General features: G+C 38.2%; 4 protein-coding genes across 7 annotated transcripts; 2 read left to right on the top strand and 2 right to left on the bottom strand.

Annotated features, from left to right (window-relative positions):
* Nucleotides 1-11556: 11556 nt before the first annotated feature.
* On the top strand, nt 11557-68485 carry pamr1b (peptidase domain containing associated with muscle regeneration 1b). Of its 2 annotated transcripts, XM_041997610.1 has the most exons (15): nt 11557-11589; nt 26459-26637; nt 50694-50870; nt 51927-52052; nt 54464-54578; nt 58931-59148; nt 60919-61026; nt 63233-63403; nt 63554-63745; nt 63830-64702; nt 64779-64955; nt 65503-65569; nt 65666-65895; nt 66719-67074; nt 67165-68485. In XM_041997610.1, exons 3-15 carry the CDS (start codon nt 50741-50743, stop codon nt 67732-67734), a joined length of 3333 nt encoding a protein of 1110 aa, XP_041853544.1. In that variant the 5' UTR covers nt 11557-11589; nt 26459-26637; nt 50694-50740; the 3' UTR covers nt 67735-68485. The 2 variants fall into 2 exon arrangements, with proteins under 2 accessions (XP_041853544.1, XP_041853543.1); XM_041997609.1 differs by lacking the exons at nt 11557-11589; nt 26459-26637 and adding an exon at nt 42465-42639.
* On the bottom strand, nt 19756-24440 carry fjx1 (four-jointed box kinase 1). The gene has a single exon (XM_041997611.1). The coding sequence runs from the start codon at nt 24079-24081 to the stop codon at nt 22798-22800; it is 1284 nt and encodes a 427-aa protein (XP_041853545.1). The 5' UTR covers nt 24082-24440; the 3' UTR covers nt 19756-22797.
* An 8549-nt stretch (nt 68486-77034) lies between the features above and the next one.
* slc1a2b (solute carrier family 1 member 2b) lies at nt 77035-104395 on the top strand. 3 transcript variants are annotated; one of them, XM_041997273.1, is made up of 11 exons: nt 77035-77246; nt 95742-95881; nt 97258-97410; nt 97668-97918; nt 98185-98332; nt 98649-98775; nt 98965-99198; nt 99307-99501; nt 100229-100363; nt 100511-100775; nt 102646-104395. In XM_041997273.1, exons 2-11 carry the CDS (start codon nt 95752-95754, stop codon nt 102715-102717), a joined length of 1710 nt encoding a protein of 569 aa, XP_041853207.1. In that variant the 5' UTR covers nt 77035-77246; nt 95742-95751; the 3' UTR covers nt 102718-104395. The 3 variants fall into 3 exon arrangements, with proteins under 3 accessions (XP_041853207.1, XP_041853206.1, XP_041853208.1); XM_041997272.1 differs by lacking the exon at nt 77035-77246 and adding an exon at nt 92950-93196; XM_041997274.1 differs by lacking the exon at nt 77035-77246 and adding an exon at nt 92953-93196 and having other exon boundaries at nt 100511-100699.
* Nucleotides 104396-108965: 4570 nt separating this feature from the next.
* Nucleotides 108966-122192, bottom strand: cd44b (CD44 molecule (Indian blood group) b). The gene is made up of 8 exons (XM_041998124.1): nt 121776-122192; nt 113984-114149; nt 113465-113607; nt 113242-113307; nt 111822-112241; nt 111110-111187; nt 110878-110956; nt 108966-110745 (listed from the first exon to the last, which is right to left on the bottom strand). The coding sequence occupies exons 1-8, from the start codon at nt 121840-121842 to the stop codon at nt 110532-110534; spliced, it is 1233 nt and encodes a 410-aa protein (XP_041854058.1). The 5' UTR covers nt 121843-122192; the 3' UTR covers nt 108966-110531.
* Between the last annotated feature and the right edge of the window lie 615 nt (nt 122193-122807).

Raw genomic sequence — 122807 nt, 5'->3', positions numbered from 1 at the left:
AGTAAGTTGGTTGTGTGGTTTTACATATCCTGCACTGTATGAAGAATAAATGACTGTAAATCAAATTATGTTCATTCGTGTTAGTCAAACGTATCTAAAAACATATTCAATGTAAAGCATGTTTTAGTGATGTGAATGTGCTACATAGTTCCTTTTCCCCCCTCTTCCTTACTAAAGCTTGACCTGTAATGTCAGTCTCAGAACTAAGGTCTTCAATTTTAAATTGGTACATTGCAACCTCTATTTTACAGTCTTGTGAACTGATTTGTAGCACGCAAACCACAAACTCATTACCGTCTCCTGCCACAGGGTTATCTAAGCTAATCTTTTTATTTCTAAGTCCTCTTCCTTTTTTCTAAATCCTTCCCCTGTCTCTGTCAGTCTCATCTTTAATGTCTCATTAACTAACTAATAGGAATCTTTTATTTTTTATATGCAAATGAAAATAGAAAATGCCATTTTAAAAGAAAGCTGAGAAGAATCATTATTAATCCAAACCTAAGTGTTTCTTTTTAAAAATGATTTTGTGCAATAAAAAATGTAATGTTTAGTATTTGTATTACTGGAATTTACATATCTTAGATTTAAAAAGTCTTTTTTTTGCATTTCATAAATACATAAAAAATTGTTAATCAAATTCTGCCTATTTTTATTATATGCTGATGCATATTTCATTTTGTTTTTTGTATTTATTTGTATTATTATTATTTGTATTAGTATTTGTATTTTGAAGTATTGAATTTGATGGCAAATTTTAGAAAAAACCTTGATCTGTAAAAAAAAATAGTTTACGTCGCTGGAGGTTATTTTTGTCTTTAAAAAGAGTTGAAGCTAAGAGAAGAAGATAAAGTTTTTGCATTAATTCCTGACATATAGAACAATGATTTGACATGACCAATCGTATTAAAGAAGAGAAGAAACACAAACAACTGACTGCATTGAAAAAATCACTACAATTTGCACAGTTTATAAAGAATCTTAAAAAGATCTCCCTTTTTGTCTCTTGTACAGTAAATGATTAAGGCATCAGGTTTGGCTTGTTCAAACTCAAGGTATTGTTTCCAGTTAGGGACGACGACGTCCTCTTTAACAAGCGTAACTAGTCTTCCAGCTTTGGACCATTCTCTGCTACCTGCTCCAGAATTGATGGAAAAATGCTCATCTGTATTTTCTTCTTAAAGACACAGCTACAATCCTTTATTTACTACAATTGCTATTAAGAGCAGTATAGCTCATTGCAGGCGATGGCACCACATTGGTTACAATCTTCTGATTTCTTCTGCAAAGGTTAGAAATGAATTCACACCTCTCTCTCTCCAATTCTATAAAGATGTGTAGCACTCAGAGTAAGTCAGTGTTCTTTTACTATATTAAATTGAGACTCAAGGTCACACTCAAGTGTAAATAACCAGTGAAACAGCTATCAGTGTAATCATATACACAACTGCAGGTATTTTATATCGTGCAAAAATAGAGAAAGAGAAATATATAAATAAAAATATTTTCAACTATTTATGTAAATGAATACATAATTATTTATCTCAAATAACTTTTAAGACATGAATTTGGCTGGATTTCACATTTCTTCTTCATTGCATTGCTTTTTTTTATTGCACTATATAATATGTGCATTTCATGTCCAAATACACAGAGGAGGTGAACTGGCAATGAACTTTCATTACCTTCGCACATTTTCCCAACTGCCCCTGTTTAATTCATACACTGCTCTCATCATGTGAGCCCTGGTAGCTGTCTTACATGACTAGATATAGAACAGTGATGTTCAAACAGTATTTTCTTATTGGCCCTACTGATATTATGCTTGACTTTATGTGGAATCAAACATCTGTTCTTCATTTCTAAAGAATATGACCTGCATTTCCTAAAGTATTTTGAATTTCATCATTCATCAAGATGTGTTCAGTAATTATACACAGGGGGAAAATTCAGGTAATAAACATTTATTTTTAAATATAGCTAGTTTAGACTGCAGCTGATAGTTGTTAAAAGCCAGTTAACAAGATACACCTGCACATCTTTAGTCTGTTTTCATTAAAAAGACTTTCACTTTCATCAAGTTTAAATGGTTTATGCGATCATGTTAAAGTTCTCTTTGCTTATATGAAATGTTTTGCAAGCAATACCAGTACACATACCAGTATAGCATGTGTATTACATCCAGTTTTACGTGTGTTTTGCCCTAAACTGCTTTGGCCAGCTGGCTTTTTGTGCACTACTTGCATAGTAATAGTACAACATTAAAATTCTGAACAAGAAGCAAAATCTCGTGACATTTACAAAAACAACCAAAGGTTTGGACACTTCAACCCTTTTGCAAAAGCACTTAGCAACTTGTGTTTATAATTTATTTTGTCAGAATTCCCTCAAAGCATTCTCACAAATCATCAACAGAATCCCACAGCTTATTTATTTAGCACATCCATATTCTTCTGTTTTTAAGTGGTACTAATTACTTTTTTTCTGTCATTAAATTAACTAAACCAATCAATTGCTGAAGTATGTATTTGATGAGAGAAATTAGAATTGGGCTTTTGTTCCAGGACTTAATTAGATAAGTCTATTTGCTAAAGATGGAAGGAGAAATTAAATTTATAAAGCTGAAAAGTTCCTTTATTGGCTGTATTGTCTCTGGACATGACCATCCTTGAAGTTATTTTTAGAATTTGGTTACGGGAAGTATTTTGGCAATGGGGTTTAAGAACAAAGCTTATTGTGGAGGAAAAAAGCATTTTCAATATACAGTAAAGAAAAATATGTAGTTCCTAGTTGTGTTCATAGTTACCAGACTGTGACAGATAGGGAATGGTTTTCTGGGCATAATGAAATGAGATGTAGCCCTTTGTCAACAGCTGCAAAAGTAGAGCTGACTGTACTGTTAAAACATTGCTGTTAAATCATTGCACAGTTGCATTGCTTTTTAGATCTTGCATTATGCATCACGTAAAATACCATGTAAGTGGTGAGTAAAAAAAAAATCAATAAATAAAATAATAATAATAAGAAGAAAAACAACAAAAAACAAAAAGGTCTTAGGATGTCCTGTAAAATATAAATCTTATTCTGCTGATAGTATTGTTTATTCAGTTTGTTTAATTAGTGGCTAAATGTTAGTTTGTGTTCTTCTCACATGGGATCATTTAAATAGATTTAATATGTCAGGACTATTTTCTGCCTTTCAACTATTTTCTGTTAATTAAAGTAGCCGCATCCTAATCTGGTTAATATATTTTAGATAGTCATTGACGCTACAAATCAATTTTGAGACTCTTTTTTTATTTGTCTGAGCTGCTTGATTTACAGGTCATCACATGCTCTTAGACCAGCTGACCAGATGATTTTAACTGTCCCGAAAACATTTTATAAATCCAGAGGAGACAGAGCCTTTTACGTTTTAGCTCCTAAAATATTGAATTTGCTCCTACTTCAGGTTAAACTAGTTTAGAAACACATTTTTATTTATGAGTTGTCATCTGTGTCTTAATCTTTTATTCTTTTTATGCACTTGTGCTATTTTAAATTTCTTATAGCTCCTATGTGGTAATTTTGAGTTGTTGTATTGTTCTGTTTGATCTTTTATTTGCACTTTAATGTACACTCATCATTTGTGCTGTTTTTATGTTTTTTCTCTCTTTTTTTTACATTTATTGTACAGCACTTTGGTCAGCTGTTAGGTTCTTTTGAAAGTGCTTTAGAAATAAAATGGTGTGGTGCATCTTCCCTCAAATCAAGAAGGAAGAAAAGAGTGATTGAAATACAATGGGTAGTTTGTCCAAGGTTGTTCTGTCTTAGCTTTACTTACACAACCTTTTCGTGCTACATCTGTGCTTCATCAGTGGGAAACGAGTGTGTACTTGCCTCTGAGTCAGAATCTGCCAAGCAGAGAGCACGTCACTTGTATTTTTAGATCTCCACCATCTATTACTCTGAGGCTGGGGAAAAGTTTGTGTAAACAGAATATAGCTGCAAAAGATGTAGAAATTAAATTAAAATAAACATCTGATAGTTTGCATGCAAGGAAATCTGAGTATATGCTAAGATTAATGACTTTATTCAGCAGTCTTGCATGCTTAGGCACAGCTGGATAAAATGACATCATGGGACATAGAGCAGATCGCTGACACTGTAAAGTTTAACAATGACATTCAGTGTTTTATTCTTTAGTCCCTCTCAGCAAGCCCCTAAATGTGGGTGCTGGGTCACAATGCTCCTCTGTGCCCTCAGACGTATGGCATCCTGGCACTAATGTGGTCCTGGAAAGTTCTCAAAGTGCATGCTCATGCCAAAGCTTCCCAATGTTCCAAATCCCTGGATGGCACCCACAGGGGTTCATGCTCGATTTCATGTGACTCAGGTTCCAAAATACTGACAGAAAGACACTTCTAAGGTTAGTGTATTAAACAAGATAGGCAGAGAATGTGAAAAGAGGATAGAATTGCCATTTATTTGTTAAAAATTTGCTAATTAAATACTCTTAACTAGCTGTCAAACCACTCACCACAGTGAGGTAAAGATTGCCACAAAATTCTTTAGAGGAGAAATGAAAAACAGATTGATCTTTAAAACCTGACAACCAGTCAGAGCCTTTCACATCACAGACCCCCTAATTACCTCTTTATATTGACACCAGCTTTCTTAGTCATGTACAGTGTCCTCTAATCAGACTCTAGCAATGATTGCAGAGTACACTGCACCTTCCAGTCAAAAGGTTGCTAAATAAGCCTTCTTGTTCTCCTCAACAAAGAAGAAAACTCTGGGATGATGGAGGTTGTATGTGTTCAGTCACTGATGTAATTACATATTTAAAAGGGGTTCACACACAGTTCGCTTAAATATCTATTTTCAAGGCCAAAATGAGGTAGAGCCTTTTCTCTGTATGTGTTGGTAATATGACTCAGAATAGCAAAAAGGGAGATGAATAACAAGAACAAGTGAAGAGTGGGTAAGCAGGAGGATAGAAGCAGAAAATACTTTAAATGCTAGGTTGGTGGAAATGGGGTGGGGGTGCGGGGCAGGGGGTGGGGGGGTAGTAATGGAGGAAAATAAAACAGTGAGTGAAAGGATGAAGATTGAATTTCATCTTCACAGGCGAGAACAATGCCTGTGAACAAACAAAAGGATGAAAAGATGACCTGCCGTTGTTCTCACACTGATGGTTAGGCAGTAACCCGTCTTCCTGATGGCAACCCCTCCATTTGACTTCTTTTCTTGATGCAAGTCCCTTACTCCCGCTACCTAATGCCAACTCTTGACAATTACCGGAGCGCCAGAGGGTTGGCATGTGCAGAGTCAGCAGACAAACTGGGAAGTCTTGCTGTCATAGAACATAGAGTCAGTCAAGGAAAAGGGCATGCGGTAGGATGGAAAGACAAAAAGGGGACTCAGTGTAGAAAAAATGAATGATTCATTTTTAAAATGAAAATCTGAGGACAGTTAAGCTGCTTAATAATTTGGCTGATGTTGCATGTGCACATATGCGCACTGTTGTGCTGACTGTTTATCCCCTATCTTTAGGAGGGGATACAACACTAGTCACAGTAAAAGCAGATTATGAGATTAAGTGTATGCTTCTGGAAAAATAAATAAATAAAATTCAGATAAATAATTGAATATAGAAAATACAATGGTACAACAAGGAGATCATTTTTAACAGAATTTTTCTTGTGGTTTGTGTTAGTATAAAGGGAGTATGGGTGTGAAGTGTGGATGAAGTAGATATGTATTCCTGCAGAATCCTACAATATATAGCACCATGTGACAACGATTAGGGCCAGAGAGGTTACCTTCTTGTTGTTGTGACTTCGCTGCGAGCAGAGAAACAAATTGCTAAATCAGTAGTACTGATAATCGGCTCTGCAGAGAAGTAATCTGCAGACTTTGTCTCTTATACTTTTATGTCTCTTGTGCTGATAAAGTTTCCCAAGATTGCTTTGAAAGTGCACTGCATAATCCTGTGGGATTAAATATTTTTACATGAATCATGTGACACAGTGCAGGACATGAATCCTAAAACATGGAAAATATCAAATCAAGGCTTTGATTTTAAAAAACCGCAGGGCTTACACTTTCTTTTTACTTACATTTTTTTTTCTCTTCAACCCCCCGCCCATCCAGTTCTTTCTGTGTGTTTGGAAATAGGATCTTAAAGGCCAAATTGAAAATGGTACTGCTCAACACATGGCAGCAGATGCGTAGAAATATGTGAGGGAAGGGGAGGGAGGGAGGCAAAAGGGAAATAAAGCCAAGGGACAGAGAGACTGAGGGAAAAACACAAAGAGGGTGTGTTAGCAGGAAGAGCAAGATTACAAAAGTTAAAAGCAAAAGAAAGGATGGTTACTGGCAGACAGGAGTACAGAAGAGGAAGAGAGATGAGAGGGAGAGGAGAGGGAAGAGGAATGGAGAGGAGTTTAAAGGCTCTCAAACACTTTGCACTCCCAGCACAGCAGATGCCACATTCTGTCTGGCACAGTGATCTGTGGGCCTGCTCTATTTATACCCTCGCTGTGTCACTTCAGGGCCAGCACAACACTCACAACACGCTCACATCAAGCATCAGGCTTTTGCAGCACCCCTGCTTGAATAAAGCATGTTGGAGAAGCTCTCTGCATGGGATAGAGATTGAAAACTGTATGAAGGCAAAAACACTAAATGCACCAACAATACACACACACACACACACACACTCAAACTACAAATGAAAAAGAAAGTTAAGATGGTTTAATTAAACATGGAAAAACCTCTTGTTTCAGTTATTTTGCCACATTTTAAGGCATGCATCCAATGTGGTTGTCTATCAACGATGTCTCCAAGCCCAGATCGGTCAGTGCTACATCTGGACAGGGTTCCTAAAAGACTTCCATAAATTTTACTCACTTGACAGAAATTTCACCACAGTACCCCTTTTCCTTGTGCTTTTATCAGCTATTGATGAAAGAGGGTCTTCATGCAGGGTCACCGCAGGGGTCAGAGATCAGGGATATTCAGTTTAAGCCCTTCACACACAAAACATTTCTCCAGATTCCTTGAATTGTTTAATGATATTAGGCATTGTTGAGAGACAAATAGGCAAATCCCTTAAAATAGCTGACAAGTTTAGCTGGACATCCTCTGATTCAAGATTCAAGATCTTTATTGTCATTGTGCAAGCATCGTTGCGCTTTCAAGATTCTCTTACAGATCCTGCTTTTGCAGGATTGTTTTAACAGTTATTGTTTTGACATCACCTTTGATTATTACATTTTTGCCTCATATCCAGCCAAAAAAGTTTCACAATACTTGCAAACATTGATGAATATTAATGAAATGAAGTTGGAAAAGACAAAACATGAAATATCTTGGATGAATACTGTCTGTAATTAAATAGAAGTTGAAGTAGGCATAAAAATGACTTGTTTTAATTCTCCACAGTATCCCAACTTTTCTTTTCTGATTTTGAGTTAAATATGTGTAGAAATATTAGTATAAGATGCAGATTTAACTGCTTTCAGTGCTTTCCTGCTTTCAGTTGGCAGGTCAGACCATGAGAAACAAGAGCAACCAGTGGGAGAACCGAGTCTTTTGAATCACCACGGTTACTGGGATTAACAGCCACGAATTACATCAGCTTTTCAGCTTGCAATGGGTAGTGTTGGGAAACTCTGGGAAAATTTGTGTGAGTTTACAAAAAGGAAAGAAATAAAAGATCATTTGAAATTTGAAAACTGCAAAATCATGTTGTATTCTAACAAACAGTGGATTTAAAGAACTGGAGTATAACTATGATATATAATACATGAATCTTCACATGACTTCATTCTCATCTTGGCTGGTTCCTCTGATGTGGGTGGAAGGAAAGCTTGATAACAGCACAGCCTTCATTTAAAAAGCAGCAAGCTGTGGACAAAAGGAGGGTGTCTTTACTCAGGCTAAATGTGTAATCTTATTGATGAAGCTATGTTACATTGTTAAGAGACAGCACCCCTGCATGTTAAATGGCCTTTGTTTGTCATCAATCAGCCCAAATGTTACAGGAGCAAAGCAGGGATCATTACACATCCGCTCAGAGAATCAGCTCTACACCACACATCCATCAAGTTCACACGCCACGGGTTCATGCAATGTAATGCTAGCTGGATGAGAACGGCAGGGCCACTCACACACAAATACAAACACACTCACACATCAGTTTGTGACCTGTTAAGTTATATGAAAGTCACACACACAAATTCTAATTGGGTGGAGCGTAGTGGCTTGTGAGCAGAGGAATATTTTATGAAAGTGCAATATAAAAGCAATCTTTGTAGGGTCACCTTTGATATTACAAAAGATAAAAGGCTAAATTATGTTTATGTGACTGCCAGTGTTAAAGAGTTGGAGGCATTTTTTGAAAGCGCAGACCACCACCTATATTTGGCTGTAAATGATATTTCCAATCTAATGAAAAGGTAAGTTAAGTGATTGTATAACTGTGTGTATACCAGTGATTGAGTACTCCAGCTGTTAGATGTACAAAGGGAAAGACAGAGCGGTGGTTATGATGACACCACATATACGCAGGAGAGAACAACAAAAGCTTCCTGCTCTTTGAAGTGGACTCTATCACCCTCCCATCCCCACTCTGCAACCCCTCCACTGTCCGTCAGCAAGCCATAAATCTCGGCTCTCATCTGCCGATGTGCCTCTGAAGTTCAGGAATTTGAAACCAAGTGAATTATGGGAACACCTGGGAGGGGTGAAGGGGATGGGAGACAGCGGGAGGGGGAGTTCTGGCATGCTCATACCTATGAAGGGCAACATGTTGACAGCCAACAAGGCTGATGGATTATTTCTGGTGGACAACTATCTTATGTGTGGATAATATGCCTTTGAATAATGGAATAAGCACTGAATACAAGCCTGCTGACGGGATGCATATACCCACATATACCCACTGTTTTGACTAGGTGGATACGCTGCAGAAAAAAAGGGATGACAGAGAGAGGAAGGTTTTTATTCTTTTTGAAAGGCAGAAGGTTATAAAAGCAAACATGGCAGGGGTCACGGGACCTGGTTTGATTGTTGATCTTGTGCAGCAAGTTCACATTCCTCGCACTTGCATGCTTAGAGTCACTCATTGGCGTGTCCTTTATTTGTGTCACTGTGCACTTAGTCTGAATCTGTTTACCAGGTGTGTTGTCTTGAGTTTTATTTCATCTTTCTGCTGTATATTGTGTACATATGCAATATAAGTGAACAAAAAATATTTGTTTATAATTTTTTCAGAGTATAAAACAGAAAAACAACTGACCATCTGAAGCCCTGCCCAATTTGAATATATATATATATATATATATATATATGTATGTATTTCCCTTTGAAACTCTTTAACCAGTTGTGACAGATTGCCTCTTATATTTAATTTTTAAACAACGGGTACTTGACTTCAGTCAGACAAAAAGATCTTTAAGCTTTTCCCTCTGCGGTCTTTAATGTTAAACAGTTGATCTTTTGGTAAGATCTAAGTAAGCTAGCAGAGTATTCATTCATTGAATATACTTATTTTAAAACAATAACTCTGTTAAGCCTTGAAAAGGACTATTGATTATTAATTTGCCAGCCCAAAAAAGTATTGAGAAAGCCACATGCCACTCATCATCCCCATAGAGAACAATTAAATAAGAAAAACACATAGTCCTTTTTTTACAGTACAGATAACATTAGAAAATGCTATTAGGAGAAAGGACTGACTGACGCCTTCGATTTGATGCCTGTAATGCCATCTTGTGATTGCATGCAAACTCCCTTCAATCCAATTATGACCTTGATAAAAGACTGATTATTGATTGTTGAATTCATTAAAGATAAAAATAGTTGCCAATTCATATTCTGTTGATAAACAAGTCGGATCATCTTTTAACATTTCACTGCATGTTCCCTTCTGTGTGTAGAGTCTGGAATGACTATGTGTTGATGAAATAGCCATATTGTTGGCAGTTACCTTCACACCAGCAGTAAAAACAAGATGGACATAAAAGTCTAAACACATCTGAATAAATCACTCTGTTGCACTTCCCTTGCCCTTCCTGCAGAAGCCGGTCTTTCTGTCTTAGCACATCTAATAGCTTGTCTCTGTACTTTTCAATTTCCTGATGGGACGTGATCATTTTTGCCTTTAAGATTGACTCATATGCAGCAGTCGATCTCAGGGATATATTTCAACCCCCTGATGCCCAACAACCCCTCCTCTTTTTTTTATCTAAGAAAAGATCAATGGTATAGAATTAATGAGGTGGTTCAAAAATCGAATGACTCTGGGAAAAACGAACAGTCAAAATGAGAGAAAATAGATATCCCCATGTGGTAGACAGTGCTATACGACTTACGGGTGTAGAACCCAACAAAGACTCAGTTTCCGTCGTAGCTGCATTGATTGTTCAGAAGATGTCTTTGTAAGTAGCCCAGATGATTAGCCCCCACCATGCAGTTAATCAATGCCCTCAGGATCTCAAAATTACAATATTTGCACAGGCCAAATAGCTGTGAAGAAGTAGATTGAGGAGCAGGGGAGGGGAATTAATAATAAAAAAATGAATGTATATAACTGAGACAAGGACAGCAGCCACATCTCAATGTCAAAGTCTTTATTTTTAGCCTCACTGATCAACAAAATGTTAAGGCGGTCTAAATTACACGTAACCTCCGACTTGACACCTCTTGCTGAACATTTCAGTTGTGTTGCCAAAGGATGCATGTTATGCAGAGTATAAGGTTGAAACGCAAAGGTTTGCAGCTTGGATTGCTTCTCAGTGTGGAAGGAAGTGAACCGCTACACCTCGTATTGTCTCCCCTTTGGTTAGGGTAATTTGAGGATGTCAAGAAGTGCTAGACACAAAGCCCCACCCTGCAGCTGTGTCAGAGTATAATTGGTGTTGCTGCTGGCGTGGGAGGCCGGATGCCTCTGTCTTATCATTTGAAATGAGTCAGGTTACCAGTGTGACACGGAAGCGGTACCTTTGTGAGAGTGTGCACATTTTCCAATGCAACGCAATTATAATATTTAGAGATACCTTAACTGTCCAATGCTTGTCCTTAGAAAAACATTTAAAATAAAGCATAAATAATGTTCATAGGGGGAAATAATGTGAAAGATTTTATTGACAACTGTCGATCCATATAATCACCCATTCTATTGCCCTGGGACTGATGAAAGATGATGATTTACATCAAAGACTATCATAGATGTGCTGAGAAACTTTTGTTTACCAACCTGACTACCCATTCATTTCTAATTACATTTGCTGAAAAGGCTCATATTTAGTAATTTATCTGGACCTTAAAAATGTGGTGGATAAATATGTTGTCTAGTTTGCAGACATTTTCAGTCCTCTTGTTACTTTGCTATGCTCTTGTGTGGATACTGCTGCCTGTGATCACTCAGAGAAAAACGTGAAAAAAAAAAAAAAATTGTAATTAAAAAAATCCTTTTAAAATTTTCTTTTACTGTCACAATTTTACTTCTAGTACAAAAACTGCATCAAACAAGTTTCTGTTTGCTCCTTTTTTCATTTGGATTGAAATCAAGATGTGGACATCGTTATGCTGAGGAGTCTGCAGGTAATCAATATTATTGTCAATATGTGCTCATCAAAATGCAGGTGGTGTGATGTTAAAGGTTAAGTGAATTGTGCTAAACAACTCCAGCCACTAAGCAACAGCACAAGAAAGGTGTGTAAGCAAATAGTGTCAAATTAAAAATATGATTTAGAAATTATGAAGATTATGCAAATGTGTTGTGGCTAATCTAAAATGATTAATAACAGGCAAGTATGTAGCTGTGTATGTGCTTCCTCCACTTTTTCCTTGTAAATGGACTTTATTTAAATAGCACTTTCTAGTCTTGCTGACCTATTCTTGCCACAACCGTCTTGTAAAATATATGCAACATTTTACAGACATTGAATAATCTCAGCTTCCTTAAAAAGCAGAGTCTGCTCTGACCCTTCATGTAGATGTCTCTAGCATTTCCAGTCTAATCGGTTGTCCAGCTGAAGGTACCTCCATCGCCTCCACCTCTTCTCCCAAGATGTGGACATTGTTTTGTTTCCTCTTGTTCCTTCTGAAGTCAACAACCATCTATTTTGTTTTGTTTGTGTTCAAGATGATGTGATGAGTCATTTCACAAACTGACTGACCAGTCCTCTCTACTCAGCTTCTTGTCCATCAGTGATACACCCCATAACTGCTGAGTCATCAGAGTATTTTTTCAGATGACAGGACTCTGAGTTATATTGGAAGTCTGAGGTGTACAGTGTAGATTTACATTGAGCTTTACATTTCATGATGCCAATGTAAACGTTCAACCAAAACAGATCATCCCAACGACATTGTCACAACATAGGAAATAAAGTACATAACTAAAATATATAGAGTAACAATCACAAAAGGTTAAATTTCTGCTGAATATGCATTTTCCATCAATCTTTGCCAGCCCCGGCGGTACGGGTGGGCCCCAGTGGGCAAGGTAGGCCATCCCATCCAGCCTTTTCAATTTAATTGATATACTTTTCAATATCATTTATATTTAAAATTATTTAACAGTTATTTTTATAGTGGTACTAATTTATCAAAAGTAGAATCAGTTCCCATATATGCCTTTTTGTATTAAGAAAACTTGTCTCTCGAGATATTTGTAAGTTGTGTGTGTGTTTGTATATTTAATCTATGTGTGTGTGTAATCATCAAATCTTGCGATAAGTTATTGAACATAATGCATTCTTTAGGTTATCGCAATATTTGGAGCGATGTCATTAACTAACTTCAATAAGGTAGTAGCAGACTGATACCTTTAGACAATGAACAAAAAAAAAGCAATCCAATGATAATGTGAAGAAAGGGACATGTGTCAGGTGTCACACAGCAAGAATCGGCCATTTCCAGCAGTTTGGATGATTCCAGCAATGTGACAAGACCTAGCAAGATTGTAACCATAGCAACCACAGGTGCATGTGTCACACATCTCTTCTTCCTCTGAAAGTATCATCTGCAGCTGGATAAAACTCAGACAGACTCGTCCTCACTGAGTGTCACAAGTTGCAATTACATGTTTAGTATGTCCGGTTTTTGTCTGCTGCAGATTTTCCTGATGTTTTACAGAGATCAAGTAGCACATGGTGGCTGGATAGCTCAGTTGGTAGAGCATCCGGCTCCCATCTGGGAGATCAAAGTTGGCTTCCTCCAGGGAAGCCAACTTTTGTGCATTACTGTAATGTAATGCACAAAATGAACCAGGATCGGTTTGGTTGAGCTCTAGTTGCCTTTCTCTAAGATGAAATTATGTAAACTTGTGCTGGTTAACTTTATGAGTGTTCCACCACGGTTCCTCTTTGGCTGGGATGTAGAAGTTCGCTAAGTGGCCTGAGCATGATGAAAACATCTGAGTTGTGCTGAGCTTTTATGTTGTTTTGTGTAAAATTTGATCCATGGATCCGAACGTCCAAACTGTTTAGGTTTGTTGATTAACAGATCTCGACCTCTTACAGTCTGTCATTTAATTCTGCAGTCTGACTATTGGTTAAAATGACTAGATTGAGTTTGTTATATATAAATTAAATGTTCTATTTTCTGTTGAATCTATCCTGTTACATCTGATATCTGCTGGATCTGATTTTAAGGGGCAAAAATCCTTTTTTTTTTCCTTTATTGTATTCTATACCTGCTTTGACATGAGTCAAATATTGAATTATTAAACTGGAACTTGGATCTATAAAGTCAAAATTCATTTGATAAATGGGGCGCACCCACAGCGATCAACTGCCCGCCCTAGTACTCCATCCTGGCGCTGGGACTGGACTTTCATGAAATTTCCTCACTGTCCGAAAGTTTCCCCACTGTGGGACAAATAAAGGATTATTATACTGGAGTATATCAATAGAATACTAAAGCTTAACTGTTGAACTTTAAGAGTAGAAAACTAATCTCATGTCACTCCAGAACGCAGAACTCCAGATATGTTTAATTTTGGGAGGAGTTGATGATGTAATGTGCGAATGGAAAAAATGCAAGTAATACTTTTGTAAATATTATATGGTCTTTGCTTATATAGTACTTTTATCCAAAGCGCTTTGTATATCACATTCACCCATTCACACACACATTCACACACTGATGACACCATGCAAGTTGCTCAACCACAACCCATCAGGAGCAAATAGAGGTTCTGGGTTTGGCTCAGGGACACCTTGACATGAGCTTGACGGGCCGGGATCAAACCAGCAACCCTTGGGTTAAAGGATGACCACTCTACCCACTGAGCCATGCCGCCGCTATAAAGCACACTGTTGGAAAAAACGTGACTTTTGTGAAGAGTTACAGCAGAAAATTTCTTCATGACCAGTTGGTATTCCTCGTGGTTTCATTTTGCCCTTGAGACTGAAGGAGACAGTCATGGTGCGCGCACACACACACACACACACACACACACACACACACACACACACACACACACACACACACACACACACACACACACACACACACACTATTTTGCATTTGCCCCAAAACTAGACAGTGAATAATGTGTTATACAGAGTCACATGTTTCTTCCAACAGTGGGCTTTATAATCATAACAATTCATATTAAGTTGCCAGGCTCATTGTGTTTGTCTGAAACATGTTAACCATGGATGGAAACTGCTGCAAATATCACTGATTTACTTCCTCAAAATATGAACAGTCGGTGTTACAAGAATCTCTAGTGTCCTCTTTTTGAGAGTTTAATTACATAACGGTTACAGCATAGTTGTTATCAACTCAAGAAACCTGATCCTTATTTTACATAAGTCCACAGTCTCCACCATCTCCACCGTGGGTGAGATAAGAAGCTGCACCTCGACTCCAAACACTATAAGCTCATGTAGAATTTGGCAACATTTTCTTTCATAACATTCTGTCATTTTGTTCCGAATATTGTGACTAGCTTCACAAATTCAGTTAAGTGAAACCACAGTGGATGTGAGCAGTTGAAATTTCAGTCATCAAGACAAAGAGCTGAAGCTGCAGCTCACACTGCTTTTAATGATTAGCTGTAGAAAAGTTTGGAAAGCACCGATGTTCACCAAAAAATAGAAATTAAACCATTATGCTATGTGTGTGTGAGTCTGTCCAATAATGTAATTTCCACGGTTCAGTTATGCTGCGTTAAAACTGATGTGTAAATCTAGACAAAGCCAAACTGTCTAAACTGTTCACTGAAACATGAACTCCGCTCTGGTCAGGAGTCCTTAATTGAAATGTGTCTCAAGGGCTCAACCAGCAGCAAATCTGTTCTACCCAGATGTTCTTATCCTCCTTGTCAGACACTTAACTTCTTGACTAGATAACAAATGTATGTCCCCTCTTTAACAGGAAACTAACAGGTCTAGAGACACCTTTACTCTTTATGCACTTCCAGCATTAGAACAAGAGCTAGCTGAAATAAACAGATTTTCTCAGAAAATTGCAAGATGGCAATGTCATCAAGCAACATTCCTGTCAAGGACACAGAAGGGATAATAATGTCTTATGAGAGCTGAGATTGCCTGCCTTGCAGTACTGCTAACAAACCAAGCCTGAGTTTATAAACCTCAAAGTAGAAGAACCATGAAATCACATATACTTTATTAGGTTATATATATATATGGATATGCAGCTGTGTCTGTTTTTGTATCCAACTGTGCTTCTGTAGTCTATAGTAAGTAGTTCCATCTCACCTTCACTAAGGCATGTCCAATCTTGTGCAAATGGCAATTGTACTGCAGAGTCAGCTATAACCCTTCCATTTGTTTGTAGTGAGCTCTTCCTTCATTTGAAGAAAGAGGCCTGCACCTGGACGGCTGCCTGCCAACCTGTCTTTATCACCACATGCTTGAATAACCTCCTTTCAGTCTATACTCCTGTCTGTCGACATATCTGCTTAACTGATTGACTGTCAGGACATTTTCTCACAGTTAGCGTTAATCAATTCAGTGTAACGGTACACCATTACAGGATGATAAAAGCCTGTGTATTTGTGCTGTATTAACGGCATACTATAGCTTCACAAAGAGCAATTAACATAGAAATGACCAAATTACTGAGCTCTGGCCAAGCCATTGGGTGCTATAATTCAGAGAGACTATTGTAACAGGTTTCTGACAGGGTACAGCCTCCAGCCAACACTAACATTCAGAGAGCAAGCGGTCAGCTTGCAGGAAGGAATGTGCTGTTTCAGCAGGTTGTAGGTATTTTGTCATCAAGTATCACACGTCCTCTTGCCCTTCTGTGTATCGATTCTTACTGCACTCCTGGCAAGGGGAGTACAAAACCCTTGACACTCAAAGCACAGAAAAATAAAATATAAAAAATACGTGGCAAGTATGAAAATATATTTTAATTAATAAGAGAAAGTTTTATACAGGCAAATTTAGAATCTTAGAGGATATCACTGGGTTTGCCGAGTGGTGCTGCATTAGCATACACCTACATCTTCTTAGTCTTAGCTATGCGTCTAGCTAGCTCATTTGGACCAGTCATCTCTCTGCCTGGTCCTGGAGTTGTTTCTTAATCACCCACCCCATCATCCCAACCTCCTTCATTTGCATAGAAATATCTTAATTACGACCACATTCTGAGCTAGGTGCAGATGGCCACGAGAAAGATGCATTCAGGAGTAAAATGATAGATTATCTCCTCATGAATGTGATCAGATATTCTTTCTAGCACAAGACTAAAAAAGTAATTTCCATAAGCATACTGATTCACATTTACATAGAAATGAATCCAAATGCAAAGCAGCATGTACTTGAATCAGGTTCCCTGACTGTACTCAGGCATCAACAGGCATTACCAAGACAACAAAAGAAAAAAAAAATCTATATCCATCAAGTATGTCAATGAAGTATTTGCAACATTTCACTGAACACAAGGAGGAAAGAGAGCAGACTATTTCAACTGAGGTTTCAACTGAGGTTGTCACAGGATCTTATGTTGAAGCTAAGTTATAAATTAAATTAATAACACAGAAACTTAATATATATATATATATATATATATATATATATATATATATATGTGTGTGTGTGTGTGTGTGTGTGTGTGTGTGTCATATAAGCCATATCCTGAATTTATTAGCAAAATAAGCCATCCGAATGTGTTGTTGGTATATAAACGGCAATCATTTCACACACTACATTCTTACTGCTTTACATGATGAAAGTATACTTAAAGGAATGAAAGTTTTCATTCTTACAAAAGGCATTGAATCTATTTTTTGTTTAGTATAAAATGCAAATCCTAAACATAAAAAAAATCACATAAAGGTTGTTAGTTTCTGCAGGCTATGGTTTTGACATTTTACACGCAGAGCTTGGGGGACGAAGCATGACAAACAGGATGGCATTAAGTAGTGAAATTAATCAGGATTTATTTCATGCATCCTATGACTAGCATGGCGCAAATCATATTAAGGGAAAATACAGAGAATCAAAAATTAGTTTAAACAGGTCTTTGTTTCTAAAACAGTTTAATGGATAATATGCAGGACACTTTTCTGTGTGCATGCACTGCACATTACTTCATAGAATCATAAATTAGGTTGTTATTTTACATTTCTGGCTACATCAAAGAGTTGACTCAGTAGAATTAATAAAGTTATGTGGCAGAAATAAGGATAATGTTTTAATGTGTTCTTTTACAAGCATGATAACACTTTATGCTTGATTATTAACTTGTGTATTATTTGCATAAACCAATTATATACTAAGGAATCCAAGGTTATCCCTATAGACACTGGAAAAAATGGAAATATCTGCTTCATGTTCAGAAGGTATATGCAAGGCAAGAATTTAAATTGAAAAGATTGAGAAAACTTGTAATGTTTTGAGAAAGTCTGTATTCTTACTTAAGATGGTTTTTACCTACTTCAAAGAATACTTCAGAATACTCATCCTTTCTGAATGATGACTGGCTTGAATTATAACTAGTGAACCAGCTGTTTCCAGTCTGAGCTGCCAAACAATGAACAAAGACTGACTGGTTTCTACCTAGCTATGATATCTAAAATATTCCAAAAGGTTGAAGCAGCTGAATGGAAAACTGGCTTCTGAATTTAGAGTCAGATTAACAAAGATCAGTGTTTTCTGTGATGTTTTCAGATGTTATATTCACAGCTAGTAATAAATAAACTCAGAGTACAGATCCCAATTTCTAAAGTCACAACTTAAATGAAGCTAGACAGATTTTTGTGCAAACTATAGAAAATCTTTGTATTTTGCTTAATAAGGACATATTCAACTCTAATTTTCCCTCCAAAATTAAGTAACTTCTACTTTATCTTGACAAGAAATGTAAAGAGGTATTAAGTTTATACTTACATCCGGTTTGGACAAAGGCAGGCTTTGTACCAACTCTGCAGGCACACCAAAGCCTGGATGTCCAGCCTTTAAACCCGTTAAAGCCCCTCCAGTCATTGAATCAGCCCCCCAGGTTACCCACCATGGCCTGCATCCATTCAGCTGTGACTAAGTGACTCTCCCCATGTTTCATAATGAAATCATTCAGTCATGCGCAGGAAGTTCTTTAGCCTGTGTAGCCATGAAAGAATGCTAGTTATGTTAGTTCACTTGCACATGGCAGGCCCGTTGGGACAGAGATAGTATTAGTTACTTTGCCACCTGATGTCTGGCAAAAAGCACCAGAACACTGAAAATGAGGCAGTAAATTTGTTTTTCAATAGGCTTTCAATTAAAATGTTTACTGGCTCCACTGACATGAGTTAAATTATCTCTTTAATGAATACAAGGTAATAGCCAGGAGTCTTTCAGCTCAGCTTAGCACTGAGACAGGAAACAGAGAAAAACAGCTTAACCAATAATTAGAAAAGTATTTCAAATAGTGCCTACAACATTCAGTCATCAACAGGTTGCAAACTAAGTGGAACAACAAGTCGAACATGGATCTGCAGGACAAAGTGGGCTGACTTGTGAGGTTATGCACTCATACTAAATAAAGCGTGCAGTTGTGTATGTTGCAAAGGCAAAGGCAAATTTATTTGTATGCCACATTTCATGTACAAGACAATTCAAAGTGCTTTACATAAATTATTACAACAGGATGCAGACAAGTGCATTAAAAAAAATGATATTAAAAAAAAAGATAAAAAGAAATGCAATTAATGAAATAAAAGCAGAAGGAATATGCTAAAATAAAATGCAAGAAATAAAGTTAAAGACAATATTAAAACATGATTCCAGCTTAAAAGAACCAGATGTAGATTTTGACTTCTAAATAAAAACTATTGAAATGCAGCAGAGAACAGGTGGGTCTTTAACCTTGATCTAAATAAACTGAGTGTTTCAGCTGATTTGAGGCTTTCTGGGAGTTTGTTCCAGACATGTGGAGCATAGAAGCTGAATGCAGCTTCTCCATGTCTGGTTCTGACTCTGGGAACTGATAAGAAACTGGAACCAGATGACCTGAGGGTTCTGGCAGGTTCATAATGGGTCAAGAGGTCACTGATGTATTTTGGTCCTAAACCATTCAGAGTTTTATAGACCAGCAGCAGAACTTTAAAATCTATTCTCTGGCGAACAGGCAGCCAGTGTAAAGACCTCAGAGCTGGACTGATGTGGTCCACTTTCTTGGTCTTAGTGAGGACTCGAGCAGCAGAGTTCTGGATCAGCTGCAGGTGTCTAATTGATTTTTTAGGTAGACCTGTGAAGACACTGTTACAATAATCAAGCCGACTAAAGATGAATGCATGGACTAGGTTTTCCAGGTCCTGCTGAGTCATCAGATCTTTGCAACAGGATATACTGAAAGCAGTTATTAATGATTATGGTATGAGAAATTATGACAAATAGTTCAGCTCTACAACTTACAGCGCGATAGGCAGATATTCTTTTTCCTTATGGAAGGCTTCATCAAACAAGATGAAACAGAAAGGGTTCATTAGTGTGCTGTTGATGGGAAATTATGGGTTTATAGCTAAATGTTTCCAGTAATTAACAACTAGTCAAATTTAAACTAATTTAGTCTAATTTATTTTGGTGGATTGTCATTGAGAGATTTTCTTCACTGTAGCCCATAAAATGTTACATTAATTAGAACAACATTATTTAACATGGCAGACTGAGGAGCCTGACTTTTCTTATTTTACTGTTTTAGAAAATGATGGGGGTTTACAATGGTTTATGTACACAGCTGGGGCTCTTTTACTTGCCTGCCTGGCAGTGTCTGTGTGTGTTGGCGTGTCCATGGAGATGATCCTCCCTCAGCTCCTCTGGAATGTTTGCAATGTGAACAAAGAAGAGGAAGATTACGGATACCTGGGGTCTGTGCTCGGGCCTGCCTTGAGCCCCTAGCTGTCGAACTATCTGATCCTCAGTCTTTTCTGAAAATAAGCATATCTGGCAGGAACAGCAGAACACTGACATTTAAAGGAGCGCCATAACTAATTTGTTGTACTCTGCATTACAGCCCACTGCCACTGGTGCTACATGAAGTTGCAACCCACTTTATATAGCTGTGTGCATTAGAGTTTTCTTGCTATTGGGTGGGAAGGAGGGGGGCTGAAAAACACAGGAAGAGTGAGGGGAGAACATATGTGACCAGTTAGAGAGTGATTGAACCACCTCTTTGATTTCCTCCCCATTAGTGTGATTACTGCTGGCATGGTCCCCAGTTAAAAGACTTTCTGGTGCAGAGGAATTCACAAAAAAAAGAAGCTAATTAGGAAAATGAAACTTGTATTCTCTATTTAAGTAATAAAAGGAAGCTGACAGGGATGTTAACCACAAAGACAGAGGCACAGCAGGAAGGGTAAAATGCAGATGAAATACATGTTGTGGAAATTGCACAGGATGGGAAAGAAGAAAGGTTGTGAGCCTGGTTTAAGAATACAGACCTCATTTTGACATTGTTTTTAATCCCTAGTATCTGTAGCTTGCTGTAAATCTCTCTGCAGTGCATAAACAGACATGCTTAGAGCCATGCCCAGCTGCAAGTGCAACCTTTGCAACCTTACTGAGACCCAAATGTTCCCATATAATCCAACTCTACACCCAAATCATTAACATGACCTGCTTCTGTCTATACAGCAGTCAGTGAGCATATTTATCCCAAAGTCCCTTTTGACCGCTAAGGCTGGAAAAACAAAAAGAAAAACAAAACAAAACAAACAAACAGAAAAACTCCAGTTACACCTACTTACACCACTGTTGGAAAAGCACAAATTACTGACATGCGTGCTGTAAGCCAGGTAACATATCACAAGGACAAAAATCGAGATGCTATTTGGAGAAGATGCACTCATCCAATGGAGCTGCAGGAATAGTTAATGGTTTGTCTTCTGGCTTCATGTATAAAGGAGTAAAAGAAACCATATGAGGAGTAGGATAGCAGAAGGCTGGAAAGAATTTGGCCTTCAAAAGTTTGATCGTTCCCCTCTGATGGGCTTGTAATTTTAGGAACCAGACATAGAACTGAGCATACAGTGGAACGAATAAAGAAAGGATGTACCCATAAGAGTCAGGTTAAAGTTTGGTGTGGTGATGAAACACGCACTTGAATTACAGAAACCTATGAGCATTTTACTTGTATTTTTTGCTTTTCTTGGAATCTTCTTAGAGTTGGAAATTCAGTCAGTGGAAAAGGGTAAAGGCTCTCCTTTAACAGCAAAGCCCACTAACTGAGGCATTGGCCTCTTATCATTACCTGCATCCACTGGGGGTGTTTTTTACATCTTCGCTCAACAGATTGAGACAAAAGCCACCCAGCATAACAATATGATAACCATTTAAAATATACAAATACACTGCAGTGTGGACAGTAATGCTTCTCAAACCATGTAAAAAAAATCAGTTGTCTCCTTCAGTTCATTTTGAATTTAAAAGGGAGAAAGATTCATGCTGTAGCATGTCTGTAACTAACAGTGAGGCTTTTAGGGAACAGTGTGCCTGCACATGATATTCCTACAGCACAATGCGATGACTGTATGGTCAAATACAGAGGCTATGGGGGCCTGAACCACCCCCTGCCCCAAGAATTCACATAACAAAGGCAAACACTCATGATTTAATGCCCTCTGATAAGGCAGTTAACTTTGGACACTTAAAAAACACAGTCTAAACAACAGCTGAGTTAAATTATAGTGTATTTATCAAAAAGGACAAGTTTTTGGAATGTTACAGTGTACATTAAATTAGTTTTCCATCAAAACTGTTTGTCAGACAATATACAACTTATAAATGCATAATAGATATGACAGACCTATGACTTTAAGGCTGAGTATGCAATCTCAACACATTTACATGTGTACACGGTGCTATTTATTACAATGTGTGCAAATTACTGTCTAGAAAAAGCGCGGAAATATAGAACAGAAATATAGAAGCTCAAGAAAGGTCAACTTAGGTTAAGGCTTAATAGTGCATGGGATTACTGAATACAAGGCAAAAATCCAAACACATTAAAGGTTACATTTTGTACCCTTGTCACAAATCAGCCTACTCTTCACATTACTTTTTATTTGGGTGAGCATCAGTGGAGTAAAGTTAAAAAAAAAAAACTAGCCACAATTCTCCTCACAGTGAGGCATAGAGTGAAAATCTTAGTGGAAAGCTTAAAAATATGTCAAATTTACTTATTCATAAGTAGGCAACACATTCTATTCACAAGAGGTAGTTCACCTGGATATTAAAGACAGTTTTGTGTGATGCACAGCAGTTTTGCACAGGTGCACAAATTTCGTTTGCAAAGCTCACTGTGTTATGCAAACAACAAAATCCATCACCGGTGCGTGCAGAATGTTCACAGCTGGCTGTACTTTTTTTTGCAATGCAAAATGTGTCTGTATAATCTGTCTATCCTGTCCTGGAGAACCCTCGCGTGCTCATCTGAGAGAAATCCTAATTCCTGGGACAAAGGCTCGCTGTCTCTGTAGAGCTCCAGCAGCCTTTGCCTGGAGTCTCTGCGCCTGTGCAGCTCCGCCACGCGCTGCGTGGTCCTTTTTCTGAACACGCACACAGAGCCCAGGACTGAATTGTGATATTTCTCCCACATATTTAGCACCCGAAAGCCGTGCACGAGCCCGGCTTCGTTGTCAATGAATACGAGGTCACCGCGAGGTGTTCTAAGGAGGTTATTGGTGTCCCTTTCCATTACATGTGAGTCCCACTGCAGACTGAACAAATTGCTCACGAGTCTGTCGAAGTTTGCGGTCAGGTAGTCGAACATGATCAGGTCGGTCCACTGCATTAGCTCCAGCAGCTCGGCTGTCGTCTTGTTCCTGAGCCCCTCCAGCAAAGGATGCAGCCCGCTACTCTCCTGCCTGAGCGGCGCAGGTGTGACAACCCCCGTTAGGTTTGAGATCCACTCTGTGAGAGAAACCACGGCTCGATCGCTCCACTGTAAACTATCTATCCGCGTCCTCACAGCCGCCCATTGTTCACTGTCACCGTTAAGCTGGGACAGTATAAGAGGAGGCAGATTTGTGATGCCCAGCAAATTGGCAAGGTAATACGTCAAAGTTTCTCCTTGCACCTGGTCCGCGTTTATTCCATAACGTACGCACGCTTTTGTCCCATCTGCAAATGTGGCGAGCTGGTTGGATATTCTGCCGCAACCAGGCTCCAGTTTGACAACACGGGATGCCCTCGTCTTCTTCCACCAAGCACGAGAGTATTCGTCCGTGAATACTACAGGGACGATATCCTCCAGCCAATCACTCCAAAATATCCCGTTGTCCAGAGGGGAGCCTGACTTGACCGGATCCACCCGCTGCGTTGACCTCTTGTTATCCCCATTCACATGGTAATATCGACTTCCTATAGAGACAGGTTGATTGGTGAGGTTGCGAGATTCAGGTCTGCCCCCCGAGTGCGGTCTTTGTGGCGCTGGAACAGCAAGCAGTGCTCGGAAAGTTTTAGCCGAGAGGTCCTCTGGGAAACCTTGGTAAAAAGACCCTCCACCCGGTACCGAGAACCTCCGTTTGTGCCGCTCCAAACGGTCCTCCAGTGCGCTCCAGACGTAGAAAACACTTGCGAGGGCGCACATTAGGAGTACGGCGAACAAGTTTGCTGTAAGAACCCTCATTGTGTAAATCACCTTTTCATTCAGCCAGCAGAACTCCAGCAGAATTTAATAATGGAGAAAGAAACGGGTATCCTCAGTCCACAGTTGGGCTGTGCGCCCCGTGTCCCGCACACCCCTGACGCACAGCGGCACACAGACGGACTGTCTGAGATCACAGTAAGGAGAGAATCTACGATTCTGCGTGAATCTCATCTCCTGTCTCTCTTAAATGCACCTGGAAACAGAAAAAAACATTCCGGACGATCACAGTGGATATAATCTATTAGACGTTCTCCGTTGTAACCTACTGGCGTGGTGGAGGCTTTCTGTTCGTATACGCTTCTCGGACTCTCATCTTCCCCCTTCTCTCTCTCTCTCTCTCTCTCTCTCTCTCTGACTGAGTGTGATTTGTGGTGATGTAGACTCGCCGAGAGACACTAGGCGGTGGGACACGTGACTTCAGTCCCGAGGTGGTGGGCGGATCGTGGGAAGGAGGGTTCAGAGAGGAGTGGAACAAGTGCACCGCACCGCGTTTTATGTGTGTGTGTGTGTGTGAGGGGGGGCTGTGAGAGGATTGTACGGTACTGGACCACGCAACCATTATGATAATTAATACCCATAGCAGAGTCAGCCTACTCTGAAATTATTCTCACCATTTTAAGTAAATTACATTTGGCGCTTGTGTACAAGCCTTCTGTGTGAAAGAAGCAAAGGGAGGGGAGGAATATCCTGAACTCACTTTGTCCAAATTAATTTAGGCATTCAGGAGTTTTTAAAGGCCACATCCTGCCCACCATTAGGTCATTGTGATTCACAGAAAGCAACAACCCTCTAATTTATTTATTCATTTTTCTGTCTGCAGTCTTCTCCAGAGAGTTAATGTTGACATATACAGTTAAGTTTTAGTTTTTAATCTTAAACAGTATAGGTTTTGGGTCCAGAGCAGGAGGAGTCTACATGGTCAAATAGTGGAATGAATCAACAGAAAAAAACAACTAAGAACTCAGATCAGATAATAGGAAAAGAACAAAATTTATATGTTTGTTGTAGACTCATAGGCATTAATATGGGCCTGTTTCCCTTTGCAAAATGCAATCAGAAAGAATGTCTTCCATTTAATAATTTGTCACTGATGCACAAAGTCATTTTTATCCAGTTTTACAATAAGCACCCCAGTTTTATCCCAAAGTAGCTGATAAGATTAGGCCCAGTTAATGGCTCCCAACTAGCTTTTTAATAATTCCTCATTAACACCCTCGCACACGTTTTACAATTCGAATAATGTTTTGACACTCTATCTCGAATCTTAGTTTCCTAATCAAATTAACTGAGTCATTTTATAACAACATGTTGGCATGCTAAATTGTCTGAGTCAAACAGACAGCAGCAGACAAGAATGCACAATAAATTACAGGTCCACTGACGCATGCTCCAAGTGCCTTAGGCTTGGAAAGTCTTATCTCCATGCTAATACTTGTGTTATTTCATAGCTTGAAGACAGACACTTTAAACTACATAAAAAACAGCCATGTTAGTTTGTTGTTTATAATCCAGTTGAGAGCACACAGGGGAAAAACAAAATCCCTTAAACAGGCGGTAATTTTACTGTGGTCATATTACTAACGAAGCCTTCTCCTAAGCTTTGCCAGGTTAGATGTTGGAGTTTTTATCTGAAGAATGATTTGCTTTGTTTAAGCTTGTATTTACTCTGCATTGCAGATTGACAGCAGAGGCAGTGCAGGGGGAATGAAAATTCCCTGTGTGTGAGAACAGAAGCATGTAAAAGTGCTACAATCTTAAGAGAGGCTTTGTGAAGTGTTGCATGTACATGTTTTTCTAAACATGCAGACAAAAAGGGTTTTTCTCTGTGGAGGTGGAGTTTTTCTGTCTACTGTTTAAAACAAAATAGCCCTTTCTAATTTCACTTTCCATCTATTTCTGTGCTTGTACGAAATAAGTCATTTCCCATCACTACTCAGTTGAAGACTTACTAAAAAACAGGACTTATGGCCTTTGGAGTCTAGACATGGATACTGAAGACGGCTTAATTGCATTGCTGGAATTCTGTCTGATGTGTGTTTCTTTTTAGGCGAGTAGGGTAACTGGCTGGTTTAGTCTGCGGCACCATGGTCCTTGGTGTCCCTTTCCTTAAGCACAAGTGTGGGCATGGTCACATATCAACCATATCTGTTTCACAACCTGTGTTATCGGCAGGTCATCCAACCTCTGAGTGCCCCCTCAGCATTGCCACAGCCCCTCCTGTCGCATTCCTCCTCCTATAGCAGCCCCAAGAGGGCCATAACACAGGGGAAAGTTTCTCTATACCAATCATGGCCGACAGTGGTCAAGCGTCATAGTGGCACAAGAGAGCTCAGACTGTCTGTCATTCTGTCTGCAGCGACACAGTACACCCCATCACTGGCCGTCTGACAACGCCACAGCTGTGATACAATCTCGCCTTCTCTGTGTGGTTCCTGTCTGCCAGCACAGATGGACACAGGGAGGGGCCGCAGACATAAAGCGATGGAGACAGAGGAGGAGAAAGTGCAGTGGGCTTATGTCACCTCATAGTCTAAGGTTAGTTCATGCTGAGTAATAACTCAAAGGTCCCTCAACACTTTGCAGCAGTCTGTTTTCTGGCCTGAATAATGAATGTGCAGGGCTTCCATTAGCGTTGAAAGCTACGATCATTTCACAGGGCCTGATGATTACTCATGCTCTGGGATTCAGGGAGGGGTGGGGGGAGATCCATGGGGATGAATTTCTGTCTCCTGGTTTATGTTAGCAATGAAAGTATCTGTATGAATGTGTATTCTTTGGATTTGTGTATGTGCGCTTGTATGTGTTTTTTCTAAAAAAGTGAGATGATTCGATAATAACTAGGAGATATGTCAGTTTGATAGAGTGTTCTCATAGCATCTACTGTGTATGGACAGTAAATATGTCCAGTGAACTGTCAGTATTTATATTGAATCCAGGAACTGAAAATTTTTCATCTCTTCAAGACATCTAGCATGTCTGTAGTTTTTCATGGTGATAAAATTTGGATTAAAAAAAATGGGAGATGGAGATGTGTTTTTACTATAAATGTTTCAGAAACAGATCATTTTAGTAACTAATGGTAAAAGGTAATTTTTTTCACCAAATTGACGTTATAGTCAACATGGTACTTTTTTGTAGAGGGTACTGATGTTAAATTTGAGAGGTCATGCACTCGGTCCTAGAATGATGCAGTTTCTCTCCTGGCCTTATCATGGCAGAAATGTAGGCAGTGAGCAGACATAAGCAGCCTGTGCAAATCACACCAAATCTGTTGCTACTACAAGAGATACACTGCACTGCTGAGACCTGAGCATGGCACACAGCCACCAAACTGCTGCCTTTTCTCCCCACTATTCACTGCAGTTTCACTAGAGTGTCTTTGCCAATTTCACAGGCTCAAGGTTTTAAGAAAAAAAGTCCAGTTGCTGTTTAGTAATGAATGAGTTATTGCTGATAAATGCTTAATTCCTCTCCTAGTTATGGAGGAAATTTAGAAGGCTCGGTTTATTGATATACTGTGTTCCCCATCTCCATCTGGTTTCAATGCAGCAGAGGAGTGGAGGAGAGTTGAATCAGAAGAGTGGCGGGCCATTGAAATTCAGTGCTATACAAGGGGGACTCTCTTGCAAGAGTGAAATGTGGAGGGAAAGAAGGAGATGTACTGTGGAGCCACTCGTTTAAAGAATCAGTGTCCAATCTCCTGGAGTACACCCGCTGACCTGTCATGGCAAATCCCGTATTAAATAAGTCAGAAAAAGAATTCTTTTTCTTTCCTTTATGCTAACTGGCTTACTAACAGAAGTGTGCCTAGTACTCTGTGATGGCATCCTCCATTAGATTAGCAAACAAAGTCATTTTATATACATCTAATCCGTATTTTGGAAAGTCATGAAATTCAACCATGTGATGCAGTTTTGGCTTAGCTATCACGGGGATCATACGGTCAGTTAAGATTAGAGATGGAGGTTAAATGTCTTTCTAATATTTCAGTGAAAAATTTAGCGGTTTCAAGTTTAATAGGCGAACAGCATGCGGTGCTCGCTCTCATATCACGTTGGAATGAGCATACTGTAGGCTATGTGCAAGCAGAGAGCGCTGCGGTTTACATGCATCTTCTTGCTCAACTCCTCCCCGCCCTCTTCACATTTCTAACCAGTTTAAGTAACCACTAATGAAAAACATGAAGCCTTTTTCAGCATTTGGGCCGAGCTTATGCAGAGAAAATGGGAAATTCAGTCACTTTTTGAACAGATGTATGAGGATGAATTTATCAGCATGATTTATTATAACTAGGGCAAATTACTTTGTAGGTTTGACGTAAATAATATATATAGAAAAGAAAACCATAGTCCTTATTTCAAATGACTAATTTAGCAGCCTAAGGGCAGATTAACAGGCCTTTGGAGTGCTGTTTCAATATTTATTTGCCATATGGGGCAAACTGTGAGCACATGCTCACAAAAAATAACTGTTGCACCAGTTGTCTTGTTAGGCATTCATTTGATCTTCGCACTTCAAATTTGTCTTTAACTGTATAAGTAAGACATTAGCTCAACAGAGAAAAGCAATATGCTGACAGAGGACAGCTCAGAGTTTGGCAGCTCTGTCAGTGGTAATTATCATTTGTCATTGATCTGTTTATAGTGAAACACAATAGTAATTAGGATCATTTACACTGGCTACATTTGAACCTTGCCTTCTGCGCCATCTTTAAAAGTTTTTGCTTTTTCAGCCTGAAGATTTACAATATGTGTCCCAGTTGCAGCTCTTTTTGTGGTTCTTCAGCAGGAGAAATAGTTGTGTTACGGCATGAAGGGAGGGGGAAAGCCAAAGTACCAAACACAACAGTGACCCATTGGCATCCTGACCTTTTTCCTACCCATGAGACTGGTAGTGATGACAGGACTCCTTGAGGGGGAAGGGTAAGCAAACAAGCCACATGGAAAAATACTTCCCTGCAAACGCTGCAAGACAAACAAAAATATGGGGCTTACTTCAAATTTTCTTAGCTTTTTTCTTTTTTTTTATTCAAATTGACGTGAAATACAGACTGGTTGAGTTAATCAGGAGCAACATATATGTTGTTATATCCCACCTCATCAAACCGTGCTATCTAAACAATAAGCTTGCCTTTCTTAGCAGGATTTAAGTACAAAAGGATTTCACATTTACTCTTTTCCATCACTTTAAACTTCTCATACAGTGCATATCTGACCTATTAGATATCAGGAAGTTAACCATAGATTCTAAGCTGAATTTTACAGCTTGAAGCCTTTGGGATTGTTCATGGTAGCATGCACAGTCTACACTGGTGTTTCACACCACTCACACTATCCCCTTATCTCATTTCCCAATTTGCACACACTCGATTCCCCACTTGACTCCCCTATTTGTGTCTCAGTCCCTCCTACCAGATGGGTGAGCAGAGGAGGTGAAGACAGACATGAGGACAGATGAGTGAAGTGACAAACATTAAATAAAATGAGACGTCCTTGCTTCAAAGGCAAACCAATGTCAATTAAATATTCTTTAGGTGCATTTAAGGAAATGAAACATCTTTCAAAGTGTTTAGTTATGAGGATGAAGGATAATGGAGACAAGGAGGCTAAAATTAGACAAATGGGATGATCCTAATATCTCACAGATGTAAACACATGTATATCAGTTGTAGTATTTTGCTGCCACTTTGCAGACATCTTAATTACAACTCCATTCTTTAGAGTTTATTGTGATTAAACCAGTTTTGATCTTTCCTATTCTAACTAAAGCTAACTGTAAACCAATCACCACTGACCTTTGGGAAGTGTAATTTCTGAGGGCTATGCGCTGTTAGCTTTTTGAAGCTAATGGTACGTTAGCTCCAAAATTGGCTGTATGTGTGGGCTGTGGGTAATGCATGGTAAAGTGTATTTTACTTGCCTATGCCTCACTGGTGCCTAGAATTACTAATGTAGCAGATAGGAGCTCACCACTGATAGATTTGTGTCCCACCGGACAGGTTTGTATCACAGTTGGCTGTCAGCACATACATTACACCATTTAAGCAAGAATGATCACAGCTATTAGCAACAAAGCAGGCCCAACTGAATAATTTAATGTGCTGGGTAGTAGTGGCAGTGGCTGATAAAAGAACTAGAGAACTGATCAAAACAAGCAGGCTTCACCCAACTGTGGGGATGTAAATAATAAAGAAGGATTAAAGTGATTAGTTGTGGTTCCTCCTACTTACCTTCCTCCTCCTCTGAGATTCCAGCTGTGGTCATTTAGATTTCACTTTGCTGTTTGCAATGGCAAATCAATGTGTTTCACAAGAGATGGAGGTGAGAGGGAAGAGAAGTGTTTTATGTGGCCTTCACAAGGTGATGTGTTGAGGCAGTGGGGTTATTTTCTTTTCTTACTTTGATTTGTGCAAGATTTTGTGACTTGTTTGTAGACATTACAAGAAAAAAAGGCATATTATTCTTTCCACAAAAACTCGCTTTCTGTCCTCATGGGCTTCCTCACACTCTTGAAGTAGTTTAATAGCTTTTTAGGCTACAACTCCCTCTAGAGGGAAACAGGATTAACAACAGAGACTATCCAACAAAATGCCTCTAGTTATTATGTCATTCATTTATTTTTACAAACATGTTTTAAAATCCTGTTTTATTGGAAATTTCAAGATGAAATGAAAGGACTTCAACATACCCCATACTGCGGAGGAATGCTACTAGTTGTTTTATTAATATGAGCTGGCAGCTCGCCTGCTGGTATCAACATCAAACTTGGGGATCTAAATTAGGTTATTGGCTCACTTTTTAATTATGCAACCGTTCCTGTGTGAGCATCCATTTTTGAAGACGAATTTTCAAGAATTGTTTGCTGATATGTAAATGATTTATCCCACCTTAACTTCTCTCACATTACTGATTCTGTTTGCTGGATTTAGACAGCGGGCATGAATTTAAGGTTTTGTTCATGCTTAGATACACGTAGTGGCAAATTCATCCATTTTTAATGGCCATCACAGCTGTCTTACGTTTGAAACTGTCTTCAAAAAGCACACCATACCTGATGTGACCACCACAGCGTTCTCTACTCTTCAACTGGTTGTTGTATCAGATTAGACAGGTTGCGTGATGCAACAGCTTTGTGAGAAAATACGCACTTCCACAGCCATCTGGAGGATTTATTGGTTTCTTTCTTAAAGTCTTAAATATGTTGCAATAACATGTTTTCATCTTAGATCAGATGAGTCATCTGATCGCGAGTCTTTGAAATTTCACTAAATTAGTTCAGGCCTTTCAACATCGTCAGTGCCTTTTGCCCTGAAAGATTTGAGCATGAATCTGTGATGATCAAAGAGCTCTTGAAGTGAACTTATAAAATGGTAAAATGATAATAAAAATTACAAGTCCACAGCAATGCATGTTGTCAGTAAAAACATGTTTAGATTTTTCATTATTTATCTTTGTAGAAAGATAACAGTGTGCTTTTTGTTTTTAGAATATTTAATGATTATTTATTACCCATGACTTTTTCCCTCATGTCACCTTGTCTTTTCCCTCCCACTTTACCAATTCCTTTTTAAAAGCAGAACACAGAACACCATATTGGTTCTATTATTTAAGGGATATTAACATAATTAGATCAGTCTAACAAGGTTGACTTTGTGACTTCAAGAACATACAGGAACGTCTGTATAGGTTGGAAGTCTCAAAGTAAATGTGCGAGATAACTTAAAAGATTTTGGAGAATGGCAGATTTAAGATCCTGTCATAAAGATTGATGAAGTGACAGTGGCTCACCAACTGGACAATCCAGAGGTCTATGAGCTGTAGAAGAAGGCAGCAGTGTTGCAATCATGAGCATCAGTAGCATCAAGGAGATGGAAGAGAAGAAGCTTAAAAGATACCACAGATAGAAAGAAGAGCTGCAAAACAAACAAAAACAACAACAACAAAAAACAAAACAAACAAACAAACAAAAAAAAACCAAGAAAAATAAAGCAAAAATGAATCTGTGAAAAAGGAAAAACAAATGAAAAAAAAGGAAAGAAATTTTGCCTGTGGTAATCATGGTAATCACAGCTCTAATCCCCAAAGTGGATGTTGTAGGAACAACATCCTGAATCTAGGATGTAAAAGCTTAAAGGGCAGCTGCCCACATAGGAGATACATTTATGATTGCTTCCTTATATAGAGTCAATAAATTTCTATAGCAAACCAAAGTGCTTTACATAATAAAAACAAATAGATAAAAAAATCAGATTAAAACAGAAAAAGTATCAAAAGGAGTGCTAAAGGTACAAAATACATTAAAACAAAGTATGAAAGTGCTAAAAGTCAAAGGCCTTTTTAGATAAGTAGGTCTTATATATATATATATATATATATATATATATATATATATATATATATATATATAAGAATAGGATGTACGTAGATCTTATTTTTGGCTTTATCATAATAAAACTTGGCTGTATATTTAAAAAAAAAATCATGCATATGCTATCTGTGCCCAAACGTGTGTGCATTTACATATTTGTCCACGAGAGGGTGCTGTGCACACAGATCACTTAGGACATTACTTTAATACATGTGCTGAGGTGTTTTTTGTATGTTACTCAAATAATAAAAGTCACTTATGGAGAAATGTATTTTCGATCTATATATATTCAAAATAATGGTAAAATCATATTTTTAATTAATAATTGAACTGAACTGAATTGAACTGAATTTTATTTTATTTTATTTTATTTTATTTTATTTGGTTTTATTTGGTTTGTTTTCTTTTGTTTTCATTGCACTTCTGAATTCAACACTGCCATATTAATGTTTAGCGTTACAGAAAAGTTTACCACCCTGGTTTACTGTTACTGTGGTGGCTGCTGGGCAACAAACCCATCCACAAAACTAAATACAAAATGAATATGACTATAAATATGCCCAATGGAACAAGTATTGTGAGGGTGGTGCTCAACATCCACACCCTATATCCTGCGAGCCAGCACGATCACCATGATCCCTCTCCTGTTTGTTTTCCATGTTGCACTTCATCAAGAGCCTCTGTTCTGTAAAACATGCCTAAAATGCCACTTATGTCGAAATCACTGGTCTCCTGCTGGGTACTCTTCAAGTGCTATAACCAATAGAAACCAACAAAACAAAGAGATCAGAGGGGAGAAACTGCTTTTTCATCAGCAAAGGTGGAGCAGGAAAGTTGGAGCTTTGTTCTGTAAAATGTCAGGTTTCTGTTAACAGGCTTTAAGTGGCTGCATTCTGCCTTAGAGTAACTTAGGGGTTCCAGTTGTGGTCTCTAATTCTGACCTCATTTGGACTAAATCTTTTTAACTTTTATTTTTTTTCCCTTGGCTCTTTTATATCTCTCTGACCAAGTTATTTCCACCGCAAAGGCACAGCCTTGGTGCTCCACTGAGTGCAATGACAGGAAGGGGATACAGAAGAAAAGTGTCCTAAACAGAAACCCTGTTTCCATGATACACCCAAACAAACGCTCAGCATGAGACAGCTGTATGGTTCGTTGCCCTTGTGGCTATTTTTTAGTGGCAATGACACAACAGGAGCTACTTTATAAAAACACACATGAAAGGAAGGAAATGCAATTGCCTTATTAAGAAGCTGAGATTTCCAGTAGGATGTTGTGTCAAAAGATTTCAGGGCTCCCTTTTGGAACTAGAACCTTGTCCTTCCTCCGGAATACCAAACTTTTCTTCTATCTTCTTCTATGTCCTGCTGAGCTTTCCATTACATGAATGATATATTTTCCGGCTAGGTAGCTACTGCTGCCAGTCCCAGTTGTTCTTTCCTATTCAGCAATTTAAATGTCAGAGTTTGTTGCTTTGCTCATAAGGCTGTGTCTTAGATTTCAAAGCTGAAGTCTAAAATCTTTCTATAAATTTGGACGGAATGGATAAGATTTATGGTCTTGACAAGCACTGGAACTATTCTGAGACAAATCACATTGGAGTGAAAGTGAAGGCGACCTTGTGGTGGCATATTCATTACGATCCATTTTCAAATGAGGGTCCTCTTAATAGGATGGTGCTTAAAATAAAGTCTAAAAAAATGAAAGTAATGAAATGAAAGACCCTAACATAGAACAAACAGGAAAAAATAGTGTTTGCCACAATGTGTCACGTCAAAGAAAAAGCCAACAATACCTAACCTTGTCACAGTTTCCCCTGTTTGGCTTCATCCACCATCTGGCTCTAAGCGTTTGAAACATCAGTGGGAATTTAATGATGATGAAAATCCATAATGATGTTTTGTAAAGTTCAGAAGTTCTGACTAATATTATTAACATGGAAACCTAAGGTCTGCACATAGCTGACTTGAGTTGTAATTGGGTGGATGTTCCCTATTACAACAAGTTGTTTCCTATCAAAGTTTTAGCAGCCTGTGTTGTGTTTTAGAGAAAGGGGTCAAACTAGAAGGTTTGCATTATTTTCAAACAGTAGATTTCTGTAATAGCTACTAACTGGGCCTTGCTCCATTTAATTCTCTTGAGAGAATCCAGCTACATGATGGATAATATACTGTGTGGTTATGGAGTTCACATTGTTCATCCAAACCTCTGCATATACTCAGATAAATGCACCATATCTACAGGTAAGATTGTGGATGCTACAATGATCTTAGTACAATTTTGGTTCACTGCTTTTGTGGCCATTAGCTGTGGGATTAACAAAACACAGTGGGATAAAAAATCCAAGTCTTTATTATTTTGAGCCAGAGCAACCATAACTGCATAGTTTCAGTTGGTGGAGACACAGGACGACAAATTTAGCGCTTAATTTGTGACATGCAAATGTATTTGACCTGACTTGAGACAGGCAGACACAGTTTGTCATGCGACTTAAAAGCAAAAGCAAGCACTGAAAACAATATAAAATGTCTGTGGTCTGATTACCTGAACATAGTATGCATTTCAATCTCTGAAAAGGCTTTGAAGTATCCAGGCCTCCATGGATGGGCAACGGCAATAATGTGAAATGTAATGAATGATTTCTCATTTAACTTAGCATGACATGTCTGTAGACATTTTTCAAATGTAAAAATGAGAGTTTTAACATGCTTGGGCTTCATATTAACAGTATGTGTGACAGTCCTTTTGCAGTGACACATATAGAACAATCTTCTTCTACATGCAAACTATTCTATTCTATTCTTATCTTCTATTTCATATTATGCCATCATGCCATTATCACCAGCTCTTGCTTATGTTTTTTTTTTACCATCTTTATGTGGATAATGGAGGAAATTACTGGTGAAGTAAACATGTGGACATGGCTCCTCTATACAGATAATATTACATAACACAGTGGGAATGTGGAGTAGACATGCTAACCTCAAATGGTTAATAAAAGGTTTTTCTCATAGTGTTTTCTTTAGACTGCAGCACATAAATAAGAGTACAGTTGGCATCCAGTTGGAGGCTCTTTTCCCTTGTTAAAGTACTAAAACTGCTGCTTGTCAAGGTGCTGTGCTCCTGGCAGCAGATGTTCCTGGCATCGCTAGAAAAGCTGCTGTGGACATCTTTCATACCATTAAAGTGGACAGTACAGTTTCCAGTGTTGACATCTAATGGAAACTGTCCTGCTATAGCAGGAGATGGAAAAAGAAAAATTTAAATTCAGATTTTTTTACTTGCGTTCACTGTGTGACCACAAACAAGCAATAAGATGCCAAGGTTAAGCTCCTCAAATTAAAACCACATGGCTCCATTGTAACACCAATGGAGGTTTTTCTTTCTTTTTTCTGCTCTCTAGAGAACCATGGGATCTCAAACACAGTATAAATACATTAAAGCTATTTTTAATAAGCTGATTGGGTGCAAGTTTTACACTGTACTTACTTTTACAAATACCATCTGAAAATGTTTTGTAACACATGCAGATTCAACAGTGTTTTTTTCCCTTCTCTTTTTAAGGAAAATGCCCTTTGGTAATGTTTTTGCCTCCACTACACCACTCTCTATATGTGCCTAGTAATGAGATTTCGCCATGCTCTGTGGGAAGGAGGCCCATTACCTTTGACCAATCATGCTGCCAACTGAGGAGCTTCCACAAAGCACTTCAGAATCAACAGGATCTCTGGGTCATGAGAAAATGTTTTCCACATCAGTAAATTTGTCTTGATTACTGTAACATGATGAATGAATGAATGAATCATCAGGCTTCTGTCTTCCTAAATTACAAAATGACAGTTGTCTGTGGCCTATTAGATAAATCGTGTACTGATAGCAATAACTATCAGACATCATTTTGTAACTATAAAGTAAGAACCAGCCCCAATACTGTGATTTACTGGTAAACTGAAGGCTTAACCTCTAGAGAAACTGTTGCATTCCAGTTTGTTGTGCAACAACCTTAAATGGAAACAAAAGACAAACCAATGTTAAACTTCCTAACAACACACTAAACACACTATAAGCAGTAGGAGTGGTGACCTCACTGCAAGCCACACCAGACATGCATTATACACACCTTCATAAGTGTAACCAACTGCACTGCCACTGCAAGGCTATACTGAGAGTGCAGAGGGGAATACCAAAAACACATTGGAACCATTAGGAAGAGCTGCGCATGCTGCGTGTTAGCTAGTATGATGCTGGTTGACATTTAAAACAACCACAGTATTAATATTCTAACCCAATTCTGTAATGCATGCAAAGTTCTTTCACTTAAGCCACAGATGGTTGCAGATTATAAAAATCCACAAAGGAACATACAATACAGTGTGCAACTCAGTCTAATAAGAAAGTGTATAATAGATAATACATGTAAACGACACTTTCTGCCCACTTTGACATTAATAAGATCGAATACTAGTTATCAATAACTGAGTTATGTGGATTATTCTAAACTAAACTGTGTGTGTTAATGTCAGGCACAACAGCTGTTAAATGCTTGAAGACACAGGAGCCATGATCCATAGCATACAAAACACACACAAATAAAATGAAAAGTCTTTCAGAGTGAAAGGGAAACCTTAATAATGGTATGATTGAGAGATGTGGATATAATGAAGGAATTATCTACATCCAACACATGCAAACACCATAATCAAAATAATACAAAGCCACAAAGTCCTCTGAAAGATGACAGTGCCGGCACATCACAGGACTTTCACTCACGAGGCAGAATTTGTTGTTTTGGCATCATTTTCTTTGTGGACTAAGATTGTTTTTCAAAAATGGTTTAGTTGGATTTTTCACTCTTTTATTTACTTTCCTTTTCAGTCACTCGTCTAAGGCGAAACAAACAACTAAAGAAGTTAAAACTTCTCTGTTATGTTCAAAGTAACTCACAATATACACCACATGCCACGAAATGTCTCCCCCCAACTGGAAGATGAGACATCTCCCAGTTTTACACAACATTTTGTGTAACGTTCTGCTCTGTAGCCAGCTCTATTACAGTCTATGTTTTGACTTGAAGAAGGGTGGAATTCCCCTGGACACATGTTGTGGAGGTCAGCCACTTGGTATCAAAGTTCATTTTGGTTTAGCTTAACCACTCTGTAAACAGAAAAGACTGAAGGTTTTCATTTGCGGTTTTCTGTGTGATTTTGGTTATTTAGAACAAAAAGAAATTTTTTGCACGAGTGCACAGTAAGAAATATATCAAACATGTTATCCTTTTCATGAATAAAATACAAAAAAATAAGTACAATAATCTACTCTGTGTACTTTGTGGACAGTGTAGACTGCAGCTGTGGTCAGTGTCTACATTAACCTGACCCGTCCAAAACCGTTCGGAAAAACATTACACAGTTGGTGAGAAGTGGGTAGACATGCAGTTAGGCAGACAGTATTTCCTTTCCCCTTGTTGTCCTTCCTCCAGCTTGATTTCCTCTTCATGCATGTGTCCTCTATTTCATTTTGTGTGCATATGTTCAGTTTTCCAACCAAACACAAATGCAAACTGCTTTAGTCTAAAAATCCTGCTGTTTTTGGAAACTGCTTTGGATATTTGGTTCTCCTGCAGTGAGACGTTTGATCTCACATACAGCATGAAGTCCCACTAGGCTGAGAACAAAAAATGAAATGAATCTTAAACTGCATCCAGCTGAAATAAAACACACCCAGGCGATTGTACAAAATAACAACCAATTTAAACAAACAACAGCAAGCAAAAGTGATTTTACTGGCTGGGGTCAGATTAGAAGATCACTTTCTCTGTTGTCCCACTTGACTAAAACGTTTGGATGCAGCATATGAGAATAAACACAATGCAATTATTTTTAAAAACTAAAGCTCATTTTGAATTTGACACCATGTTCTAATAAAAGTTGGGCCAGGGCCCTAAAAGCTCCTGGATCAGTGAACTGATCAATCATGACATGCTTGTGTTTGGATATTTAGCATCAGTTAAACGTGTTGGCACGTCTAACCATTCAAAATGAATGAGTTTTTGTGCTTGTGCCTTAGTTTTTATTTGGTTATTGAGTGTAATTCTGCAAGGACAGATTCATTTACATTCATTTCCAACAATGCCAGCTTACTCATATCCTGGATTTGTGGTGACAAATTAGCAAACAACAAAAACATGTGTCATTAAAAGACATTTCCAGAGCAAACACATCTGGAGTGTGTTTGTTGTAGAGATGAAAAAAAGAATGGCCATTTCAAAAAGGAAAGCTGAGCAGTGCAAACATACTGAACTTTACTGCTGTACACAAAAGAATAATGCCTATTCTTGGATTAAGAAAAAACAAAAAAACAAAAAAGAACATTAAAGATTCTTCAGCTAAAAATAGGACGAGCCCATTAAAATGACAACAAACATGACTCAGCAAACTGATTTAGCTCCAGCAGACACTGATGATGAGATGAGCAATGTTATGCTGTTGTGTAAAAGTTAACAAGACTTGTTTATTGCAAGTTAATTTTAAGAGTCAAATAGGTTTTTCCTGCTCAAAAACTGTTTGTTTGGTTGGACACATCTGTCAAGGCATCTTAAAAAAGTGGCTGTTATAATTGCTGACATGTAGTGGACATGATTTTCAAATACCAGTAATCCGCTATTTAGTGTTTCCATGTCCTTTGGAAAAAACACATCTTTGAAAACCACCCCAATATACTGGTATAATTCTTTCCTAAGAGCAAACAGGTTAAGGAGGACGGATCAGGAGACAGGGGATCTAGGAAGTAGGTATTCCTTAACAAAAGGCACTGCTTACACTGTACACAAGGGGATAAACAAATGAAACTGTAAGTAAAACCTGTCTAGAGTACAGAAGGTGTAAACAAAGGACATTAACAAGAAAAAAACAAAACAAAAACAGAAACCTAATAAGAGCTAAACATAAACAGAACCAAACAAAACCTCAGTGTTCTGTAGAGGGATTACAGAACTGTCCATTATGTTCAACAACTTGTGTGGCATTCTTCTCTTCACATTCAGCTCCAGGGGCTACTATCCCCAGCACAGAGCCCTACTTAATCAGTTTTTTTCAGTTTCTTTAAGTTACTGACTCTGATGCTGCTGCCCCAACTGACGGCTGCAAAGTAGAGTGCACATTCCACCAAAGACTTACAGAAGTTACACAACACCTTGATGCAGACATTGATGGATCTAAGCCTCCTCAAGTAGTACTCTGCTCTGCCCCTTCTTGAAGACAACCTCACTGTTGAATTCCCGGCTTTTTGTCAAGCTGAATTACCAGGTATGTGCAGTTCTGAACCACCTCCACCTCTTCTCCCACCTCTTAAGTTTCTGTTCAAGATGAGGCAATTGTTTCCACACCACACCACAAGAGTGATTGGCCAGTTCCATGTACTTTTCCAGCACTAATAGCCTACAATGCACATCTGTATCATTATGTTATTACTTATAGCAGATGTTGGGACTTAGAGTGGTCCTGGAAATTTGGTGTATACAACTTGAACAGAAATGGTGAGCATACAGGAGAGCTTCTGTGCTGTTGACCGCCCTCTCAGATATAAAACCTCTCAGTCGTCACACAAATTTTGGTGTATTTGTTAAGTAGTTGTAGAGACATCAATAATCTTATAATCGTAATTAGCCAAATTAATTGGAATTTTGTTCATATTAAAACAAATATAAAAAGTTGCTTAGCTAAGGAAATCAACAGATTATATTGAATGAAAATGAAAAATTACCCAGTTACACCTAATTAACATGATGTGCATATATGCCAGAGTTACTGCATCATGCAACCTGTATCACCGGCACACAAATGCTCCCACTTGTGGCCACTTAAACTTGTCTGAGGTGAACATTTGGAGCAAGCCCAAATCTGGAGCTGCATTTCAGTAACAATCCCTAAAAACTCAACCAGTAACTAAAGGTATGTAACTCCCTCCGGGATAAACACCACGCCATAGTTCTTGTTCACTGATGGATTTATTCAAGTACACCTTAGCAGGCATAAAGAAATCCACCGTCGAACTGTCAGCATACAAATATACAAATGATATTAAGAACATTGAATTGTTCCATAAATGCACATAATCAAAGATTTAAATAAACATACTTCACTGGCTGCACATAACCAAGAGGGAATGAAGTTGTTCAACAACAAAAAGGAAATCTTATAAGAACATGCATCTTCTTTCAGCATGAAAAACCCTCTTCTGCCTCGTGCTTCTGGAGAGCAGGTTAACAACAAAAGAAAGGGTCGATGTGCAGCAAGGAACAAAAGTTTGGTTCCTACCAGATGTTGTTAAAAGAAAAATCAATTCAGAGGAGATCAATAATACAGATAACAAAATTATAAACACTGACATTTTATGGCAGTTAAACGGTATTTGTAGATAAATATGCCAAATACTTAACATATCCTCCTGAGACCCAACAATTCATTTTTGTCGTCTGTGAAGGACATGAGTCTCAGACCTCTAAGTCAAGCACTGTTTATAGTATGTATGTGATTAATACTTTTCCTTTAAGAAAACATCTTAAACTCTCTTCTGATGCCCCTGTTGTGGGGGTGTGGCCAACACAGCACATGCAGTGTCTTTTCAAAATGGAGGGAATTTCAATTTTCACGTTTTTCATGTTTCTTCGTTTACTGTCTTAATCTTGTTAAGTGGTCATTAAATGAAAGGATGTTTTTAAAAAGCCATACAAATAATAATACACTATTATAACTGCACCATTACAATGTGTATTAAGCAAGACATAATAAACATTGTTTTTGAAAAAAAAATGTTGCAACATGTTTCTTGTGACCACAATACTTGAACTGTCATAAAAAGATTAAAAAAGAAAAACTTTTTTTCTCTCGGGTCTCAGGAGGATATAGGATTTTTAGCTTTCTGGAAGAGCGATATAAACAGATTTTGGAGAAACATATGTGTCCGTTTAAATAATTTATTTTCAGGAGACCTCTTTATTTTTCTTTTCCTCTTCTGTTTTTTAAGACATACCAAAACACATTCTCCATGTATAACAGCATGCTTCCACAATGGAAGCGTTTGGATGCTAAACTGGCCTGTATCTGGTCCAGACCTACTGAAATCATTACAGGACAACATGAAAAATATGTCAATTTATTACAAAACTAAAGCATGGTGCAGCGCAGTGCTTGGACATGCAGCCATTTAAATTCATTATCTACACACTTAATATGCTTTGTATTGTTTTGGGTGAATATACAGAATATATAGCTTTCAAAATATTTATATTTTACACACTGGCTTAAATAGCATTATAAAAAAAAGGCCGAGCTCAGTAGCCAGTTAGCTTGCAGCATTAACAGCAGCTCTTTTTTCCCCACATAACGTTCTTTTCTCAGTTTCCAGCCTTTAACAGTCACCTAGAGCTCCATTTTTATGAAGCAGACATCAAAAGCATGCTAAGAAAGTCAACAGCACTGCTGTGTTTTGTAAAAATCAAACAAACTCTCACATCCATTACTGTCTTTATTCTGTTGTTAAACACATATTGGTGTCTGAGACTAAACACAGCTGCTGTTTTTGCTCTTGTGTGAACTTGAACAACACTGACCTCATGATGTTTTATATGCGAACACATAAGAGGTAAGCTGACATAAATTCTATTACCACATAACAGATCGTGGCTGTCGCTGGTACAGAGCATAGAAACAAACTGGTTGTTACATCCCTTCTTCTTAAAACACTGACGCTTGCTTGTCATTCACCAGGAGTGACGTCGTTGCTCGAGTGGAGCGAGGGGAGATTTTGGGAGACCACTCTGAGTGGAACTCCTTGCAAGGCTGGGCTGTAACCCGAAGCCAATGAGCAATGAGAGAGAGAGAGAGAGAGAGAGAGAGAGAGAAAACTGAGGGAGAAAAGAAAAATAGTGGGAGGGGGAGGGAAGGAATGAAGGGCAGAGAGAGGGTGATGTCAGCTGAGTTCAGAAAGTAAACAGAGGTCCATACTGCAGCATGCTGTCTGCGGGACGTGGACTACAGCTGGGGCAAACCCATGGGGACACCAGCACAGTTCCATGGACCAGCACCTTTATCTCTGGGGAGGAGGGCAGGCTCCTCTTAGTCTCCCTCTTTCTTTTCATCTCCTTACCCTTGGGGACTGCCTGGCCCTACGGTAAGAGCATTGCACTGACTTTACTTTGACTGCAGCTGTTTGTCTCCCTCTTCCTTTCACTGTGTCTGACATACTTTCTTGGCTCTTTGTTCTCAAGAAGCCGGCATCAGCACCCTCCTCCTTCTGTTTTATCCTTTTAGAGCGTAACAGCTCTCAGACACTTTCATAAAAGAGTCAGAGACATGATGTAAAGTCTATTTTTAGCAGAAGCAGTAAAGAAAACATCAGTTTAGGTTGTCTTCGTTTTCTCTATTTTTGAAATAACTTAGAAAATGATGTTTACACCTTGGAGGGTTTGTTAAAGATGGCTACAATTTTCAAACATTTTAATACTTATGGCAATTTTTTTATATACAAAAACTTCTTTTCTACTCTTAAAGAATAAAAAGGGTAAAGCTTGATGTTGCCACACATTCCTTGAAATGAATTGAGGCACTTGGAATCCTAATGAGGCTGTTGAATCTTGGCACACGCTCCCTGTTGTCTAAGAATCTCTCTTTAAACGTCTAAGAGTGTTGCGCATGAGCTCTCTGTCAGATTAACGCTGCCTGTTTACCATGACCACTTGAACTGCTGGAAGACATGAGTCATGTTTGAGTCAATCATACAAGCTGTGGTAACATGTCCACCATACTCTGTATCCAAGACACCCAACTAAACCTCTTCTCTGTGTCTGATTCCTCTTCAGATGCATCCCATGCAGTGAAATAATAACATCAATTTGTAATGTTGGTGAATGTGGGGAAGGTTTGGGCAGAGCACGGCTGTGTTCAGCCAGAGTGATTAAGAGAGTTTCCTTTTGGAAACCTACTTATGTTGTTGTCAGCTGAGTCACTGTGACTTGTTTCACAATCAGATGATGATGTAATTTCTCTTGAATGCTTATGCATATCTTCATGGATTGTTTACTCTTATGCATGCATGTTTATCTCCATCCCTGCATGTGTTTTCTCATCCATACTGAGGTGTTTTGATTTGTGTAAAGCTTCCTGTTTAGGATCATCTGTTTTGTGACTCCTGTTGTTCGCTCTTCTCATGGTGTGTTTATCTAAAGCCCACACAAGAGTTTATCTGGTTTCTTGTAATTAATGGTGGAAAACAAAGACTCAAATTGTGGTCAGACGAGATCACAGTTTAAAATGTTTAGTTAGACTCTATTTTTAAAAGAAAAATGCTTCAAAAGTGGAAGCTAAATCCTGACTACAAATATTAGACTGATGAAATCACATATTACCATAACCTTACACTATTTTATCACAGTAGATTATAGACTGATAAAGTGTTTCATTTGGTTTGCAAATTCCAGTTTGAGGTAACTTATTTCAAGCAATCTACTTAATGACCTTGGGGATCTGGATACATTCAGATACACAATGACCACAGAGTTCCCCCCTGGGAGTTTCCTTTTTCCATGATAGCTAAATCAGTTACCTCATAATACCAGACAGCTGTTATGGGCAGTACGCAAAAGGAGCTGTACACTCATGTACAGTGTCTGCACTTACAGCTGCTGTAAAAACAACTGCTAGTCTGAAACGAGTTCCATTGTCTCAGGAGGAAACTATTTATTTTGTAGCATGTAAATAATGTAATGTTTCATTTACAGTAGAGAACTTTTTCTGACAGGAGCGAACAAAGCCACAAATAAAAATGAAAGTGTCTGTATTTAAACAGTAGATGTCAAAAGGAGCTGTGCTTAAGTTCATTGGTTGGATGGATAAAGTATTTGTTTGACATTTTAGGAAATCTGATAATTGGCTGACTTGAATAAATTTAGATGTGCTTTGAAATGTGAAACTGCCCACAGCAACTGCTCAGCAGAGCCTAGAAAAACAAGGGAAATGGATAACAGATTTATTTAAAGGTAAAAACAATCCACCTACCAGCACCTCTAAAGATTATAACACCTCATGTCTTATTTTTGTGTGTTTATTACTTATGTGTGGTTTTAATATTAGCATAGAACTATGAGTATGGTTAAAGTAATGTCCTGTGTTTTAATATTTTTGCTTGGTATATTTTGGAAAATGTCATTAAGCTAAGGATAGATGTGGAGGAAAGTTCAGGAAGACTTTGGAAAAGATAAATGGAATGTTATTGATGTGGGTCAGCCCTTTCCAAAGATGCACTGTGAAACAAAGAAAAAACACTTTCAATACTGCAACCTTATCTTCCTAATAAATTGTTCAATAAATATTATAAATATATACATTATGAGAAAGAAAACTAGATTAAATGAAGGTAAAAAAAATATCATTAAAAACCAAAGGTGTGCATTCACTTACTCTCCTATCCACTCTCCATCATTGTCTGCATGATTATTAGGATCACTTAAGAAATAATTGGCATGATACATAGAGCCAGGTAATTTGTAGCTTTAAATATTGCAGCTGTGAGAAACTGTGGGAATGTGTTATCTCTCCTCCTTTAACAAGGAATGGTCCAGCATATTCACTGCTAAATGAGATAAGAAAGAAGCACTAAATATCTTTGTTTTTACATTTAAAGAATCAATGAGGTTTTATCATGACTATCATGACTGTTCAACTACAACCAGTATCCTGAATGGCAAATGTCTTTGTATTGAGCTAAGCTACCAGCTGCTGATAGCTGCTGACAGCATGAAGCTCCTCAGCTTTGTTTGAGTAAAAATAGCTTAAAGAGAACAGAGAAGCAATAACAGCCTGAAACTGACAAGGCAGTTATTTAATACTGAGCAAGAACAAAAATACAAACCGGACAACAACTGGTTTAAATCACAGGCAGAAATGTCCTTGGCTGCATTTTCGAGAACATTTGGATATCAGGTAAGAGCTTTATTGCACAAGTTCTGTGAAATTTAAACACATGACCTGAATGACATGTTAACTGCAGCAAAAATTGAGCAAATATGCTGATGGTGACATTTCAACAAACAAAAAAAGGCAGTTGCTGACAATGAGTTTTATTCTTGGCTCAGATTTTAGAGAAGGTCGACTATAGAAAGTGATGATGAGTGTCAGAGCAGATGTGGTCCCTTGAGACGCTTGAAAGGTCAAATTCTGCACCTGCAGCACATTTTGAATGCATTGCATCCACAAAGCTTTATATTAGCACAGAGCATAAAAACCCAAGCAACAGCATCAAAGTGTTTGCTGTGTTTAGTGAGTTAGTGGACCAGCAGGGCAGTGAGGTCAAACGTAGGGTCACTGGAGTCATGTGAATTTTTACCTGTAGTTATGAAAATCTTTGAAACCTCGTCAAATGTGTGCAACAACAAAACGCAACCTAAAAAAAAAAATTCACCAGGAAAAACACCATATTCTCTATGGTTGCCATTTTCATTACAGGAGCTCTTGACATTAAAAAGCTCAGCCTCTGGAATGGAGAAAGCAGACTCAACTTAAATAAAATAACATAAGCCAAACAACCCATGTGAAAATCTGCTCGCTAAAGAATCAGAAGAAAAAAGAATTTCTTACTTGTTGCTCATTTGTGTTTTTTGGACTTGTTGCCAATCTCTCATGTACGCAAAAGCGTTATATACACCATCAAAGCAAATGCATGTCAGACAGCCAAGAGGCACAATAAAGTAGACACTTTGCTATCAGATGGATTTCTTCACAGTGCCGGCACCTCTCTGACTACTGTCAACGCCTCCAGTTTGTCATTAAATGCACATTGGCCAGGGGCACATAGTTAACCACAGTCTTGGGTTAAATTATAGGGGTGTTTGCATGCTGTAATGTATTCATTCAGCTTTTTTTAGCATCTGTGTTTTTATAAAACACTTAGGGACACTGTGTGTTCAAAAAACAACATGAAACGCGAAACAGACAAACTCTATAGATATAAAGCTGAAACATGGAAACTACCTGTTTGTAGGCCAACACATGCACTTTCACACCTGTTCCAACCTTCCCAAACTGCTGTAAAAACCCACAAAAAATTATTACAGTTTAGTCTGCAGTTACCTGCAGGTGTTGAAATCAGGACCTTGCAGATGTATTTTCGACAAGGTGGCAATCGTATTGCAGAAATGAGTTGTTTCAAACGTCAGGAAACGAATTGAAAAACAGTTGACAATTGGTAAATGCTTAAGAAAGGAGATAGCGGTCCAAATAAATGAAGATGCATTCCAGAACATGTCCGACTCTGGGGGAGAAGCCTTTGAGTCATACTCCAGAGAGAAACACAGTAGACTTATCAACAGAACAGGAGGTCAGCAAACTGAATCCAGACAGTGTATAAACACAGAAAACAGTCTGGATTTATTTAAGGAGCTTTTATGGAAAATTGAATGCAGATACTAATATAAATGTATTTCTTAGCTCAGACTGAAGAATGATTTACAAACATTATTATTGAAAGTTAACTAAATATCTTTGTCCTCCACTTTAAATGAGGGTCTTCTTGCAGGAGAGAACAATAACCACAGGATCTTATTTCTATATCAAGGGACACAACATACAGCACTGATCCGTGTAATGACATTACCAGGTGAGCGCATAAAGTCTTGCATGTTTATGTCCTGCAAATCAGGTTTCATGGTCTCTCTGGGCTGTATTCTTAGCCATGAAGCAGAAAACCTGCCCCAGAGTTGGGCTGGTGATGTCAGCATCATGTGGTGGCCATTGCACCTTCCAAATATAATGTTCACCTTGCAAGATCAGTGATCATTAAGAAGTTCTGATTATGCAGCTTAAATCGCAATGATAACAAAAACTAGTTTCCAACTGTACTGATCTAACAATCAAAAACTTCATTGCATAATTTCTTTTTTTAAACTCTTACTTTTGTGTTGTTTATGTTTAGTTTATTATTTAGGATCACCATTAGCTACAGCATGCCTGCAGCTATTCTTCCTGGCTCCGTCAACAGGTATTATATAATTTAATTATACTTGTTTATATGCCAGAATAAAAAGGACGCCTTATGATATTTCTCACCCACATAAATCTATATCAGTAAGTGATTTGCATTTAAAGATGAACAAAGAAAAAAAAAGTGGGTTTCCAGACAGCTGGTTCCTCTTTTCTGCTCAAGGCAGCAACTCCAGGCTACATTAGCTGCTACTACCAGCTACAGTCTGTGAATAAAATGTCAGTGTCAGTGTGTTTATTCACCAACATATTTAGGTTTAGGCACCACAACTAGTTTAACTGCCATAAGAAATAAAAAGACTATAGATCAACACACTATCTTAAAACATAACCCATTCACATCAAAAAGTCAAGTCCCCATTTCACATAGATGTGTGTTTCTAATCAAATGACTTATCATTCTCTCCTAATTTTTTATTTATTTATTTATTTTTCTGTGTGTGAAACTCTTCCATCATTTTCCAATAAAGGATTTTCTTGATTATGTTGGAAATAATCAAACAAAAGAGTCTCAGTGTGACAGAAAGCTAAAATTGATTAGCTGACATGGTAATTGTATGACCTTGAATGATTTCTTATTAGTTATTAAAGAAGTTTCGCCTCACAGCCAAAGAATTTGTTCACTTCTCACCAAAGGTGAGAGGTTAAACAGCTACAAAAACCAAAAAAGTAGAAGTTCAGTTTTCTTTATTCAAGCTCTTACAATCACTGTGACCTCAATAACCGAGAAGCTACACCAGCGTTAGCTAACATGCTAAAATTTTAAGGAACTGAATATTTAGCTAACATTTACACTAAAGTCAATTGAAATGATAAGATGGCGCCTTTGTGAGGTGCCCCAGAAAAAACGTGAAATAACGATCTAAACTTAAACTTCTGATAGAGACATGATGTCAACATTTTATTCCATTCTACAACATACACAAATAACATCACAGAGAAACAAGTTTCACAGAACTTTGTGAAAAAGTTGTTTCATCACTTTTGATAGCTAAATTAGTCAACTCAAGGCACGCAGTGAAAAAGCCAAGTCCAACTCATGTCCTGGCCACCAGTGTTTTCATGTACCTTTAGTTTAAAATGCTGTTTTTGCTCACAGTCACTGTGTCTTCACACTCAGTTAAAAACAGGATAGTTAAGGTAAAACATCATGACTTGTTAAAAATAAACACACACCACATAATCATGTATTACATCCAAATATGTATTTTTCTGGATTTTTGGCTTTAAACTCCCAACCATTGGGCTAAATTGACAAAATGTTCTGAACATGCAAACTATATTTAAAAAAAAAAAACATTTATTTGTAAGTTATATTGGACAGGATGAACTAATTCATTCTCTGCTACATGGCCATGTCACATTTTACTGTAAGACTGGGCAAAATGTAAAATGTTTGCATATATTTACAAAACTAGCTCGGTATAAAACGGATTAACATCCTCGCTCATTTTTTGCTTTGCTTTATTTATTTATTTTTATTATTATCACTATTTTAATTAACATCTATTATCAACTAAATGTACTAAAACTGGTAAAATGAGCCTCCATTGCTGAGGCCAAGTTTCCGTCTACAAAGAGATGCTTTACTTGATGTTGAACACTAGGGTGTATAGTCTGTAAATTACAGACGCTAAATAGAGTTATGTGGAAACAAGGAGTAAAGAGTACACACTGCATTCTAATGTTGTGACAAATAAGTAAGTGATGAGTTGGGTGTAATGCAGGGCTTATATAATCCCTCTCTTTTTTTCATGTCTCAGCACACATCCCTCTGAACACACAGGACATGCCCATGCCATGGATGTTTGTGGTTCGCACATTTGGTCGCAAGAAATCCACAAAAAAAATATCAAAAATCCCCAAAAAGATCTGACTAGAAACTGAACACTTCTTTTTTAAAAGGACGTGGACTGAATTAAACAAAACAGAAAATACAAGAACGTCAGCTTTGTTTTAAAATAAAAGTTTAGTAGCTGTAAGTTTATACTCACTCTTACCACCACAGATGCTTGCTTACTTATTATGAGCTTCAAGGGGCTGGTGAATATGGTCCACAAAGTCACACTAACACCCAGCTATGCCACAGAGAAACCTCATATTGTTACCAGCTAACCAGGGTTGATACAAAACCCGGCTGAACCCACGTCAAAAACATCACATGACCCTAGAAACAGGAATTATAACACTGCTGAGTACTGCCACTGCTGAACAGAGAAGCACAAACGTGTCCTCAGAAAACCTCTGTTTACATCAACCCAGTGCCATTTCACAACTTTTCTGATTGATTAATGTCAGTATTTTAAACAAAAAACTGAGAAGAAGTCCAGACTAGCTGGGCTGAGATGCAATTTATGATTTCATTAATGCGGAAGGGCAGCAGGGAAGACTCACAACATTCCAAAACATCTGCGCTTCTCTCTAGTCGAGCGTCATCTTCGGAGAGATTTATCACCTATAGTTGCCTTTGTGTGTCGATTCTTTTGCTTGTGTTTCTGGCTTCACAAAAGTCTCACAAAGAACAAATAAAACTAGCATGCAACTGTGGCTTTACAAATAAAGGCGTGTATGCCTGAGAGAAAATGAGTTATAATGAGTGTAGGGCTGGGAGGATTTGCAAAACACTGCACTGACATGATGCCAAGTTTGAAGTGCAGCCTCTGTTAGTTCTCCATCCACATCTGCCACAAGAGAATTTCACTTGTCTGTTTTAGCTTTTAAATCCACAGTTACATAATATAGCCTCATGCTCAAGAGGTCTTTGAAACTCTTACTTTCCAGTTAAACATCCCATTTATTAGGTAAAAACTTCACAAAGGTCAGTGTTTACACTTGTGTTCCTAATCTTAGTTCTGATTAATGACTTTAATCTGTTTGGATAACAACAGCTTTGCTGTTTAACATGTTTTCTAATGTCATAACACACAAAGGAGGTAAACTACTGAGTTTTGCAGTGTTGTGAAGAAAACTTTGCAACCATATGGGAGTGGAAATATTCAGAGGCAGTGCAGAGCAGCAGCTTAGATCAAGCACCAAACTCATAAAAATCCTCCAATGCTTCTATCTGTTACCTTCTGTCCACACTGCATAAGAAAATTGTGCAATAATAAAAAAATCTTTTTTATATTCACTTATTCACACCTCTAGAGATTTATTTTTATGGTGCTGACCCTGACATGTTTTTTCCTTTAGATTACAGGTTCCTGTACAGCCACTGTCCAGGTCCAGAGTGGAACGTAATGTGCAGAGGTTGCTGCGAGTATGACGTGATCCGCTGTAAGTGTCCCCTGCAGGGAACTCAGGTGGGCTATGCCGTGCCCTGCTGCCGCAACGCCATCAATGAGTGCGACCCCTGCATTATCCACCCAGGTAACATCAACGTGAATGTTGAATTTATTTATTTGGTAAGAGCTTGTAACACCTCTAAAATATCACTTCGATTGATGTGATACTGCCCTTATAAAGAACAGATTTATTAATTTGTTTGCAAGAACTTACTGTCCACCATCTTGTTAGTACAAGAGCTTTCATACACTGCCCAACCGTTTTTGTTTGGCCATGTCAAACAGTGTGACAGAGGGACTGAGAATAATTTTTCTATATGTGTCTGATCTGATTTGTTTCCAGGCCAATTTTATATTGACTTTTTTTAGACTTGCTGAAATCTCCTTATTTGATCTTTGCAGGATGCAGGGATAAATTATTACACTTAGAACTTGGATTTGTGGATAGGATGGGAGAGCATCTTTGTATGTTACTACTTGGAGGGGATGTTGCCATGAGAATACAACCACCCTGAGACATTTAAACATGTGCAGAAGCTTAGACATTCAAAACTTGCTTTTTATATGCCACAGAGTATGCTATGTTTCCTTCACTGCATGAATCTGCTCATGTTCTCCTTTATGGGGAAAAAAAACAGCTGTTCAGAATTAAATGGATACCTACACATCACTATTTTACTGTTAAACCCTAAAAGATGCATTGCCACTACTAAATGCAATCATAAATCTCCATGTGTACATAGCCATTTATTTTGTTGTTAAAAGTCAAACCTGTACTCAGGTCACATGTTGCTCTTCACCTCCTGATGGACAGGACAGCCCCTTAAGTGAAAATCCATCCTCCAAGGAAAATATTTCAACCTCTTTCTCCACATTTCTATTTCAGGAAGCGGCTGTATGTTTTTGTGTTCTGATGCAGTGAAAGAAGAGCTTAATGAGTTTAACAGAGTTGATGCAAAGGAAACATTTCAGGGGCCTGTTAAACAGCAGCAATGCAGGTCTTCAGATAAAGTGTTCCCTTAATTTGTTTATTTTTTACACACACAATGATTACCCCTTTTAGATATTACTGGGACATTTTACACTGTCCTACTGAACACCTTCTTGACTGCAACCTTGTTTGTCTCTTTCCTTCTTCCAGGGTGCAGTATTTTTGAGAACTGTAAGCGTTGCAACAATGGGACATGGGGCCCCAAGGACGACTTCTTTATTAATGGGGAATACTGCGCTGAGTGTCGTCCAGGTTGGTCGGGTGGAGATTGCATGAGTAAGTCTTTTCATCATCCCAGTTAGCAGAAGGTTTTGCTGTAAATTATGTTTTTATTTTTCTAAGTAAAATGAATACAGTCTACTATGCTTTTTCCTTCCCTGCTGATTTATTTCTTTCTGGGATGACTGTGTCTGCTTGGAAGCTTGCCATAAGCCCAGGGGGGGTTTCACAAGAAGCTGAATGACAAGTCAGTTAACAATCAGGGATCCTATAAAACAAGTTAATATGGCACATCTGAACGATGACTGCAGCGTTTGTATGCAAATGTCTTACATCAAGCCACAACAATACACTTCATGCACTTTAATTAAAAGCAGAAATCAGTTAAGGCTGCCAAACGTCTGTTATGTTCTGTGTTGATTCATCTTTATTTCGTTGTCTTTGCAATAACTTCAAAAGTGTAAATGCAATTTATTGTTGATGTATATAAAACCCAATGAAGCTGGATCGCAATCCTTGGAATAATTAAAGAGAAATTTTAAAAAGTTTTTTTTAAGTAGTCGTTTGCATGGTTACAAGACACTAGAAAATACACATCGTGTTAGTCCAAGTAGTCACGATTTCACAAAACCAAGCTCTCAAAACTAGAAAACACCCAGACAATGCAGTAAAACTCCATGGCACTCCATTTTAAAAAAAGCAGAATGAAAATCTATTTAACATGCCTTTGTGTTTGTGACATTTAGTTAAGTAGTGGTTGGCTAACTCACAACAAGGCGTGTGTGATTTTATTGTTTATTTTAAGTGTGAAGGGGAGGAAAAGTACTGCTGAATAAATTAAGCCGTCCCCTTCCCGCTGTTTATTGAAAAGCAGCCCATTAAGACTCCCTGTCTGGTTGTGGTTGCTTACAGCGTTTTAAGACAACTACTTTGTTCTAATGATATCCTAGTTTTATAACTGCATCATTTGTCAAACTAATCATTCAAGTAACTGAAACACAATGTGTGTGGAGTGATTTAGGTAATATGATGATAGAAGTAGCAGAATGTGTAGTGGCACTGGGCATACTTCAGTGAATAACTTGATTAACCTTGTTTTCCTACGATTGGGGGATGACATCTCTCCAATGGCTGAAAGACATGCCAAGCTGACAATGATTGAAATATTTGTAAAACAACTTAAACCTCAAATTCCACTGTGGTTCATATGAATATCTAACAGGGCAAAAGTCTCTAAAACCAGCAGATGCACATCTTGAGCAGAGCACCTCAGTAAGACAGCGCAAGACAACACATTTAAATAAACAATAGCACAGTAACAGATTGCTACACACAATGACTGTAGACTTTATCGTAGACTGAACTTGTACAACTTAACACTACAAATAAAAGTAGAGAAACATGCAATAAAACTAAAACCAGTTAAGCCTAGCAATTATACAATCAGTCACCATAATTAACAACTGTACTTGGGTCAACATAGAAGAAATCACTATAGGAAATAGAATAAATAAGTTAAAGGCCAGTCATATATAAAACAGGCTGCAATACGTGACAAATCTGTGCACACAATAAACCTTCCTAGAAGCACAGGCTGAAGAGACTGGACTACAGCAACCTGATCCACAAATGGAGGAGAAATCTCTCTGCTGAGTTAAACTAGAACAGTGCACAACCACAGCTGTCTTGCCACCTCAGTCTTAGTTGTTCTCATAAAGGCAAAACCTGACTGGCGTGCAGAGCAGTCTTTTATTGAGACACTGATTGGTGTGCTGATCATCAGTTCTCCACAGCTGTGCTTTGAATCCAGGACTAGCTGGCAAGTGGAAGAGAGGAGAATGAGCTCAAACCAAATGCGAACGGATATATTTTAGATTTTTACACCAAATTACCTTTATGTCAGTTATTTACTTTGTCACTCTTTTTTCTTAATAAAATAACAGTTTAACTGCGTATCATTGGCTGCTGTGAGTCCTCTGGTCTAATCCCAATAAATACAGGGACAAACAACTGAGATGAAAAGCCCAGAAAACAAAATAAATAACCATTTATATATTTGCTAAAGTAATACCCAGCTGTGAATGATCTAACTACGTCTGACACCAACACCTGGCACACCAGCTGATCAGTGGCTGGATTGATTGATTTAGCAGCCACTGTAAAATCAGATGGAGCAACGTGGCGTTCTCAGTCGAGGGAGTGCAATGACAAAGTTAAAAAAGATGCCTAAGTGGTGTAAAAATATATAATATGGTGCTTGCACAAACCACTTTGACATTTTTGAGGTTTGAGTTATTTAAAATGTAAAATATGTGTTCTTCTGGTGTCACTGTTATAAATGGCTGTTAGGTTTGGCTCATCTATCCAGCCTCCTCCCTGCTTCTTCAAAAATAAATGTGGTTAAAATAAAGGAAGAAAATATCTTCAATTAAAAATGTCACAGCTTTACAAGATTCTGTGTCTTTCAGAGTGTGGGGGAGTAATCCGTAAACGGCAGGGTCACTTGGTGCTGGAGAGCTACCCCAACAATGCCAGGTGTGAGTGGACCATACAGGTGGAGAGGCCCTTCACTATCGAACTCAGGTATGTTTCTGTCTTTCTCCTCTGCAGTTTTAATTATCCACAGTTATCTTCTGTGTGATCACAGTAAATTTGAAAGGATATGTTATCAGCATGGTTAGTGCCATAAATTACTGAATGTTTTTTTAATGCACCATAGCTGGAATATATTTGATTGCACATTATGTACAGCTGAAAAATATTGATTGCACAAGCTGCACTATTGTACAGGTTAGTGGAGTAAAGAAAAGGACTCTAGATGCCTCTATAATGAACAACTATAGACCTGTCTCTAATCTCTCTTTTATTTCCAAGATTATTGAGAAAGTTGTATTTCACCAGCTTCATGACTTTTTAAATGAAAGTGGAAATCCTGATAAATTTCAGTCCGGCTTCCGACCTCATCACAGCACTGAAACAGCTCTGGTCAAAGTGCTAAATGACATTAGGTTGAATACTGATTCTGGTCAGGTATCAGTCCTGGTTCTGCTGGATCTCAGTGCTGCGTTTGATACTGTAGATCACAGAATCCTGTTGCACAGGCTGGAAAACTGGATTGGACTTTCTGGAGCGGTCCTTAGCTGGTTCAGGTCCTATGTAGAAGGCCGGAGTTATTTTGTTACGATCGGCAGCTATGAATCCGAGCGAGTAGCCATGACTTGTGGAGTCCCCCAGGGGTCAGTCCTTGGACCTCTTCTGTTCAACTTGTATATGCTCCCTTTGGGTAAAATATTACAGAACTATAGCATTAATTATCGAAGTTATGCAGATGATACCCCAGATGATACATCTGTGATATGTTCAGAGAATGTAAACCTAGCAGAGCTCTTAGATCCAAAGACTCTGTTCAACTAGTCCAGACCAGAGTCCAGACTAAACATGGAGAAGCAGCATTTAGCTGTTATGCTGCAAACAAATGGAACAAATTGCCAGTGGAGATTAAACTTTTCCCAAATGTAGACATTTTTAAATCCAGGTTAAAAATGTTTCTTTTCTCATGAGCCTATGCATGAAATCTGCACGGTAACTTTTTTTTTTAACTTATCTTGCTTTTAATCATTATTATTTCATTGTGATTATGTGTTGATGCCTTTTACTATTCTAAATATCTGTAATGTCTTTGTTTTATGTAAAGCACTTTGAATTGTCCTGTACATGAAATGTGCTATACAAATAAACTGCCTTGCCTTGGAGTGGCATGCCCTTCAGTGTGTATTTAATATTGCAACAGCCCTGGGGTATGTGCTGTTTTTCAGTCTTTTTGTTTTGGCCTTACAGCCTTAATGAGGATAGCAGTTGGAACAGGTGATATGATGTGTCCTTCAGGATCCTGCAGGCCTTTTGGTGACAACAGGACCCATACAGCCCCTTTAAGGCGAGGAGAGCACAGTCAATGATCTTCTGTGCTGTGTTGATGACCCTCTGAAGGAATGATTTTTCCTGAGCAACAACACAAACCACACAGGGATGCAGAGTGTCTGCACACTTTTAACAAAGCATCTGTAGAAGGATACCTGCAGCTCCTTGACTGGAGCGTTGCTTTTTAGGGCCCTGAGGGAATGAAGCTGATTTTAATGATATTGTTAACAATGCAGTGGGGCTTTCTGAGCAAAGCCATGACTTATATTAGATTTATCTTTTTCTACAATATACACAGACGGATGTTGCTACACAAAGATGTTGAGAAAATATAATTTTTTCCAATTTCACATTGATAATGAAAGTAGCCCAAGTGGTTAGATATTATGAAACGTAATTCATGTGAAAATTCTGGGAAATTCAGTTTAACTAGTGTAAAGTTGCTGAAGTTACTGTATTGACAGACTCACTAGTAGGCAGTTACACTGGTATCATGGCTGAAACTTACATTCAACATTTTATTTATTTTTATTTTTGCTTAGAAAACAGTGTCATTCTGAATAAAGTTTTGACTTTGTTGGCAGTTGTTTTCATTTAAACTACTTTCCAAATAAATAATCCTTATAAAACCAGAAGAACTTTTTCAGGTTGCACACCAGCCAACAAGTGAACAAAGAAAAGCTGATGTGGACGTTGCTTTACAATAAAATCTGTAATTCAACCAAAATGGAAAACTTTGGTATCACATAAAGCCCAATTTTGTAGAGTTCTAATGGACCTGAAGCCTCAGTTGTTGGGGTCCATTCGGCCTGTCTGTAATAGCTATAAATGACTGACCTGCTTTTTGTCACATTTCCTCTCAGCTCAGATATAATGTGTTATTTTGTGCACCAATGGCAAGTTTACAAGTTTGGAAACCATAACAGAAAGTTATTACTTTTCTGTGCTGTGATAACTTTCTATTTCTGTCTTTTTCTCCATTACACATACAGGATTTTATAAGCAAGCACTTTTGCAGAGATTTAGCTGAACAAAAGCTCCATACAGCTACTGAGGCTCAGCGCTCATTCAGGCTCACGGTTCTGTTTTGTTGTGTGCTTAAAGATATTTAATGACTTCAAGCATTTTTTCCTACTATACATAAAGCTCCTCATTAAACTTTACAACCATGATCATTACATGAATAAATTCCAAAGCCAAATCATTCTTTCAGGCCAAATTTCAATACATATACAATAAATCTTTTATTTTGAACATATCCAAGGAAACCCACGAATATTAAAGTGCATAGGAAAATTTATGCCAAAGTTGTTGAATAATTATAGGTTTTATCTGTATTTCTCAGTCTTTGCTAGTGTTGTGCACTGTATTCACATCACATGCAACACATTTTCTGAATTACAAGTGGAATTGATTCTTGGAAGCTGCTGCAGGTTAACATTTAGCATTACCTATCTCTCATTAGTCGAAGCCACCCTGGTCCAAGGGTGTGTAGAGGAATCAATCCTTTATTATTTTCCTGATCCAGCTGGCAGTCCTCTAAAAATAACACTTTGTCTTTAACTGAACCAAGAAAACTCATTAATTTAAAGCCATTTTAATCATCTCCTCATCATTATAGTTACTTTAATTCACATTTGAACAAGCCCTAAAACTGCTCCCTGGACACCGCTTTAGAAACCACTTGTGCTATTTATTTTAGAAATGTGCAATTAACATGCCTATCCAGCACTTAGAGATATATTTCTACATGTAATTAGTTTAAATGAATCATATACATGTTTAAACAAAAGTCAATGGTAATGTTTGTTTGCTGTTCTCATTGACATTTATATGCTCTGACCATAAATTAGTGCTCACCCTAAGCATCTGCTTATGATCTCTTTGTTTCATTGGTCCTGCCAAGTGTTGATAGTGATTGGGCTTACCTTGTTCATTAATGTTAGCGTGTACAACATTTAGCTGTTGCACATAGTTGGACAATATATTTGTTGACATTATGATTGTTTATAAGGAATAACCCTTTTAGTTATTTTTGCTACTGATGCATTGTGAAAGAATCCACTTTTCATGAATGAAAACAGCTAGTTATAGCCAGGAGGAGATTATCTCTGCGACTGTTGCTGTGGTTACTAGCCTGTATGTGGATGATGGCCTCTCCTGCAGGGAAGAGCTTTGTTAAATCATAGAAGAGAGAGGCGGGGCGATATTGCTTGATTTCTGACTGAATTATCAGCTTGATGCAGTCTGTAGCCTCAGCAAGGAAGAGAGTTTGTTTTTTCTCTCTTCATACAGTAAACAATCAGAGACTAGTGTGTCTGCCAAAATTTTAATATCTTCATAAATTAGAAAAGATGTGAAGCTAATCCAACTTACCTGTTTGCTCAGATTTTAATAGTGGGACAGTAGACCATGTTCCTTCATCTGGTGATCAATAGGCAGTTTTCTGGAGCGCCAAAAAAAGGGAGCACTGCCCAATTAAAATACACTCTCGCTGTTCACAGCTTCTCAACAGTTGACAACAGCTTAAAAACTGTGTTAGTCTCCCCAATACTTTGACTGGTGAATGCACAGTTTGGACTGGACAAAATTAAAGTGGGTTTCTTTTTTGGTCTCAGCTCAGCCAAGGAGGGACCTGCAAGATGTAGTTGTTAAAAATTTCAAGCTAAGTTCTTCTGGTGGCTCCCAAATTCTGCTTTAAGAGCAGTAAGCATTGCAAGAGTCCAGCAAATTACTCTCATAAATCATAGTACTCATAAATCAGACAGCTGATAATCATTAAACACAAGAACCCCCAAAAACTACAAAGAACAAACAAAAATCCCACACCAAAACCCACTTAGTTGATTACACATCATCATCATCATCATCATCATCATCATTATCACACTATGTCAATAACTTAGTTGAAGTGAAAGAAATTAACCAAAAATATTTTTTAAATTTTCTGTTTCATAGTTTTGTGTCAGTCAGTTTTCTTCATTTATTTTGAACTATATATATATCTGTATTTACAGGTTTATGATGCTGAGTCTGGAGTTTCACCCTTCTTGTCGTTATGACTACGTGGAGGTCCGAGATGGAGACAGCATCAGCTCTCGTGTCATCGCCAGATTCTGCGGGAACAACAGACCTGCCCCAGTCCAGAGCTCTGGCAACAATTTGCACATTCTCTTTGTATCTGATGGTTATAAGAACTTTGATGGATTCTTTGCTACTTTCCAGGAAAACTCAGGTAAGTAAACTAACATGAAAAACAAAAAAATTCCGCTACAGCTACTATTAAGAATAATATATTAATGTCTGTAACTATAGGCGAATCTTTGTTTACATCTTTTTGCGCATGCGCTTGTGGTTGGGTGGCAAGAAGACCTGTTGAGATGGCGGAACCTGCTAGCATAAACAAGAAAGTAAGCGGGCGAAATCCAAATTATATAAGTACGCTAAGCTCCGAAGACCAGAGGAGGTTTAGAGAGAAACTAAAAATTTGTGTTGCAGACAAAATCGAACAAATACAAAGCCCATATGAAGTCTGGGATGACGAAAAATACTGGTCTGACTCACCTGCATCTTGGCCACAGATGTGTTGGGGAGATATTTATTCTTATTTAGTTGAAAGCCCTGGACCCTTCACCCACGAGAGGTTAAAAGCTTTTAAAAGCCTCGAAGCTTATAACTATTTTGTTTCAAGAAAGGTTGGGCCAATCTTTTCGGTGAAACAAAAATCAGTGGTCGTGCTCAAAGCGGAGGTCAGACCCGGCCAAGCAGAGTCACAGCGTGATTCGCATCTTCCGTGGTGATCGCCCAAGAAAACGGTGAAATAATCACATGTCACTGCGACTGCAAAGCCGGGTAAGGCTTTATTTATCAGTGCCTTTGAATTTTTCATTTTAAATCTAATGACTGTTTTTCAATTTTATTGGTCCTGTTAACTATAATTTAAATGGCGTTTGGTCTATCGTGAAAAACGATAATAACAACTTACAAAATTTTTCTTTCAAATCCAGTCTAGGAGAAACATGCAGTCATGTAGCAGCTTTAATGTTTAAAATAGAAACAGCGGTCAGGATAGCACTCACAACAGCTGCGTGTACCAGTGAGGCTTGCAGGTATCAAAGCACGTATCATAGCACGTAACCATTTCCTTCTTTTTTCGGGGTCTTTTTCGGTGGGAATGCGGAAAAACTTTTTGTTGGGCCCCCAACGAGCCGTACAGCCAATCACACAACACGAGTGAACCATGTAGTAGATCGCCCTCAAACTCCAAACGCAAAGAAATCCAGCTAACAGATGCAGCTTCTTGCCACCCAATACCGTGATGCAATGCGGCAAAAGGTAAACACTGACGTCACAAAAGATTCGCCTATAGGGAGCCCCAAATCGTAAAACTTTACCTTAACCAATGCACAAGGGACTCATTTTCTTTTAAAACTAGAAACATGTCTTGAGTTCCATAAAATTTTTTATTTATTGTATTTTTTAATATGCAATAAATAAAAGGTCACTTTTAAAGTCATGTTTAATGTACAAAGGGGCTTTTTGGAGTTTGGGGCAAGCGTTTCCATGGTGCTCAGTGTCCAGTGCATAATAAAAAAACAAAAAAATGAAAAAACTGTAATAGTGTACTGGCACCTACATGTTACAACATGTAAGTGTTTTTCTGGGTATTGAGCCTGCTATTAGTCCACTGAGAAACCAAACATGTCCTCACTTTCCAGAAATGTCCTCACCCTTAAGCTCTATAACTCAAAAGCACACACATATGAATAAGTAACCAGCAGCCAAGCCAGAACTTGTAAAATCAAAAGGGTCTTTTTGGGTAAAAAATGCGCATACACATTAAAATAAATAAATATATAATAATAAAAAAAATAAATAAATGAAAAGAAAAGTCAGATTTTGGTATGATTTCCGTATGACATGATAGTGGGCAGCCATTTTTTGTGTAATTCAGCTGCTGAAAAGTGTTGCTGTTTGTAGTGCTATAAAATTTGTGTGTTCACAGCTTGCAGCTCCTCCCCTTGCCTGCATGATGGGACTTGCATCCTGGACACTTCTTACACCTACCACTGTGCCTGTCTGGCTGGTTATACCGGCAAGCGGTGTGAAAATGGTGAGTGTGCATCGAAAAAAAAAGCGTTTATGTTGTGATTTTGTAAGGAAACTACTTATTGTGTAAATCAAAGTGTTTTCATCTTTTCAGTCTTTCAGATGACCTTAGTAACACTTAACACCAGAACTGTGAGATACACCAAGTTACAGCAATTTTATCATGCAATTTTATAAGCCTAAGTCTTTTAAAGCCTTTTTTCTTTTTTCTTTTTGCTGGTGTTGCTGCTGCGAGGCTAGCAGTGATTCATTGTCACAAGGGAGATGTTTGTGGTCTGGACTGAGTACAGGCCAGCTGCCTTCCCCATCTGTGGTTTTCAAGAAATATAGAATAGGTTTCAGTGAAAGAGCAGCAAATCCAAATGGCCACCTAACAGATATGTTTGCATGAAAAGAGGCATCGTTAATTGAGACAACTACGGTATGAATCTGTACAGCTTTTGACAGATTGAGTAAAGATACTGACTGAGGGGAGAAAGTAAAGGGTGAAAGTGGACAAGCAGAATAAACAATGTTTTATATTCTGCAGTTTAAAGCCAGCAAACTAGTTTGGTCTCTGTGGCTACCCACTCTATGCCGCCTTAAATCTTTGTGGCCACTTGCTCATGTGGGGCACAGCTCTCTCTGTGTGGTTAGAGTAAAGTTGCTCTGTAAGGTCTATAATTCATAGATGTCAAGACACCTCCCTTAAGATCCTGCAAAAACAAATTTCCTAATGTCCACTTACGTTTTTTGTGGTGTTGTTTTTCAGTGTTTTGAAGTCTATAAAACTAATGGTGAAAAATTCCACTTCTATTACCAGTTCCATTTTACGAAACACCCAATAAAGAGTCAGTACAGTCTCATTACACAATGTGCATTCATCTATTCCCATCAGAAATCCGTGGCAGTAAATTCTAATAGGAAAGAGCTGGATTAACTTTAATGTCTCACATTTTGTAGGGGAAATGCAGTCTATATTTCTGCCTCAGAGTCAGATGGAGAATTTTAAGTATGAACTTGACCTCAGCCACATTTTATGCAATTAATGATCAACCTGTCATCTGCTGTAAGCCTGAGCTAAAATGTGACATTGCAGAAACTTTTGAAAAGGAAATTTAGTCTTTTTCTCTTCTTTTATCTGTTTTTCTATTACTGAAAGTCATACTTGCCTGAGTGCAGAATTCAGCAGTTTCCAGAGTATTAACAAAAGGAACAATGAGCCAAAAACACATATTTTGCAGCATTGTGAATAGTACACATTCCACACTAATAACTCCAGATTCCTTTCATTATGACTGTGGACACAGGCAGACATGCAAAATCGATCATTTAGCAAAAGACCAGCACTGTCCGCAGAACCTCAGATGGCTTTGACTTTTTTTTAAAACATTATGTAAAAACAGGTCATCTCAGGGCTACTTTGCAACTTTTGGTTGACCAATGGCATTCTCTATCCACTAAGGGATGATTGGAAACGCTGTGAGCCAAAAATCGCCCAGATTACAAGGAGGGTTTGTTTGTTTGCAGCTATAAAACCACTGACAGTGCATTTCATGGATCGTATCCCACCCAAAGCAACAACACAGAAAATTTCCTGAGGGATCATCTCACACAGAGTAGTGTAAATGTATAACAGCAATGTTGATGTGAGTGTTTTGCAAATTCCACTGTGAGTGGTGCAAGACTTGATTTGACACTTACACATAATATTTAAAAAAAAAAACAGTTGTTTTTTAATCACATGGGTGGTTTATTTTGCAGTGTGCTGTTATATAACTTTAACACGCCACATTCCACAGACACACTACCAATCTGTGCCACTCCACTTCATAAAATCCTCTTTTACAACAGTGGAAAATTGAACAGTTTGACTAAAGCTGTTTTTTTTTTTGCTTCTGTTTCTTCCTGATTTACAAGCAATGTGTAAAAGTCTTGCTGTGAAGTGTTCACACTACCATGATGGGGGAAGTTATTTGTGAATGAGCCTCTGAGGTAGTTGGTTATATATGTATAATCTCCTAATCTTTTAGAAGAGCAGAGAACCTTCATTTATTCTAGGGTTTGACGTGTCCACTACTTGTATGCAAATACCAGCATGGAGATGCAAAAAACAAATTTTGAGGTATTTCTCCTCAATACTCCATTCGTTGTAATTATAAACACATGGAGTTCAGTTAAATAAAAGGTGTAAGTCTATAAAAAACCTGCATGCCTGTGTTTCTCCACAGTAGTGGGATGCCGCAGGCCTCCAGTGCCCACCCATGGATCTACAGAGGGTCTGTTTCACCACTCAGGTGCACGCATCACTTACCGTTGTGACCCTGGGTTTGAGCTGCGGGGGTTTCATACTGCCATCTGCCTCAGTGATGGCACCTGGAGTGCACCTGCCCCTGAATGTGGTGAGATGTGATGTGAATATTTTTTTCTCCCAATATAATTACAATTTGGGATCTGGGAAAGTCATATGATCCTTGTGTGGATCTCTTTCTTGGTGTCTGAGCAATCGTGCAGGTTGTGGAAAAAGCCTCATTTTCTTTTCCTGACTCCAGTGCCAGTGGAAAGAATCTGTACTCTACCACCCAAGCCAACACATGGTAACCACTTTCTGGTTTATGGGCCCAATGATGTCCTCATTGCTCTGCAATACTTCTGCTACCAGCCTTATGAACTGAGTGGGGCTTCCCAGAGAACCTGTTTACCCAACAACACCTGGAGCGGGACTCCTCCTGTTTGTACTACAGGTCAGTCAAGTTTTCCTAAATATTCAGATATTAATAGCTAATCCAGCATGATATGCTTTTATTTATTTATTTTCTATTCCACAGTGAATAACACACTTAAAACAGACAAAGAAAAAGACAATGCAAGAAAGACAGAAACAGACAAAGAAGTAGATATAAACAGTGACAAAGATATCAACAAAATGAAAGAGAAAAATCAAGAAAACAAAACCAAAGAAAACGAACACTTTGGAGAGAAAGATATAAACACTGGGCTGGAGAATACAACAGCAGTCGACAGAGAAGATAAATACACTCAGACCGTTCCAGAGAAAACTGTGGCCAAGGATAGGAATGAAGGAGAGCTAGAGGAAAGAAATACTGGGTCAGAGAAGCCCACTGAGGACAGAAATAATAAAGTGGATAGTAAAGGCCCAGATAACAGACTGAACACAGTTGAAGAGAAAGAACCAGAGGCACCAAAGCCACCGGAGGAAAAAGAAGGCAATTTAGATGTAAACCAAGAAAAAGAAAAGACTAACACAACGGAAATAGTTGTAAGAAAAGACAAAGGACAAGAAGAGAAGGAAAGAAAAGAGGAGCAAGTGAATGGAAAAAGAAATCCAGACGAAATCGGACCTAATGACACCAAGCTGAGAACAGTTGTATCCGAGGGTGAAAACACAGTGGAAATCTTTGAACTGGAAATGAAAAAGAACAACACAGGTTCGGAAAATACAAAGAGGGAAAATAATACTGCAGGATCTTCAACACCGGGGAGGAAAATCATTATCTCTCGAGTCAACGTGACACAGTACACCTTGTATAGAGCGGGTGAAGAAAATGGAAAACTAAAGGACAAATTGGCTACTAAAAAGGATGGCACAGAAAAGGATCCCTCAGAGAAGACAAAGGAGGAAAGAGAGAGGGAAGAGAAAGAAAAGGAAAAGGAGAAAGAAAACAATCAAAGCATCATTGGTAAGAGACTCACAGAGAAACATACCCTTCTTCTGTCCAACCTTCATCCTACTGACTATCTACTCTGCTCCTTTAGAAGAAAGCTGCCCTCCTCTTCCTCGCCTGAACAACGGCTACCACCAGGTGGTGCCAGGGTTGGAGCCTGAAACAGTGGAGTTCATGTGTAACCATTCATATGCTCTTAGTGGTGATAAGAGACGAACCTGCCAGCCAGATGGTACCTGGAGTGGAAAACAACCCCTCTGCATCAGAGGTACCATTTTTATTTTTACTAGTTTAATCAATAATGAAGAAATGAATTGTTGAATCTTTGACCAAGGCCAGAGGGCTGAAACGTGCTGGTGTTTTTAAAGGTTACTATGACTATGCCATTGAAGTAAAAGCTTTTTAGTTACTTTTAAAGTAGAGCATGTGATGAAGGTACGATCAGATTTTTCATCACTATTGGAGCATCAGGAAGAATGCACAAGTTTAAAGTGAATTATACTTTCAGACAGATTGAAGGATTGACGTGTAAGATTTTTTATGCTCATTTTATTTAGTGTTTTAGGTGAAGAAGTTTGCTAAATTATTTTTAAAAGTATTATATATATATATATATATATATATATATATATATATATATATATATATATATATATATACACACACATATAGTGTCAATAATGACTGATTTAGAGATCAGTTTGATGATCCACTTTTACATACTTGCTTCAAATCCAAGTAGTCAATGGAAACTCACTGTGTGTATTGTGTGTGTTTTGAATATGTCACTAGTCTGCATATGTGTTTATTTGCAGCATGCCGAGAGCCAAAAGTATCAGAACTGGTCAAGCAAAGGGTTTTGCCACCTCAGGCACCATTTAGGTATGTTTGTCCATGCTTTATAACAAAGGTTAACTGTGTGAACTCACATCCAATTCCATCTCAACCCTGATGGGGTGACTCTTCCTCTCTACGCAGGAAGACACCTGTGCACAAGCTCCTCTCCTCTGGACTCGGGCTGCAGCTCCAGTCTGCTAGCCCCACCAGAGACCCCTCATTGCCTTACCAGCTGCCCCAGGGTTTCCACCATCTTTATACACATATAGAGTATGAGTGTGCATCTCAGTTCTATCACCACTCTGGCAGTCCTCGCCGCACTTGCTTGAAGACAGGGAAATGGAGCGGGCGCCATGTCTCCTGTTCGCCAGGTGAGGGCAGCAGAAGATCACTTGTTTTTCAACAACTACAAACTGGCTCGTTTTGGCTTCACATGTTTTTCAATAATTCGATTTTTAACTTGAAATTATATAATATTAAATGTCAGCTCACAGTTTAATAAACATATTATGACAAGATTATACGTAGATTTGATAAAACCTGTAGTTTCCTATTAACGACTGAAGGGAAGAGACTTTTTGTAGTCTTCATTACATCCTTAATAAAACGGGTTATTTCTCTGTGGAATGTAAGACTGGTGGCAAATCTCTGAAAACCCTTTTTTTTTTTTTATAAAAAACCTGAACAGGTGTGGGTTCTGGGAGTTTTCTTCACTACTAATACAACAGTTCTCCACACTAACAACAAACAATGGAAGTAGATTTATTTTAATAGCTTCCTGGCCCTGGTGTTGTGGGACAAAGAAGAAAAAGAAGCTTGAAAAATAAGAAAAACTTTGACTGTGTATTAAATCAGATTTTATTTCCATATTAACTTAATGAAGACTGTTTGAACAAGAATGTGCTCATGTTGATAGAATGTGTTTAAACTTTGAAGATCCACTTTATCCCATTCTTCCAGTCAGGGACTCACATTTCACATGCCTGTATGGCTTTTGAGTGTTTTGTATGCGGCACCATCTATGCCCCTACTTTGCATTTTTGTCTTTGAAATAGCTTAAAATTCAAGACAGCCCCTTAGTTTTCAATGGTGACACAGTTTCAGTGTCGGTTTAATTTTGCCTGTGATGTATCCGCTACCCTCCCTGCTTTGATAATAATCTCACCTCTCATCCTGTCACTCCCTCTTTGGCAGTATGTGGGAAGCATCCAACCTTTGACCCAGAGAGGCCAGGAGAGGCTCATTGGCCCTGGCTGGCAGCCATCTACCGGCGTTCCAACAAGGATCTAGAGACTAAGGTGTCCAAGGCAGAAAGCCAGATGATGTCTCTGAAGAAGAACGATGGAGCTGGAGCTGGCAGCCCAAATCAGGCTAACTGGCAGCTGGTCTGCAGTGGAGCTCTGATTAACCAAAGGACGCTGGTGGTTGCAGCTCATTGTGTAACAGAGCTGGGGAAAATGTATCCTGTGGATGCAGCCACGATTAAGGTGGTGGTGGGGAAGCACTATCTTGATGACCACAGAGTAAATAAAGGTCCTCAACACTTGAGGGTAAGCTAGTATACATTCCCATACAGCATACCCTTCTTTTCTTAACTCTCCCCTAAAGAAACTTGCAGTCAGTCTGTCTTTCTCTTTCAGGTGGCCTCCATTGTTGTCCATCCAAACTATGATCCTAACATTCTTGACTCCGACATTGCTGTGATCAAGTTACTTGACAAAGCAAGGATTGGAGAAAAAGTCCTGCCAATCTGCCTGTCAGAGAACCAAGAAAAAGAGGTGACACCTGGTCAAGGGCTTGTTACAGGATGGTCTCCATTGCCTGATCCCAGTTTAGGTCCTGATGAGAAGGCAAGGGTTGGGATGGTTCACCTCACTGATATAGTACCATGTGAACAACAGTATGCACGAAACGGGGTGCCTGTCAGTGTTACAGACAATATGCTTTGTGCCAGCCAAAAGCCTGACTACAGACCATCTAACATATGTCCGTCTGACACCGGGGGAATCCTTGTCCTCCCTGCCCTCTTTGAAAACCAGGCTAGCAATGACCCCAGTCCCTCTCAGGTGCAAGGGGGCAGCAAAGGGCTGTGGAGACTCCTGGGACTGGTGAGCTTTGGCTATGACCAAGGGGAGTGTGATCCTGACCTCTACACAGTTTATACACGTGTAGCCAACTTCAAAGACTGGATTGAGAACAATATGAAATAATACTATGACCGTCCTCTCACTTTTCATCATCCCACTTTCCAGACAATTCATTCTGTCTAATGTCTTATGCACCAGGGCATTTTCTAACTAAATGCAGAAGCAACACTGGACAATGCAGTGCTTTAACTGAAGGAGGTGATAACACATTAAATGTGCTAAGTGATCAACCTTATATCTGAAGAATTCAGTGTTTAGGTACCTCAACCTGAGGTTAAAGACTTGAATATGACCAGAAAACCATTCATCTGAGCACTCTGGTTGATGATGGTTTGGATTGTACTCATAGTTTTGTATATATGTTTAATGTTCTGAATTATTCCATCAGTTCTTATGATGCAAAAGATGTATAAAGTATCCTGAAAAGTGAAATTTGACATTTTTAATAAAAAAAATATTGGCCTGTTACTGTACACATGTTCTTCTTCATAGTATATATTGTAACTAATTGTGATTTCATGATTAAAATATTCTATTGAACATAATTATGTATAAGAGAAGAGAAACACCTAACATGTGCTCACACAGTGGAAGTTGTGAGGCGTATAATTCCAAATCAGAGCATCACCATTAACAGTGCATGTTATTGACAGATCAATCCCCCCCTTTCTGCACAAATTAAATCAATTTCTTCCATTTTGACTTTCCTCTATTGTTCAGAAGTAACATTACAACATCTGCAGTCGGGACTTATCTCCAAAAGGGAGCAACACAAAATGCTTTGTTTGTTTATGCTGTGCACATTCAAGTGCATGTCAGTTTAATGAAAAATAAAAACAGTAAAAAAAAAAAAAAAAAAAGAAAAAAAAAAAAGAGTTTTCACATTTGTGTTTTTCTGCTACTCTTACTACTGGGATTTTTGTCATTTCCTTCACCTATTTTCCAACATGCAGAAAACAGCTTGCAACAAGCCTGTGTTTCCCAGAGGACAATCTTGTCCACTTGGGCTGGGAGACTATCTGTTCACAGGCCCTATTAAGCTCTTGGGTCATCCTCAATAGAAGAACTGGTAACACTTAACCATAAGTTGACTGGCCTGGGAACAAAGGTGTAACCCTGAGTACATCACCAGGATAATGGTGAGAAAAATGCTACCATGAGAACGAAGTTAACTGTGGAGAGGCAGACGTGCAACTTAACAGCAGACTTAAGGGAAATTTTTAGGTTTTTGTTCGGTTTCCCAGTGAAGCTGCCGGGCTTCTGCGTGAGGAGGAGAGCCATTTCAGCTCAAATGCTTTGGCTCCAAGGATCCAATTAGTTAATTAGTAATTTTGGTCTAACATGGCAAAATAGGAATGCTTCTTTTTTGCCAAGAAAAGTCATTTAGAAACCTGTTTCTGAAAACGCTGGGATGTTGTGCAAAAAAAGAGAAAACTGTCATAATTTAATTACTTAAATACAATTTTAATAATCAGTGAAACAAGAGAGTTGTAAGAATACACACACACACACACACATATATATATATATATATATATATATATGGATATTAGTTTTTATGGGTTTGAAAGTTATTCTTTCTTAATATATTTAGATTTTTACAACAGTTTAATCTCTTTTGTTGGTTTTTTTCCATTATGAAATGAAGATTAATATTGCCTCCAAAGATGATCAAATTCATTATGTTATGTGAGCTGATAGACACCTTTCCGTGCTCTCAGTTTTCCACTGTAACTCTATCTTTCTGAAATCTCGTTGAGCTCAGAAAGAGCAGCCATTTCTTTAGATCTTGTTTACATATCATGATTTTACACACGGAGGTGTTTCTGAGCCCATACAGTGATTTCCACCACAAAATCTTTTTTTTAAGGAGTTGTGACAGAAGAGCTTAGGACAGCAATTACTTAAATACTGAAAGCCTTGCTGTGTGCAGAGAAATGGGAAGATTTCCAGATTGTCTAAATCTTTTAATACTGCTAAATATTGACCACAAAAAAATCCCCAAATATCTTAAATTTTCTGTTGACAGTAAATCATGGTATTTCATTATTTAATGACACAGGCAAACCACCTGTACCACAATAGGTTAACCACTCTTTAAATGAACATCTTTGGTCTTACCTTCCCAGGAATGTTTTATTTTTCATGATGCCCGATCACTTATCGTTATTGACAATGATGGGGGGGGGGGACCAAAAACAAAACAAAACATATTATACATTATATATTTCTATATATATCCATTTAAAACTATAAATCAAACTATCATTCAAATGCCTTTAAAGAGCACACAAGACACTCATGATTCAACACACAGAGCAATTTTACTGCTCTGATGTAATTCTCCTGCTGTGTTTTCATCCATATGTGGCTCTTGCCACTGATTGCACAGCCTAGAGTAGCATTATGAATCTGTGTTATTGTTTACTTCTCATAGCCTGGGTAAAAAGCCTGCACAAAATATCAGTTTCTTCTGAGCTGAGAGCATAAGAAAATAAGGGGTGGGGGTATGATTTAGCAGTAGATATTCATTGAGTGTCTGGTTTGCTTGGGGCCAATAACATGCTCCTGTTGCAAAATACTTGCTTTAAATTCCTTTTTCATGTAAACTTCCCTGTCTGCCAGGAATAATTTTTCAACACTTTCTATGTTTAACTATTCTTGGAAATCCTTTTGACATGCTTCTGCATTCTCTGTTTAGTCCTGAGCACTGCTCAAAAAGGGACATTGTACCTTTTAAAATGGGACAAATGCAAAATGTAGTAGTGCATGGGAATCCTGCCTACAGGAACTTACAAAAATGTGTAACTGTGAAATTGTTGTGGTCATCCTAGTATCTCAAATGATTAATACATTGTTTATAATTTAAATTATAAATGAAAAGTGAAACCCTAATGTATTTTCAGTTAGTGGTGAGTGGTGTTTATATTATTGTTGGGGTCTGCTTAAAGCTTTGTGATGTGTTCATTATCTCTTTATGTAAATGAACTCCCTGCTCATTAAGGAAAGAAAAGAATTAAACAAAGCCATGCACAAAGGGTCAAAATACTTTAATTTTCTCTCAGTGGATGTAAGGTACAGCTTCTTTAAGTTTGAACAACACAGAAACCTAGTCCACCATATTTATATCTTTATTCTGAGTAAAAAGTGGTGAAACTTTCACATTAAAAGGGTGAGTTTTCATGTAAATGCCCACCTGGGTTTCTCCACTGCTTTGCACAATGAAAATAACTGAGATATTTTCTCACTGACTATGCTCAGACCAAACCCTGGGGGTGTTTAGGCAGACATGGTTGTTTTAACACAAAGACTGGGTTGGTTGTTTTGCCTGTCAAACCACTTACAGGAAAATGTTCAGCTCTGAAATTCCCAAAACAGTTTGCAGATGGGAGAGCTGCTGTGTATCAATAAATCTGTGCTCTGTTCTGGATTAATAAAGAGTTGGCACAGACATGTCAACCGTTTTTCACTAACTTTTGCTAAATCACTAAATGAATAAATCAATAAATTAATAAATAAATGATAATAATAAAGGCCAAGAACTTTATGTACATCATGGGAAAGGTTTATTTTACAAAGTAAGATAAATCTAGCTGTCATTCCAGAACAAGACAGAACAAGTTCCTACCATCATACTTCTCTACTGCTGGAGTACAGGAGAAAACTCCCATAGCAACCACATAACTTGATAAAGGATAAACAGATAATGATGCATTTGCTTTTTTCTATAATTCTATCTTTCTTATTATCTGGCTACTCCTGCATATTTACAGCAGAGCTGGCTCTGAAATAAAAGACTCCTTCCTGCCAAGATTTACCAGCACCTCTTTGCTTTTTCGTGCTCCCATTGCATATATTTAGTATTTAAAATCCTTGTAATTAGAAAATTGTGAGACATGTGGTGTACAAGCTAGAAATAATGGCACACAGTGGACCAGGAGATGAATAAAAACCAGGTATAACCCAATGTAAATTACCCTGTGGTTACCTATCATGTCCATTTGTCTCATAAATGTGACTTGTTAAAGCATCTAAGCCAGTCTCAGACAATACATAAACAAGAGGATTGTAAAGTAAGCTCATTCATTGATGTGTCATCAGTATTTATACAATATTTCCCTATAAAACAGTATAGAGAGACAGACTGATATTTACTTAATGTCTAGCCAGCAGGGTTGGACTGTGTTGCACAAGCGTCTACAATAGAATATTATTTAAAAAATAATTTTAGTGACCGTGTTTTTGGCTTTCATCAAACAAACTTACACTGGAGAAAAAAAAAACAGTGTCAGTCTGTTTAATGAGAAACAGTAATCAGCTACAGCACATCACAGCTGCAGTCCTCTGTCATGTATGAGTGATGTACTGACCTGTGATGTGCTGCTGTAAATGTGTGAGAATAAAATGGAAGGAAAAAAGACTAAAGTACGTGTAGAGTTACTATTACATGTGTAAAGAGAGGGTCTTCATTTAAACTTGCAATTAGATCCTTAATTCTTGTTGCCAAAGGACTAGTATCCCCCGGGTAAATTCAAAGCCAGGATCACACTCACATAACAGCTGAATTATGCTGTCTGATAACAGACTTTTGTAATAATGACTCACTCACACAGTTCAGGGTTCATTAATAAGGCGTGGGGAAGATTGTGGGACATCCCTAAGTATGAAGATGCATTGAAACTGAAATGAAATGCAAATATCTGGGGCAGGGACAGGAATTCAGTCAGCATGTGCAGCATACAGGCCACCTGTGAGCTCCATACCCTCCGAGGCATATTACATAACGAATCTAAAGGCAATTTTAGGCATTATTGAAAGGGGAAAATACAGAGATGTAATTTTGGGGTCCCTAAAGTGGGCATCTACACCTGTACACCATCATCTTAAAGTAATGAAGCCAATTACGGTCAATCTAAGTGTACATTATTCCTTTTACTTTTTAAATGCCTGTTCTAATATTTAGTAGAGCAGATTTTTCAGTGATTCTCATGAATCTTAATATCTTATTATACTATTAAAAACATTTGGAAGAAAACATGCCCAAGTCATCTCTATCACTTAGCTGGGAAATGCAATACCAAAAGTGTTTGTTTTACTAATTACAGTTTTATTTTTATTTATTTATGTATTTATTTATTTGTGGTTTTCACTATTTAAATATTATTACTATATAGAACTGTCATTTCAAACGTTAAAAAACCATTAATTATTAAAAAAAACATAAGCATCAATCTCGGTGAACACAAGTTCCCCCCAAAGCTGTGTGCTCAGTCCCCTGCTGTTTTACCTGCTCACATCTGACCACAAATCACCGCCTCTCACACATCAAACCACATCACTAAATGTGTGGATGACACATCTGTGATAGGTCTCATTAGGGGCACCAAGGAGTCCATGTACAGGATAGAAGTGGACTAGCTAACATTTTGGTGCAAGTCCCACAATATCCTGCTAAATGTGGGGAAAACAATGGTGGTGGACTTTAAGTCTGGTGAGCACACATACAGACCCTTGAACATCAACAGTGCAGCTGTAGAGAGGGTCAGCAACATTGAATTCCTCTGGCAGACAACCTGTCCTCCACCATCAACACCACAGCCATCATTTAAAATGCCCAACAGCAACTCCACCCTCTCTGCAGACTCAGGAAGGCTGGTCTCTTTAAAGAACATCTGACCACTTTCTACAAGGTCACAATTGCAAGCACCCTCACCTACAGTCTCATCTCCTGGTTTGGTAACTGCAAAGGGCAAGAGAAACTCACTGAAAATCACTGGTGGCCCTCTTCCTACGCTGCTGGATATCTAAGGACTGCTAGCAGGGGGACGGCCATCATAAAGGATCCCTGCCCCCAATCCCACACTCTGGTTTTCTTTTTGCCATCAGGAAAACGGCTCAGGAGTATCAGCTGCAGGACCAGCAGGATGCTGAACAATTTCTTACCCTAAGCAATGCAATTTGTCAACTCACTGCATCCCCTACCACCACTACCACCCACACAGAGTAAATAACTGCACCCTGGCACATTTCCACCTTAGGAGGGAACACGCATGGAATTGTCGGCATCCCTACTAAACAATCTTTATTTTCATTTTACTACTTATTACTATTTTATACTTATGTAATGACTTATTATGTTCTAGATAGTGACAATTTTTTCTGTTTATAAAATTATATAAAACTGCTTGTAAGCCATAGGTTTTATTTTAATTTATTCTATTTTGCACTGCACTTTTGCTTCAGGGAACACAATTTTGTTTCTCATGTAAATTAAAATAAAAGCTATTTTTATTCTAATTCTAATTGTCACTGCAAATTTAAAGCAGTTGTTGTTTTTCTCATAATACGAATTAAAAAGCCTTCACTTTTTTTTCCTTTTTCATGGTGGCAAAGCTACAAATAGAATCAGTGAACGCTCTAATTATTGCTGCCCACACAAATGTGTTCCTCTATCGGAAGCTGTAGGTTGTAATGATAAGCTCACCCGTGTAAACAGTTAAGTTTAAATCGCAAAATGGAAACTTTAAATTTAGTCATGTGCGCAAAAAGTGGATTTTCGACTTAACTGAAAAGATGTCACTGGCAAGTAAGCCTGCAAATAAGCATGTAAAAAGAAAAACATATGGATAAAAAAAATAGACAGACACTGTACCTATTTAAATTTAGCATAAAAAGTAAGTATTTTTGTTTTTAATATCACCAATTTGTGTTGTACTATAGATCATTGAAAAGCCTGATTAGTCAACTTCACAACAAGATATTACATGTAAGGATCATGCTTCCGTGGAATGAGTACCACAGCTAAACTTATAGGTAGTGCACCCTAAAAACATGTCAAAATTCTCTAGATTCTTGTGTTGGTGTTCACGCTAGCTTTGTGATTTAAATACTGCCAAGTGTGTGATAGCCACTGCTGTATGACTTACTGACCAGGCTGGTGACCAACCTGAGAACTGAACTGATCTTCCACCTGCAGAGGTCCCTGACAGTGTAAAATGAATAAAGTGTAAAAATGGCCAACATTTACTGGCTTTCTTTTTTATGGTGGAAAAGTGCAATAATGTAAACCACCATGCAACTTTAAACAAGACTCGGTAACAATAGAATTTTACAGGGAAACAAAAGAGAAATATTAAGCTACCAAGGAATTTCTACTTTTTATAACCAGCCAACTTGCTATTCTTTCTTATTTACATAATATATATATATATATATATATATATATATATGTGTGTGTGTGTGTCTTGTGCATAAGGAGTGAATAATAACATTTTTTTGAACAAACAAGAGAAACTCCTTGAAAGCCGTAAAAAAGCAAACCCTGGTACACTGCTTAAAAATACAAGAATAAATTTGGTATAATGCCTTATAGTCTTATCAAGCATATTAAAAGGAAAGTGTAGCGAGGAAGATCATGGCCCAAAGAGTCACCTCACCTGTCAAACATGATAGTGATCCTGTTTTAAATCAGGATGTATTTGTGGAAATGCCACTGACTTTTACTGATGTGCCGGAGCATTGTGTTAGCTCATATTCAGTCAGATGCATCAAAATTCATTGGCTGACATTTAATTGATAAATAGGACAAAAATCCTGGCCAAAGAATACAAAGAGCTTGTGATGGTAAAGAGATGGAGCATCTTTTACTGGCTGGGTCATTCACACTGTCTCATCTCAGCTGTACTGGATTCAGCTGGTTGTAAAGGCAGAGAAATCCCACATTACGTACAAACTCCAAGAGCAGACTTGCTGGCTTCAGTGGAAAGATGTCATTGTAGATACATCTTTGTTTTGTTTCAAGAATCTCACAGAAAAATAAGTAAATGCCAGCGTTTTGTTAATGAGCACTGCATCTGCTTACAGCATACTAATTACATTATCTGACACTAGAATGAGGTTTTGTGTTTGTCTTTAATATGAACTAACATGTTTATTATTTACAAAGGGTAATAAAATGATCTACTTTTACATTAAATACTTGTAAATCTCTACAAATGGGGAAAAAAGTAGAAAAACGGGAACCAGCTCTGGTAATAACATGTTAAAATGTCATGTATTACAGTATTTCCACTAGTTTCAGATGCAGCTTCATAATGAAACATTACCCGTGATCATATTTTCATTGCATTGCATCAGGTCAGGAAAGAAAGTAATTCTCCTAAACCATGGAAAAAAAAATCTTTTTAAATTCATTTTATTTCATTCAAGAGATGAAAGTTTGATTTGGTCTTATTAAATAAATCTAGGAATTCAAAGTAAATTTGAGCAATGTATGTTTACATCTATGTTTACAACTTTCCTAAAGAGGAAAATATCATATATAATTATATGCAGTGGTCCAGGGCAGCATCAAGTAAGCAGACACTGGAAGAATCTGTAGATTATTGCTCTTTTAATCATCTTGATCCAGATTTAATTAGTTGAGTCACAAAGTGTAAAACTGCTCAGTAATTACATTGTGCACTGCATGAAACGGTAAATCTTCTACGCTAGAAAACATATTTGTAGTTCTTTTCTACCAGGATTTGAAACTTGTCATTGTCATACATGACGTTAAACATTTACAGTTTTGGATTTATGGTTGAGCAACATGGAAAGGCAATATGTGATGTCACCATGCCTTCCTGAAAACAAACAAAAAAAAGTACTTTTATCCCTTATCAAACATTTGTTTTTTATTATATTGGACAAACAAAAAACTTAATGGTGAATTCAGAGAAATAATTAACAATTAAATAATAGAAAGAAATATTTGTATTAGCTAGAGAAATTAAAGGCAGAAATATAACACGCATCCTTCCTCTGCTGATTAACAGCCACGGAAGTGTTATTCTATGTTAGTTCCTGCCATTAAAAAAGTACAAATAAATTCAATTAAAAAATAAATGCTCCGTTACTAAGGGCAAAAGAGGATGCAGCACAGGCTTGTTTTAAGGATTAACTAATCTCTTATACAGTAGAACAGGTCACAAAAGCATCATTCCCAGGAATTTCCCAGGAAGCTCAAAGAAGTAGACAGGCACAGAAAACCGGCTGCACACCCTCTGTTTTTTAATGCATGGCTTCATTAGGATTCCTTGTATCATGCTGGGGTTTGAGCACTGTCATTAAATAAGGGAGATCTACAGGTTTCACATGAACTTTGACAGTGAATCGTGTTTGTGTGTATGTGTGAGAGAGAAATAGGGAGGCTCACAAAAAAAAAAAAAAAAAAAAAAAAAAACAGAGAGGAAGAGTGAATGTTGCGGTATAGGCTGCGTCTTCAACCAACGGGAACTGGCATTCCCATGCAGAGGAGACAAAAAAAAGGGGGGGCTATACGGGCGGAGGTGGGTGGGGGAGCAAAGCGCTGAAGAGTGAGGTGAGGCAGAGCTCATTCACTGGGATCGTTGAGCTGCGGAGCTCCTCGGATTTTACTGATAGAAAAGCCCTCTGTTTGGTGTGTGAAGCGCTCCCGTCCTGGACCGCTTGTGCGCTCTGCAGCTCGCTGTGGCCCACCCAGTCTGAAGCGGATGCGAGAAGACCCTGCAAGGAGACAGCACCAAAAACTTTTGTCATCGTGGTTTGCAACAAAGGTAAGATGCTGTTGAGGACATATTTTAGTAGGCAACGGCGCTGGACACATGCTCATTGTTGGAGATGAGGGGAAAAAATATGCATGGCTTATCTTAAGTGACTTTGATCGCAGCACCACCTGATAAATGTAAAATGTAATCAATGCTGTAATTATGCAGGTGCACCCGAGTAGCATGACGGAAGGTACACCATGTCTAAATACAAAATATAGCCCTAATTTGCACTTTCCCTTTCAATTTTAACAAAGTTGTTTTCAGCATTTATGCGTAATATACCTCAGACACTTATAAACATAAAGAAACCTGAAAAAAAAGGCTCGGAGCGCACACAGTCAGTATTACAAAGTCCCCCACCCCTGATCAGAAAAAGGTGCATTTACTCTCAACAGTTTTCTCAAATTACAAAGACGCTTTAAATTAAGTCATAGTAATCATAGTAATGTGTCGTGGATGAGGTCTACCTGTCCGCCTTGCAGCCTCACAAGAACAAAAACGCGTCTTTGTGCTTTTTCACCTGCAGCTGCTGACCAACACGACTTTAAGGTGTTTGCAATACAGTGATAAACAAATCTTTCTCTGATGTTATTCCTATTTAATTGTGCTGAAAGGAGCCTTTTCAGAGCTCTAAATCCAAAGGCTCCCTTTGCTTTGCTTCAGCTATGCGCGGATAAGACGCTTCTCTTCTCGTGTAGTTTTTTTTTTTTTTTTTTTTTTTTTAAATAAGTTTATTTCAGCTCTATTTTGAAGCAGTTGGGCTTATTTTGCTATAATAGCTAGTGTGTTTCTTGGTCACCTGATGGTGAACTGATTTTGGTCGATAGTAGTTGTCACTGCATGGTCATTAGTTTACACTTTGAGTTGTGGTTAATGATTGTAATAATGAGCTGAGAAAGTTGACGCCTTGCCCAATAGCCTCACATTTTGTAAGACCGGGATTGGGAGCCTTATCTGTTGACTGCCTTTGAAGATATTTGCAGCATCTTGCATTTACGAAATGAAGATGCAGGCTGTGGAGCAATCTAAGGATTTCCCTTCTGTCTCAAAGAAGACGTATCAGCAAACGTCTAATTCTAAGAAAATAATAAAAACGAAAAATAGTGATTTACTCTTTTCTTTCTTTCTTTCTTTCGCTCTCTCTCTTTTTTTTCATAACGCCACCCACTTCTTGAGCCAATCGTTGCAGCCCTTTCTCTTATTCACATTAAATCGCAAGCACGCAAGCATGCATGTAAGCGCGCACAAACACGCACGCTAACAGAAACACGTAGGTTTCCAATAGCACCATCAATGTCACCATGGAAACCAAGTCTCTTGGCACCCTCAGCTGATCGCCTTCTGCATTACTCTTGGCGTGTCTTGAAACCGTGTACGTGTAAGCGTGAACAGATGCTTATGTGAACCTGGAAAGGAGGAGGAGCTCTTCTGAGTCCTGACATATACATGTGAGATATTGAGATTTCAATGGTCATCTTGACCATCTTGACAGTACCAAGTGCAATATGTCCAGGACTTGGCCTTCAATGCAATTACTGGAAGAATCTATAAAGGAAAGTGTTCAAGCAGTTAATGTATTTCATCCTTTTTCCTGTGGGCTTCTGTCTTCTGGTGCACCATGGCATTTTCTGTTTTACACGAATGAACACAACAGACATCCAAGGCAAGCTCAGACACGTTTAAAAGCAGAAGAGTCATTTGATTTATAAATGCATGTTCTGAATCTGTGGGAATGGATTTTCTTTTATATGAGGGGACATGTGTTCATTTGTGGCTTACATGGGGTGGAATACTGCCTAATAACCATAATTCACATCAAGAGGAATCTGTTTGTGCACATTAGTCACATTCATTTTAACAGGAAAAGATCATTATTTTCTTAAAATAACAGATATAGACAAAAAAAAAAAAAAAAAAATCTTCCTGTGGACTTTAGGAACTTTTGCAGATTGTCATTTTTTGTCTAACAGACTGGGTGAAAGAGACACACATTCTGGGGGACCACATTGAGCCACATTTATGCACTAACATGAAGAAAACCCACCCAAACAAGACTTTGCAGCATCATTCGTTTCCTTTTGGAAATGAAAGGTAAATGCAAAAGGAGAGGATAATTGTCAAGATGCAGGCCAATTAAGTAAGATGCAAAAGGAAAGAAAAGAAATGGCCTTCTGTCAAAAATAGTTTTGCTGACTTACAGAAAGATTTGTCTATGCCTACATCGATCTCAGCAGTTTTGGTGATTAATTATATCCTGTCAGCCTTTACGAATATTAAAGAAGAACCAACTGGATGGATATATTTGGAATACAAGATGACTTGTGACTTTGGACCGGGTGGAAAATGAGCTAGCAGGTTCTTCATTTCACTGCTCAGTTTTGTTCGTAAGTGCAGTTTAATTCCTCAGATACCAATAAAATACAAGAAAAACATGGAAACACTTTAGATTATGTTGCGCAGTCTAAGCTCTTGCATGGCTGTAAAGATGAGGCAGAGTGTGAGTAAAATGAATATAAGGGAGTGACAGAAGCAAGACAGGACAGTCAGTTAAATACAGAACTCTTTCTTTAGTTGTATGTTGATAAATGCAAAAAGAATAGAGTGATTAAGAGAGGTGGCATTTCTCTTCTTTTAGACATTCTTCTGTGAACAAAGAAGCCTACCCATGCATGAAGAGCTAAAAAAGGGCTGCACAAGTAGCCCGAAGACACAATGTTTTCTACCTGTCTGTCTCTGGCCAAGTCAAACTTCTCTGGCTGCTGCTTGGAAAGTATTGACAGGGAGGGAGAGAGGAAGATGCTGAGAGTGAAAATGAAGGAGGCAGGGAGTGAGCTGGGAAAAATGAAGGAATGAAAGAAATAGTAAGAGAAAAGGCTGCAGAGCCAGAAAAAAAGGAGGTGAGGACAGGTGAAATAGAAACTAAACTACAGCAGGGGGACATCTAGAGAGATGTGAAATGGTGTGCATGTTTGTGATTTTGTTTGTCCATTCACACAGCTTCTGTGGTCTTGCTGGCAGTTTGTGGCATCCCCTGTTTGAGTAATCCTCCTGGGAACACACTTAAGCTGCCAAAGTACCATCCAGCTCTTCTTTTCACTATTTACCACCCCCATGCTTGTCTATCCTTGTCTCTCTTTTTTGCGGGTTCTCATTATGCTTCTTTTTCCTCCTTTCATGTCAGTCCTTAACTACCTTAATATCATCCATTTTCATTTGTTTCTGTACATGATTTCCTCTTTATTGATTCTGGGCCTTGAATTGCCTTTAGTCTCGTCCTCATCACTGTATTCTGGTAGTGAATATTCTCAGTGTGGGGAAGAGGGGATTCGCGCTCTTGTGGTCCTGCCTATCAGTGTTTCATTTCTAAGTGAGCTGAACAGAGCAAGGTCTTTCCCATGGACTGACCAAACAAAGAGCCTGGCTCCCTTCACTTCTGTATGACTGCACAGGAACAGAAACATAGGCATTCACTGGTGAGGCTGCTGCTGGGTGCAAAATGATAGATCTATGCTGCCTGTGGTCAAAGCTCTTCTTCAGTTTCGCTATGAGACAGAAGCATAAATAGCCCATTTCAGATGTCTGCACAGCAAAGCTCATTTTATTAGTCACATATCACTTTTTTACATTTAATTTTTTGAGTCATCAGAAAAACAGACGAGGAGAACATAATTTGACACCAAGTCAATAACAGATTTAGGTTTAATGTAAAGATAATAAAAATCTCAACATAAGCCCATAAACATATCCAAGATAAAATCAATAATTACAATAAGATAAAACAAAACCAACAATCATCAGTTTTTGTGCTTTGCAAGCTTTTTGGTGTTCTGATTTTAAAATTTGAACATCACTGATGCAACATCAGGCTGCTACTGGTTTTTGTTTGCATGTATAAAACTTGACCATTCACAAATATGGCATGAGATTGCACGGGGACCCATGTGGGAATTTTTTTGTTTGCTCTCACTTGGGAGACACAATTCAAAAGTCATGGTCAAAGCAGATCACACTGTGTGTGTATGTGTGTTTTTTTAACCATAGTAGGTAAAAAACTGAAATGAAATTCATATACATTTCAGCCTTTTTTTAGCTAACTTTACTTGTTGACAGTTTTCGTTTCTGCTCCAGTTTAAATGTATAACTCTGGAGTTCTTACTTCATATTGCCATCACCTTTTACATTCAATAGGTTCTTATAATTTATTTCAAACATTAGCATACTGGCAAAGGGGGGTTTGTGGCCCAGAGGAGGATTGAGTTATTGTTTGCTGGTACAGTGAGGGCCTCATTCCACCCACCCCGTCACCACTGCCACTGTCTTCCCGAAAATCTCCAAACCACCCACATCCTATTGGCACCTGCTACATCGGAATTCAGGTCAGCAGGGGGAGTCACGGAATTGCTCCTGGAGTGATTGGTAAAACGAAGAGGAGGCAGAAGGGTGGGGGTGACGGCTGCTCCTCCCTGGTCTTGGGTTTTGTCCCCGCCACCCCCCAGTATGAAAGCCTATGTCATTGTGAATAATCAGCCCATTGTGTGAAAACAAAGGAATCATAATTAAAGCACATTAAGAGACTTGTTTGAAACAAACAGAGGACTTCATCTGAGCAATTGTCACAAGATGCAGTTTGACAGATTACCGCTGATTATCAGATGGAGCCACCTTTTGTTTATGCTGTTGCTCTGTGAACTTTATGTTTGATGCCTGTATGTTTCACAGAGAGAGTCACATGGAAAACGATGGAGAATTGAGTCATCTTCACTGTGGATAAAAGGTATTCAATTAAACTCTAAATGCTTCACAAAAAAGGCCCACTTCCTTTGATGGAATAAGTACTGAAAGAGCATAAAAAGAGTTGAAGAAATTAATTGTATTATCTAAAAGCTGCTGCCTGCATCCCTGTTTGCATTTATCTTTTCTAGAGTGATGCTTTTATGACAGTTCTGGAGATGATAACATGTTTTCTATATATATATATATATATATATGTATATATATATATAAATTTTTTTATTTGTATATATATATGGACATATATGGAAATATGTTGGTAGAAGATTAATAAAAATACAACAGATAATGGCTGGAGATTGCATATTGTGGCACGGTGGCATAAATGATCTCCTGATATTATGTGAGTTCTACATTTACTGTGACTCTAGAAAAAGAAAATACTAAAATTGAATATAACTAATGTCATTGCCCACTTCCACTTTCCAATCTCATCCAGCTACCTCTTTATTTGCACCTTTTTACTATTCCACAAATCCTCAATTAAGTGCGTAATGGGCCTCAGAGGCAGGTTTGTGTGTTTCTTTGTTCAGCCTTGGGGGATCGACTGGCATTAATGTTCCTCTTGAGTATGTAAATAGCCTGAGCTGTGGGAGCGCGAAGCAGAGCTGTCAATTGCCCGCTTAATCACGGAGAGCTCCATCACTTTCAGACATTTTAGGAAGCCAAAACAGGACATGCATGAGAACTTCAGCACCAAAGACAATGCCCACACTTGGAGGAGTGACCTCAGCACCAATGTCCACCTCCCACTTCTTCCAGAATAAACCCCCTCTCTCTCTCTTTCTGTCTTCCGATTCCCTAGGACCCTTTACCCTCACCCCTTCTACCCTCTTTCCACCCACCAAAACCGGCAGTGACTCTCACCCCTTTTACTCACACGGATCCCTGACCAATCCTCCGTCTGCGTGAGTGCTGCTCCCCACTGCTCAGCCTATCCTATCCTGACGAGCTCCAGTTGATAGACCCTACAGTGTGGATTTGTTTACCTCACCCTCTTGTCCAGCCGAACACACAACAATCCTGTTCATTGCCTGTTTGTCAGTCCCCCTTTCAGAGCTAAAAGAGTAGAAAGAGGGTGGCGAGGCGGGGGCAAGAACAAAAACGGAGGAAACAATTAAGTTTCCCCTCCTCCAAATGAACCCCAATGCTAGCAGTTTCCCAGCTCTAGATTCTGTGAACTAACTTGGAGGCTTGTAAAGTGGTCCATTATTCTAGTAGGGATGGCGTGTTCCAAGAGCGGCTTGCCTCAATGGCTGATGAACACAGAGAGGGGTTTGTTAGAGGGTTTTGGCTCACCACATAATGCACTGGTTAATTAGAAGCTGCATCTATCTATCTATCTATCTATCTATCTATCTATCTATCTATCTATCTATCTATCTATCTATCTATCTATCTATCTATCTATCTATCTATCTATCTATCTATCTATCTATCTATCTATCTATCTATCTATCTATCTATCTATCTATCTATCTATCTATCTATTGGAGACATGTAGATATACTATACTACTTTCTTATTGCGTAATATGCCTAATTGTTTTCAATCCAGTGGAATCCAAAGCTCTTACTTGTAGCCTGAGGATTTCTGTTAAAAGGGATTTTGTATGCCTCATATCTCAACTAAAGGAGGTTTACCATACTCTAAACAGTCTATGATTTGTATCCTCTGGGGATTTGGCTGGGATGAATTGGTAGAAATGCATTGAAAATGCTTTTGCCCGAGATCTTCTGATGTGACTACATGCAGATTGTCATAATTAGGCAGTGGAAAAAGCCCACATGAACATGTTTGCTCTCCATGGCATTCCTGTGCTGCCTGTGACTGAGGAAATATTTGCATAGTACATACAAAGTGTGCAGCGAATAATGATGTGGAAAGAAAAACAAAGAAGTGAGGTGCAACAGAGGTCCCCCTTTGGCTATGCACTTGCAGGAACAGTTTGTAACAGAAAAAAAAACTAGATTTTATTCTTCCGATATTTTATTGAGAAAAAAGGCCTTCCTGATGCTTTTCTGTAGATGTTTTGCTGTTTAAGAGAACAGTATAGCAAGATGCGGAAATGCCAGCTGAGTTCAACAGCTCATAGATCTTTTGCAATCACTGCCTCGGTCTGACCGTTTTACACTTTTAAATTATGCTCATAAACTTTTTTCAGTTATGATTCTGTTTGTATTCATGGCTCTGAGCCAGTTCAGATCACATTTCCACTCCACACCTTTTTCTGGCATTCAAAGTGCTCCAGGGCATGGAAGCAGGTCCAAACATACCCAGACACCTGCCCATCTTGAACATCAGTTATCTGTCTGTCACTCAGACAGGCTTTGTTTTAGTGACAACATACCAACCACAGCATTTACGTGAGAAAGAAAGGCAGGGAGATAAACAGACAAATGAAGATGAGATGTATGAGTAATAGAGTTGCACATTATTGAAAAAGGAAAGTTAAAGCATAAGACTGACTCTTTCATCATACTTGCCAGCTGTTTTGAACCGTATTGTTCTAAGGTCGTGTTTGATGATGTGTGTTTTCCTCAGCTCATACATTGACAACTAATAATATTAGTAGGAAAAAATAAATAAATGAAAACACAATGCATACAGATTAGATTTTTAACAATCCTAAATCATAGAAATCTATGTTTGTATTGTTATACAAACAATTCCTTCAAGCTATATTTACAATAACAAGCATATTATGTCATCGAGCCATTAGGGGCCACGTGGCACATTATCAATAAACAAAGTAATAATTTAAAACAAGACTTGTTGTATGAATCAGTCATCCTGGATGTCTGATGGTTGTTGTAGCTGCAACATGTATTACAACTTGTTACATAATGATTCTCAGTTTGGAGCCTCGAACATCACTTAAAAAAAAAGAAAAACGGGTACTCCTGTAACATCATGGATGCTAGAGGACTCTCCCAGGAGACCATGTCATATATGTGTTACAGCCCAGCTCAATGGCTGCAACACAAAGGGAGGCAGACACAAAGTGTTATTTACAAAAACAGAATTTATTAAGGAAAACCAAAGATGTGAAGGTCTATGTCAGTAGTGGAAGTAATGCATGGATGTAAGGAAATGTATGTGAGAACACAAACCAAACCAAACCAAAGTAAAAGAACAAAGCACCGCCTGCACAAGCTCAGGGTGTCTCCCAGCCCCAGCCTGAGAGACACCCTGAGCTTCTGCAGGTGAAGTTCTTAACTCGGTGGCAGAGCACATCAGGCCCAGGTGTGGCTTGTGCCGCTAATCACCAAACGGCACCTGCAACACAAAGTCAAAGTGGTGGTGGGGCCGTCACATTTGGGATATCTATCTATATTTTTAATATTTGTGAGTTAAATGTGCGTGATGATGAGTTTGGAGTCAAAGGGAGTTGGCTAAAGTGTAGGCTGCTGGATTCGAAGCACTTAAATTCACAGTGAATAGTAATATTCACCTAAAATTACATTAATGTTTGTTATCAGGTTACTTTTTTTGGTCTTGTTTCCTTCATGATCAAAAATATTTTGCAGCCATAGAAAAAATTTTTATTTTAGGTTTAGGTGATTTGATGACTTGTACAGGTGTGTGTGTGTGGTCGCTGGACTTAGCCGCCTGATGTAATGAGCATGTGCATGTAATGATGTGTGTGTGCAGGAATGCCCTTTTTTGTCAACACTGCAGGTTGGTGTGAGGATAGCAGGGCACAGATACTGCCTCTGGGTGTCCTCCGTCCCTGCAGACTCTAGTGTTTAATTAGTGAGAGAACATCCACCCTCTTTTGTCGGCTTATACACAAATCCTGAATGAGACTGCAACCCCACCACCCAGCCTCAGGCACCATAAGACTGAGATTTATGATCACAGATGACAGTGTTTGATTTAATATGCATGTTTCTGTGTTTTTGCATGTGCATCTGTGTGTATACAAATGTGAGGAAGGGTTGTGGGGCAAGTTAGAGGGCAATCACTGTGGCAATTAGTGTGTTGTCTCATCTACATATATATCTGCATTTGAGTGTATCAGGTGAGTCTAGTGATGTATAAAACATGATTTGTGCAGTAATCTCATTTCACAGAGCCAGCTGCCCAACACAGATGTCAACTTTTCACGGATAACCTGACAACACTGCGGTCTTTCACCTGACCTTTGTCTAATCCCCTCAGTCCAGCTTCGGTTATTTCCTCATCGGTTTGCAATTCCAATCTTCTTCATCATCAGTCACACCTCCCCTTTTCCACCATTTTCCCTTCCCCCCCTCCATTGCTACTCGCCTATCTGTGTATTGCATTCTTGCAATTTCAGTCTTCTGTCCCCTCCCTGTCATCCCCCTCTAAGCAACGTAGTGGATATACAGTACCATAGTGGTTGCTGTAGTAGGGGGTGGGGTGGGCCTTCCATACTGGATGATTTAATGAGCTCCTGTGAGGATCGGACCAAAGCCATGTGCTGCTATACAGCAAGTTCTGTTAAACAGATGCGCCTCTGCTAATGATAGTAGTGTAGCTTCAAATGCAGCAAGCGTGAACACATGAGCAGCTACAAGAGTAGAGAGTGGAGTGATGAATCGCTCTGCAATAGGTGTGGAACCTGTCATTGGATGTAGGACGTTTGGAGAGGTACAGAGGGAAAATCTTGCGTCTGCATGTGATCTTCCTTTCTCCTCCAACCTTTCATCTTTGCAGCTGTAGGGTAATGATGGGGGCAGGGGATAGGGGAAAATGGACAAGCAGTAATAAAATCCTTTTGGCTTCAGCTTAGAAGGACCCAGCTGAAAACATCACAGGCTTAACAATTGAGATTCTAAAGGCATGATGGAGTTAAGGTTATTGAAGCTGTGACAGAGGATATGAAAGTCAGGCATTTGGGAGCTTTTCCCTCAAGTAAAAAAAAAAAAGAATAAATAAAATCTCAGATATCATGCAGATTAATTAGAATTACCTTATTCTTCAGTCTTGTGACAACACCCCAGCATAATAGACTGTTATGCCATAATTACAGTGAGATTGGGCACATCTGAAAGACCTATGCAGACCACCACACTAGCCTCAGGACTCACAGAGACTCTAATGACTGCCTCATTATGGACACAAAGAATTGTGCTAAACAAAGGGAAACCTTAGAGGATGCTAACGGATGGGCATTTTTGGCTCATTTATTCACTGCCAGCCTGGTGATGCACCCTGATTGTATAATATAATGGTAAAAATGGAAAAAAAAAGTTTTGAAAGGAGGCAAGTTAAAATGGCTGTAATAGCTCTATTTCATGCTAGTACTGAAGCAAATTACTGCTCCTGGAGGACAGTAACTGAGGCGGCTATAGTTACTCACAGAATTGCTACAAAAACACACTGATATATGATATTTACAGTTTGTAGAGTAGCATTGCAAGCTGATCTCTAAAAGTTGTCATGTTGACTGATAAAGGAAGGTAGCAGCAAACTGCAGTTATAGTAAACGTCAACATAGTTAGCTATGTTATATAGTCAAATTTATCTGTGCTAATGTTGCATTTAGTGTTCATCAGATGAGAAGATTGGCTTCTATCTCAAAAGTTTTATTAAATCACCGTTTTATTATTTAAACAATGAAAATGATTAATAATACAGCATAAGCCCTGAGACTCATTCAGCATGTCGACATGAAAGTAAAAATAACAAAAATGACTAGCACATCCAGATAATTATTATTCCTACACTCAACGAGACTCAAACCTTCTTAGTTGCTCTTGTCTGTGCCTGCTTAGCACCTGCTTCACAGTTCTGGGCTTTGACCCAGAAATAGCAGAAGATGCTTTTGCATACACAGAAAGAAAAGGAATGCTCGGTGACAAACACCTGAAGTAAGGTGCATGTTTTAGTAAAAACAAATAAAGTGTACAGCATTTACTTAATGTACAGAGCTGATTGGCTGCCAGCTAAATTGTGATATTTTGTTTTGATCTGTAATGTAAGAGGTCAACTGGACAAAGTCCAAAACTGACAAGCTGAAAGTGGCCATATTGCAATCTGGCACAGCGACACTGGGTATACTTTAGTCTTTAACTTAATTACCCTTCCTTGCGTGTTTACCGGGATAAATACAATCATCCATTTGCATGGTTCAGGTTGGATTCTAACTGTAACTGTCTGACTAATTTCTGCCCAGCACACTTACCAGAGATGTTCACAAGTCCTTTTTTTGCAGGTCCAAGTTAAGTCTCAAGTCTTATGGCTCAAGTCTAAGTCAAGTTGCAAGTCTGGACCCACAAAAACTGTTTCTAAACTAATACTGCAGTTCATTTTCCTGAATGTAGAGAGGAGGCCACTGTGCTATACTTCAGTGCTGGAATCACCAACTGTCCTGCATGCTTTCCTGCAGCAACACACCTGATCCAAATGTAAACTCATTCTCAATTTCTGTACAAGTTCTGCCTTTTAATAACCCATTAATAATTTGACTCTGCAGGTAAACGTAAAATCTGCAGGACAAACTATAGGTCAGTTGATGATCATTAACTCATCCACTAGTGCATTAGAAAACTCTTAATGAAACAACTGCGTCAGATGAGTAAAGAAAATATTAATTTAAAACTTTTTTTATATTGAATAATAATAATAATAATAATAATAATAATAATAATCAGTGTTTTATTAACTCTGCCTTACATTCCTAAATCAGCAACAGCTGTACTTTCCAAATAAACAGACCCAGGAAAACTGCATTGTTTACAGTGAGACTGATCCCAGTTTGATCCCAGTTTAACGTTATCATGGCAAAGTCACAATATATGGAAACTGTGTTCTGTAAATGTCTCATTCTTCTTCTGAGCACTTTCAGGGGAGTCGGTCTGATGGAGTTAACATTTACTGAGTACAAAGATAGCTAATGTTTACATCACTGTGGCGCTAAGTTCATTGCTAACATAGATGCTAACATTAAGCTTTCACATTACAGTGACTAACCTCTCCTGGGGTGTTTTAAGGTGGATGAAGGTGGATATAGAGGATCCATCATGCAGGATTTTTATACTACAGATGTTGCATTTGCTGCTCTTATATTGATTCTTCTTTCTTAAGTTTTAAAACCCAAACTTTACAGCAGCGCTGTGGCAACAGATGTGTTGGTGCAGCTGTTGTTTTGATTGATTGCTGTGCTTGTGTGCTGTTGTGTCTGTGTTACATCTGGGAAAATGACAGCACGCAACACAGATAACAGAAAGAAGATCAGACAGAGAGAAAATCTCAGTCTCAAATCAATAATCCAAGTCGAGTCTCAAGTCACTGGAAATGCGACTTGAGTGAGACTCGAGTACAAATCTCAGACTCAAGTACGAGTCTCAGGCTGGAGTCCCCATCTCTGACACCTACATGTCTTATTTGAAGGTTCAATTTCAATTCCTTCCCTTGGCTCTTTACACAAAAATATATACCTCTTCTTTATGTAAAGGTAAGGTGTTTATCAGGTATCTTGGATTATTGGTAATTTTTTAGCTATATAAATGGCCCCCAATGACAAAATTGAAGGACTAAATAGCCAGTACGCTCTGATCCTGAGAAAGAAATTGAGGCGTAGGGCCAAATGATTAGGCAACATGGAAAAAATTACTCTTGGTCAGATTACAATGTTCAAAATAGTTGCAGAAATAGAAATGAAAAATATTTCATATAGCCTTCTGAGACCTAGTTTTCTTATTCGAGCACATCACATATTTGTTGTCTGTATCATAATACTAAATTATGTGTAACTGTAGCCTGTTGAACACTTACATAAAATTCTATTTATTGGTTCCTCCTAATAGCAAATAGCTAGAAGAAATCTCTAACACACATCAAACCAAAGCTCAGGTCACAGGAGGTTAAAGGGGATATATGTAATAACTTATGATATAACCAGGTGATAACAATCTTCAGCAATATTTTACCTGACATTTTAAAATATTGTCAAATAGCAATGCTATATTGTTAAAAGTAAATATATCAGATTTGTGCCCCATTAGGATGCAAATTTATATCAATGAATATAAAAATCAGTAGTATTTTTTTGCCATGTCCATCAAAATGTGTCACTTGATGTCCATTCATTTAAAGTTATTTAATTCAGTCTGAAAAATGTTGAAACTTGGGTGAATGTAAGTAGAAAGAAAGAAAAAAAGAAAAAAAAAGAGCTTCATTCAGTGCACTGCTTCTATGGCTCAGTGCCAGTCTTTGATCAGATTTTACTCTCACTCCAGAGTCCACTTGGAAGCGGTTCAAGTGAGCATTAAAGTGGACCACTGAGTGGCTCTGTGCAACCACTCTTCTGAAGTAACCAAGTCCAGAGAATAAAGGTTTAAGTGTACTAATGCTGCATGCAATAGTTAGTATAGGAACCATGTGATTTCTAGTCACAAGACGGGCAAAGTGCATACAGACAGAGACATCTACTTTGATTTATTTATATTTAATAAGTAAACTGAACAACATAAAGCTATGCTGACTATTCTTATTTGGCATTTGAGGTTAAATCACAATGTTTTGTGGTCACTTCCTCTCACTGAGAGAGCTGTCTTTTACAGAATACACTTATCCAACGACCACGCAGGGATGCACGAGGGTTGTAGAGTAAAAAAAAACGTGTACCTAGTGTCCCTTTCTTTGGATGCTGGAATTTATCTCCCACTTCCGATGCACAGCACAACCTGAAGTGTTTGCTGAGAGTGTCCTGTTTTCTTGGGGAGGTGGGGGTGCTGGTGATGGGGCTCACAACTCCTGGGCAGCCAGAATGTGTGAGCCTATTTCTTCCCACTGCAATGCAAGTGGCTGTGAGGCCCAGAGGGGCCAGATATATCCGGAGCTTGGCCCGAATCCAGCTGTCTTTACCTCGCAGTATATTGTGATGCAACAATCATGAGAACGGGCATCGGGCCCCTCGAGACACCAGTGGGAAACTCGCATTCTCATTTACATTTCCTTCTATGCTTTGACATGGACGGAAAAATACCTGAATCAGACAAGTATAACTACACAAGCTCCCCGTAATTCAAACTTGTTCATTATTATGTAAACATATAGTATGTTGTGAATGGTTGAGCAGCACAGTATGATAAAGTTTGTGACAGTAGCTCATTAATTATGCAGCAGTACAAAATGTAAAGAGCTCTGTTTGAACTTCTAATGAGAAGTTCATTAAAATGTTTCAGTGCTTTGTCTTTAATTTGTCTATTAAAGAAAAAGTGATGAGTTCAAGATAAAATGTGCCTTTGCCAATCTATCGAGCCATATATCATGTGTATGTGGTGTTTGTGCAGGCTGTGTTTGTGTGCTGGGCATGTGTGTGGCTGTGAGCTTCCTCTTTCCCCCTTCATCCCCTTCTCTTGAACCCACAGAGTGTTGCTAGGACAACCCCTTGTGGTCCTTGCTGCATCGCAGCGGCTCTCAATGCCAGCACTCAGGGAACCTCCTCGCACTGGGAAGGCTGCATAAAATTGGGATAATCGCCGTCGATTATGGGACACAATGAACTGCCGCTTCTGAAAGATTCATTCATCCTGTAAAAAAAAAAGAGACTGTGGAGGGGGAAAGAGAAAGGGGCGCCTTGGTCCCTCCACTGCTCTCCCACGGTGGGCACAGGCATGACATCAGTGGCCTGAAAGAACTGGCATTCTGGACATGCCCACTGCCCACCCCTCCACCACTATACCCTTGCTCCCCCTGCCATCCGACCCCCCCTTTCCCATCTTTTCTGGCCTCTGCCAGTTTGGATGCAGTGCTTGGCTGAGCGAGTTGGGGCCACTGCCACTGTTTGCGTGTGAAACAAAGCCTCTCAGAAGGAAGAGAGAGGAAGCAGAGAGCTTCACATGGTACCAGCCAAGAGCAAGGATGGCTGCCTCAGCTTTCCCGTCATAGGCCCCGCTTTTGGCTGAGAGGTGCTGGTGTGACCCCAATACCCCTTCTCCTCTAGTGTTCCTCTTACTCCCTCCTGTAACCCCTTCGTCTCTATCCCAATCCCTTGCTCTCATCCCGAAAGTGCACCCCTTTTCCTCATAGAGCTCTTTGAATGAGTATGACATGTCAAGGGATTTAGGATGAGTGATTTCTCATGACACAACTGTAGCAAACAGAGAAGGCATTCCTCTGGCTTTTGTTGTGCGATTGGTCATTTGTTTGAGGAGGAAATAGCTTTCCAACACATTTCCCTAATTAGAATAATGTGATACTGCTCAATAAGATTTGAAGTCCCATGCTGCTGGAAGGCTAGAATGAAATCAGCATGGCACCATCCTCACAAGCATCAGGTCATTTGTGCTTTGGAGTTCAGTACAGTTACGTTTGTTTTTCTTTTTTTTTTTTTATTATATTGTGAGATTACATAACTCTGTATGTTGTAGTGTGTGTGTCTTGGATGTGTGCCGAGAGTTTGTGTGGTGTATATGTAGATTTACTTAATAAAATCTGTTCTTTTAAGTAGAGAGAGCAGCAAATGTTAACCTTTTCAAGTGTTGTCCATCAGGACCTCAAAGCTCTATAAGTACATAGTTGTGGATGTTAAATCTTCTGTGCATAATTCCTTTGTCATTTATTCCTTTCTCACCAAAATCATCACTAACAAAGCACTACTGTCCGCATTGTGCCATTAGCCGGCATCATCATGCTCATCTCCAGCAGCCTGGCCTCTCTCATGCAAACTATGGAAGCTGGAAGAGTATGGAAGTGTGTGCTTTCTCGGGGGATTACAAAGTCCAGTGAATGGAGGGTCTCTGAGGGATTTGACAATTAAGCTCATATATTGACCCCTCCCTCCACTTGTCCTTTTATTTATTTATTTACTCCTACGTTTGTTGGATGTGCATGAATGTATGAGCTGGTAGAGTCAGGGGGTGGGGGCTAGGGAGAGAAGGGGGGGACTTTGCAGACATCAGGATGAGGCAATTTAGGTTGCTGTGACTGTGACTGGATCTGGACTCTGGACTTCGTTGACTCTCTCCTCTCTGGATGCTTTGGACAAGTTAGTGGGCAGCTGAGAGCGGCTAGCTGTCAGCAGAGCTGTGTTTTCAGTGCCTGGGACCTTATCCGCTGACACCATTTTTGGATGGAGCAATTGTGATCCCACTGACACTTCCTTGTGCTAATTCGCTCATAGATACCAAAGTGGAGATTTGATCCTGGTCCATGTACATAGCACATACCTCAAGTCCCTCAGAGATGAAGTAAGTACTTAATATATGCAATTTTAGAGATATTTTACTATGTGGTATTATTTCTGTTTTAGTCATTTAATATTGATGAGCAATTTAAGCAATAAAATACGACAATATCTTTTAGGAAGTTACAACTTTGGACAGTCTTTTTCTTTAGGCGTACATTACCTGGGTAGTTGTAGTTTTGTAGGGATTTACTTTAATTCTGTGTGGCATTAAATTCCTTTAATACAATTAATCTAAGATCCCTGCCAAGGTTAATCGCTTTAAAGACATGATCTCATTAGTCTGAACAGAAACATAATGTGTGAGCATTTTGGAAGTAGCCTAAATTTTATTTTCTGTTAAACATTTTTGTCATATCCAGTAAAAGTTAAAGAAAAAAAAAAAAAAACTTTATGACTAGCTATCAAAAGCCTAGAGATAATTATCTACATTCACATTTTCTAAAGGGAAGCAGCCCAGACCTGTTTAAAGCAAAAGATGTTGAAAACTTTAAGGCTTCATGGAGCTATTTGTCAGGAAACAGAGGATTAATTCTGAACTCATGAAATATTAATCAAAGCTAAAATGATGTACAACATGTAAAATTACTCCATAACATTAAAATCCCACAATGCTATTTGCCTCATTTATGAAGTGATGCTAAATAATGCAGCTACTTCTGGAGCCGCTGACTCTTCTGGTCTTTTTCATATTAATCTATTCAGACCTGCTATCTCATCTGTCTCTGACTTGATGGGAGAGGTGCTAATGAGAGGATTGTGACAGAATATCTCCCTTTTCCTCCCCTAGAGCTAAAAATAATGGAAGGCAGAGCAAAAAAAGGACCTTTCAATTAACAGCACTCATCACTCTTACTGTATGGAGTTGGATTACTTAGTTACACTGATTTTTCAGCTCTTTATTTCTGGGCTTTCACCAAGTTCTCCACCTTTAGTGCAAAGTGTGAAACAACTCAGAGGTTGAATGTTGATATTTGTTTGTGTTTTCTATATCTGACACCCCACTTTGAAATTAATAAGAAATAGGACTGGTCCATCTGTGTGCCTGGAGGCCGACCAGGTGGTCTTCTTATAGCCAAGCTTTCAATGCTGTGATGCACAAAACTGGCGGATGTGTGTGTGTACATGTGCGAGCATGTGTGTGGAGTGCTCATGGGGAATTATCAGTGACCACTTACACAACAACAATAACACAACAAAGAGCCCTTAGTTATGAAATACTTCTCAAAGTGAAGTCTTTTGATTTAAGTGTTCTGTATTTCTTTTGATCTAGCTTCTAAAAAACTTAACTGATGTAATTAATATCTTTAAAGCATTTGATTTCATAGTGAGCTAAAGTGGGAACGTTCCAGGATACAAAAAACAAAAAAACATTAGCACTGAAGCTTTCATTCAAGTGCTTTAGCCCATGAGCCCCTGGGGTGAGGTGGAGGGTCAACATTCCATTATTCTTTGTTGTCTTTGAAATTCTTCACAAAAAACATTGTCATGGTTTTAATTGGGATAAAAAGAAACAGACCTTTTAATTTTTTCATTTTTTCCAGAGACAAAAAAATAAGAAAACAAAGTGAGTCCATACAGCAAGATAAGTTATTGTTGTGTTCAACAGCGTAAAACTAAGCTGCCTCCCTTTCTCTCGCTTTCGCCATCACTTTTCTGTGACTGATTCGTACACCTGCCAAACTGGCAGACACAGCTGTACTCTCACAAACTCATTCACACCTCAACGGGTCCACAGGAAGCTGCTGTGTTGCCTGTAATTGGTAATTTTGTTTTCATCCAATTAAATACACTGAGGTCTTTCTTTCTACAACTGAATACAGGGTTTGAAGGGATTTTATTGGCATTCCCATGCAGACATTACTTAATTAAATGTTTCCTTTTTTATATCTCAGGCTTACCTGAGGTGGAATTTGTCACTTAGTTATACACACTATAACAGCACCGTATTTTACTGTACGGCAGGTTAATGTCAATAAATTAGTAATCTATACTCAGAATTAACTGTGGCTTCTCTGTAGGTTGAATGTCAGTGTGATAGTCCCTTTTTTTAGGGAGAGACAGTGTTGAAATGCATAAAACACCAAAACTGAACAGTTGTTTAAATATTCTTAAGATGCACATTGATCTTTTGACAAGCAGCCTGAGGATGCTAAATATCAGAAGTATTGCCCCAAAGGGCTGCAATTTTCCAAACAGCAGCGGCTTGTAGTCAGCTCCCATCTGTTGGATGCTATAGTAACCATGGAATGTGTTGGATTGACAGCTTGGCAGCACTTGAATGTCTCATATTTCTCATTATGCGCTTCTTTCTCTTGCATCCATACAGTTTTCAAAGACATTAAACACAAGTGATGTGTTCTCTATACTATGCTAATGTCTTGCTATAGAGTTAAGTTCTTTCTCACGGTGGCTGCCCATTGCAGAAAAGAAGGCATTTAATGATGAATAATACTGTATGGCTAGGATCATGTTTCTGATGACTTTGGCTTGATAGTTTTGCATTTAGTAAGTAACTTTTCAATTTATTCTCTGTCTGTGTGTTGCAGTGCCAACAGTATGCCTAAACAAGTGGAGGTGAGGATGCATGAGAGTCACCTGGAGCCCATTGAGGCCAGGCCCCAGTCAAAATGTGCCAAAATCTGCTCCAAATTGTTCAAGAATCTCCTGCTCACACTCACCGTACTCGGTAAGTAATGACACCATAATTTCTTTTCTCTATGAATTCCTAACAAAAAGGGAAAAAAAGCACATGCTAACGATGGATACTGGTGACCACTTAGCTCTGTCCTTAGTTTTGCATCTTGCTTGTAATGAGGAGGAGATGCCATCTGTGCTCAGTGTACCAGACAGTAAAATGACTGGGTGTTCTGACCTTCTCCAGCTCTATGCCACCTGTTGCCATCAAAAGCTCATTTCAGTGTATGAGACACCCAAATAGCCTCTGGTGATGCATAAAAAGTTTTGTGATTATAACAGTTCCCTAACTGCACTACAGGGGTGAGTTTAATTAAATAAAAGTAAACAGGGTCAGAAATTAAGTCAGTGTAACCACTAAATGTACTTTTATACTTTGCTGTTTCTTATGGTTAAGGAATCCCATCCAGTCCTAAATTCTGTAAGCATGTGGCATCTGCATATACGTGTATGTTTAACTATTGTAATTCTGTGTATCCTACTTCTATAGATGTGTGTGAGCATGTGCAACATTTCATGCCAATTGGCAAGAATCATATAAAATAAGTGAGCTAGTGGGATCATTAAATAGGGGGGGCGGGGGGGTTTCCAGTGTGTTATTAAAAACATATTGAGCTGTATTATCTTTGGCAGAGGAAGTATAGCCCTAGGAGGGATGTTGGAATTTTGTCTGACCTCAGACAGACACAGAGGCCAACCACTGAGTCTGGTCAGCAGGGGGTCAGAGCACACAGAGGTCAACTTTATTTTCTCGCAAAAGCAGTGTGTTACAGGAAAACAACAGCTTTTTAGAAGAGGCGTATGTTCTCAGATGAACAAGGATTCTGTGTGAGATAAACTGATCTTTCAACTGTTGCAAAGTTTTAGGCTTCTAGAGAATGGAAGCCAGATGATAAGCATGATAACCGAAATGGCTCAGAAAGGCAGTAATTTTGGATAAAATCATGTTTTTACAACATCTTTCCCCCTCATTCATTAGCTCTGATTGAGGGAAAGTGAAACAAATCCTCAAAAACATTTTAGGTTTGCAGAGATTTTAGGTGCTTCACCAGGAAATCTGACATGCTGCTACCTCCCACGTTGCTTCAAAGAAATCTTATCTTAATCCTGCTTGAGCTTTGCTCTTTCAGGTTTTGGTTTTATCTTCACAACCCAGTGTCCTCCCTAATCATGTAGCAGACAGCCTCTTGTAAAGCTCCAAACAGCTAACATGATAAGGTGGGAGTAGGTATTAAGATGTTTTAAAGTAAAAGCACCAGAGAGTTTCCTAGTGCTTGACAGCAGCACAAATTCAAACCTTAGAAAAAGTATTTATTTTACAAATGTCCCTTATTCAGGATAATCACCCCACGTCTCCTTCCATTTCAGGTGTGATTCTTGGAGCTGTATCAGGGATGTTGCTTCGTGTTGCTTCCCCGATCCATCCAGATATTGTCATGGTGATCGCTTTTCCTGGAGATATCCTGATGAGGATGCTCAAGATGTTGATCCTTCCTCTCATTATCTCCAGTTTAATAACAGGTGCAATGTCACTGATCACATTAAAACCTATAAATATTTAACTATATCAAATATTATACAAGTGTCTTTTTAATTTATGTCTAAACACATGAAGATAGTAATTCATGAGCAAATAAATTTCTCTAATACAAAAACAGACATGATCAAACACCCTTATATAGGCTTAGCATTCAGCTCCTCATTCTCCACAATACTAAGTCAACATTTCCACTCAATAAATAATTAGGTAAACATGATCTTGCTTGTTTTGGGTGCAGGTCTGGCTGGTCTGGACGCCAAATCTAGTGGTCGCCTGGGCACCAGAGCTATGGTCTACTACATGACCACCACTATTATTGCTGCTGTCCTGGGAGTCATCCTGGTATTAGTCATCCACCCTGGCAACCCCAAGTTAAAAGAGAATCTGGGTGAAGGCGAGAAAAATGATGATGTGTCCAGCTTGGATGCCTTCTTTGATTTGATCAGGAACCTGTTCCCAGAGAACCTGGTGCAGGCTTGTTTCCAACAGGTAACAGATGCAAAGGGATTTTTATACACACTTGTAGATTTTGTTAGTGAGATATAGGTGTCATTTGGTTTTTCAGCATTATTTAACAAAAAAAAAATATATCTTCAAATTAGAGTAAATAACAAATCTGTCCACCTGGGAATGAGTTGAATTCGGCACTCATGTGGGAATGACTGTAAAATGTACAAACTTATAAATTCCTGTTTTTATTTAAAAGCAGTTTAATAACTGGCCTAATATGACTTACCGTATGTCTTTTTCTCCAGATCCAAACAGTCACAAAAAAGGTGGAGGTCATTGCTGAAGAGGAACTCAATGCGACCAGTGTGGAGGGCCTGGTGGCTAACATCACCAAGGAGCCTCAGTACATCATCAAAAAGTCACTGCAATTCAAAAGTGGCATGAATGTTTTGGGTATGAATCCACAGCTCTACTTTGATGTGCTCTTTTGAGTTAAATGCTAAGATCAGCACCTTAACATGCATTAAGCTAACATGCTGTTGCAACAGCAAGTTAGCATGCTCGTTGTCTTTTTGCTTGCCAGCACAGAACGCTCAATCACAGCTGTTTTTGATGGAAACGTCTTAAGTTTAAAGCTGTAAAGACATTTCCATGACATAAAAACAAATCAGGCAATCATATAAGTCATTGAGCTCCATTCCCTTGGCATGAAAAACCCCTCCAGTAAATTTCACAGAAGTTTTGATACAGTTATGATTTTTTGTCACAGGCCTGATTGGTTTCTTTATTGCATTTGGCATCTGCATGGGCAAGATGGGAGAGAAGGCCAGGCTCATGATTGAATTCTTCAATATCCTCAATGAGATTGTGATGAAACTTGTCATCATGATCATGTGGTTAGTATCACTCATGGTTCATGTCGCCCCATTTTCAAAACCCATTTAAGCTATTTGAATCAGAAATAATCTCTTTGCTTGACTTTTGAAGTTATTTTGAAGCCACAATAAAATAAGAACATATTACTTTAAGCAGCTTCTTATCATTATCAGTTTAAAGGAATAATGCATGGTTTTTCACCCCTTTAGGTACTCTCCTTTTGGTATTGCATGTCTGATTTGTGGCAAGATCATCTCCATCAAGGACTTGGAGGTGGTGGCCCGGCAGCTTGGCATGTACATGGTGACGGTTATTATAGGCCTCATCATCCATGGAGCAATCTTCCTGCCCAGTATTTACTTTGCAATCACCAGGAAAAACCCCTTCACCTTCTTCTTGGGCATCTTCCAGGCCTGGATCACTGCTCTGGGGACAGCCTCCAGGTCTGCACCAGGATGGATGAATGAAGGAGTAAATGTGTCTTCTTATTTATGCAAATTATTCTACATTATAAAGTCTAAAATTGTTCCTGTTTCTATTTTGTCATCTAGTGCCGGTACACTGCCTGTTACCTTCCGTTGCCTGGAGGAGAATTTGGGCATCGACAAAAGAGTCACTCGTTTTGTGCTTCCAGTCGGTGCCACCATCAACATGGATGGAACTGCTCTGTATGAAGCCGTGGCTGCCATCTTCATTGCCCAAATGAATGGTGTCAACCTTGATCCTGGTCAGATAGTCACAGTCAGGTCAGAACAACATTTTTGCTTTGTACTGAAATATATTGAACTTCACCGGAAGCACAGTTAAAATCCTACCATCTGGGAATTAAGAAAACAGTTAAAAACCTTTATTACAGTTCAGCTGAAGTTAAAAAATTATGCTTTCATGAAGTCTTGGGTTTAAACGAGGTCGTGCAACTGCAGTTCAGCTAACACACTTAGCTCTTGATAAATGATGACAAACTCAGCAGCAGTTGTTAAGGCATTTAAAAGTGAACAGAGAAGCCTGTGTGGTTCAAATGAGCCAATTTAGAGAAGAAATTTACAGTGGAGCAAATAAACCAGCATGAGGAAGCAGCAACAGTGCCATGCCTCATGCTAAGCAGGAAGACAAACAGCAGCCACATGCTCTTTTTCATCAATCTCTGCCAAATGTTCTTCTTATAATAGAGCAAGTTGAGGATGGATGACCTTAACACTGACATTTTTATGGCACATAAATCCATGAACCTTCAAATTAAACATCCCATCTCTCATATTTAAGGGCCCCCTCTGGTGCTCTGCAGCGCCTGCTCTTTAAACAAGTACCGCAAAGAGTGGATATCTTCATCTGTAGCTGTGAGGTGCATTTATGTCACATTCATTGGTGTCTGAGGAGTTGAGGTCTGATGTAGAGTGGGATTTTGAAGGATGTGGTTAGGCTCAGTGTGTGTGCAGAATGTGATTGAGTGTTTTTTCCAATATTGTCTTCCAGTCTGACAGCAACTTTGGCCAGTGTTGGGGCAGCCAGTATTCCCAGTGCTGGCCTGGTGACTATGCTGTTGATCCTTACTGCCGTTGGCCTGCCAACCCAAGATATCAGTCTCTTGGTTGCTGTTGACTGGCTGCTGTGAGTGGATATATTGTGGTTATACAATGACTCTTCTCCCCTGCTGCTGCAGCAGAGTTTTGTTTCATGCATCTGCAAATCTTCTGCTCTTCTGAGTGAACAAGGTAGGTAGAGCAATCTTTTTCTAACTTGTTTCCTTCTCCTCAGGGATCGATTCAGGACCTCAGTGAATGTGGTGGGTGACTCCTATGGTGCAGGCATCGTGTACCACCTGTCAAAGGCAGAGTTGGAGGAGCTGGATTCGCACATGGCTAAATCCGATGACATTGAAATGATGACAAAGACCCAGTCTTATTATGATGACATGAAGAACCACCACGAAAACAATTCCAACCAGTGCGTTTTAACCGAAACCGCTTCCACTACTGCTACCACCACTGCTAACAATTCCGTCTTAGTAGATGAATGCAAGGTACAATTAATGCTTTCGGACATAGAGACTTCTATATAACCCTCTCTGCTGTTGCATGCTCACCCTGCACCCTTGCTTGATTCTGTTTGCATTGCACTTTTTTTTTTTTTTTACACAGTGATGTATTATAAATACATTACAGACATATCTTACAAGTGAAGCAAGGAAGCAACAGATGCATGTGTCTGCACAGTTTGTATTAATTTCTCTGGAACAGCGGCTTTTGTGTTCATCAGCTCTGCTTCTGTGGTTAGAATAATCTAATGACCAATATAGTTTAGTGTGAGGCTGATAATAAACAGTAAAAAGATTAATTTTCATTTACTCTGGGATTAAAACACAGAAGCATTACAGCTAATTATCAGCTCACACACATACCTCTACCACACTGTTAGTGAGACTTACAGGTTTTTTTTGCAGTTTCACACCACCTATTTCTGTGCATTGTGAGAAGTGTGCAGTAAAATCAAGAATTGCCAGAAGTAGCTTTGGTAACATAAAAACTTATAATTGTGTTGAACAAATCATTAAATGTGTTCTCAGCTTTTATATTCTAAGAGGGTTCAGACTTTCTTGACTCACACACACACACACACACACACACACACACACACACATACACAGGCGGAAGAGATCTACTGATGAGCCCAAGCATTTATTAAACAATGAAGGGTGTTGCCTAGTAACACCGTCAACGTGTCACACGAGCTGTCCAAAGTAAAAACTTATATCCGCTTTTTTGGGTCTCCATTTATTAAAATGACAATCACATATCAAAGGTGACACAAAGGCTTGCTATTTCAAGGAACTTTCTTGGCTATTTTTTTCTGTTTTGTGTTGCTTGTAAATAGTACAACCTGCATTTTTAACCCTTTTTAAAGTTGCAAATTGCAGTAGAGTGCTTGCAAAAACCTAAAACATAATGCATTCATTTTGTAGTATTTATTTTCAGTGATGTGTACATTTTTTTTCATCATTTATTAATTTGTATTTTTATTTGTTTATTTATTTTTTTAATCTGCCTCTTATATCTGTGGTCATCATAAATGTGTGATCTGTTCCCAGGTCAGTAACAGAAACTCCCCTATTAGGACTCCCATAAGCACGATCATCAGTGTTTCTCCAGGATTTCCAGTATTCTTCCTTAAATGTTGAATGCTACAAAGTAGTAATGCTATCTAGGAGGTTTTGTTTTATAGCCAAACCACCATAGCACCTATAGTAATATCATTCTGATTTTATAGAAATGGTGCACTGCTATGTTGTTTAAAACTCAAAGAAAGAGGATGGCCCAACTAACAGCAGTCCACACAGTCCAGTGAATTTAAGTAGGGAATTATTGCAATCAATAGTTCAAACAAGATCACATAGTTAGCTAAATTTGTGGGATTTGGTTAAAAAGTAAAAAAAAAATGGGTCAGAAAGTGCAGTAGTAGTTGAGAGGAATTCATATCAAATAACAGTATTTAAATATCTTAGCTTAAAAGCTTATCAGCTAAGTGTTTCTAAGAGCTAATCACGTCACAGGGCATTGTGGGAATCAGTAAACCAGTGGAGTGAGGGTTTACAGCACAGGGGAGGGAATGCCCCAGACTTTGAAAACACCAGATCAAGGGAAAAAAAAGAATATAAGAAGTTAAGCCTCCTCAACCTGATTTTCTTATGGCATAAAAATTAATCACAGTGAGTCATGCTTTATAAACCTGATTGACCAGTCAGATTGATTAGCAGAACCATGATTTATCTCAGAAGAGGGAGGATTGAGTATTATGATAAGTCATTTATCCTGAAATTAATTAGAAATTTATGTATTTTTTGTCAATCTGTGCCTTGGATCCACTGTTTAGATTTTGCTGCTAACTGCTTGCAGGTAACCTCAGCCACTAACGGCTCTGCTGCGGAGTGTACGCTTGTTGAGGAGGAACCATGGAAACATGAATAATGGCAGCACAGAGATCCCCTGCTCCTGGGCTCCACAAGCTTTCCTATCTGGTGATAAAAAAAGAGCGAAAGAAAAGTCACACGAACAGAACTACTAATTGTTTTTTATGTAGTTTTCTTATTTTCTTTTATTTTTTATTAGTCCCTTTAAAAGTTTTTGTAACTGTCTATCTGACTGGTATGTAATACTAATTCACTTAACCGTGAACTGATAACAGAGGAATACCTCACCTGTTAGAGCGCATTTCTATCCTGTATAGCAGATACTTGCACAACACGATACTTCAAGGCTTGGAGAGGGAAAGAAGAAAGAAAAAATGGTAGATAAGCCATTCTTAGCAATACATCCTGATTGTATGTTCATATGCAGAGAGACAAAGTGGCTGTATTACACACATAGAAACCATCTTTGAAGTTTCCGAGAATGCCCATTCTTCATGACAGCCAATGTAACTCACCATCCTTACAATGTGTGCACAAAGCCACTGCCTTTGCTTTCCAGCTGAGTCTCTCATCTCAAGTCATAATTGTCAGTCTGTAAAGAGCATCTGATTGCAAATACTGAAGTATTCAGCTTCCCTGAGGTCTAGAAAACTGGTCCAGGGGTAGCAGTCAGGACAAGAAAACCACAATAAGCCTCATAATTTCTAAAGCACAATACATTCTGTGGAGCCCATTTATTATTATATTTTTATTACCTTTCTTTTTGTCTTTATTTGCCTTTTGTTTTTGTTTTTTGTACCCATTGAAAAAAGATTTTAAATTAATTTATTTGCTTGACACAGAGGGAAAGAGAGAGAGCTACGGTTTTTAATATGACCAAGTTAAAAAAAAGGGACCAAACAGGCAGAAAATCAATCAGCTCACAGAGGCCTTTGAAGCACTTCTGTGACATCACTTGCAAAATATTTTCCCATTTTTACAAGTTGTCCACTTATACCTGGGAGGCACAGCAGCGGATACTTTAAATGTTATGCAAAGACAATAACTGCCCCTGCACTTTGTTTTACCCTGCCCCCCAAAGTTGCATATTGATGCCAATGAAAGTAAAAAATGAATTTATTTCTAAATAAAATTTATAAATACATGAACGTTTAGGATCCTAAATAAAAGCAGAGATTATTTAGAGCACATATATGGTAAAAGAGCACAAATAAAGCCAAAATGCCAGAGAGTTCAATTTTCTGCCAGTCCTTTATAATTAAAGTCCTTCATATTATCATTTCATGTCACAACTCATCACGGTTCAAGGAATTTTTAAAACACAGCAAGGGACAGTAGAAACTCAGGCTTGTATGTTTACTTTATCACTGGGATATGATGTAATCCTAAATGTTTACTTGCTCTCTAGAGCATCTCACCTTAAGAAAATGGCCTCTTAACAGCACAAGGTTTACAAGCTTTGGCTATATATATATATATACACTCATCTTTTTTTCTTTTTTACTGGAAAAAGAATATGATTGAAAAGAAGTTTCCCTGCACATGAAGTAAGTACATGCACATTGTTCAGACTGCACTCCAATGGTCAGATGATAATGTGTACTACCTGAAAGCACAATTATGATTAAGCACTGCAGAGCACACATGGTAAAGCAGCAGAAACATTCCAAAAGAAAGAAATAAAGAAAGGTATAGGTCGGCATTGAGCTGTCAGATGGATTATTGGCTTTTTAAAACTGAGTCAGATTATCGATGTAACACTTAAGTGAGGCTTCTTATGTAGCCAGATATTACTTGGTAAACAATGTCAGATTAGCCACTAGAGCTCAAGACTGTTTCCTCAGACCCTAGATGCTGCAGCTATGTGTCCATATTTGTGACAGGAGACTCAAAACACATCAGAGGATGCCACAATGAGGCCAACTATCAGGTAATAAGAAAATTTGCCTCTGACCGAAACACATGACTTCGTGAAGATGGCAAACACACAAACAAAGCAGGACTAATGGCTGTTAATCTTTCATTCTTTATAAGCCTGTGTGAGTGAGGGATGAAACTTCTGATGTGGATGCGAATTTCATCTCTTTTATCAGTTTTGTAACTTTGTCTGCTCTCTTGTTTCTTTTCATTTGTGCTGGATGACAACCTTGCCTTGAAGGTGTTAATTTTAAACAGATGCTATTAAAAGTAACAATAGGAAACTTAACACAGCACTTAGTGCCACTCTGTCCTTTAGTTTCAGAATCACACACTTTAAAAAACATCTATTTTAAAAGCTCAGCTAACAGAAAGTGTGCTTTGGTGCAACGTGATGCGCACTTGTTATTCTGCTCAACGCTGATGTTTACTCACAAGCAAAATGCACACACACAAATGCACACACAGTTAGACACTATCAGCTGGGGTTTTTTCCCCCTCAGATGCAAACACACACAATCTTAAGGGTCACTACAGTTTTAAATGCAAGTGAGCTGCAGAGCACTGACACCCCATCAGGCTCTTTGAGCCTCATCTTTTAACCTTGTGATCTTCAGGAAAAAAAGAAAAAAAGGGGGGGAAAAAAGAACATTTACACACACACATACATACACACACACAAAAAAATAAGAAAAAAAAAAAAAAAAGGATGAAAACATCTCCAGTGAGGGGACAATGCCAACCACAGCGTCAGTGATGGGGATTGAGTGTTGGACCACTATTATGTTCAAACTCACGGTTTTTAGAAGCATGAATTAAATAAAATTATAATTATTTTTTTGCACCACTATCTTAAACGCATGATATGTTGAAGTGCCTCTTTGCACTTTGTGTACATATTGTAGGTAACAGATATTTTTTTCTTTGTTTCTTTTGGGGGGGGGGGGGCATTGAAATGGTATGTAGAAATATAGTTTCATGCTGTGAGATTTTAAATGTAATTCTCTAGAGGAAAAAGATATATAAGTCCAGAGTAAAATTAGATTAGACCAATTGTATAGAGGAAATTGTGTAAGAAATTGCTCTTTTTTTAATTCTCTAATTGCTGTTAACTAGTTGTTTACTTACCTGTCACACACAAATATATAAATATCTTTTTTTTTTATCTAATGTAAGCGTTTTGAATGTTTGTTCTATAAAGATATAAGCAGTGTGAATTCATTTTCATTGTACATACATAAATATGTAATTGTTCTGTTCAGTGACGATGCAGACTTTTTCCTGAAATTAAAGTGATCCTGAAACAAACACTGTTTGCATGAAAAAGAGAAAGAAAGAGGGTAAAAATGAACGAGATAAAAAAAAGAGTAATGGGAAGTTTATGGTTGTAAAAAGGGGCTAACCTAGGCTGAAATTAGTATTATAGAGGTTGTTGAAAAGAGACAAAAGAAAAGGTCAAATGTGTCCTGTGTGTAGGAATAGAGCGAGCAATCAAAACCCAACCAAGTAGTCGACGTGAGAACGAACAAACATCAGTGGTATTCCGATGTCTATTACACTGAAGAGATCAATCCTCAGGTGACTAATCTGAGACATGTTTCAAAGCAGAAAACTGGCTTTAGCCTCAGGCATCTTTGTTAACTGGTACATTTAAAGCTGCAAGACATGGATCGCTATATCTGTTTGAATCTGTGCAAGCCTTCAACATGCTACATTGACACACATCCCACCTCTGTGTCATCAACTTGAAAGAGGTTTAAAGAAATCCCCCTTGGTAAGCTGCCTTTATGCCACTTGCCTTCCTTTTTTTGCTTTTTACTAAGAAACTATATGCACACACAAACACCTGATGCTCACCCATTTAAATGCTACTGATTACATGGAAAGTGATTGACACAACAAAGAGCATATCTTTGAGCTTGTCCTTTTCTACTTAAATGTGTCTTAATGAATAAACTCCTAAAAAGAGCTGTAAGCCCATCATTTCCCCCCATTCTGCTAAATATGTGCTTTACTTATCTTACTTTTCTAGGTCTGCACTCATTGTAAAGCTGTTGTGATCTCAGTGTAAAAGGGAAAGCGTATGTATGGGGGAAATACACAATTGGGGGAAAAAAGAAGAAAAAAAAACATAATTTCCTTGGTCCATGGTATACATGAAAATCTGTTTCTACATATCAATAAGTGTTGTACCTTTGGTGTACATATACAAATATAACTAATAAATGTTGATTCATAACTACATTCTGCCTGATCTCTCTTTGGTTTGTTTTTAAAATATATTTTTTGGGAAATTTGGGAAAATATTTACTTGACATCTCCAAAGGTATAGGGGATGTTTTTAAACATATAAGCACATAGAAGGGCAGTTAGCTTCCCTTTAACATGATATAGATAAGATTATCCAAATATTTATGTTAGCCGCTGCCATTTCTAAGGAAAGAAAAATAATAAATCTGCAGTTGTGAACATTTAATAATTTTGCATCCAATAAAATGCTTGGCAAAGTTTTAGGTCCCTGTGATTGAAATAAATAAATAAAAAAAAAAAACACAGCAAAGGTGTTGTCACATAGTATGGTATCTGATTAGGCCTTTGTGGTCTGCTTTGGTAACACTGTCCAGAGGGCAAAAAGATTGGGGGGAAGTACAACATGTATGTATGTATACACACATATATATATATATATATATATATATATATATATATATATATATATATATATATATATATATAAACTAAAGAAAAAAATAGTATAAAATCGGTTTAGCTACTGTATATTCACCAGCTGTAACAGTAACATGCTGCTTAGCCTAAGTACAAGAAATATTGGTTTGATGTAGTCATTTTAGTCTTGGCTGTCGTCTTAGACATTTTGGACCCAGCAGTGACCAAACAGATGGAGATTTAGATAGATTGAACAAATTTACATCCCTTCATGGCCTGTTATCTATCTATTGGATCACCAGTACTCTGACTGAAATGAATCAATATTTCATAAATGGTTGATGCTTTTTGAATGGGTGTTTGGTGGGGGCAGAGATCTTTCAGAGTCATCTTCTTCTGCCTGTTCTTTCAGACTGGTTGCCTACATTAATCTCATACTTGCTGGCACACCAATGCTTCTAAATTAATTATCATTAGCCTTATAGCATAATTGCCTAAGTCATATTTTGGCTAAATTGTGATATCTGTCTCCTGATATTGCTGCTTGACTGTTCACCATTGCCTATAAAACCTTAAAATATAACTTAGACAATTAAGCTCAGTTTTTTTTCCCAGTTTTACTTATAAAAAGCCAATCCACAACCTTTCTAAATAAAGAAAAACCCATCTGAGGGTTGAATAGACCTTTTTTATGGAGTGCTTCAATATTGCTCTGCTTAAACTTTGAATGTGAAAGAATCATACTATTTCTTTCAAAAAGCATAGACACCCAGACACTGACAATGATGTAGTTTTTGTCAAAATACTCCAGAATACACAAGTACATTTAACCTTCAAATGTTTAACTTTCTACTGCCTCATTTTTACCAGTTAAATATCAATTGTGTTTACAACAGAGAGCATGCTACTGGAAACAATTAGCACTCCAGTAAGAGATATTTCATTTATCCAATATAAACACTACCTTATGTTTTACAGTGGGCTGGGGTGAGGTGGGGAATGCTCCAGTTAGGTTGTTAGCACATCACATAGTGACTTTGACCATTTAAAAAAAAAACAGTTATCCTACAGTGCATGTTTTTAAGCTGTGGAAAGAAGAACCAATCACTCAAGAACAACTCTGCACAGGAAGGTTGCAGCTGAACATCACCAGTGAGCTGGTAATGGGAAATTAGTTCTCTCTCTCTCTCTCTCTCTCTCTCTCTCTCTCTCTCTCTCTCTCTCTCTCTCTTTTTTTTAATGGTGGAAGAAGCAGAGATAAAGTGAGGTGTAACCTTCTCATGAAAATTCCTTAAAAATGATAAGTGATTAATAAAATTACAAAATGTTTAAAATGTTAATAAAAAAAATTCTTTCAACATATAAAACTCACAAATAATTTTGACAGCAGCATCACATGTGTAGTTTCAAGAAAGCGTTCAATGAGTTAAGTGCACGCTATAATAAATGCCTGCATTAAAAAACAGCTGTTTCTCTTATTAGTTAGTTAGTTTGATGACATTAGCATGCATGGTAAAACTGGGAAAAAAAGCCATCCATATCTCCAGAAATGGCTGTCTTTGTCTCATTATTTGTTTCCCACTATAACGTGTTCTCGCATCCCGAACCTGATGCCATGGAAACCTCACTTCCTCTTTCTTCATCATGTCATTCATTCGCTGATTTTTTTTTTCTTCACACACACAGACTAATTAGTGAGAGAACATCATGTCCCAGCATATCTTCATCTATACTGATTTATTTCATTTTGCTATGTTTCCTAAAAGCAGAGAAAAAAATGGAACAAGTAGGAAAAGGTTCTTGCAGTAACTGTATATAGTTGAGTTTCATGGTGATAATCAGGCACAAAAAAGAGAAAAATTAGCTGTCACACAGGGAATAGCATTGACATGACACAATGTATGATACATTCAGCCTACGAGAAGATCAGTAGAAAAAACCGCAGTATTTTGTTTACAAGTTCGAATGTTAAGAGCAATGCCACACATGATTTGAGCAAGCACACACTCTTTGTCTCTTTTCACACGCTTCATTCATCACTTCCCATCTCTCAGGGAATATACAGTGTTTTTTTCTCATGAAGAAGCCTTTAACATTGCGGGGGGTTTACAGCATTCGAGTCCCCCATTATGGGACGTACTGTTTAGTCCAGTTTCAACAACAAAACCTCCTTTAGTCACATCATAACTGAGCTTAAATTTGCCTTAAAAATGATTAATGTGCCAGAGATGTAATGCAAATCTTTCTTTCAATCATTATTTTTTTCATTGTCAGCATATACATATAATATGTATACAGCAAATCATCATTTTAATTGTTCTTTTCTTCAGGATTACCTCAAGATAAATCATATTCCCAACCATAACATAATATTTACTCATGTCAGTGGTGTATAAATTGCACAATTTTGGAATTTAAACATTAAGCTGATTCATATTAAATATACACTTCACTTTGACTATTACAAAATCCATTCAGAAACATTTACCTCTGAGGTAAAATCTCTTATTAAATAAGACTCAAACAAAGACACGTTCCTTCACTTGAAAGGGACAAAGCCCCCTCCTACCAAATAACAAAAAGCACTGGCAGCTTTAAAGATATACATTATATACAGATATGAGAAAAAGAGAATCAAAGCGTCATTGTTTAAGAAAGTGACCTTGCTAGCTTTTTTTAAATTGGAAAATTCTGTCCACAGGCAAAGTCTGAAATATGCAGGTAACAACAACATAAAAAATACTGGACACCAGTTATTGTTCTCTTAAAATCTCAGATAAAATAATTTTGATTTATTATTTGCCATCTAAGCCAAACAACTCAAAGTTTTAGGATTATCTTAATCTATAAGAGAAGGAAAATTTGTGAATTTGTCACCAATACTTTCTTCACAAATCTTCCCAGACCCATCTTTTGAAGCCTAAACGTTGCCATTGTTATATTTAAAAAAAACATATAAATTCATAAGCTGACATAAAATAAAAAAAAAAAAAACATTCCCACATCCGGGTGACCTCCTTTTAGACCTAACTAAGCATACAAACAAGATGCTGCACATGCTGATGTAACGGACCTGGTCCCACTGAGAGGTAACAGTTTTTATACTGTACTGTTTACCTCAGACAAAATCTCTAAATAACACACTCACACACCCTTTCTCAGTTATTCAGTGTTGGCCTATAAAAGCAGTTTATAACCCCAGTTTTATTGAAGCTCAAATCTTAACCTGTCTACTCTCCTAACTGCCCCTCACCAGCTCCTTCCCTCCTCTGTCTACTCTCAACCCTCTCATGCTTGCTGGTCTTTATCTGGTGACTCCTCTAGTGTGATGACAGTGAACTCCTCTGTGTTGCCATTCTCCTGGATATTCTCCTTGTTCATGAGGGTCACCATTTCCTGCTCTGTGTCCTGGTTGTGGGAGCTGGATGCTGCTGCTGCTGTCCCGTTCCCTTCGCCTCCTTCCTTGGCTGTGATCATCAGGGTTTGTTGCCTGCCGCACCAGCTGCAAAAGAACATTCACATCTATTTACCACTGATTCAGTTCAATCTGTAGATAAATATGTGATAAACAACTGTCGAGAAAAGGAAAAAAGTAAAATGAAAATACCAGGAGTGTCACAGCAGTCAGACATACCTTTTTCTTTTTGCGACAGCTGCACATATAAGAAGAATAGCAGCAACTGCCACAATCACTCCAATAATTACCAGCCAGTCTAAAAGGAGAAATATGAGTGGATTTGATTAAAACTCAGAAATGAGAAAAAAAAGAAAAGAAAATTTGAAAGAGTGCTTTATTCAACAGGGGATTGTTTGACTGTGGTAACCATGTATTTCAGGGTGTGTGAGGTTATATGTGAAGTTCTCACTTGATGAACTGTTGCTCTCCGGCTGCTCGTTCACAGGGCCCAGGACCCGTCCCTGGTCATTATGTTCTTGTTGTGGAACTGCATAAAAATAAAAGGAAAACATATCCACTTAAATCATCTTAAATACAAGCAGTTCACTAACATATTAAAGCCAGAAGTTAAGTCTCTGTCAAAAATAAACATATTAACTTTGCATTTTATTTTAAATTGTTTAAATTATATTTATATTTCCCTCTCTCCATGAAATCAGGCAACACAGAGAGATACTTCTCACTTTCTTACTCCTAATATCTTCTTTTTGTGTCTAATTTCATCTTAAAAGAGATTGCAAATTGACTTGTGTTCATCTAACACAAGGGGGCGTCCTATGTTCTCAAAGTTACTTCTGTTCTCCTGAAACCTGTTGCAACTGATGTCATGATGTGTTATGTTTATTAGAGCCTGTTTTCATGCAATATAAGCACACATCAACTCATAGATTACCTTTTATAATAACTAGACTTTTAGATGTGCACATGCTAGAATTAATATTTGCATTTAATGCATTTAAAAAATGAATGACAATAAGCTGGATTTTTTTATGTTTATGTATTGTATGGCTTTTATGCTTGGACTATGATGCTATCTGTATATGTTACTCAAATTTTCTCAAATACTGTATATACCAGCTTTCTTTAGCATTTAGTTGCAGCAGTTTAGGTGTTGTACTTACACTCTGCTTTGATTTCTTCCACAGGCTTCTCAGTCTCTTTCTCTCTTTCCATGGGACGTTGTGTTATTTCTGGTACCCTAACAGTGGACAGTGGAGCAGCTCCTTCCTCCTCAGACAGAGGGTGCATCCCAGATCCAGCATCTTGATCGAGCTCCTTATCAGTGAAAAGGGGATCCAGGGTACCGTTGTCATTCCCTCCAAGGGGGCTCCCTTCATCAGGAACCTCAGTGCTGACTTTTGGTTCCTCGGAAAAAATGATGATTGCTGGTGTAGTTGTGTGTTTTCCCCCCACCTCCTCTTCTCCTTCCTCTTCCTGACGGATCGTATTAAAGTTGTCAGTCTCGGTATCGGGAGTGTTCTCAGACTGTGATTCTGGAGTTTCTGTTGCAGTTGGAGTCTGGGGCTGTGGTGAAGTCTCAGCTGTTTGAAGAATAATTATGGAAATTATAGCCAAACATAACTTTGAATATCTTTTGTGAGACTGCTTTTCTTTGAAACTGGCTGCTCAAATTCTATTTTCATTTTATAATTACATCTAATTACAGTATATTCTTATCACATTAACATTACTGTTTAATTTATATACAAACTTACACAATAATCCTGGATGACTCATGTTCAGACTGTTAAAAATAATATGTGGTTAATTTTTACAGCTTGATTAAAAAAAATACTTATATTAGAACCACATTAAATGTTATTTTACTGTGGCTGGCTTATGTGTGAACTATGAAATGAATCATGCCCTGCTTCTGTTATTTGGTATTCCTTTATTATTGTGTGCATTATCCCATATAGTTATTATAATAAAACTATTGTTATCTCTATGCATTCACAAATCATAATTTAGTAAATCCTGTGTTTATTTTGGGGTTCATATGCAATCAGATAATAATAATGAACAAGATTTATATAACACTTTTTAAGGCGCCCGCAGCACTTTACAGTGAATCCAGTATTCATTCATTCATACTTGGTGATTGTAAGTGATATGTGCAGCCACAGCTATCCTAAGGCAGACAGATGGAAACATGGCAGTCAATCCACACCAACGTCCTCTCCAACCACCAAATAAATACATTCATACACCATCATTCATTCATACAATATTTGACCTTCCAGTTACTGGACAACCTGCTCTACCACATAAGCCACTGCTCCAATAACCCGGCATGAGAACTGCTGGAGTAATTAAACTGGTGGAGTAATTAAAAAAACTAGTGTCTGGAAATGTGACATTTTCTGTATTACTCCTGGATGTAATACATCACCTGACCCAGCAGTATTCTTATTCACCAAGAACCAGTTTCAGGGAGACAATAGAGGCGATGTCATCTGGTGAAGTTTTCCTCTCGTTTAATTTTATTTTATTTTTATTATAATATAGGAAGGAGAGGGTTAATGTGCTTCATGTACTGACCTGGTGCATCTGCCTGTAATGGTTCAGTGAAGATGAATTTCTTACTACAGTTCTTCCCAGGTCCATCTAGCAAGAGAGGAAACAGGAGGAGGACATCATCAAAGTTTAAAAACAAATCAGAAGGTTGATGCACTGCCAGCTCTAAGTTCATATGACAATTTGTTAACCAGCATTTGATTGCTCAGAAAAAGTGGTGTTGATTATTTAATAATGATGAAGTCACCTTTTTCATCATAGCAGTAGACATCGAAGAGATCTGTATAATTCAGATTGGAAGACATAATTAACCCAGTCAAGTTCTTTGCACAGTTTTCATGAGCCTTCTGTCTGAGGATGGCGACGCTCCCATTATTCATCCAACCTTTCCTGAATGGACACAGCAACATTATTTTTAGGATTTTTTGATATAAAACACAGTCCGTCTGCTTGTTGCTATGTACAATCACTTTGAGTCACACAGGAAAACAAAGTCTCTCGTTGCACAGACAAGAATGAAGTGGAATTGAGAAAGTGAAGGCCGTTAGATTACTGAAACTGCAATGATTTGGTTAAATCCACTGTGGGATTTCATCACATACAGTACTAAACCATTTTAGAAATAAAAGAGGATCCAAAAGAGAAGGAGGAAGTCAGGAACTTGCAGCTCAAAAGTACAATACAATATTTTTTATTAAGCATAAAAAAAAAACACTCCTCAAACATTTTGGACTATTAATTAAAGAAGAATTAATTGTAGTTTTACCTGCAGGTTTCCATTTTTTTCTCATAGGCCAGCTGGATTTGGTTTGGACTTGCCATGGTGCTGTCTAGCTGCTCACACACCTTTGCTGACATGTTGAAGTCCAGTGAGTGACGGCCTGCTCCCTCAGAGATGAACACGCCAGCAAAGCTGCAGCTGCGGGAATTCACTACAAACAATAATAAAAAGAAATGTAAAACATAAGGAACAGTCATTTATTATTTTGGCACTGATGTGTGTAAATGTTCCAGTCAGTGCATAAAGAAACATAGTAGAAACGTAAAATTTAGATTTTAGACGACTGAAGAATACAAATAGATTATTTTTGATCAAATAGAACAATGGTGGGGTCCACAGAACATCAGGTCTGTGTTAACTGAACCATTTAAAAATCATACATTGTCAAACAGGTATATATATATATATATATATATATATATATATATATATATATATATATATATATATATATATATATACATATATATATAGGTTTATCAGTATTTACTTTTTAATATTCTGAAATTTACACATCTAGGACACCACCACCTTTACCACAACAGTACTTACACCCCAAACCCAACATAGTACATACATATATATATATTCATGCTTCAAATAAGACGCACCCAACACTGCGGCTTGTAAAAAACTTTCTTAAGTTTCATTTCCAAACATCATGAAGTGCACAACTCTGGGTTTAGTGACATTACCACAAACCCGGCTGTGAGCAGGTGCATCCTCTTTCAGCCATGTGGTGCCAGCTCAATAGTTGGTTTAACAGTGGACTGCAGCATGATAAATAAATAGTGTTTTCATTGCGACTGAGAGCTTTGAAAGTATCTAACCTTTTTTTGTTAAAACCATCAAATGGTAATGAATGACCTGCTAAGCCACACAATGTGGAATTGTATTTTAGATCATCACAGAGCATTTGCAGTGAACAAACTGGGAAGAGTGATGTTGTTTCAGTCATAAGTGTACCTCTAAAGTGCTTCAGCTGGTTGAAAACAAAAGGCTTACTAATACAGAGGTTTATTATTGTCTTAGCATGTGTATTCAATTGTAATTCCCAACTACATAAAGACGGATGAAGCAGGAACTGGATGGATGAATGTGTATGCTGTTCTGCAGAAGTAGTAAAGTAATGTTCCTGTTTGTGTGAAAAGCTAATAAAAGCATTCTCTACTATGAAAAAAGTCAAATAAATCAATAATAAGAGCAACATTTGGGTTTTATAAGAAAAAAAAACAATCATTCATCCAGTTGTGCACTTTTTCACATTGTAGTGTAGTTTAGATCAGTGCACAACTAAATTTGGAGACTGGTGCACACTGTGCCTTAACCTCTGTTGAGCTTATTTGTTTAAGCTTGCCAGAAATGCAAAATTTGCTTAGTAAATAGCAGATGAGCTGGTGAGCTTCCATGCACTCTTGTATCTCATATTTCAAAATGCCACTTGTGCTGCACACACATGGACTCTGCAAAAGACGGCAATGGCTGATATTGAAAAAAGAAAAAATATAGAGAAATAATTTAAACAGATGAGTGCTTTCTTATTATAAAGCAGGTGAAATTTTGTATTGAAAATAAGAAGAACGGCAGCAACAGGAAAGATTCTTGCAACTCTAACCCTGCAGCCATTGTGCTGATTATTTACTCATGACTTTCTCCACGGAGATCTTGATGCAGTCTTGTACACAGAAAAGGAAAACAACAAAAAGTTTAGTGAATAAAAAAAGAAATTCTGTGGCAGCCAAATCGAAACAATCTATTTTGAATGTATATTTCATGGGAAATCATATAGATGGCCCAAACATGCTTCTTATGAACACACTGCAAATTTGATCAGAAAAACCTACAGGGATGTTATTTCTATTCTTATTTTTATTTATTTATTTAAAGATTCTCTTAAGTTTCTCATCTCTGCACCAGAGATGTCAGATTAAACTCCACTGACATCTTCCTTGTGAATGCAAAAAGAAAGGAAATGAAACATATTTGCTTTTATTGTTTGTTTGTTTCTTTGCTACCATGGTGACAGATTCACCAGAACACCAGACAGGAAACAAGAACACACTTCCTGAAATTTTAACTTTTAAAGCTTTGAAGATCAGCAGAAAAAAATCAGCTTGCTGTCACACAAATATTTTGCTCATTCTGTGCAAATCAATTTATTTAATTTAATCAATTTAAGGAAAAGCTTGTTAAAGACAATTATGCAAAAAAGAAAAAGTCATTTTCTGTCATGCTTACAATGTGTAAGAAATTTACTGAAATTCCAGCACAGCATAAGTACTATGTGTATTTGTCAGAAATCAAATAGAATGATGCTATTTTTGGATGTTTTATATGATAGCCCAGAAATTTTGTGGTTAGTTTCAGGAAAAGACAAAGTCACCTTCTTATTTTCTACTAAAATGAGCAAACAGAGCTTTAACAAATCAGTAAGCTGAGCTTTCTTTAGTTTGTGGTAGTTGGGCAATAAGAGCCAGTTTCAGTAACGGCATTGTAAAGCACATGGGACTGTGTCCGTCACAGAGCAGGGAAATAAAACAGACAACAGCCTTGCAAACCAGCCCCAGGGAGATCAAAGGAAGCACAGCTCACCATCAGCAGGCTGAAAAGAAGGCCGCCATGAACCTGAAGAGTATTCATTAGTATGCAGAGAGAATGACTGTGAGTGTCTTTATACAGTCCAGAGGCCTGTTATGCCTAGGCACTGACTCCCCCAAAAGCTTCATTGTCACCTAATGGAGCTGAAACCAAGGAGACTGCAAAGTCTGGATGCAGAGCCTGAAAGAAAGGGAGCTTTAATGCAGGGTCTTGCCAAAATCTCCAGCTGCACTAGAAGTAATTGACAAGCATGAGTCTACACTCTTACATCACTTTCTTCTAACCCCACTCTCTCTTTCTGTCTTGTTTTCTTTCATTATTCTCTGATTGTCTTTTCTATGCCAGCAATAAAGTACAATTTACCCCCTGCATACATGTGTGTAGACAAGCAGGCAGCTCACAGAAGCGCACGCTCTAAAAAAACAAAAAAACAAAAACAAAACTTGGTTGTCTAATAAATTTTTTATGGTTTTATAGAACCATGACAGCATGTGCCACAGCAAGAGAGCAAGTAGAACAATATTTATATTAAGATTAATAACACATACAGCTTTGGCTTATGTTTCATCCTCTTTTCTACATCCTCTTTTGTCTTTCCCAGACATGTTTTGCTGAAAATGTTCTGATGAAAATATCATGAGGTTAGGAATGTCATGGTTGAACAGAGAAGCTACTGTGTATGTCCCACTGCTACTGTGACATACTGTTAGCTATAGTTCACCAGCTGGTTTTGGAGGAAGACCTTGTTGCCATAACACTTGCAATGCTTCATGCATTATTATACTCAAGAGAAGCTGCTTTATTAGCAGATGCATCTTTCCCTTCACAACAGTGGAGTCACAACAATCGTCTATCAGGCTAGTAGAACAAGTGAAACATGAGATCTAAAATTAAATGTAAAAAATGTGTTTGCCCACACATAAAAGTATAAAAACTCATAGCCTACTGCCTGAAGGTCACAACAAGGACTTGCACTGATGTTGTCTTTACAGTGAGATTTCTTATTTAACCTCCATCTTCTACACCTCCCACTGTTGATAACAGGCAATTTTTTTTGTTTGTTATTTTTTTAGATAGAACAGGCTGACATTCTTTCTCTCTCATAAAATTAAAAGACGGTTACAGTTCATTCAAATCGATTATCTGTGATAAGATACTTGACCTGCAGCTCTGTTTCAAACATTATGATTGGGAAATATAAGTGTAACACAACTGGCATGCTGAAATATTTCCTCTACTGCAAATGGTCTTAGGTTGGTGGATTTTGTCAGCATAACCAGCATATTGTGCAGAATTTTCAATTTATTTTCTGCCTACAGCACATTTGTTGTAATGTTTTCCATGACTGATTTAAGAGGAATCATAGTCCAAATTTGAAGTTAAAATTTTGGTTATTGGGGGTCCCTAAGCAGTTTAGAATCAATATCCCTCTAATTTCTTTGTTAGATCAAACGAAATCAATTCAAATGTAGATCTGAAACAGTAGATCTGAGGTTACTTTTCATATATTATTTGTTTGATCAATTGAACTGACCTCATTTTGTTGTCGAAGTGGTAGTATTAACCATGTTTTATCGCTCATTAGTTGCATTCACTTGAATTTCAACCCAATCTCATAGCAGGAGCTGTAACCAGTCAATGCAGCTTTGACAATTAAACCTACAAAGTTGTATGATTACTGTATATCCTGACAAAGATGAAGTTATGCTTTTGATGTGTCACCATGATAGTACATGATTACATTCATGCTCAAAGTCTCACTTTTCATAAGGTCATTTCTACTCAGAGTGGAATGTCAACGTGAACTAATAATTATCCTTGAGCAAACAACTGCATTAAGGTCATGTGCCCATCCTGCATATTATACTAATATTTTGTCCACTTCAGAACACTGTTGTGGTTGTAAGAATTTTGTCTCCTTTCGCAAAGCACTACTGTGTTTTGAAGAAATGGAACAAATGCAGTATATTACAGAGTTTCTTTACAGCAAAAAAGTGAAGCCACATAAAGACCAAACCATCAAGAACACTAGCTGATATAATAATCTTAAAAAATGATCTGACTTGACAGTTATCAAGCTTTTATTGCTTTAAATAAATAAATTAAAAAAAATACATACATACAATGACCAGCTGCTGCTGCACAATGCTGAAATTCTGACTTTATTGCATATAGTCTGACAAAAACTGTCAGTCATGGCTCATGAATGACAACATGTATTTTGATACATGTAACAATGTTAAACTGTAGTATCAGTACTTATATTAAAAGAGTTTAACTCTTTCTTAACCAAACACAATAGGATTTGATTAAACTGCATTTTTTTCATGGAAAAGTAGTGATGTTGTACTACTGCTGGCCATCACATAATCTTGCTAGGAATCAGTTTTAGGTAAACTGGCTGTCTGAGACATTTAATCTACACTGTGTGCACAGCATTCTAGTAGGTATCATTAATTTTCAATGGACAGAGTTATAATAGCAAATCCTGTGTGATGGTAAAATGCTCTGTAGTGAATGTAATAAATTGCTGTGTATGCAATGTAATAGCGAGTTTCCTACCTCCATAATGATGCACAGTTATGAGATTAATATAATTGAGCATTGGCTATGTGTATCTTAAATATCAAGCAAAAGTGGATGTAGTACAACTAATGTTTTTTCTGTCATAGTGCAAGATATGATTGAATGGCCAATTCAGTCATCACAAAATGAAACTATATATTTTATATATTTAAATAAACTGCATCCTTCAGTGGCATTGTAAAAAGAGTGTATTTGAGGCCTAACTTTGATGTATTTTTATATGCTATCCAAGAAGCATCGTAATTCATTTATGCTAACCAAAGTGTCAATGTGTTATGGTGTTTATGTAAATTAAAGCATATGTCAAAATGTCATCCATAATGATAAAATCTAAGTAAAGTCATGAGTTGTTTGTGTTAAAGTTCAGTTCAATTATCAAGGCACATTTAAAGCCATGAAAATCTTAAGTTTTAGTTCCATGATTTGTGTCCAGCTCTGCAAGTGTGATATCAATGTTTTTTATGTAATAAATGCAAAAGGAGGAGAAAATATCTTTATTTCATCAAAACTATTTGACAAAATAATTATGTTTAACTAGCAGCACAAATGTGTGGTGGAGACTGGTGGATTACAGTCAGGGATGCTGACACTACCAGAAAGATTTTTATAAGTTTTTTTTGTTGTTTAAAAAGATTTAAATTAATGGAGAAAGTCTAGAAAAAGAAGAATGCACCATTTAAGGTCAATTCAATTAACACTGTTGGACAGAAATTTAGCAAAGGACAGAAGTCATACAAGATACTGGTCCAGATGCAGCTTCAGGGTGGGTGGTTGGTTGCAGAGGGCACACTGGTAGAGGAGGCAAACACGTGTTTGGAAGTACTCAGAGCCCATGCAGGCACAAGCCTTCTTTGTAAGGACCCAGTCTGTGGGGCCTCTTACACCCCTCACCTTGAAACATGACACGGGAGCATGCAGGAGGGGTCGCTAAACCAAGGACATGTTAGCAAAAAGTGCAATAGTCTGGGTGGCTAGAATATGTGAGTTTAAGAGACCAAGAAGGTGTGTTTAAAGTATAAATGACTTAGTCTTTTATTGCTGTATGTCTCTGATATGCATAACAGGAAATGAAAAATATAACAGAGATTAAGTTTAAAAATCTGTAACTGACAGGTTTATAAGCTTTGCATATCTTTATTCTGATCAGCTTTTTACTCAGTGATTAACACGAGACATTTACAAATGGTCAAATTTTAAAATTTGCTTATTTTATACCAAATATGTCATTATCAAACATTCAGATTTGTTCACATCAAAAGGTCTACTGTGATCCTTTTAATGGACCTGTAGAAATATCTAAATTAAAACAACTAAAACAAATTCTGTAACTGCTGAAGAAAACACATTATATTGTAGTTCCATTTATAAATATATTACAGATACATTTTTATGATTATTTTACATTTTTTTTCCGTACAGAATTATTCATTATCTTCCAGACTATATTTAAAAAAAAAAATCTCTTTTCAGATTTTGAAGCCTGGCTTGGCCACAAGTTGTGCTATTAATGAAGTGCTTCAGGGCAAAAGGTTTAGTTCAAGGACTACATCTAGACCTGGATGAGCAATAACCACCATGGAGCACTTTAGCTGCCAGACACCAACTATTGTAAACACTCGTGCACAGCTCTAAGATACATGCACACGCACAAAGCTCACACCTCACAAAGAAATGAAGGCTTAAGGGACAAACACAGGTTTAGAAAAATTAGAGCTAAAGGAAAGGGGTGGGGGTCCAGCACTCTCTATCCTTTTTTCTTCATGCACTGCATGTTAAATGCCAAAATACTTCTTTATTTGCCTTTAAATACTGGTCATATTTATAGCTTGATACTGATTGTTTTTTGGCGCAGTGCCAGAGGGAAGTCTTTGTGAACAACCCAACCACCAGCTCCTCAGGGAATCAGCCAGATAATCCCTAGACTTTCTTGATTCAGAACCAACTACACCTCTGGAGACATATCGCTTCAAGCAACAAATCCAATCAAAACCTTCAGACAGAAATCACATGTTAGAATGAGACAAAGGGTAAGAAGGAGACATTAAAGGGAGAAAGACCAACTGGGGAACATCCTTTGTAACACAGACTAAAGCATTAAATGTGGTGGAAAAGGAAAAAAAAAAAATGGTGAAATTTTTCTGTTTCAGCTTGAAGAAAATCCCTCTGTATTACTACACTCATTACTCTGATAAACATTGATTTGCCAGCTTGTGTATGAGACAGAAAGTGAGCATGAGCGCCTGTCCTCTTTGTGTCTATCAGGCGTCTCAGACTGCCAGACATACAGTAAGCCTGTCTGCGCTGGTGTAGCACATGCTCTCTTGCCGGCATCCACTCATCCATTCTACAAGCAGCAGGCTCAGCAGAGCACAGCCTTCTTTCTTTCACCGGCTTCTCTTTACATGAGCGCTCACTTATGTGCTCAACAAGGCTCAAGAGGAAAAAAACACAAAAAAACAAATAAATCACTGTCTGGTCCTAAGACTGATAACAAAGAAGAGTTGCCAGTCACACAGGCACAATTTATGCACAAGAGGAAAAAAATATCCCAGCACAAAGAGCTATCCGTCAGTCAAAGGCACAATCTCCTCACCTTGAAGCTGGTCCGACCTGGAGGAGGCCAGTAATCCAAAGATGACCCCCAACAGAAAAGTCCACATCCTGGGCAAAGCGTCTGGTAATGGCGGAGCAGGTAGAAGTAAAGGCGTATAACAGTTCTGCTTTAGTCCTGTCTTCCTCCTTCTAGAGTACCACGAGGGATAGTTGGTGTGTGTTTGAGTGTGTGTGGAAAAAAATAGGAAAGAGTAAATGAGTAGAGAAGAAATAAAAAAATGGAAAAAATAGTAAAAAACAAAAAAAGAGAAATCAGAGTCTGCTCTGGGTGTTTGGAAGTTGATGGTGCTGAGTCAAATTTTGCCTCAACTTTCCTATTCTCTGCTGGAGAGACACAGTAGCTAGTGGCACCCACATAGAAGGGGAAGAGCGGTTCATGTGCGCACACACCCTTCTGCCTCTCCCACACTTGCCCCACCTCCCCTCCCGCCCCACCTCATACAGACTCTTTTTTTCCCCTCTCATGCACTTTCTCTCTCCTCTTCCTGCCTCTACAGTTTGCAACAGATAAAAAAGCGATCTCTCCTTCAGTCTGCCTTCTTTTGCTCATCTTGCTTCTTCCTCACCTCATTTCAACCACATCTTGCCACCCCCATTTCCTTCATTCATGCTCTTGACAGCAACGTTTTCAGAGTCCACCTGGTCTTTTGTTCTGTTTCCTCTCTACTTAGTCAGTTTATCCAGCTTCTTGTCTTTGTTCCTTTCAAGGTCGATGTCAGTCTGTGTCAGAGTGATCTCAAGCCACCAAAATACTCTAGAAAGTTGCACAATTTTTTTCTGCATCCTCTGCTTTGAAGATTTTCTGATCACTGACTTTTATTTACAGCAAACAGATGCTAGATCAACTCTATACACGGTAGAAATGACAAAAAAAAAAAATCCATTAGTACCCTCTCAAGCTGGATAAGAGCACCATGTTGTCTCAAATATCTTAACAGCCAGAGCTTGCTCTTCCATCATGAGAAAGTTGCCTCTGTTCTTACTCTGGGTTTAACATTTCACTTTATCAGGT

Source organism: Melanotaenia boesemani, chromosome 10, assembly GCF_017639745.1.
Source record: "Melanotaenia boesemani isolate fMelBoe1 chromosome 10, fMelBoe1.pri, whole genome shotgun sequence".
Taxonomy (NCBI): Eukaryota; Metazoa; Chordata; class Actinopteri; order Atheriniformes; family Melanotaeniidae; genus Melanotaenia; species Melanotaenia boesemani.
Note: the sequence above shows the minus strand (reverse complement) of the source record. Positions and strands in the feature narration are given on the sequence as shown.

What these genes read in the sequence shown, in the direction of transcription:
- slc1a2b (XM_041997272.1), top strand. Translation starts at nt 93,159, where the DNA reads ATGTACATAGCACATACCTCAAGTCCCTCAGAGATGAA. An exon ending in TATCTCCAGTTTAATAACAG is followed by an intron (nt 97,411 to 97,667) that starts GTGCAATGTCAC and finishes TTTTGGGTGCAG; the next exon opens with GTCTGGCTGGTCTGGACGCC. An exon ending in AAGTGGCATGAATGTTTTGG is followed by an intron (nt 98,333 to 98,648) that starts GTATGAATCCAC and finishes TTTTTGTCACAG; the next exon opens with GCCTGATTGGTTTCTTTATT.
- fjx1 (XM_041997611.1), bottom strand. Translation starts at nt 24,081, where the DNA reads ATGAGGGTTCTTACAGCAAACTTGTTCGCCGTACTCCTAATGTGCGCC.
- cd44b (XM_041998124.1), bottom strand. Translation starts at nt 121,842, where the DNA reads ATGTGGACTTTTCTGTTGGGGGTCATCTTTGGATTACTGGCCTCCTCC. An exon ending in CAGGTCGGACCAGCTTCAAG is followed by an intron (nt 114,150 to 121,775) that starts GTGAGGAGATTG and finishes TATTGTTTGTAG; the next exon opens with TGAATTCCCGCAGCTGCAGC. An exon ending in ATTACAGGCAGATGCACCAG is followed by an intron (nt 112,242 to 113,241) that starts GTCAGTACATGA and finishes TTCTTCAAACAG; the next exon opens with CTGAGACTTCACCACAGCCC.
- pamr1b (XM_041997609.1), top strand. Translation starts at nt 42,480, where the DNA reads ATGCTGTCTGCGGGACGTGGACTACAGCTGGGGCAAACCCATGGGGAC. An exon ending in CGGCAAGCGGTGTGAAAATG is followed by an intron (nt 61,027 to 63,232) that starts GTGAGTGTGCAT and finishes GTTTCTCCACAG; the next exon opens with TAGTGGGATGCCGCAGGCCT. An exon ending in AAGGTCCTCAACACTTGAGG is followed by an intron (nt 67,075 to 67,164) that starts GTAAGCTAGTAT and finishes TTTCTCTTTCAG; the next exon opens with GTGGCCTCCATTGTTGTCCA.